Genomic DNA, 144,179 nt, shown 5'->3' on the forward strand with positions numbered 1-144,179 from the left:
ACACACTGTGTAACAGAGCCCCCGCCCCCACTACACACCGTGTAACAGAGCCCCCACCCCCACTACACACTGTGTAACAGAGCCCCCGCCCCCACTACACACTGTGTAACAGAGCCCCCACCCCCACTACACACTGTGTAACAGAGCCCCCGCCCCCACTACACACCGTGTAACAGAGACCCCACCCCCACTACACACCGTGTAACAGAGCCCCCACCCCCACTACACACCGTGTAACAGAGCCCCCGCCCCCACTACACACCGTGTAACAGAGCCCCCGCCCCCACTACACACTGTGTAACAGAGCCCCACGCCCCACTACACACCGTGTAACAGAGCCCCCACGCCCCCACTACACACCGTGTAACAGAGCCCCCGCCCCCACTACACACTGTGTAACAGAGCCCCCGCCCCCACTACACACCGTGTAACAGAGCCCCCACCCCCACTACACACTGTGTAACAGAGCCCCCACCCCCACTACACACTGTGTAACAGAGCCCCCACCCCCACTACACACTGTGTAACAGAGCCCCCACCCCCACTACACACTGTGTAACAGAGCCCCCACCCCCACTACACACTGTGTAACAGAGCCCCCGCCCCCACTACACACTGTGTAACAGAGCCCCCGCCCCCACTACACACTGTGTAACAGAGCCCCCGCCCCCACTACACACTGTGTAACAGAGCCCCCGCCCCCACTACACACTGTGTAACAGAGCCCCCACCCCCACTACACACTGTGTAACAGAGCCCCCACCCCCACTACACACTGTGTAACAGAGCCCCCACCCCCACTACACTGTGTAACAGAGCCCCCGCCCCCACTACACACTGTGTAACAGAGCCCCCACCCCCACTACACACTGTGTAACAGAGCCCCCACCCCCACTACACACTGTGTAACAGAGCCCCCACCCCCACTACACACTGTGTAACAGAGCCCCCACCCCCACTACGTAACAGAGCCCCCACCCCACTACACTGTGTAACAGAGCCCCCACCCCCACTACACACCGTGTAACAGAGCCCCCACCCCCACTACACACTGTGTAACAGAGCCCCCACCCCCACTACACACCGTGTAACAGAGCCCCCACCCCCACTACACACCGTGTAACAGAGCCCCCACCCCCACTACACACTGTGTAACAGAGCCCCCACCCCCACTACACACTGTGTAACAGAGCCCCCGCCCCCACTACACACTGTGTAACAGAGCCCCCACCCCCACTACACACTGTGTAACAGAGCCCCCACCCCCACTACACACTGTGTAACAGAGCCCCCACCCCCACTACACACTGTGTAACAGAGCCCCCACCCCCACTACGTAACAGAGCCCCCGCCCCCACTACACACTGTGTAACAGAGCCCCCACCCCCACTACACTGTGTAACAGAGCCCCCACCCCCACTACACACTGTGTAACAGAGCCCCCACCCCCACTACACACTGTGTAATAGTAGCCCCTGTACCGAAATGACTGAATGAAGTCTTCACCCACTAGGCCTGTAGGCGAGCACCTCTGAACTCCTTAGGGTCATCGGCAGTAGTGCAATTCCATTAACCTCAATGGGAAACTAACCCGGGCAGAGTGTAAACCGGGCGGCCGATTGACCTGTTTTGCACAACCGCTCGAGACCAATTCATACCCCAATGGCGTCTATGCATGGTTTTTAACTTCTTGCGTGCCACTGCCTCCTGTAGTGTTTAGTTTTATGAGCCCCAAGTGCCCTTGGATTGTTTCACTCTGTGCATACCAGTGGCCCATGGCTGTGTTTGACCCTCTTCCAGAAAGCGCCCAATTGCGGTCAAATAAAAAATCGATCCTCATGCAATTCCCTCATTAAATATCATTTTGAAAGCAAATTACTCCACACTGGATCTTGGGGTAAATGTTACAAAGATTCTGATCCTGGTGTTGACTCTTGTTTGAGGAGCATGTGCATCCCGAAATCCGACGTGGAGGACCGCCCGCACACCCGATTCATGGCGCTCACCATTTCTCAGGTCTCCTGAATTGGGAGTGCTGACGTCGGTGCCCAATTCTCCAGTGAGACTCTGCATCGGGGGCAGGTTCGGAACATTTACCACAGCTTTAGTGGAGGTGTGATGGTGGGTAAACGTTCTGAAGTTTTGCATAATTACATTTGCAGATCAGGGAGTATTTCTGCAGAATGTTCTCTCAGGAAATTAAATGTGATAGCGTTCAGGACATGCTAGAGTGTACATGGGCTGTGAGAGCAAACTAAATGGGTGGGATAGTGTTCACGATAGAGTGTACATGGCCTGTGGAAGGAGATTAAATGGATGGATAAATCCACAATAAGGTAGTGTGTACATAGGCTGTGGGAGGAGATACATTTAAGTAACAAAAGCAGTAATTATATTCTGATGGAAGTAGGCTCAGCACTGGTAAAGAGCAGCGGGATTTGTTGGTATAAGTTCACAGGACATTAAAGGCTGTAAAAAAAAAAGCCAATGGAATTCTAGGGTTTATCACAAGATATATAGAATATAAAAGCCAAGAGGTAATGATGAGCCTAAATAAAACCTTAATATGAACGCGGTCAGAGTACTTTATTCAGTGTTGGGCTCCACACTGTAGGAAGGATATTGAGGCTTTAGAGGGTACAGCACAGACTCACTAGGATCTTTAGAGAGGGTACAGCACAGACTCACTAGGATCTGTAGAGAGGGTTACAGCACAGACTCACTAGGATCTGTAGAGAGGGTACAGCACAGACTCACTAGGATCTTTAGAGAGGGTACAGCACAGACTCACTAGGATCTTTAGAGAGGGTACAGCACAGACTCACTAGGATCTGTAGAGAGGGTTACAGCACAGACTCACTAGGATCTGTAGAGAGGGTACAGCACAGACTCACTGGGATCTTTAGAGAGGGTACAGCACAGACTCACTAGGATCTGTAGAGATGGTTACAGCACAAATTCACTAGGATCTGTAGAGAGGGTACAGCACAGACTCACTAGGATCTGTAGCGAGGGTACAGCACAGACTCACTAGGATCTTTAGAGAGGGTACAGCACAGACTCACTAGGATCTGTAGAGAGGGTACAGCACAGACTCACTAGGATCTGTAGAGGGTACAGCACAGACTCACTAGGATCTGTAGAGAGCATACAGCACAGACTCACTAGGATCTGTAGAGAGGGTACAGCACAGACTCACTAGGATCTGTAGAGAGGGTACAGCACAGACTCACTAGGATCTGTAGAGAGGGTACAGCACAGACTCACGAGGATCTGTAGAGAGGGTACAGCACAGACTCACGAGGATCTGTAGAGAGGGTACAGCACAGACTCACTAGGATCTGTAGAGAGGGTACAGCACAGACTCACTAGGATCTGTAGAGAGGGTTACAGCACAAATTCACTAGGATCTGTAGAGAGGGTACAGCACAGACTCACTAGGATCTGTAGCGAGGGTACAGCACAGACTCACTAGGATCTTTAGAGAGGGTACAGCACAGACTCACTAGGATCTGTAGAGAGGGTACAGCACAGACTCACTAGGATCTGTAGAGGGTACAGCACAGACTCACTAGGATCTGTAGAGAGCATACAGCACAGACTCACTAGGATCTGTAGAGAGGGTACAGCACAGACTCACTAGGATCTGTAGAGAGGGTACAGCACAGACTCACTAGGATCTGTAGAGAGGGTACAGCACAGACTCACTAGGATCTGTAGAGAGGGTACAGCACAGACTCACGAGGATCTGTAGAGAGGGTACAGCACAGACTCACTAGGATCTGTAGAGAGGGTACAGCACAGACTCACTAGGATCTTTAGAGGTTACAGCACAGACTCACGAGGATCTGTAGAGAGGGTACAGCACAGACTCACTAGGATCTGTAGAGGGTACAGCACAGACTCACTAGGATCTGTAGAGAGGGTACAGCACAGACTCACTAGGATCTGTAGAGGGTACAGCACAGACTCACTAGGATCTTTAGAGGTTACAGCACAGACTCACTAGGATCTGTAGAGAGGGTACAGCACAGACTCACTAGGATCTTTAGAGGGTACAGCACAGACTCACTAGGATCTGTAGAGAGGGTACAGCACAGACTCACTAGGATCTGTAGAGAGGGTACAGCACAGACTCACTAGGATCTTTAGAGGATACAGCACAGACTCACTAGGACCTTTAGAGCGTACAGCACAGACTCACTAGGATCTGTAGAGAGGGTACAGCACAGACTCACTAGGATCTGTAGAGAGGGTACAGCACAGACTCACTAGGATCTGTAGAGAGGGTACAGCACAGACTCACTAGGATCTGTAGAGAGGGTACAGCACAGACTCACTAGGATCTTTAGAGCGTACAGCACAGACTCATTAGGATCTGTAGAGAGGGTACAGCACAGACTCACTAGGATCTGTAGAGAGGGTACAGCACAGACTCACTAGGATCTTTAGAGAGGGTTACAGCACAGACTCACTAGGATCTGTAGAGGGTACAGCACAGACTCACTAGGATCTGTAGAGAGGGTACAGCACAGACTCACTAGGATCTGTAGAGAGGGTACAGCACAGACTCACTAGGATCTGTAGAGGGTACAGCACAGACTCACTAGGATCTTTAGAGAGGGTTACAGCACAGACTCACTAGGATCTGTAGAGGGTACAGCACAGACTCACTAGGATCTTTAGAGAGGGTACAGCACAGACTCATTAGGATCTGTAGAAAGTACAGCACAGACTCACTAGGATCTTTAGAGGGTACAGCACAGACTCACTAGGATCTGTAGAGAGGGTACAGCACAGACTCACTAGGATCTTTAGAGGATACAGCACAGACTCACTAGGATCTTTAGAGGATACAGCACAGACTCACTACGATCTTTAGAGGGTACAGCACAGACTCACTAGGATCTGTAGAGAGGGTACAGCACAGACTCACTAGGATCTTTAGAGGATACAGCACAGACTCACTAGGATCTTTAGAGGGTACAGCACAGACTCACTAGGATCTGTAGAGAGGGTACAGCACAGACTCACTAGGATCTTTAGAGGATACAGCACAGACTCACTAGGATCTTTAGAGGATACAGCACAGACTCACTACGATCTTTAGAGGGTACAGCACAGACTCACTAGGATCTGTAGAGAGGGTACAGCACAGACTCACTAGGATCTTTAGAGGATACAGCACAGACTCACTAGGATCTTTAGAGGGTACAGCACAGACTCACTAGGACCTTTAGAGCGTACAGCACAGACTCACTAGGATCTGTAGAGAGGGTACAGCACAGACTCACTAGGATCTGTAGAGAGGGTACAGCACAGACTCACTAGGATCTGTAGAGAGGGTACAGCACAGACTCACTAGGATCTTTAGAGAGGGTTACAGCACAGACTCACTAGGATCTTTAGAGGGTACAGCACAGACTCACTAGGATCTGTAGAGAGGGTACAGCACACTCACTAGGATCTGTAGAGAGGGTACAGCACAGACTCACTAGGATCTGTAGAGAGGGTACAGCACAGACTCACTAGGATCTTTAGAGGATACAGCACAGACTCACTAGGATGCTGCCTATTATGAGGAAACTTAAATGCAAAGAAAGACTTGAAAAATTAGGGCTTGCTTTGTTGGAACAACGTAGATTACAGGGCGATATGATAGAAGTGTTTAAAGTTATGAAAGGATGGGACAGGGTGGATGGAAGCAGACTGTTTCCAGTAGTCGAGGGGCCTAGAACGAGGGACCACGGATACAAGGTTAAATGTCAGAGATTTAAAACAGAGGACAGGAGAAACTTCTTCACACAGAGAGTTGTGAGGCTGTAGAATTTACTGCCAGGGTTAGTGGGTGAGGTAGAAACTGTGTCAACGTTCAAGATTAGTTTGGAGAGGTGGATGAAGGAAAAGGGGTTGCAGGGATATCGGTAACTGTGACTATTAACACCGTTGAGCTGAATGGTTTGTTTCTATACTGTAACTTCTATGCATTTCTATAGGAGATTAAATGCATGAGGTAGAGTCCATGATACAGTGGATTGTACGTGATCTGTGGGAGATTAAACAGGTTGTGTATGGTATATTGTAGATGGGCTGTGGGAGATTAAACAGGTTGTGTGCGGTATATTGTAGATGGGCTGTGGGAGATTAAACAGGTTGTGTATGGTATATTGTAGATGGGCTGTGGGAGATTAAACAGGTTGTGTATGGTATATTGTAGATGGGCTGTGGGAGATTAAACAGGTTGTGTGCGGTATATTGTAGATGGGCTGTGGGAGATTAAACAGGTTGTGTGCGGTATATTGTAGATGTTGCTGTGGGAGATTAAACAGGTTGTGTGCGGTATATTTTAGATGGGCTGTGGGAGATTAAACAGGTTGTGTGCGGTATATTGTAGATGGGCTGTGGGAGATTAAACAGGTTGTGTGCGGTATATTGTAGATGGGCTGTGGGAGATTAAACAGGTTGTGTGCGGTATATTGTAGATGGGCTGTGGGAGATTAAACAGGTTGTGTGCGGTATATTTTAGATGGGCTGTGGGAGATTAAACAGGTTGTGTGCGGTATATTGTAGATGGGCTGTGGGAGATTAAACAGGTTGTGTGCGGTATATTGTAGATGGGCTGTGGGAGATTAAACAGGTTGTGTGCGGTATATTGTAGATGGGCTGTGGGAGATTAAACAGGTTGTGTGCGGTATATTGTAGATGGGCTGTGGGAGATTAAACAGGTTGTGTGCGGTATATTGTAGATGGGCTGTGGGAGATTAAACAGGTTGTGTGCGGTATATTGTAGATGGGCTGTGGGAGATTAAACAGGTTGTGTGCGGTATATTGTAGATGGGCTGTGGGAGATTAAACAGGTTGTGTGCGGTATATTGTAGATGGGCTGTGGGAGATTAAACAGGTTGTGTGCGGTATATTGTAGATGGGCTGTGGGAGATTAAACAGGTTGTGTGCGGTATATTGTAGATGGGCTGTGGGAGATTAAACAGGTTGTGTGCGGTATATTGTAGATGGGCTGTGGGAGGAATGAGACTGACAGGAATGGTGTTTCTTCTCTGCTGCCTGATGTCCCTGTTACTGCGTTATGTCCCTCTGAATCTCATTCACTGACTGTTGCCCTTCCATCACAGGGTGCTGGTGCAGATCTGTAAGATGAAGGCTTTTCAAAAACTTTGCCCTTCGGTTCCTGATCTCCATGACAGACTTGTTGATGCTATTAAGGTATAGTTCACCTCAAAAAGACAATCACTTGACTTTTGATAATGGCACTGTGACATTTCTTAGTGCATGAAGAGTACTCACTTCGGGGTAATGTTAAAATCTGTTCCAGTGGGTACAAAGCAACATCCTAAAAAAGACACTCTCAACACTTGGATTCTGCAGTAAATGGGGGTAAGGATTGTATAGTGAATGGGCTGAGGATTGGATTGTGAATATTCTTCTTTCTCCATTACAGTCTGGCACCATTGACTGGTATCAAACCCAGAAACAGCTATTGGAGCCCATGGTAAAGGTACAGTAGTTTCTGAATATTTTGTGCTCAGGGTGGAGGATGTTGGTACTGAGAGTAGAACACTTTGCACTTCACATACTCAATATCAGTCAAGCAGCGGCGCGAGGGAAAATATACCTCCCTCTACACTGTCCCATCAAACACTCCCAGGGCAGGTACAGCACGGGTTAGATACAGAGTAAAGCTCCCTCTACACTGTCCCATCAAACACTCCCAGGGCAGGTACAGCACGGGTTAGATACAGAGTAAAGCTCCCTCTACACTGTCCCATCAAACACTCCCAGGGCAGGTACAGCACGGGTTAGATACAGAGTAAAGCTCCCTCTACACTGTCCCATCAAACACTCCCGGGGCAGGTACAGCACGGGTTAGATACAGAGTAAAGCTCCCTCTACACTGTCCCATCAAACACTCCCAGGGCAGGTACAGCACGGGTTAGATACAGAGTAAAGCTCCCTCTACACTGTCCCATCAAACACTCCCAGGGCAGGTACAGCATGGGTTAGATACAGAGTAAAGCTCCCTCTACACTGTCCCATCAAACACTCCCAGGGCAGGTACAGCACGGGTTAGATACAGAGTAAAGCTCCCTCTACACTGTCCCATCAAACACTCCCAGGGCAGGTACAGCATGGTCAGATACAGAGTAAAGCTCCCTCTACACTGTCCCATCAAACACTCCCAGGGCAGGTACAGCACGGGTTACATACAGAGTAAAGCTCCCTCTACACTGTCCCATCAAATACTCCCAGGGCAGGTACAGCACGGGTTAGATACAGAGTAAAGCTCCCTCTACACTGTGGTGTATGTAACCTGTTCCACCTTAAGAGAACTACTTTAAGAGATGTACTACTTTCTCTTGGCTGCTGTATACTGTAATACCGGTGGTGACCACACCGGTATATAAGTGTTGTGTAAGGATTTGCTGGGCAGTTCAGCCCTGACCTCCGAATAGTAAAGACCTGTTAAAAGTTATTCTTGTTGTCTGTGTCAGTGATTGATCCTAAACATAACTGGGACACACAGACTCAACAGTGGCGACGAGTCCGATCTTACCCTGCGGCAGTTTTACATCCAAGGCAGCTTCGTCCTCAGAACGGGCGTCGAGAAGAGGCATCCGCCCTCATCATCCTGCTGAGCACCATCGCACGGGAGGCATCGAGAACCCGGGTTAAAAAGAAAAAGAATTCTGACCACGAAGCCCTCCATCAGCGACAGGCAGTGATCATCCCTTCTACCACGGTGGTGGGTAGGCCGATCAGCGACACGAGCAGAAAGTCGGCCGCGTTGGCTGTGGAGTAGGGGAGGGAAAACGGAGGAATAAGGGCGGAGAGCTCGACCACGGCCGGTAGAAAGGGCCGGGCTGCAATCGAGGCCGAGAGGCGCAGCGACTGGGGCAGCTTAAGGCTCGAGAGCTGCGGAGAACTCAAACGCAGCCGGTGTACAGGACCGGGCTGCAAGCGGGGCTGCGAGGCAAAGCAGCATCGGGGAGTTGAGAAGCTTAAGGCACGAGAGCCGCGGAGAATTCAAACGCAGCCGGTGTAAAGGACCGGGCTGCAAGCGGGGCTGCGAGGCAAAGCAGCGTCGGGGAGTGAGAACCGCTGGGGAGGCGAGAACGGCAGCAGCAAGGCAATCGCCATTGCAGCCAGCGGGGGAAGAAGGCAAACGCGGGAATCCGCCATTGTAGTCGGCGGGGGAAGAAGACGAGCGCGGGAAAGACCGACAAGCGCGGGAAGCCGCCATTTTGAGAAAAAGAAAAAATTAAAAAAAAAAAAAATTGCAAGGATGCCTAAACATGGGAGCATTAATACCTTTGATAGCGATATCGAAGATTGGACCACGTATGTAGAACGCATGGAAGTGTATTGTACAGCAAATAAGGTACCAAATGATGAGAAAGCACTAACCTTATTAAGCTCAATGGGTGCGAAAACATACGGGCTATTGAAGCACCTTCTATCACCAAATAAACCGGCGGATCAGACTTTCTCGAATATTGTTACTGTCCTGAAAAATCATTTAAACCCCACACCGCTGATGATAGCGGAACGATTTAAATTTTACAGAAGAACGCAGCTGAAAGACGAAAGCAACGCTGAATTTTTAATTGAACTGCGTAAGCTAGCAAAGTACTGTCAGTTTGGAACAGGACTAGCAGATGCGCTGAGAAATAAATTTGTGTGTGGATTGTTAAAAGAAGGAACACAAAAGCGACTGCTTGAGGAGAATGAGCTTATGCTTGATAAAGCTGTCACTATTGCAGCATCGCACGAAGCCGCAGTGAGAGGCACTGCGGAAATGCAGCTACGGTCACCGGAACTCAGCACCAATCAAATGGTCTTGAGTACAGTAAAATGTTATTGTTGTGGAAAGACAACGCACGATCAGAACCAGTGCTGGTTCAAAAAATCAGGAATGCAGAAAATGTGGCAGGCTTGGTCACATAGCTAAAGTATGCCGGTCAGGAAAGAAGACCAGCAACAAAAAGTCACCGCAGGAAAAGTACAGAAAGGTACACAAGGTGACAGAGAACAGTTCGAACGAACAGAAGTCAGATTCAGACTCCAGCAGTAATGAACTGGGTAGTCTAAGAGTACACAATGTTGGTAAGGAAGCAGACCTCCAAACAATTTGGGTCACACTTCAGATAGCAGGAGTCCAAGTGAAAATGGAATTGGACTCTGGATCGGCATTGACGGTCATGAATAAGAAAGATTACAAAAGGTTATTCCCACATATTCCCCTACGAGATACGGAGATTGTATTGAAAACATACACGGGGCAAAGAGTATACCCCATCGGGAAGATAGAGGTAAGGGTGGTCCACAAGGGCAAAGAAAGCCGAGGAATGGACTTATATGTGCTACCTGAGGGAGGTCCACCACTACTGGGACGGGAGTGGATTAGGAAAATAAATATGGACTGGCATTCCTTAAAAGCACTAACGGTAGATTCCGGTACAAAAGATGTCAAACCTAAACGATTGTCCAGAATATTGGACGATGCTAAAGAGGTGTTCCAACAGGGACTGGGAACACTGAGAGGAATTACGGCAAACATCAAGGTTGAAGAACATGCAAACCCGAAATTTTTCAAAGCCACCGGTACCTTATGCAATACGACCTGCTGTGGAAGCTGAGCTGGAAGGGCTAGAACGTTCAGGAGTACTGTCTAAGGTAGACTGGAGTGAGTGGGCCACGCCCATTGTCCCCGTCATGAAGCGTTCATCGAGTAACAAGCCGGGGGAACCGGGGAAGGTTTGCATCCGTGGAGATTTCAAGATCACTGTTAATCCGGTGCTTCACACGGTGCAGTATCCGCTCCCGCGGATTGAGGATATCTTCGCTTCGTTGTCCGGCGGGAAACACTTCACCAAGATAGACCTGGCGCAGGCGTACTTACAGATGGAAGTTGAGGAAGAGTCACGCCAGTATCTCACGATCAACACGCATAGAGGCTTGTACCGGTATAATAGACTGGTTTTTGGAGTGGCATCGGCTCCAGCAATTTGGCAGAGGGCCATGGAGCAGGTATTACAGGGAATTCCAGGTACACAATGTTATCTGGACGATATTCTGATTACAGGAGATGATGACGAGGAACACCTTGCAAACTTGGAACTGGTGCTCACCAGATTGAAAGAATATGGACTTCGAGTTAATCGCCAGAAATGTGAATTCTTTCAGAAGCGGATCTCGTACTGTGGTCATGTCATTGACCAGGAGGGGCTTCATAAGTCTCCTGACAAGATCGAAGCTGTTGTGAAGGCTCCCACTCCGGATAATGTATCCCAATTGAGGTCGTTTCTAGGGTTGATTAACTATTACCATAAGTTTCTGCCAAATTTATTCACGGTGCTGCACCCGCTGAACGCTCTTTTGCAGAAGGGAGTACCATGGAAGTGGAGCGAGGACTGTAAGAGGGCCTTTCGCGAAAGCAAGGCATTGATCACCTCAGAGGAAGTGTTGGCTCACTTCAACCCAACGCTGCCTATTCGTTTGGCTTGTGATGCTTCTCCATATGGTATTGGGGCAGTACTCTCGCACAAGTTGCCAAATGGCCAGGAGAGGCCAGTTGCGTTCGCATCCAGATCATTGACCTCCGCTGAGCGCAACTATGCTCAGATAGATAGGGAGGCTCTCAGCCTTGTGTGGGGAGTAAAGAAGTTTAATCATTACCTGCAGGGCCAAAAGTTTACGCTTCTGACAGACCACCAGCCGTTGGTATCCATTTTTAACCCTAAGAAGGGTGTTTCAGTGATGACAGCACAGAGACTCCAGAGATGGTCCCTTTTCCTAGGGGCACATCAATATCAGATAGAATTCAAAGGTACAAAGCAGCATGGTAATGCTGATGGGCTGTCGCGCCTGCCACTACCTACAGAGGAGGAGGCACCGACGGTTGACCCTGTTGAGTTGTTTCACTCGACCATCATCGAATGTTTACCAGTCACCAATGCAAGTATTGAAAGAGAAACCAGGAACGACCCGACACTGTCCAGGGTCTACAAAGTGACAGTGAAGGGATGGCCAGCACATGGTGATCCACTGTTACCGGCATTCTCAGCAAGACGAGAACAGCTGTCCGTCTGTCAAGGAACATTGATGTATGGAACAAGGGTGATTATTCCTCCTAAGTTAAGAGAGAGAGTTCTAAAGGAACTGCATGAAGGTCATCTGGGGGGAGTCAAGATGAAAAGCCTTGCTAGAGCTTATGTGTGGTGGCCGGGTATCGACCAACAGATAGAGGATCTGACGAAAAGCTGCTCAGGGTGCCAAAAAGTGCAAAATGCACCTCCGATTGCACCGCTGCATCCATGGGAATGGCCTTCAACCCCATGGCAACGTGTACATATTGACTTTGCTGGTCCTTTCATGGACTCCATGTTTTTAATTGCGGTGGACGCACATTCTAAATGGCCAGAAGTGATTAAGATGACTACCACTACCTCGGAAAAGACGATCGCGGTGTTAAGAACGATATTTGCAAGAAATGGATTGCCAGAACAAATATGTTCAGACAACGGACCGCAGTTCGTGTCAGAAGAATTCCAGAGATTCATGAAGAAGAATGGGGTGAAACATTATACCTCTGCCCCATATCATCCGGCTACAAACGGGTTGGCCGAGAGATTTGTACAAACGTTCAAAAAAGCGATAAAGGCCATGAGCAAAGATCAGATTCCACTACAACACAAGGTGGACAAATTCCTACTGGCATATTGAAATGCCACCCATGCAGTGACAAACCAAAGTCCTGCCATGATGTTCTGTAACAGGAGGTTGCGGTCCAGGTTGAACTTGTTAAAACCAAATGTGCGGAGGGAAGTTGAAAACAAACAGTTCTAGCATATAAATAACAAGACCACTCGGAGTTTCGAAATAGGACAACCAGCGTTAGCCCGGGATTATAAAAACGAGAAATGGCAATCTGGAACAATTCGGGCCAGACAAGGACCCCTGATGTACACGGTAGATGTTGGTGAAAATGTAATACGGCGTCATGCTGACCAACTGGTAGAATCGAGAACAAGGGTCGAACCCATGGTTACGGCAGAGACAACCGTGGAAGAAGTTAGTGAACCTGAAGCATCTACCTCAGAAGTGAATGTACCTGATGATGATGTCCAATCCATAAGAGACCAACTAGATGAATCACCCCAACAACGAGAATCAGAGACCCCTGAAAGGCGTTATCCAACTCGAATCAGGAGGCCTCCTCAGAGACTGAATCTTTGAACTGTTTTGCATGAAGTTGTATATATGTTATTATGTTATGTTAAATGGGGATATAACTGTTAAGCTAAAAAGGGAGGATTGTGATGTATGTAACCTGTTCCACCTTAAGAGAACTACCTTAAGAGATGTACTACTTTCTCTTGGCTGCTGTATACTGTAATACCGGTTGTGTAAGGATTTGCTGGGCAGTTCAGCCCTGACCTCCGAATAGTAAAGACCTGTTAAAAGTTATTCTTGTTGTCTGTGTCAGTGATTGATCCTAAATATAACTGGGACACACAGACTCAACATACACTATCCCCATCAAACACTCCCAGGGCAGGTACAGCATGGGTTAGATACAGAGTAAAGCTCCCTCTACACTGTCCCATCAAACATTCCCAGGGCAGGTACAGCACGGGTTAGATACAGAGTAAAGCTCCCTCTACACTGTCCCATCAAACACTCCCAGGGCAGGTACAGCACGGGTTAGATACAGAGTAAATCTCCCTCTACACTGTCCCATCAAACATTCCCAGGGCAGGTACAGCACGGGTTAGATACAGAGTAAAGCTCCCTCTACACCGTCCCATCAAACACTCCCAGGGCAGGTACAGCACGGGTTAGATACAGAGTAAAGCTCCCTCTACACTGTCCCATCAAACACTCCCAGGGCAGGTACAGCACGGGTTAGATACAGAGTAAAGCTCCCTCTACACTGACACATCAAACACTCCCAGGGCAGGTACAGCCCAGGTTAGATACAGAGTAAAGTTCCCTCTACGGTACACTCACATATTCCCACTCACTGTCACAGGTGAGTACACTCACATCTCCTGAGACTGTCACACCCCTCCCACTGTGATGGTGTGTAGACTCACACCTCCTCAGATCCCCACAGACTGTCACATTCCTTCCTACTTAGGGTCACTAACTATTGCCAAGTACAAAATGAATGGAAAATGGCCAGTTTTCAAAAGGTCTGTGCTTCAGATCACATAGACCAACATGAAATGGGTCAGATCGCACATGGACCCACATGAAATGGGTCAGATCGCACATGGAGCAACATGAAATGGGTCAGATCGCACATGGACCCACATGAAATGGGTCAGATCGCACATGGAGCAACATGAAATGGATCAGATCGCACACGTGCCAGCATGAAATAGGTCAGATCGCACATGTGCCAGCATGAAATCTACAGATCAGAGATATCGCCAATCCTCCTCATGGAGTTGAACCTCAGGTATGGGTCTTTGAGTGCCAATTACCCTTTGGCACCTCACTCAAATGGCCATTCTTCATGTATGAGGCTAGACAACGAGTGCCAGCAGGATGTTGAACTGTGCAGGACGCCTCACAAGCACACTTTCCAGCAGGATGTTGAACTGTGCAGGACGCCTCACAAGCACACTTTCCAGCAGGATGTTGAACTGTGCAGGACGCCTCACAAGCACACTTTCCAGCAGGGATCACTAGATCATGATCAAGAGCAGGCCCTTTGGCTGGTTTTTTGTAGCCCAGGGGCGCTGTACTCATACCATCATCCCAGTTGTGGTCAGCTGCCTCAGCACAGGCTTGGTCTGTAGCTCTGTCACATTCTGTCTTTACCAGTATGTCATTGCTGATGTACACCTCGTATCCTTTCTTTTGACCTAAGATTGGTTCTATCCAAGTGTGGCAAGAATGATCATTTTCTGTATATTGCACTCAAAATTTAAAGTTAATTGTTTTCTCTCTTCACAGATTGAGGAAGAGAATGTGAAATTCCTGGTGATATTCATAGGCCAGTTGAACACTGACCTGACGAACGACCGGAAAAAGCGGATGAAGATTTTCACAGGGTAAGGCCATGTACACACTGTGCGTTCACAATCACACAGGGTGAATCATAAAGTATTTCATTGTCTAACTCCAATTATGCTTTAGAGGGTAAATCCGTGAGGGTCCACTGCTGACATGGACGCTCGCTGGTGGCGAGTGCTGGTTACAGAATTGGGGCTATAGTGTTACAGCTAAATATCTTCAAATGCTCTCAGTGCCATCTCGTGTAATTAACTCGTTAGTGCTCCCGTGTAATTAACACATTAGTGCTCTCAGTGTACCCATGTCATTAACTCGATAGTGCTCTCGTGTAATTAACTCGTTAGTGCCGCCTCGTGTAATTAACTTGATAGTGCTCGTGTAATTAACTCGACAGTGCCGTCTCGTCTAATTAACTCGATAGTGCTCTCGTGTAATTAACACGACAGTGTTGTCTCGTGCAATTAACTCGATAGTGCCGTCTCGTGTAATTAACTCGTTAGTGCCGCCTCATGTAATTAACTTGATAGTGCTCGTGTAATTAACTCGACAGTGCCGTCTCGTCTAATTAACTCGATAGTGCTCTCGTGTAATTAACACGACAGTGTTGTCTCGTGTAATTAACTCGATAGTGACGTCTCGTGTAATTAACCCGATAGAGTCATCTCGTGTAATTAACTCGATAGTGACGTCTCGTGTAATTACCTCGATAGTGTCGTCTCGTGTAATTACCTCGATAGTGTCGTCTCGTGTAATTACCTCGATAGTGTCGTCTCGTGTAATTAACTCGATACTGCCAGATCGTGTAATTAACTCGATAGTGCCGTCTCATGTAATTAACTCGATAGTGCTCTCGTGTAATTAACTCGACAGTGCTCTCGTGCAATTAACTCGATAGTGCTCTCGTGTAATTAACTGGATAGTGCCACCTCGTGTAATTAACTCGATAGTGCCGTCTCGTGTAATTAATTCGATAGTGCCGCCTTGTGTAATTAACTCGACAGTGCTCTCGTGTAATTAACTCGATAGTGCCGTCTCGTGTAATTAACTCGACAGTGTCGTCTCATGTAATTAACTCGATAGTGCCGTCTCGTGTAATTAACTCGATAGTGCTCTCATGCAATAAACTCAATAGTGCCGTCTCGTGTAATTAACTCGATAGTGCCGTCTCGTGTAATTAACTCGATAGTGCCATCTCGTGTAATTAACTCGATAGTGCCGTCTCGTGTAATTAACTCGATAGTGCTCTCATGCAATAAACTCAATAGTGCCGTCTCGTGTAATTAACTCGATAGTGCTGTCGTGTAATTGACTCTATAGTGCTCTCGTTTAATTAACTCGATAGTGCCGTCTCGTGTAATTAACTCGATAGTGCCGCCTCGTGTAATTAACTCAATAGTGCTCTCGTGTAATTAACCCGATAGTGTAGTCTCGTGTAATTAACTCAATAGTGCTGTCTCGTGTAATTAACTCGATAGTGCCAGCTCGTGTAATTAACTCGACAGTGCCAGCTTGTGTAATTAACTAGATAGTGCCATCTCGTGTAATTAACTCGACAGTGTCGTCTCATGTAATGAACTCGATAGTGCCATTCCGTGTAATTAACTCGATAGTGCCACTTCGTGTAATTAACTCGATAGTGCCGTCTCGTGTAATGAACTCGATAGTGCCATTCCGTGTAATTAACTCGATAGTGCCACTTCGTGTAATTAACTCGATAGTGCCGTCTCGTGTAATTAATTCGATAGTGCCGCATCGTGTAATTAACTCAATACTGCTCTCGTGTAATTAACCCGATAGTGTCGTCTCGTGTAATTAACACAATAGTGCTGTTTCATGTAATTGACTCTATAGTGCTCTCGTGTAATTAACTCGATAGTGCTCTCGTGTAATTAACTCGATAGTGCTCTCATGTAATTAACTCGATAGTGCTGTCTCATGTAATTAACTCGATAGTGCTCTCGTGTAAGTAACTCGATAGTGCCGTCTTGTGTAATTAACTCGATAGTGCCGTCTCATGTAATTAACTCAATAGTGCTGTTTCATGTAATTGACTCTATAGTGCTCTCGTGTAATTAACTCGATAGTGCGCTCGTGTAATTAACTCGATAGTGCTCTCATGTAATTAACTCGATAGTGCCGTCTTGTGTAATTAACTCGATAGTGCCGTCTCATGTAATTAACTCGACAGTGTCGTCTCGTGCAATTAACTCGATAGTGCTCTTGTGTAATTAACTCGATAGTGCTGTCTCGTGTAATTACCTCAATAGTGCCGTCTCGTGCAATTAAATCGATAGTGTCGTCTCGTGCAATTAACTCGATAGTGCTCTCGTGTAATTAACTTGATAGTGCTGTATCGTGTAATGAACTCGATAGTGCCGTCTCGTGTAATTAACTCGTTAGTGCCGCCTCGTGTAATTACCTTGATAGTGCTCGTGTAATTAACTCGACAGTGTCGTCTCGTGTAATTAACTCGATAGTGCTCTCGTGTAATTAACTCGACAGTGTTGTCTCGTGTAATTAACTCGATAGTGACGTCTCGTGTAATTAACCCGATAGTGTCATCTCGTGTAATTAACTCGATAGTGACGTCTTGTGTAATTACCTCGATAGTGTCGTCTCGTGTAATTAACTCGATACTGCCAGATCGTGTAATTAACTCAATAGTGCTCTCGTGTAATTAACTCGATAGTGCCGTCTCATGTAATTAACTCGATAGTGCTCTCGTGTAATTAACTCGATAGTGCCGTCTCATGTAATTAACTCGATAGTGCCGTCTCATGTAATTAACTCGATAGTGCCATCTCGAGTAATTAAATTGATAGTGCCTACTCGTGTAATTAACTCGATAGTGCCGTCTCGTGTAATTAACTCGATAGTGCTCTCATGTAATTAACTCGATAGTGCTCTGGTGTAATTAACTCGATAGTGCTCTCGTGTAATTAACTCGATAGTGCTCTCGTGTAATTAACTCGATAGTGCCGTCTCGTGTAATTAACTCGACAGTGTCGTCTCATGTAATTAACTCGATAGTGCCACCTCGTGTAATTAACTCGACAGTGTCGTCTCATGTAATTAACTCGATAGTGCCACCTCGTGTAATTAACTCAATAGTGCCATCTCGTGTAATGAACTCGACAGTGCCATCCCGTGTAATTAATTCGATAGTGCCGCCTTGTGTAATTAACTCAATAGTGCCATCTCGTGTAATTAACTCAATAGTGCTCTCGTGTAATGAACTCGATAGTGCCATCCCGTGTAATTAACTCGATAGTGCCACCTCGTGTAATTAACTCGATAGTGCCGTCTCGTGTAATTAATTCGATAGTGCCGCCTTGTGTAATTAACTCAATAGTGCCGCCTCGTGTAATTAACTCGACAGTGCTCTCGTGTAATGAACTCGATAGTGCCATCCCGTGTAATTAACTCGATAGTGCCACCTCGTGTAATTAACCCGATAGTGTCGTCTCGTGTAATTAACTCAATAGTGCTGTCTCGTGTAATTAACTCGATAGTGCCAGCTCGTGTAATTAACTCGACAGTGCCAGCTTGTGTAATTAACTCGATAGTGCTCTCGTGTAATGAACTCGATAGTGCCATTCCGTGTAATTAACTCGATAGTGCCACTTCGTGTAATTAACTCGATAGTGCCGTCTCGTGTAATTAATTCGATAGTGCCGCCTCGTGTAATTAACTCAATACTGCTCTCGTGTAATTAACTCGATAGTGCCGTCTCGTGTAATTAACTCGACAGTGTCGTCTCATGTAATTAACTCGATAGTGCCACCTCGTGTAATTAACTCGACAGTGTCGTCTCATGTAATTAACTCGATAGTGCCACCTCATGTAATTAACTCGATAGTGCTCTCGTGTAATGAACTCGATAGTGCCATCCCGTGTAATTAACTCGATAGTGCCGTCTCGTGTAATTAATTCGATAGTGCCGCCTCGTGTAATTAACTCAATACTGCTCTCGTGTAATTAACTCGACAATGTCGGCTCGTGTAATTAACTCGACAGTGCACTCGTGTAATTAACCCGATAGTGTCGTCTCGTGTAATTAACTCAATAGTGCTGTCTCATGTAATTGACTCTATAGTGCTCTCGTGTAATTAACTCGATAGTGCTCTCGTGTTATTAACTCGATAGTGCCGTCTCATGTAATTAACTCGATAGTGCCGTCTCATGTAATTAACTCGATAGTGCTGTCTCGTGTAATTAACTCGACAGTGTCGTCTCGTGTAATTAACTCGATAGTGCTGTCTCGTGTAATTAACTCGATAGTGCTCTCGTGTAATTAACTCGATAGTGACATCTCGTGTAATTAACTCGATAGTGCTCTCATGCAATTAACTCAATAGTGCCGTGTCGTGTAATTAACTCGACAGTGCTCTCGTGTAATTAACTCGATAGTGCCGTCTCATGTAATAAACTCGATAGTGCCATCTCGAGTAATTAACTTGATAGTGCCTACTCGTGTAATTAACTCGATAGTGCCGTCTCGTGTAATTAACTCGATAGTGCCGCCTCATGTAATTAACTTGATAGTGCTCGTGTAATTAACTCGACAGTGCCGTCTCGTCTAATTAACTCGATAGTGCTCTCGTGTAATTAACACGACAGTGTTGTCTCGTGTAATTAACTCGATAGTGACGTCTCGTGTAATTAACCCGATAGAGTCATCTCGTGTAATTAACTCGATAGTGACGTCTCGTGTAATTACCTCGATAGTGTCGTCTCGTGTAATTACCTCGATAGTGTCGTCTCGTGTAATTACCTCGATAGTGTCGTCTCGTGTAATTAACTCGATACTGCCAGATCGTGTAATTAACTCGATAGTGCCGTCTCATGTAATTAACTCGATAGTGCTCTCGTGTAATTAACTCGACAGTGCTCTCGTGCAATTAACTCGATAGTGCTCTCGTGTAATTAACTGGATAGTGCCACCTCGTGTAATTAACTCGATAGTGCCGTCTCGTGTAATTAATTCGATAGTGCCGCCTTGTGTAATTAACTCGACAGTGCTCTCGTGTAATTAACTCGATAGTGCCGTCTCGTGTAATTAACTCGACAGTGTCGTCTCATGTAATTAACTCGATAGTGCCGTCTCGTGTAATTAACTCGATAGTGCTCTCATGCAATAAACTCAATAGTGCCGTCTCGTGTAATTAACTCGATAGTGCCGTCTCGTGTCATTAACTCGATAGTGCCGTCTCGTGTAATTAACTCGATAGTGCCGTCTCGTGTAATTAACTCGATAGTGCCATCTCGTGTAATTAACTCGATAGTGCCGTCTCGTGTAATTAACTCGATAGTGCTCTCATGCAATAAACTCAATAGTGCCGTCTCGTGTAATTAACTCGATAGTGCTGTCGTGTAATTGACTCTATAGTGCTCTCGTTTAATTAACTCGATAGTGCCGTCTCGTGTAATTAACTCGATAGTGCCGCCTCGTGTAATTAACTCAATAGTGCTCTCGTGTAATTAACCCGATAGTGTAGTCTCGTGTAATTAACTCAATAGTGCTGTCTCGTGTAATTAACTCGATAGTGCCAGCTCGTGTAATTAACTCGACAGTGCCAGCTTGTGTAATTAACTAGATAGTGCCATCTCGTGTAATTAACTCGACAGTGTCGTCTCATGTAATGAACTCGATAGTGCCATTCCGTGTAATTAACTCGATAGTGCCACTTCGTGTAATTAACTCGATAGTGCCGTCTCGTGTAATGAACTCGATAGTGCCATTCCGTGTAATTAACTCGATAGTGCCACTTCGTGTAATTAACTCGATAGTGCCGTCTCGTGTAATTAATTCGATAGTGCCGCATCGTGTAATTAACTCAATACTGCTCTCGTGTAATTAACCCGATAGTGTCGTCTCGTGTAATTAACACAATAGTGCTGTTTCATGTAATTGACTCTATAGTGCTCTCGTGTAATTAACTCGATAGTGCTCTCGTGTAATTAACTCGATAGTGCTCTCATGTAATTAACTCGATAGTGCTGTCTCATGTAATTAACTCGATAGTGCTCTCGTGTAAGTAACTCGATAGTGCCGTCTTGTGTAATTAACTCGATAGTGCCGTCTCATGTAATTAACTCAATAGTGCTGTTTCATGTAATTGACTCTATAGTGCTCTCGTGTAATTAACTCGATAGTGCGCTCGTGTAATTAACTCGATAGTGCTCTCATGTAATTAACTCGATAGTGCCGTCTTGTGTAATTAACTCGATAGTGCCGTCTCATGTAATTAACTCGACAGTGTCGTCTCGTGCAATTAACTCGATAGTGCTCTTGTGTAATTAACTCGATAGTGCTGTCTCGTGTAATTACCTCAATAGTGCCGTCTCGTGCAATTAAATCGATAGTGTCGTCTCGTGCAATTAACTCGATAGTGCTCTCGTGTAATTAACTTGATAGTGCTGTATCGTGTAATGAACTCGATAGTGCCGTCTCGTGTAATTAACTCGTTAGTGCCGCCTCGTGTAATTACCTTGATAGTGCTCGTGTAATTAACTCGACAGTGTCGTCTCGTGTAATTAACTCGATAGTGCTCTCGTGTAATTAACTCGACAGTGTTGTCTCGTGTAATTAACTCGATAGTGACGTCTCGTGTAATTAACCCGATAGTGTCATCTCGTGTAATTAACTCGATAGTGACGTCTCGTGTAATTAACTCGATACTGCCAGATCGTGTAATTAACTCAATAGTGCTCTCGTGTAATTAACTCGATAGTGCCGTCTCATGTAATTAACTCGATAGTGCTCTCGTGTAATTAACTCGATAGTGCCGTCTCATGTAATTAACTCGATAGTGCCGTCTCATGTAATTAACTCGATAGTGCCATCTCGAGTAATTAAATTGATAGTGCCTACTCGTGTAATTAACTCGATAGTGCCGTCTCGTGTAATTAACTCGATAGTGCTCTCGTGTAATTAACTCGATAGTGCTCTGGTGTAATTAACTCGATAGTGCTCTCGTGTAATTAACTCGATAGTGCTCTCGTGTAATTAACTCGATAGTGCCGTCTCGTGTAATTAACTCGACAGTGTCGTCTCATGTAATTAACTCGATAGTGCCACCTCGTGTAATTAACTCGACAGTGTCGTCTCATGTAATTAACTCGATAGTGCCACCTCGTGTAATTAACTCAATAGTGCCATCTCGTGTAATGAACTCGACAGTGCCATCCCGTGTAATTAATTCGATAGTGCCGCCTTGTGTAATTAACTCAATAGTGCCATCTCGTGTAATTAACTCAATAGTGCTCTCGTGTAATGAACTCGATAGTGCCATCCCGTGTAATTAACTCGATAGTGCCACCTCGTGTAATTAACTCGATAGTGCCGTCTCGTGTAATTAATTCGATAGTGCCGCCTTGTGTAATTAACTCAATAGTGCCGCCTCGTGTAATTAACTCGACAGTGCTCTCGTGTAATGAACTCGATAGTGCCATCCCGTGTAATTAACTCGATAGTGCCACCTCGTGTAATTAACCCGATAGTGTCGTCTCGTGTAATTAACTCAATAGTGCTGTCTCGTGTAATTAACTCGATAGTGCCAGCTCGTGTAATTAACTCGACAGTGCCAGCTTGTGTAATTAACTCGATAGTGCTCTCGTGTAATGAACTCGATAGTGCCATTCCGTGTAATTAACTCGATAGTGCCACTTCGTGTAATTAACTCGATAGTGCCGTCTCGTGTAATTAATTCGATAGTGCCGCCTCGTGTAATTAACTCAATACTGCTCTCGTGTAATTAACTCGATAGTGCCGTCTCGTGTAATTAACTCGACAGTGTCGTCTCATGTAATTAACTCGATAGTGCCACCTCGTGTAATTAACTCGACAGTGTCGTCTCATGTAATTAACTCGATAGTGCCACCTCATGTAATTAACTCGATAGTGCTCTCGTGTAATGAACTCGATAGTGCCATCCCGTGTAATTAACTCGATAGTGCCGTCTCGTGTAATTAATTCGATAGTGCCGCCTCGTGTAATTAACTCAATACTGCTCTCGTGTAATTAACTCGACAATGTCGGCTCGTGTAATTAACTCGACAGTGCACTCGTGTAATTAACCCGATAGTGTCGTCTCGTGTAATTAACTCAATAGTGCTGTCTCATGTAATTGACTCTATAGTGCTCTCGTGTAATTAACTCGATAGTGCTCTCGTGTTATTAACTCGATAGTGCCGTCTCATGTAATTAACTCGATAGTGCCGTCTCATGTAATTAACTCGATAGTGCTGTCTCGTGTAATTAACTCGACAGTGTCGTCTCGTGTAATTAACTCGATAGTGCTGTCTCGTGTAATTAACTCGATAGTGCTCTCGTGTAATTAACTCGATAGTGACATCTCGTGTAATTAACTCGATAGTGCTCTCATGCAATTAACTCAATAGTGCCGTGTCGTGTAATTAACTCGACAGTGCTCTCGTGTAATTAACTCGATAGTGCCGTCTCATGTAATAAACTCGATAGTGCCATCTCGAGTAATTAACTTGATAGTGCCTACTCGTGTAATTAACTCGATAGTGCCGTCTCGTGTAATTAACTCGATAGTGCTCTCGTGTAATTAACTCGATAGTGTCGTCTCATGTAATTAACTCGATAGTGCTCTCATGTAATTAACTCGATAGTGCTCTCGTGTAATTAACTCGATAGTGCCGTCTCATGTAATTAACTCGACCGTGCTCTCGTGTAATTAACTCGATAGTGCTGTCTCATGTAATTAACTCAATGGTGCCGTCTCGTGTAATTAACGCGATAGTGCTCTCGTGTAATTAACTCAATAGTGCTGTTTCGTGTAATTAACTCGATAGTGCCGTCTCATGTAATTAACTCGATAGTGCTCTCGTGTAATTAACTCGATAGTGCCGTCTCATGTAATTAACTCGATAGTGCCATCTCGAGTAATTAACTTGATAGTGCCTACTCGTGTAATTAACTCGATAGTGCCGTCTCGTGTAATTAACTCGATAGTGCTCTCGTGTAATTAACTCGATAGTGCTCTGGTGTAATTAACTCGAGAGTGCTCTCGTGTAATTAACTCGATAGTGCTCTGGTGTAATTAACTCGATAGTGCTCTCGTGTAATTAACTCGATAGTGCTCTCGTGTAATTAACTCGATAGTGCCGTCTCATGTAATTAACTCGATAGTGCCGTCTCATGTAATTAACTCGATAGTGCCATCTCGAGTAATTAACTTGATAGTGCCTACTCGTGTAATTAACTCGATAGTGCCGTCTCGTGTAATTAACTCGATAGTGCTCTCGTGTAATTAACTCGATAGTGCTCTGGTGTAATTAACTCGATAGTGCTCTCGTGTAATTAACTCGATAGTGCCGTCTCGTGTAATTAATTCGATAGTGCCGCCTCGTGTAATTAACTCAATACTGCTCTCGTGTAATTAACTCGATAGTGCCGTCTCGTGTAATTAACTCGACAGTGTCGTCTCATGTAATTAACTCGATAGTGCCACCTCGTGTAATTAACTCGACAGTGTCGTCTCATGTAATTAACTCAATAGTTCCACCTCGTGTAATTAACTCGATAGTGCTCTCGTGTAATGAACTCGATAGTGCCATCCCGTGTAATTAACTCGATAGTGCCGTCTCGTGTAATTAATTCGATAGTGCCGCCTCGTGTAATTAACTCAATACTGCTCTCGTGTAATTAACTCGACAATGTCGGCTCGTGTAATTAACTCGACAGTGCACTCGTGTAATTAACCCGATAGTGTCGTCTCGTGTAATTAACTCAATAGTGCTGTCTCATGTAATTGACTCTATAGTGCTCTCGTGTAATTAACTCGATAGTGCTCTCGTGTTATTAACTCGATAGTGCCGTCTCATGTAATTAACTCGATAGTGCCGTCTCATGTAATTATCTCGATAGTGCTGTCTCGTGTAATTAACTCGACAGTGTCATCTCGTGTAATTAACTCGATAGTGCTGTCTCGTGTAATTAACTCGATAGTGCTCTCGTGTAATTAACTCGAGAGTGACATCTCGTGTAATTAACTCGATAGTGCTCTCATGCAATTAACTCAATAGTGCCGTGTCGTGTAATTAACTCGACAGTGCTCTCGTGTAATTAACTCGATAGTGTCGTCTCATGTAATTAACTTGATAGTGCCGTCCCGTGTAATTAACTCGACAGTGCTCTCGTGTAATTAACTCGATAGTGCTGTCTCATGTAATTAACTCAATGGTGCCGTCTCGTGTAATTTACGCGATAGTGCTCTCGTGTAATTAACTCGATAGTGCCGTCTCATGTAATTAACTCGATAGTGCCATCTCGAGTAATTAACTTGATAGTGCCTACTCGTGTAATTAACTCGATAGTGCCGTCTCGTGTAATTAACTCGATAGTGCTCTCGTGTAATTAACTCGATAGTGTCGTCTCGTGTAATTAACTCGATAGTGCCGTCTCATGTAATTAACTTGAGAGTGCTGCCTCGTGTAATTAACTCGACAGTGCTCTCGTGTAATTAACTCGATAGTGTCGTCTCATGTAATTAACTCGATAGTGCCGTCCCGTGTAATTAACTCGACAGTGCTCTCATGTAATTAACTCGATAGTGCTGTCTCATGTAATTAACTCAATGGTGCCGTCTCGTGTAATTAACGCGATAGTGCTCTCGTGTAATTAACTCAATAGTGCTGTTTTGTGTAATTAACTCGATAGTGCCGTCTCATGTAATTAACTCGATAGTGCTCTCGTGTAATTAACTCGATAGTGCCTACTCGTGTAATTAACTCGATAGTGCCGTCTCGTGTAATTAACTCGATAGTGCTCTCGTGTAATTAACTCGATAGTGCTCTCGTGTAATTAACTCGATAGTGCTCTCGTGTAATTAACTCGATACTGCTCTCGTGTAATTAACTCGACAGTGTCGTGTCGTGTAATTAACTCGATAGTGTTGTCTCGTGTAATTAACTCGATAGTGCTCTCGTGTAATTAACTCGAAGGTGCTCTCGTGTAATTAACTTGATAGTGCTCTCATGTAATTAACTCGATAGTGCCGTCTCGTGTAATTAACTCGATAGTGCTGTCTCGTGTAATTATCTCGATAGTTCTCTCGTATAATTAACTCAACCGTGTCGTCTCGTGCAATTAACTCGATAATGCTGTCTCGTGTCATTAACTCTATAATGCTCTCATGTAATTAACTCGATAGTGCTTTCTCGTGTAATTAATTCGATACTGCACTCGTGTAATTAACTTGATAGTGCCGTCTCGTGTAATTAACTCGATAGTGCCGTCTCGTGTAATTAACTCGATATTGCCGTCTCGTGTAATTAACTCGATAGTGCCACCTCGTGTAATTAACTCGATAGTGCTCTCGTGTAATTAACTCGATAGTGCCGTCTCATGTAATTAACTCGACAGTGTCGTCTCATGTAATTAACTCAACAGTGTCGTCTCGTGTAATTAACTCGATAGTGCCGTCTCGTGTAATTAACTCAATAGTGCTCTCATGCAATTAACTCGATAGTGCTGTCTCGTGTAATTAACTCGAAGGTGCTCTCGTGTAATTAACTCGATAGTGCTCTCATGTAATTAACTCGATAGTGCCGTCTCGTGTAATTAACTCGATAGTGCCGTCTCGTGTAATTAACTCGACAGTGCTCTCGTGTAATTAACTAGATCGTGTCGTCTCGTGTAATTAACTCGATAGTGCCATCTCGTGTAATTAACTCGATAGTGCCGTCTCGTGTAATTAACGCCTTAGTGCTGGCTCGTGTAATTAACTCGATAGTGCCGTCTCGTGTAATTAACTCGATAGTGCCGTCTTGTGTAATTAACTTGATAGTGCGCTCATGTAATTAACTCGACAGTGTCGTCTCGTGCAATTAACTCGATAGTGCTGTCTCGTGTAATTAACTCGATAGTGCCGTCTCGTGTAATTAACTCGATAGTGCCGTCTCGTGTAATTAACTCGATAGTGCCGTCTCGTGTAATTAACTCGATAGTGCCACCTCGTGTAATTAACATGATAGTGCTCGTGTAATTAACTCGACAGTGTCGTCTCGTGTAATTAACTCGATAGTGCTCTCGTGTAATTAACTCGATAGCGCTCTGGTGTAATTAACTCGATAGTGCTCTCGTGTAATTAACTCGATAGTGCTCTCGTGTAATTAACTCGATAGTGCCGTCTCGTGTAATTAACTCGACAGTGTCGTCTCGTGTAATTAACTCGATAGTGTCGTCTCGTGTAATTAACTCGATAGTGCTCTCGTGTAATTAACTCGATAGTGCTCTCGTGTAATTAACTCGACAGTGTCGTCTCGTGTAATTAACTCGATAGTGTCGTCTCGTGTAATTAACTCGATAGTGTCGTCTCGTGTAATTAACTCGATAGTACTCTCGTGTAATTAACTCGACAGTGTCGTCTCGTGTAATTAACTCGATAGTGCTCTCGTGTAATTAACTTGATAGTGCTCTCATGTAATTAACTCGATAGTGCCGTCTCGTGTAATTAACTCGATAGTGCTTTCTCGTGTAATTAACTCGACAGTATCGTCTCGTGTAATTAACTCGATAGTGTCGTCTCGTGTAATTAACTCGATAGTACTCTCGTGTAATTAACTCGACAGTGTCGTCTCGTGTAATTAACTCGATAGTGCTCTCGTGTAATTAACTTGATAGTGCTCTCATGTAATTAACTCGATAGTGCCGTCTCGTGTAATTAACTCGATAGTGCTTTCTCGTGTAATTAACTCGACAGTATCGTCTAATGTAATTAATTCGATAGTGCTCTCGTCTATTTAAGCCGATAGTGTCGTCTCGTGTAATTAACTCGAGAGTGCCGTCTCGTGTAATTAACTCGATAGTGCCAGCTCATGTAATTAACTCGATAGTGCTGTCTCATGTAATTAACTCGATAGTGCTCTTGTGTAATTAACTCGATAGTGCCATCTCGTGTAATTAACTCGACAGTGTCGTCTCATGTAATTAACTCGATAGTGTCGTCTCGTGTAATTAACTCGATAGTGCTCTCGTGTAATTAACTCGATAGTGCACTCGTGTAATTAACTCGACAGTGTCGTCTCGTGTAATTAACTCGATAGTGCTCTCGTGTAATTACCTCGACAGTGTCGTCTCGTGCAATTAACTCGATACTGCTCTCGTGTAATTAACTCGATAGTGCTCTCGTGTAATTAACTCGATAGTGCTCTCGTGTAATTAACTCGACAGTGTCGTCTCGTGTAATTAACTCGATAGTGCTCTCGTGTAATTAACTTGATAGTGCTCTCATGTAATTAACTTGATAGTACCGTCTCGTGTAATTACCTCGATAGTGCTCTCGTGTAATTAACTTGATAGTGCTCTCGTGTAATTAACTCGATAGTGCTTTCTCGTGTAATTAACTCGATAGTGCACTCATGTAATTAACTCGACAGTATCGTCTAATGTAATTAATTCGATAGTGCTCTCGTCTATTTAAGCCGATAGTGCCGTCTCGTGTAATTAACTCGATAGTGCCGTCTCGTGTAATTAACTCGATAGTGCTAGCTCATGTAATTAACTCGATAGTGCTGTCTCATGTAATTAACTCGATAGTGCACTCGTGTAATTAACTCGATAGTGCCATCTCGTGTAATTAACTCGACAGTGTCGTCTCGTGTAATTAACTCGACAGTGTCGTCTCGTGTAATTAACTTGATACTGCCGTCTCGTGTAATTAACTCGACAGTGCTCTCATGTAATTAACTCGATAGTGCCATCTCGAGTAATTAACTCGATAGTGCCGTCTCGTGTAACTAACTTGATAGTGCCGTCTCGTGTAATTACCTCGATAGTTCTCTCGTATAATTAACTCAACCGTGTTGTCTCGTGCAATTAACTCGATAGTGCTGTCTCGTGTCATTAACTCTATAATGCTCTCATGTAATTAACTCGATAGTGTTGTCTCGTGTAATTAACTCGATAGTGCTTTCTCGTGTAATTAACTCGATACTGCACTCGTGTAATTAACTTGATAGTGCCGTCTCGTGTAATTAACTCGATAGTGCCGTCTCGTGTAATTAACTCCATAGTGTCGTCTCGTGTAATTAACTCGATAGTGCCATCTCGTGTAATTAACTCGATAGTGCCGTCTCGTGTAATTAACTCGATAGTGCCACCTCGTGTAATTAACTTGATAGTGCTCGTTTAATTAACTCGACAGTGTCGTCTCGTGTAATTAACTCGACAGTGTCGTCTCGTGTAATTAACTCGAAACTGTCGTCTCGTGTAATTAACTCGATAGTGCTCTCGTGTAATTAACTCGATAGTGCTCTCGTGTAATTAACTCGATAGTGCCGTCTCGTGTAATTAACTCAATAGTGCTCTCATGCAATTAACTCGATAGTGCCGTCTCGTGTAATTAACTCGAAGGTGCTCTCGTGTAATTAACTCGATAGTGCTCTCATGTAATTAACTCGATAGTGCCGTCTCGTGTAATTAACTCGATAGTGCCGTCTCGTGTAATTAACTCGACAGTGCTCTCGTGTAATTAACTCGATAGTGCTCTCGTTATTAACTCGACAGTGCTCTCATGTAATTAACTCGACAGTGCTCTCGTGTAATTAACTCGATAGTGTCGTCTCGTGTAATTAACTCGCTAGTGCCGTCTCGTGTAATTAACTCGACAGAGCTCTCGTGTAATTAACTCGATAGTGTCGTCTCGTGTAATTAACTCGATAGTGCCATCTCGTGTAATTAACTCCATAGTGTCGTCTCGTGTAATTAACTCGATAGTGCCATCTCGTGTAATTAACGCCTTAGTGCTGGCTCGTGTAATTAACTCGATAGTGCCGTCTCATGTAATTAACTCGATAGTGCCGTCTCGTGTAATTAACTCGATAGTGCCATCTTGTGTAATTAACTTGATAGTGCTCTCATGCAATTAACTCGATAGTGCTGTCTCGTGTAATTAACTCCATAGTGTCGTCTCGTGTAATTAACTCGATAGTGTCGTCTCGTGTAATTAACGCCTTAGTGCCGTCTCGTGTAATTAACTCGATCGTGCCGTCTCGTGTAATTAACTCGATAGTGCCGTCTTGTGTAATTAACTTGATAGTGCGCTCATGTAATTAACTCGACAATGTCGTCTCGTGCAATTAACTCGATAGTGCCGTCTCGTGTAATTAACTCGATAGTGACACCTCGTGTAATTAACATGATAGTGCTCGTGTAATTAACTCGACAGTGTCGTCTCGTGTAATTAACTCGATAGTGCCGTCTCGTGTAATTAACTCGATAGTGCTCTCGTGTAATTAACTCGATAGTGCCGTCTCGTGTAATTAACTCGATAGTGCCATCTTGTGTAATTAACTCGATAGTGCTGTCTCGTGTAATTAACTCCATAGTGTCGTCTCGTGTAATTAACTCGATAGTGTCGTCTCGTGTAATTAACGCCTTAGTGCCGTCTCGTGTAATTAACTCGATAGTGCCGTCTCGTGTAATTAACTCGATAGTGCCGTCTCGTGCAATTAACTCGATAGTGCCGTCTCGTGTAATTAACTCGATAGTGCCGTCTCGTGTAATTAACTCGATAGTGACACCTCGTGTAATTAACGAGTGCTCGTGTAATTAACTCGACAGTGTCGTCTCGTGTAATTAACTCGATAGTGCCGTCTCGTGTAATTAACTCGATAGTGCTCTCGTGTAATTAACTCGATAGTGCCAGCTCGTGTAATTAACTCGACAGTGTCGTCTCGTGTAATTAACTTGATAGTGCTCTCGTGTAATTAACTCGATAGTGCCGTCACGCGTAATTAACTCGATAGTGCTGTCTCGTGTAATTAATTCGATAGTGCTCTCGTTTATTTAAGCCGATAGCGCCGTCTCGTGTAATTAACTCGATAGTGCCGTCTCGTGTAATTAACTCGATAGTGCCAGCTCATGTAATTAACTCGATAGTGCTGTCTCATGTAATTAACTCGATAGTGCTCTCGTGTAATTAACTCGATAGTGCCATCTCGTGTAATTAACTCGACAGTGTCATCTCGTGTAATTAACTCGACAGTGTCATCTCGTGTAATTAACTTGATACTGCCGTCTCGTGTAATTAACTCGACAGTGCTCTCATGTAATTAACTCGATAGTGCCATCTCGAGTAATTAACTCGATAGTGCCGTCTCGTGTAATTAACTCGATAGTGCTCTCGTGTAATTAACTCGATAGTGCCGTCTCCTGTAATTAACTCGACAGTGTCGTCTCGTGTAATTAACTTGATACTGCTGTCTCGTGTAATTAACTCGACAGTGCTCTCGTGTAATGGACCCGATCGTGCCGTCTCGTGTAATTAACTCGATAATGCCGTCTCGTGTAATTAACTCGATCGTGCTGTCTCGTGTAATTGATTCTATAGTGCTCTTGTGTAAATAACTCGATAGTGCTCTCGTGTAATTACCTCGATAGTTCTCTCGTATAATTAACTCAACCGTGTCGTCTCGTGCAATTAACTCGATAGTGCTGTCTCGTGTCATTAACTCTATAATGCTCTCATGTAATTAACTCGATAGCGCTGTCTCGTGTAATTAACTCGACAGTGCTCTCGTGTAATTAACTCGATAGTGCCATCTCGTGTAATTAACTCGATAGTGCTGCCTAGTGTAATTAACTCGACAGTGCTCTCGTGAAATTAACTTGATAGTGCTCGTTTAATTAACTCGACAGTGTCGTCTCATGTAATTAACTCGACAGTGTCGTCTTGTGTAATTAACTCGAAACTGTCGGCTCGTGTAATTAACTCGATAGTGCTCTCGTGTAATTAACTCGATAGTGCTCTCGTGTAATTAACTCGATAGTGCCGTCTCGTGCATTAACTCGACAGTGTCGTCTCATGTAATTAACTCGATAGTGCTCTCGTGTAATTAACTCAATAGTGCTCTCATGGAATTAACTCGATTGTGCCGTCTCGTGTAATTAACTCGAAGGTGCTCTCGTGTAATTAACTCGATAGTGCTCTCATGTAATTAACTCGATAGTGCCGTCTCGTGTAATTAACTCGATAGTGCCGTCTCGTGTAATTAACTCGACAGTGCTCTCGTGTAATTAACTCGATAGTGTCGTCTCGTGTAATTAACTCGATAGTGCCATCTCGTGTAATTAACTCCATAGTGTCGTCTCGTGTAATTAACTCGATAGTGCCATCTCGTGTAATTAACGCCTTAGTGCTGGCTCGTGTAATTAACTCGATAGTGCCGTCTCGTGTAATTAACTCGATAGTGCCGTCTTGTGTAATTAACTTGATAGTGCGCTCATGTAATTAACTCGACAATGTCGTCTCGTGCAATTAACTCGATAGTGCTGTCTCGTGTAATTAACTTGATAGTGCTTTCTCGTGTAATTAATTCGATAGCGCACTCGTGTAATTAACTTGATAGTGCCGTCTCGTGTAATTAACTCGACAGTGCCACCTCGTGTAATTAACATGATAGTGCTCGTGTAATTAACTCGACAGTGTCGTCTCGTGTAATTAACTCGATAATGCCGTCTCGTGTAATTAACTCGACAGTGCCAGCTTGTGTAATTAACTCAACAGTGTCGTCTCGTGTAATTAACTCGATAGTGCCGTCTCGTGTAATTAACTCGAGTGCTATCGTGTAATTAACTTGATAGTGCTCTCGTGTAATTAACTCGATAGTGCTGTCTCGTGTAATTAACTCGATAGTGTCGTCTCGTGTAATTAACTCGATAGTGCCAGCTTGTGTAATTAACTCGATAGTGCCGTCTCGTGTAATGAACTCGATAGTGCCATCCCGTGTAATTAACTCGATAGTGCCACTTCGTGTAATTAACTCGATAGTGCCGTCTCGTGTAATTAACTCAATAGTGCTGTCTCATGTAATTAACTCTATAGTGCTCTCGTGTAATTAACTCGATAGTGCTCCCGTGTAATTAACTCGATGGTGCCGTCTCGTGTAATTAACTCGAAAGTGCCGTCTCGTGTAATTTACTCGATAGTGCTGTCTCGTGTAATTAACTCGATAGTGCCGTCTCGTGTAATTTACTCGATAGTGCTCTCGTGTTATTAACTCGATAGTGCCATCTCGTGTAATTAACTCGACAGTGTCGTCTCGTGTAATTAACTCGATAGTGCCGTCTCGTGTAGTTAACTCGAGTGCTCTCGTGTAATTAACTCGATAGTGTCGTCTTGTGTAATTAACTTGATAGTGCTCTCGTGTAATTAACTCGATAGTGCTGTCTCATGTAATTAACTCAATGGTGCCGTCTCGTGTAATTAACGTGATAGTGCTCTCGTGTAATTAACTCAATAGTGCTGTTTCGTGTAATTAACTCGATAGTGCCGTCTCATGTAATTAACTCGATAGTGCTCTCGTGTAATTAACTCGATAGTGCCATCTCATGTAATTAAATCGATAGTGCCGTCTCATGTAATTAACTCGATAGTGCCGTCTCGAGTAATTAACTCGATAGTGCCTACTCGTGTATTTAACTCGATAGTGCTCTCGTGTATTTAACTCGATAGTGCTCTTGTGTAATTAACTCGATAGTGCTCTCGTGTATTTAACTCGATAGTGCTCTCGTGTAATTAACTCGATAGTGCTCTCGTGTATTTCACTCGATAGTGTTCTCGTGTAATTAACTCGACGGTGCTCTCGTGTATTTAACTCGATGGTGCTCTCGTGTAATTAACTCGATAGTGCTCTCGTGTATTTAACTCGATAGTGCTCTCGTGTATTTAACTCGATAGTGCTCTCGTGTAATTAACTCGATAGTGCTCTCGTGTAATTAACTCGATAGTGCTCTCGTGTAATTAACTCGATAGTGCTCTCGTGTATTTAACTCGATAGTGCTCTCGTGTATTTAACTCGATAGTGCTCTCGTGTAATTAACTCGATAGTGCTCTCATGTAATTAACTCGATAGTGCTCTCGTGTATTTAACTCGATAGTGCTCTCGTGTATTTAACTCGATAGTGCTCTCGTGTAATTAACTCGATAGTGCTCTCGTGTAATTAACTCGATAGTGCTCTCGTGTAATTAACTCGATAGTGCTCTCGTGTAATTAACTCGAGTGCTCTCATGTAATTAACTCGACAGTGCTCTTGTGTAATTAACTCGATAGTGCTCTCATGTATTTAACTCGACAGTGCTCTCGTGTAATTAACTCGACAGTGCTCTCATGTATTTAACTCGACAGTGCTCTCGTGTAATTAACTCGACAGTGCTCTCGTGTAATTAACTCGATAGTGTCGTCTCATGTAATTAACTCGATAGTGCCGTCCCTTGTAATTAACTCGACAGTGCTCTCGTGTAATTAACTCGATAGTGCTGTCTCATGTAATTAACTCAATGGTGCCGTCTCGTGTAATTAACGTGATAGTGCTCTCGTGTAATTAACTCGATAGTGCTGTTTCGTGTAATTAACTCGATAGTGCCGTCTCATGTAATTAACTCGATAGTGCTCTCGTGTAATTAACTCGATAGTGCCGTCTCATGTAATTAAATCGATAGTGCCGTCTCATGTAATTAACTCGATAGTGCCATCTCGAGTAATTAACTCGATAGTGCCTACTCGTGTATTTAACTCGATAGTGCTCTCGTGTAATTAACTCGATAGTGCTCTCGTGTAATTAACTCGATAGTGCTCTCGTGTAATTAACTCGATAGTGCTCTCGTGTAATTAACTCGATAGTGCTCTCGTGTAATTAACTCGATAGTGCTCTCGTGTATTTAACTCGATAGTGCTCTCGTGTAATTAACTCGATAGTGCTCTCGTGTAATTAACTCGATAGTGCTCTCGTGTAATTAACTCGATAGTGCTCTCGTGTATTTAACTCGATAGTGCTCTCGTGTATTTAACTCGATAGTGCTCTCGTGTAATTAACTCGATAGTGCTCTCGTGTAATTAACTCGACAGTGCTCTCGTGTAATTAACTCGACAGTGCTCTCGTGTAATTAACTCGACAGTGCTCTCGTGTATTTAACTCGACAGTGCTCTCGTGTAATTAACTCGACAGTGCTCTCGTGTAATTAACTCGACAGTGCTCTCGTGTAATTAACTCGACAGTGCTCTCGTGTATTTAACTCGACAGTGCTCTCGTGTAATTAACTCGATAGTGCTCTCGTGTAATTAACTCGATAGTGCTCTCGTGTATTTAACTCGATAGTGCTCTCGTGTATTTAACTCGATAGTGCTCTCGTGTAATTAACTCGATAGTGCTCTCGTGTATTTAACTCGATAGTGCTCTCATGTAATTAACTCGACAGTGCTCTTGTGTAATTAACTCGACAGTGCTCATGTATTTAACTCGATAGTGCTCTCGTGTAATTAACTCGACAGTGCTCTCGTGTATTTAACTCGATAGTGCTCTCGTGTAATTAACTCGATAGTGCTCTCGTGTAATTAACTCGATAGTGCTCTCGTGTATTTAACTCGATAGTGCTCTCGTGTAATTAACTCGACAGTGCTCTCGTGTAATTAACTCGACAGTGCTCTCGTGTAATTAACTCGACAGTGCTCTCGTGTAATTAACTCGACAGTGCTCTCGTGTAATTAACTCGACAGTGCTCTCGTGTAATTAACTCGACAGTGCTCTCGTGTAATTAACTCGACAGTGCTCTCGTGTAATTAACTCGACAGTGCTCTCGTGTAATTAACTCGACAGTGCTCTCGTGTAATTAACTCGACAGTGCTCTCCATGAAACCTAAGAAATGCAATGCTGAAAAAGTTAGAATTGTGAACAGAAATGAAATGGATTTTCTTGTGACCTCATTCCGACCCGCAGCTGTGCTTAAATTCTACTGACTGTTCTTTCTGTCTATTCATAGCACTGTGAAAGTGAATCTCTTCAACATCACCTACATGCAGCTCCAGGAATTGGTAAGAATGAATTCAGTCAAGCCAACACCTGCCCACCCATCCCAGGTAGTAAATAAGGCCGTTTGCATCTGTGATAATGGTCTTTTTCAGGGGCCACGAGAGAATATAGGAACACTTGGATTGGTACCCTAACAAGAATATTTATCAAAGGCACTAGATGAATTCTTGACCCCTCACTTAACTTTTCATCAAGGAACCGTTTTGGGATTACCACCCAATCTATGTATGAGAAATAATAATGACTAAATTTGGTTAGGTGAACACTCTTACATCAACCAGTTCAGATTCATTTATACTTTACACTACTAACCTCCCATTAGGACCTGCACAAGCCACTGAGTGAATGATTTTTTGCCAAATCATTGATATAGTCATGGACTAACAATTGCTGATCATAATTAGTAGCGATTGAATTTAAAGAATGACTACGCAAATTGTTTTGTAGAAAGGGTTAAATTATGGAAAGACTAACGGAGGCTACAAAGGCATTGCGGTTCTGTCACGGTCATAATCACCATTAGCGGGCTTGCCAATTATAAATTTGATAATTAAGATTATTGTCTGAGATTGATATAAATTGGTGAGATTAATTTTAGGATTAGACTCCTTAGATAGCCAGCAGATTAACTGCATCAGATAGTCAGTCTACGGAATAGATTAAGGTCTATATGCTTGTAGTTTGTAATGTTTTGAGAACTTATGCAACTTCATCCTGGCAAGGTTGAGCTGGTTGCCTCGGCTTCCTCTAGGACAGTGGTGGACCTTCAAGGGATGTCAGTGTGATGACCCTCTGTCTGTGGAGGTGCTATCCATTCCTGATGAATCCTCTGCTCCTGGGTATATTCACAATCCGCACCGGTCGTTCAAAATTCTCATCCTTGTTTTCAAATTCCTCCATGGCCTCGCCCCTTCCTATCTCTGTAATCTCCTTCAGCCCCACAACCCCCCTCCGCTCCACCCCCGCCGAGATATCTGCGCTCCTCTAATTCTGCCCTCTTGAGCATCCCTGATTATAATCGCTCAACCTTTGGTGGCCGTGCCTTCTGTTGCCTAGGCCCTAAGCTCTGGAATTCCCTCCCTAAATCTGTCCGCCTCGCTACCTCTCTTTCCTCCTTTAAGACGCTCCTTAAAACCTACCTCTTTGAGTAAGCTTTTGGTCACCTGTCCTAATTTATCCTTATGTGGATTGGTGTCAAATTTTTTGTCTTAAAAAATACTCCTGTGCAGCGCCCTGGGACGTTTTACTACGTTAAAGGTGCTATATAAATACAAGTTGTTGTTGTTGTAACTGTATCTGGACCAGCTGGCTTAAATCTCACCTCCCTCGATAACAGGGAAGCTAGGCGGCACTCTCACATTGGCCTGAATCTGGCTAGTACAGCTGTACAATTTTATCTTCTGTAACCTTCTCTCTCTCTGCCCTGTCGAAGGATAAGGGCTGAGTTGCCTGGAGATGCCCTTTCCTCCATTTACAGAGACACCTTTCTACACACTAGACCAGTGTTGTCCAATAGAACACGGTGACATAGTGGTCCAACAGCACGGTGGCATAGTGGTTAGCACTGTTGCCTCACAGCGCCAGGGACCCGGGTTCGAATCCGGCCTCGGGTGACTGTCTGTGTGGAGTTTGCACATTCTCCCCGTGTTTGCGTGGGTTTCCTCCGGGTGCTCCGGTTTCCTCCCACAGTCCAAAGATGTGCGGGTTAGGATGATTGGCTATGATAAATTGACCCTTAGTGTTAGGGGGATTAAATACGTGGGGTTACGGGGATAGGGGGGGATCGGGTGGGATATGTGTCGGTGCAGGCTCGATGGGCCGAAATGGCCTCTATCTGCACTGTGGGGTTTCTGTGAAATTTCTGTGAAAAAATCACTGACCAGCCACAGATGTGGCTACGGCGACGCTGTTTAAGCCACTAATTTTAGTACTCATACAATACAGGTAAATGAACTTTACATGATGGGTATATTTACTTAACAAATATTTTCCACCATTCAGTAAACAAGGGAGTAAAGCACAACGACCAAAAACACTCGCACACTCTGGTCTCACCATTTTATCAACAAACGCACAAATAGTTTAAAGTTCACATCTGTACACGAAGGAGTATTGTGATCACAGACCCAACAATGTTGTCTATTACTCAATTCACCCCACAAATGAAGCGCACAAATCTTCAAATTCAATTTGGTCCTTCTCGCTATCCACCTGCCAAATCCCCCTGCACCTGATTTACATACTGTACATTAAAATGAAGGTAGGGCTAGGGTCATGGCCTGCAGCCCATCATTTCCGAGTTATATGGTTGCAATTCACTGGGGGTAAAGATGAACGAGAGATATAAAGCACACCTATTGCCAGGATCAGCTGAGACAGTAATTAGGGGTTTCTCAGCCTGAGAGTTTGAGTAGTGATTCTCGGAGCTGGGAATGACTTTTTGGAGCGATTTTTGCTTTAAGCCTTCTGCCTGCCTCTGGGGATGTGTGATCAGCAAGAGATTTTGACTTCCCACTCCCCCCACAGTGAGAGCATCTCCGGAACAACAACTTGCAGTTGTGCAACGCCGTTAACGTAGAAAAACATCCCAAGGCGCTTCACAGAGGTGTGATTAGACAGAAATGGATGCCGAGCCAAAAAAGGCGGTATTAAGAATGGGAACTTGGTTAAAGAGGTGTGACATGAATCAGTCATTCATGAAAGAAAGACTTATGAAATAATACTGAGCGGCCTGCGGGTGGCGCTGTCCAGGGAGAGTATAAATACTCGGGCACGGGCCCAGCTTGCACAGGACATTCTTTAACAGGAACTAGTGAAGGACACAACTAGACCTCCATGTTGTAAAACTTTGTTTAACGCTTAGACCAAGTGCCTAGTAGTTTTCTTACGTCAAGGTGTATTTTAAGGAGGGTCTTAAGGAGAAGATGGAGGTGTAGAAGTGGGTGGAATTTAGGGAGGGAATTCCAGAGTGTGAGATCTAGATGGTTGAAGGCACACTGTCAAGGGGTTGGGGGGGGGGGGGGGGCGGGGGGTGGACAAGAGGCCAGAGTCGGACGAATAAAGTGTTAGAACACTCACATCAATTTGCAAGGGTCAACCCCCACAACAGAAAGGGCTTCCACTACCTGAATGTACAGACTGTGTGTGATGACAGTCAATGCGAGGTTTGCTGGGTTGTCATGATACATTCATCCTTTGGCATTTGCCAGTGCCTGAGCTCCTCAAAGAAGGAAATCATGTCAACGGATTGCTTCCATGGATGATGAGTTGGGTAAACAGTAGCAGAGGAGTGCCACAACAAGGCATGTGCTTCTACCAGCGTGGTCACTGAGAGGACAATTGGGATGTTAAAGGGGTGCTTTCACTGCCTTGACAGGACAGGAGAGACTCTGCAGTATGCTCCAGCTCACGTGTACTGTATAGCTATAGCCTGCTGTACCCTTACTATCTAATTCTCCCCAGTTGCAAGTATCTGAGCTGGTGCATGAGAGGAAGACAGCGAGTGATACAGGGAGTGAGATGGTGGGGGTTGTGATAGAGGAAGAAGGGGCATGATGGAGGCCCAGGCCCAGGGACTCATGGACGGGCTTGGCCTTCACATCCTCCTTGGCAATGTCATCCTCCTGGTCCGCAAGGACAATTTTCCTTTTTTCATGCTCTTCTTCATTGTCATTTTCCCCCTCGTCTGCCCTCCGTTGCTGTGATGGATCTGCAGGAAAGCTAACAATTGGTGAGCATAACCTCCTTGGTAGTAAGGAGGCAGAGAAGAAGGTGGAAGCTTCTAGCTCGATGCTACTCCGCAGGGAGGCCATGGCGACTGTGGGCATCACTAACCTGGTGCCAGCACAGTGCCACTAACCTCACCATCCCCCACTGCTGTAACAGAATGCCTCCCCAGCAACCCCACACCTGCACCTTGTAGGAGGTGGACTCCCTAAAGTCAGGGATTCCCCCTCTGACCCCTTACCTCTCTCAGACATTATGCGCAAATTTCAGTGAATTCGGTGAAGACTAGCAACTGAGGGATGTTGCCCAGGTGGCATCGGACAGCTGATGTTAGAGAAAAAAGGAAAGAACTTACATTTATATAGCGCCTTTCATGACCTCAAACAGCTGTACAGCCAATGAAGTACTTTTGAAATGTAGTCATTGTTGTAATGTAGGAAATGTAGCAGCCAATTTGTGCACAGCAAGGTCCCACAAACATCAACATGATAATGACCAGATAATCTGTTTTAACGGTGTTGGTTGAGGGATAAATATTGGCCAGGACATCGGGGAGAACTCCTCTGCACTTCTTCCAATAGTGCCGTGGGATGTTTTACATCCACCTGAGAGGGCTAGGTTTAACGTTTCATCCAAAGAACAGCACCTCCAGCACCTTCTCAGCACTGCACTGAAGTGTCAGCCTGGATTTTGTACTTAAGTCCCTGGAGTGGGACTTGAACCCACAACCTTGTGACTCAGAGGCGAGGGTGCTGCCAACTGAGCCACAGCTGACACCTGGACCTGATGGTATCACCCTGTTAAAGTGGAGCAAGGGGGTATTAAGGTTCCAGGTCCGTGCTGTTGGAGGAGATGCGGACACATACTGTGAGATTCTAAGTCAGTGACTCTCATAGACAGACGGTGTTAGTTGCAGCCTTTCTAAGGTTTCACATCCTTCCTAAAGTGCGGTGCCCAGAATTGGACACAATACTCCAGTTGAGGCCGAACCAGTGTTTTGTAAAGGTTCACCATAACTTCCTTGCTTTTGTACTCAATGCCTCTATTTATAAAGCCCAGGATCCCGTATGCCTTTTTAACCACTTTCTCAGCCTGCCCTGCCACCTTCAACGATTTGTGCACATATACCCCCAGGTCTCTCTGTTTCTGCATCCCCTTTAGAATTGTACCCTTTAGTTTCTATTGCCTCTCCTCATTCTTCCTACCAAAATGTATCACTTCGCACTTCTCTGCGTTAAATTTCATCTGCCACATGTCCGCCCATTCCACCAGCCTGTCTATGTCCTCCTGAAGTCTATCACTCTCCTCCTCACTGTTCACTATACTTCCAAGTTTTGTGTCATCTGCAAATTTTGAAATTGTGCCCTGCACATCCAAGTCCAAGTCATTAATATATATCAGGAAAAGCAGTGGTCCTAGTACCAACCCCTGGGGAACACCACTGTATACCTTCCTCCAGTCTGAAAAACAACCGTTCACCACTACTCTCTGTTTCCTGTCACTTAGCCAATTTTGTATCCATGCTGCCACTGTCCCTTTCATTCCATGGGCTTCAACTTTGCTGGCCAGCCTATTATGTGGCACTTTATCAAACGCCTTTTGGAAGTTTATGTACACTACATCAACCGCATTGCCCTCATCAATCCTCTTTCTGTTACCTCATCAAAAAACTCAAATCAAGTTAGTTAAACACGATTTTCCTTTAACAAATCCGTGCTGGCTTTCCCTAATTAATCCACACTTGTCAAAGTGACTATTAATTTTATCCCTGATTATCGATTCTAAAAGCTTCCCTACTACCGACGTTAAACTGACTGGCCTGCAGTTGCTGGGTTTATCCTGACACCCTTTTTTGAACATTTGCAATTCTCCAGTCCTCTGGCACCTTCCCCGTATCTAAGGAGGATTGGAAGATTATGGCCAGTACCGTCGCAATTTCCACCCATACCTCCCTCAGCATCCGAGGATGCATCCCATCCGGTCCTGGTGACTTATCTACTTTAAGTCCAGACAGCCTTTCTAGTACCTCCTCTTTATCAATTTTTATCCCATCCAGTATCTCCACTACCTCCTCTTTCCCTATGTCTATGGCAGCATCTTCTTCCTTGGTGAAGACAGATGCAAAGTACTCATTTAGTACCTCAGCCATGCCCTCTGCCTCCATGCGTAGGTCTCCTTTTTGGTCCCTAATCAGCCCCACCCCTCCTCTTACGACCCGTTTACTATTTATATGCCGATAGAAGACTTTTGGATTCTCTTTTATGTTAGCTGCCAATCTATTCTCATACTCCCAATTTGCCCCTCTTATTTCCTTTTTCACTTCCCCGCTGAACTTTCTATATTCAGCCTGTTTCTCACTTGTATTCTCAACCTGACATCTGTCATACGCTCCCTTTTTCTGCTTCATCTTACTCTCTCTTTTGTCATCCAGGAAGCTCTGACTTTAGTTGCCCTACCTTTCTCCCTCGTGGGAATGTACCTCAACTGTACCCGAACCATCTCCTCTTTAAAGGCAGCCCATTGTTCTATTACAGTTTTGCCTGACAATCTTTGATTCCAATTTACCCGGGCCAGATCAGTTCTCAACCCGCTGAAATTGGCCTTCCTCCAATTAAGTTTTTTTACTCTAGATTGCTCCCTGTCCTTTTCCATAGCTAATCTAAACCTTATGATACTAAGATCACTGTTCCCTTAATGTTCCCCTACTGACACTTGCTCCACTTGACCCACCTCATTCCCCAGAACCAAATCCAGCAATGCCCCCTTCCTCGTTGGGCCGGAAATGTACTGATCAAGAAAGTTCTCCTGAACACACTTCAGAAATTTTCCCCCCTCCCTCTGCCCTTTACACTAATACTATCCCAGTCTATATTAAGATAGTTGAAGTCCCCCATTATCACTATATAGTTCTTGCATTTCTCTAAGTTCTCTGCAAATTTGCTCCTCTATATCCTTCTCACCAGTTGGCGGCCTACAGAATACACCTAGTAGTGTAATGGCACCTCTATTGTTTCTTAACTCTAACCAAATAGATTCTGTCCTTGACCCCTCCAGGTCATCCTCTCTCTCTCCAGCACTGTAATATCCTCCTTAATCAATACTGCCACCCCACCTCCTTTCCTTTCTTCTCTATCTTTACTGAACACCTTATATCCAGGAATATTTAGTACCCAATGCTGCCCTTTTTCGAGCCAGGTCTCCATTATCGCCACAACATCATATTCCCATGTGACCATTTGCACCTGCAGCTCACCAACCTTATTTGCCATGCTTTGTGCGTTTACACACATGCACTGTAGACTGTCTTGTATTCTCTCTTAGTCTGACCCCACCTAATAAAGTACTATTTCTTACTCTATCTGTCTCTCCCAATCCTTTATGCACCTTGTTTCTTATGCTACATCCTGGTGCCCATTCCCTTGAGCAGAGAAGTTTAAGGGATGATCTAATTGAGATGTTTAAGATGATTAAAGGAGTTAATATGGTAGATAGAGAGAAACTATTTTCTCTGGTAGGAGAATCCAGAACAAGGAGGCATAAACTTAAAATTAGAGCTAGGCCGTTCAGGGGTGATGTCAGGAAGCACTTCTTCACACAATGGGTAGTGGAAATCTGGAACTCTCTCCCTAAAAAGCTGTTGAGGCTAAGAGTCAATTGAAAATTTTAAAACTGAGATTGATAGATCTTTGTTAGGCAAGTGTATTAAGGGATACAGAATCAAGGTGGGTAAATGGAGTTGAGATATTGATCAGCCATGATCTAAGTGAATGGCACAACAGGCTTGAGGGGGCTGAATGGTCTACTTCTGTTCCTAGGACAAAAACCACTGCTTGGCGTTGCACTGAGCCATACAGACCAAAGGATTTAGGTTTTAGTTCAGGTCTGTGTTGAGTTGGCTGGTCTCTGATGAAGCAGCAGTTGAGTCCAACTGACCTCAAGACCCCGGGCTAGGGCAAAGTAACAAGATCCGGCAGGGTGCCCGCTCCTGATCACTATCACTATCTGCATCTGTGGATGTTGAGTGAAGATAGGAATGGGCCTGTCTGTTATGACTCACGGTTGAATACTGCTGACATTTCGTCTAGGCTCACTAGTGAGCAACGGCCACTTTAGAGGAGGTTTTGGAGGCTACTTGTGTCCATACAACTGTCCGTCAGCAAGAGTCAGCACTTCAGGAGAAGAGGGGACAAAAGGGAAGAGAATTGGCACAAAAAATGAAGCTGTGCCTCACCTTATTTGGGTCTTTAATATTATCTGCTTATCTCCAGGTTGCTGAGGATCTCCGGGAACAAGTGATAAGTATTGGAGGTGGCAAGTCCAAGGCAATTGTTGAGGGTCTATTCCAGCTCTACCAGAAGCTCAAACAGCTAATGCATCAACAAATTTATTTATCACCGGAGTAAGTACAGCAGTGCATCTGCAGCACATGTATATGCACAGAGGGTACTCATAGTGACTCACATATACTCATGAGGTGTACCAGCAATTCAGATCTATCTACTCATGTAGTCTGGTACACATGTACTCATGCAATCTACCAATTCACAGGTACTCATGCAGTGTACTTCTGACATACATGTAATCACGTAGCCCACCTCCAACAAATGTATGTATACTCAGTGTACTTCCAACACATATGCATCACTATACCTTTGATACGCTTATCCTATACTAAGATAGTGCATCATCAGCATACATTTGCTTACACTGTACATCTGACATGTATACTGTACTTAGTGTGCTGCCAATACACAGGTACTGTGCTCAAATACATTCTTATACAGTGTATCGCCGTTGTACATGTCCTTACAGTAGTGTAATGGTTATGTTACTGGACTAGTAATCCAGAGGTCTGGACTAATAATCCAGTAGAACGAGAGTTCAAGTCCCACCGTGGCATTTAAAAATCTGGAAATAATCTGCTGGTATCAGTAAAAGTGACCATGAGGTTGTCAGATTGTCTTAAAATCCATTTAGGGACATAAACCTGCCATTCTTACCTGTTCACACCAACGTGGTTGACTCTTAACTGTCCTCTGAAGGGACCTAGCAAGTCACCCCAGGGCAATTCGGGATGGGCAATAAATGCTGGCCTTGCCAGCAACATCCACATCCCAAGAATGAATAATTTAAAAAAGCTCAGCTACTCTGGGGCAGTGTTAGCAACATGGACAATTGTCCCTGGTCACCTCTACTACTGTGAAGTTGTCCGTTGACCATCCCGTCCAAAATCTATCAAACCTCCCAATTAGTGACCAAAACTGCTGTTTCTGGCATCACTGTGCTTCAGCCCACTGTGTATAAACATCACATTGAAGGTTGGTTCCCTGTGTTTTTCCAGAGACAGCCCTCTTCCATTGAATGACTTCCACACATGGTTCAGTGAACCTTTACCCAAGTGGTTACAGATGGTGTACAACAATACGGTGGAGATGGTCCAGCGGGCTGTGAAGAAAGACCAGGTATTACAATCCTGGAGTAAATAACTTGGTTATTGCTTTGTGTATGTGGGTGTGTGCGTGTGGGGATGATCCAGTTAACATCAGTCAGTGTTGTTTACTTCAGAAAAACAACGAAGAAATGGTGACAGGATAGTATACCATTGGGGACTGGGTGGGTTATTGGGCTTTCACCTTTGAGAACTGGGTTTGACTCCAACTCAAATGGGAAGGAAGTCTGCTGTGCTTGCTGGCTATAAGGGCTTTGTGTGAGATGGGTATGGGAAGTCTCCTTGTGGGCACTGGCCCACAGAAGTACATATATAGAATCTATACAGCACAGAAATAGGTCATTCGGCACAACTGGTCTGTGCTGGTGTTTATACTCCACATGTGCCTTCTCCCACTCTAATTTATCTATTCTAACCGTGCTCCCATATTCCTCTGTTCCCTCCTCCCTCATATATGCCATCCCTCTATTCTCTGGTCCCTCATGTATGCACAAAATAGCCGTTGAAATGTGGGTTGGTCCAGGTCACCTTTACAATGGTGAGAGAAACAGAGTTAATGGCCGCGATTTCGCCAGCCGTGGCAAGTCCGGTGCGGCCGGAGCAGACAGCGGCCTCAAACTCTGCACCAGTCTTCATCCTGCCTCCTCCAAGTGAATTGTCCTAATTGGGCTTGTTAAGCCCGCCCTGCAAGGTGCCCGGCCAATTAAAAGGAAACGGGTCTGATGACGCGACATCAGCTGGTTTCCTTAAAGGTGCCATGTTCACATTCATTTTGACAGTTGTGCTGTCAGTGTTTTGAGGTGCTGACAAGCACTGCACAAAGGTGCACGACTGCACCCAGGCTCTCCCATGACTTCCTCCATATGGAGGAAGTCACAGCACGCAGGGAGGTTCTCTTCCCTTCCAATGGGCAGAAGAGACCTCCCCAGGACACCAACGCAGCCTGGTTGCACATTGCACTGGAGGGCACAAGCAGGGATGTCTTCAGGAGGACCAGGCTGCAGTGGCGCAAACCTTTCAATTATCTCAATAGATCACAAAACGTTACTGCCAAGCCACACTCAACCTCATCCTGCTGTGCCACTCATCACATCCCCATCACTCTGCCTTCCCTACCACACTCCTGCACATCTTTACTCACACCAACTTACCTTGCACCTCCACCCATCCCTCTCTATCTACATGATCACTTCCCCATCTCACTAGCCACCCCTCACACTCACCCTCATCCTACTGCAAGCATACCAACTAAGAACACACAAGGGTAGGCACTTGGGTGGTTTAGCCAATGTTCATGTAAAGTTTCTGGTAATGTGCTGTCAAACATTGAAATCTTTATTGTGAACACTTTGCCTTCTTGGACAGATTTGTGTGCACCTTTGGAAGTGACTTAGTGAGTTGCAGTGAATGGTGAGGCATAATGTCCACCCTCCCCGCCGCCCTCCCAATGGTGATGAGTGTGAAAGGAATGGCTTGGGCATTGTAGGGATGCTTTATGGTGTTGGTGTGGGGTGGTGCCAACCTGGTGCATTATGTGGCAGCCAGGGTGTTCAGTGTTAAGTGAAGTAAATCTGGACATGGTGAGGCCATCGCCGGCACCTGGGCAGCAATGTGCATGGATGATGAAGCCATGTGTCCAGTGCAGCATCAGTTGATTGCGGAGAAGGTTGGTGTGGATGTTGGTGCTGCTGGTGTGCCCGGTGCTGCTGGTGTTGATCGTGTTGGGATTCTGAGGCCCAAAGTGAGATTTTTTCAAGGGCAAATCTCGGAGCGGCAGAGCGACTATAAAAGGCCCTAGAGGTTCAGGTAGGCCTCAGTGCATCAGCGGCGGTGGCGGGAGAAATCTCGGAGCGACGGAGCGACTATAAAAGGCCCTAGAGGCTCAGGTAGGAGTACTAATCTCCAATCTTAGGGAGGGAGAGAAGTAAAAAGTAATTGAGGTGTGACGTCACCAGAAAGCAGGTAAGTGATTGGTTAGTGAGTATTTCTCTCTTTATAAACTTTAACTCTATGGTTTATAGTTTCTAAAGTCTCTGTGGTGTAGCGGGGACTGTTGAAAAACCAGGGCCCTTAAATATACCATTTAACTGTAGTGTAATTGGTGGGATTGATTTGATTTAATTTAATTGCAATTAATTAAAGGGTAAGTCATGGCAGGACAGCCCAGTGCCATGGTATGCTCCTCCTGTGCTATGTGGGAACTCAGGGACACTTCCTGTGTCCCTGACAACTATGTGTGCAGGAAGTGTGTCCAGCTGCAGCTACTGGCAGACCGCATTGCGGCGCTGGAGCTGCGATTGGATTCATACTGGACCATTCGCGAGGCTGAGGACGTCGTGAATAGCACGTTTAATCAGTTGGTCACACCGCAGGCAAAGGTTGGACAGGCAGAAAGGGAATGGGTGACCAACAGGCAGGTAGTGCAGGGGTCCCCTGTGGACATCCCCCTCTCAAACAGATACACCACTTTGAGTACTGTTGGGGGGGGTGGCTTATCAGAGGAAGGCAGCAGCAGCCAACTTCCTGGCACCAGGGGTGGCTCTGCTGCACAGGACGGGAGGAAAGAGGGGTAGAGCTATAGTAATAGGGGATTCTATTGTAAGGGGAATAGATAGGCGTTTCTGCGGCCGCAAACAAGACTCCAGGATGGTGTGTTGCCTCCCTGGTGCAAGGGTCAAGGATGTCTCAGAGCGGCTGCAGAACATCTTGGAAGGGGAGGGTGAACAGCCAGTTGTCGTGGTGCATATAGGTACCAACAATATAGGTAAAAAGCGGGATGAGGTCCTAAAAGCGGAATATAGGGAGTTAGGAGGTAAATTAAAAAATAGGACCTCAAAGGTAGTAATCTCAGGATTGCTACCAGTGCCACGTGCTAGTCAGAGTAGAAATAGAAGGATATTTCAGATGAATACGTGGCTAGAGGAATGGTGCAAGGGGGAGGGATTCAAATTCCTGGGACATTGGAACCAGTTCTGGGGGAGGTGGGACCAGTTCAAACCGGATGGTTTGCACCTGGGCAGGGCCGGGACCGATGTCCTAGGGGGAGTGTTTGCTAGTGCACTGGGGGAGGGTTTAAACTAAAATGGCAGGGGATTGGGAACCTGAGCAGGGGACAGAGAAAAGGGAAACAAGGATAAAAGCAAAAGATAGGAAGGAGAAAAACAAAAGTGGCAGTCAGAGAAATCAACAGTTTAAATCAAACATGGCCACAGTAAATAGTAATTCTAATAGGTCTAAGAGCGTTAATAAAACAAGCCTGAAGGCTTTGGCCTAGAAATTCAGTTGGTTGCGCCAGCCGGTAGCGCCTTAGGAGGAGTAGATGTCGGGCGCTAGGCGGCTAGCAGCCGGGCGCAGCACGATCTGCGCCTCGCCCCAACTTCACTAGAGATTTAGCGGCGGCGCAAAGTCTTTGCGCGCGCTCAGCTGCGCGCACAGATCATGACGTCATTTCCTCGTGCAACGCCCTTTGTGCGCCCCCAACCGGAAATTCAGTCGCGACGCCCCATTGTGCGCCTGGCGCCCCTAGCGACTGTTAGAGTGGAACGGTGCTCAGTCGATGCGGGGCGCGGGGGGCGCAAATTAAAGGGCACTCCTCCTGCACTAGAAAAGGCTGCCATTTCGCAGCACTCCTTCTTGAGAAACGGATCTTTGGAGAGAGACCAAGGTAGAGAGCTTTCTGCTTTGGCCCAACACTCGGACAGGTACTTGTGGCTTCAGGCCACAGCTTTCCACTTGTCTTTGCCTTCATTGACATATCATTGTTTGCCAGCATATTATGGGGGCTGCAATGGGTGTAAACGCTGGCTTTCTCAATTACATCCAAAGGGCTCACAGACGCCGTGAGAGAGTGGCAGCCCTGGCTAGACGGAGAGGGGGCAACAGGCATCGGGAAAGGAGGCCTTACCCACCCAGGGTATACCGCCAGCAGTTCTCCTATCTCAACATGTCTGACGAGCAGTGTGTTCGGAGGCTGCGATTCAGAAGGGAGGTGGTCACAGAGATCTGCCACCTGCTTGGCGGTGATCTGATGCCACAGCTGAGGAGCAGGACATCTCTGTCGGTGGCAGTGAAGGTGACGGTGGCTCTCAACTTCTATGCCACCGGCTCCTTCCAATCCGCTACTGGGGACATTGCCAACATCTCCCAGTTTGCCGTGCATTGCTGCATCCGCCAGGTGGCCAATGCCCTTTTCAAAAGGAGACGTCAGTTCATCTCCTTCTCCATGGCCCTTGCCAAGCAGCAACAGCGTGCAATGGGCTTTGCAGCATTCGCGGGCTTCCCCATGGTGCAGGGCGCCATTGACTGCACGCATGTGGCTTTGCGGGCACCTCTGGAGAATGCCGAGGATTACCGCAACCGGAAGGGCTACCATTCGCTCAACGTCCAGCTGGTGTGTGACCACAGGCAGCTCATCCTAGCTGTCAATGCCCGCTTTCCAGGCAGCAGCCACGATGCCTTCATCCTGCGACAGACTTCTGTGGCAGACATGTTCCAGGCACAGCCTCACCCACGAGGATGGCTTATCGGGGACAAAGGCTATCCTTTGTGTACCTGGCTGATGACCCCGCTCCGTGCGCCCAGCACCCCTGCTGAAGAGGGATACAATGAGAGCCATCAAGCGACCAGGAACATCATCGAACAAACAATCGGCGTCCTGAAGCAACGGTTCCGCTGTCTGGATCGTTCCGGTGGAGCCCTACAGTATTCGCCGGAGCGAGTCTCCCATTTCGTGGTCGTTTGCTGCATGCTGCACAACCTGGCTATCCGCAGGACTCAGGCACTGCCACCAGAGATTGGAGGACCACCTCAGGAGGAGGAGGAGGAGGAGGACCAGCACAGGAGGGAGGCAGAAAGTGCAAGGGCCGCCCGTCGCCGGCTTATTGAACGTCGGTTCTAGGCCCCCTCTCAGGGAATGGCTTGTGCCAATGTCAGCAGATGAATGTAGCCGCTCCACAAGCCCTCAGCCGAGCAGGGCAACCAGGACTTAACAAAAAAACCATGCACACTGCAATTTAACAACAATAATTTATTGCAAACCTCTGCCCTTCCCACATTACATCCTCATGTGGAGAAGCCCCCTCCAAAAACACAAAACTACCAGTCTCGGCCTTACAAAAAGAAAGAAAGACACCAGTCTCGGCCTTACAAAAACACAACTGCACCAGTCTCGGCCTTACAAAAAGAAAGACACCAGTCTCGGCCTTACACAAACACAACTGCACCAGTCTCGGCCTTACAAAAAGAAAGAAAGACACCAGTCTCGGCCTTACACAAACACAACTGCACCAGTCTCGGCCTGACAAAAAGCACCAGGCATTTGTGCATACCTTCTACTTTTTGCCCTGCAAGGGCGATGCCTTTCGCATCCTTGCCTGGCCCCTGCCCGCCCTGCAGCTCCTCCTCAATGGGAGCCCAGTGGCTGCAGCAAGGCTGGGGGAAGGCTGCTGAGGGGCAGATGGCGAGACGGCAGATGCCCTTGGGGGTCGGCCTGCACCAGTTCTGGCCTTGGAGTGGCCGGCTGCTGACTGCTCCAACTCTGGCTGGGCGGCAGCAGTCTGTCCAGCGGCTCGTGGCAGCTGCAATGGCGGAGTGGCAGTGTCGGCTGCAGGAATGGTGCCAACCTGGCAGATCGCAGGTGCTCGCTGGTCGCCTGAGACACTGGCACTCACACGGGCCAGCACTGCAGCATGCGCAGCAAACAGCTGAAGAACAGACTGCTGGGCTGCTGCTGCACGGCGAGTGCCCTGGCGATGCCTGGCTGATCCAGCGAGGGTGGCAGCAGTTAGTGCCCATGTGGCCCTGGTCTGTGTCCGCATGACAACAGCCAGTGAATGGACGGCACGACTGAGCACTTGGCTCGACGCCACCTGTGCTGCCGCGAAGTCCTGTAGACTCCTGGCCTGTGCTGCTCCAAATTGCTGCACACTCCTTGACAAAGACTCAATGGAGTCAGGCATCCTTGCCACTGCAGCCATGAGCTCATTGTGCCTGCGCTCAGCCTGGACGGCCATTTCCTCCAGTAGCCGCACCTCCTCTGCGCTGACCGTCGCAGGACTGGAGGCCGCACTCACCCTCTGGGGAGAAGTCTGCCGAGCTTCCCCACCCCTCCCGCGTTGCTGCAGGCCACTGGGCCCCGGAGCTTCACTCTCCTCCGACCCTTCCCCCCGGCTCCCCTCCAGGGAAGACGTGTCCCCTACATCGCCATGGGCTGGCGCGGCTGAGGGTGGCACTGACGGGCCGGCTTCCTCTTCCTCCTCCTCGTATTCCGAAGCGCTGACAGTGGCAGCTTGAGGGCCCGCCTCCTCACCTGGCAATTCACCATCTGAAAGCAGGAAGGCACAAGAGTAGCTTTAGAGTGAGGACAGGGCGGCAGCGAGGGAGGCATGAGTGGTGCCATTCACTGCATTGGTCAGACAGTGGCAAAGGATGCTGATCTGAGGCGCAAGTGGAACGAGCGAAGTCAAAAAGGTGATGCCCTTACCATTGGTGCCCAGAACAGGGTCGGCATCTCCACTGGCGACGGGTCCAATCAGCCGGCCTGCCATAATGCGCTCCACACGCTGGTCGAGGTCGGAGAGCTCTTTTACGTCAGGACGGCCTCCCCCGGTGTCAATTCGTTTCCGCCGGTTGTGCGCCACCTTGGCCTGCAAGAGAAAGGACGGCCTCGAAGTACAGTGTGAAGCCCTGATCTTGTCTGCACTGCCTCCCATGGTCGAATAGCTTGTACGGTGTGAAGCCCTGATCTTGTCTGCAATGCCTCCCATGGTTGAATAGCTTGTACAGTGTGTAAAGTGCTGAATGTGCAAGTGATTTTCATGCCAGTCCCATAGCTGCTGGATGAGGGCTGGCCATTAGGGCTTTGAGGTCCCTTTGCCCATAAAGTGAGGTGCACATGCAGGGATGAGGAGGACACTGGAAAGGGTACTCACCCTGACAACCCGAGTGAGGTCGCTGAACTTCTTCCGGCATTGCACAGGAGTCCTGGCAACCACGCTGTTGGAAGACACCCTGTTTGAGACCTCCCTCCAGGCTTTCCGGTAGGCGCTGAGCAGCGGCCTCTTGCCACCTTCTGGGAACAGAACATGGTGCCTGCGCTCCACTCCGCCAACCAGCAGCCTCAGGTCACCGTCGCTGAAGCACTGCGCTCTCTCTCTGGCCTTCTCCATAGCCCTGGGCGTTGTGCAGGTGAAGCTGAAGTGGTCAGGCCTAGGTTGAGGGCTGCAGTGTGCAGGGCGTGGCAGGCAAACAAATCCACCCTCCCCCTTTAAGAGCTGACCGGCGCCAGAGTGTCTGCCGTCAATCAACAACTCGCCGCACCTGCGCTGCGCCCGGCTTCGGGGGTATTGCTCAGCACCGCCGGCTTAGCGCCTAAAGATAGTCGTGCATCGCCTGTTTTAGCGCAGCAGCAACCTCTTGGGGCGATGCGACTGAATATCGCTGAAGGGGGCGCGACTTTGCGCCGGGCGCAAACTTTAGCGGCCGCCCGACTTTACCGCCCCAAAAGCGGCTATACTGAATTTCTAGGCCTTTGTGTCTTAATGCGAGGAGCACTCGTAATAAGGTGGATGAATTAGCTGCGCAAATAGAGGTAAACGAATATGATTTGATTGGGATTACGGAAACATGGCTCCAGGGTGGCCAAGGCTGGGAACTCCACATCCAGGGGTATTCAATATTCAGGAAAGATAGGCAAAAAGGAAAGGGAGGTGGGGTAACATTGCTGGTTAAAGAAGGGATTAACACAATTGTAAGGAAGGATATTAGCTCTGATGATGTGGAATCTGTATGGGTAGAACTGAGAAATACCAAGGGGCAGAAAACGTTAGTGGGAGTGGTATATCGACCTCCAAACAGTAATGCGGAGGTTGGGGGTGGAATTAAAAGGGAAATTAGAGAAGCGTGCAATAAGGGCACAGCAGTCATCATGGGTGACTTTAATTTACATATAGATTGGGCTAACCAAATTAGTAACAATACAGTGGAGGAGGAATTCCTGGAGTGTATACGGGATGGTTTCCTGGACCAATATGTCGATGTTGAGATAGGTTGATCCAAGGAGGTGACAGTGGATAGAGAGAATACTCCAAACACTTCAGAAGTGCATAAAGCTCAAAAGTGGGTACCAAATCATTAATGCTCCAGCTTCTGAGATTGGAAAGTGACCAGCTGTAAAATGGTAGCTTTTATACCACTTTACATAAGAACATAAGAAATAGGAGCAGGAGTAGGCCAATCGGTCCCTCGAGCCTGCTCCGCCATTCAATAAGATCATGGCTGATCTGATCCTAACCGCCAATCAACTATCACAGAACCATCTCCTGAATCTAACAGAATTAGACACACGAAATAGGAGTAGGATCAGGCTACATGGCCCCTGGGCCCGCTCCGCTACCCACAGGGCCATGACCGATCCGAACCTAGACATGTCCAAATTCCTGCCCACTCCCCGTAACCCTTAATTCCCTTTACTTCTAGGAAACTGTCTATTTCTGTTTTAAATTTATGTAATGATGTAGCTTCTACAGCTTTTTGGGGCAGCATATTCCATGGACCTACCACCCTCTGAGTGAAGTAGTTCCTCCTCATCTCAGTTTTGAAAGAGCAGCCCCTTATTCTAAGACTATGCCCCCTAGTTCTAGTTTCACCCATCATCGGGAACATCTTCCCCGCATCCACCCGATCCAACCCCTTCACAATCTTATATGTTTCCATAAGATCGCCCCTCATTCTTCTGAACTCCAATGAGTAGAGTCCCAATCTACTCAACCTCTCCTCATATGTCCATCCCCTCATCCCCGGGATTAACCGAGTGAACCTTCTTTGTGCTGACTCGAGAGCAAGTATGTCTTTTAAGTATGGACACCAAAACTGTACGCAGTATTCCAGGTGTGGTCTCACCAATACCTTGTACAACTGAAGCAATACCTCCCTATTTTTATATTCTATCCCCCTAGCAATGAAAGCCAACATTCCATTGGCCTTCTTAATCACTTGCTGCACCTGCATACTAACCTTTTGAGTTTCGTGCACCAGGACCCCCAGATCCCTTTGTACTTCAGTACTTTCCAGTTTCTTGCCATTAAGATAATAACTTGCTCTACGATTTTTCCTGCCAAAGTGCATAACCTCACACTTTCCAGTATTGTATTCCATCTGCCAAATCTCTGCCCACTTACTTAGCCTGTCTATGTCCCCTTGCAGGTTTTTTATGTCCTCCTCACTCACTACTTTCCCTCCCATCTTAGTATCATCTGCAAACTTTGATATGTTACACTCGGTCCCCTCCTCCAAATCGTTAATATAGATTGTAAAGAGTTGGGGACCCAGCACTGACCCCTGCAGAACACCACTAGTTACTGATCGCCAGTCTGAGAATGAACCATTTATCCCAACTCTCTGCCTTCTGTTGGATAGCCAATCCTCTATCCATGCCAGAATATTACCCCCAATCCCGTGATTTTTTATCTTAAGCAATAATCTTTTGTGTGGCACCTTGTCAAATGCCTTTTGGAAGTCTAAATACACTACGTCCGCTGGTACCCCTTTATCCACCCTATATGTTACTTCCTCAAAGAACTCCAGCAAATTTGTCAAACATGACTTCCCCTTCATAAAACCATGCTGACTTTGTCCTATTAAATTATGATTATCCAAATGTCCTGTTACTGTCTCCTTAATAATGGACTCCAAAATTTTACCTACCACAGATGTTAGGCTAACCGGTCTATAGTTTCCAGCCTTCTGTCTACTGCCCTTTTTAAATAAGGGTGTTACATTAGCAGTTTTCCAGTCTGCCGGGACCTTTGCTGAGTCCAGGGAGTTTTGGAAAATTATTACCAATGCATCCACAATCCCTACCGCCACTTCCCTCAAGACCCTAGGATGTAAGCCATCAGGTCCAGGTGATTTATCCGCCTTGAGTCCCATTATTTTACCGAGTACCACTTCCTTAGTGATTTTGATCGTGTTTAGCTCCTCCCCCCCAATAGCCCCCTGTTTCACAGAATCACAGAAACCCCACAGTGCAGATAGAGGCCATTTCGGCCCATCGAGCCTGCACCGACATATCCCACCCGATCCCCGTAACCCGTACACCAACACATAACCCCACTTATTTAATCCCCCTAACACTAAGGGTCAATTTTTATCATAGCCAATCAACCTAACCCGCACATCTTTGGACTGTGGGAGGAAACCGGAGCACCCGGAGGAAACCCACGCAAACACAGGGAGAATGTGCAAACTCCACACAGACAGTCACCCGAGGCCGGATTCGAACCCGGGTCCCTGGCGCTGTGAGGCAACAGTGCTAACCACTATGTCCAGTGTTGGGATATTCTTAGTGTCTTCTACTGTAAAGACTGATACAAAATATTCATTCAGTGTTTTTGCCATCTCCATATTTCCCACCATTAATTTCCCGGTCTCATCCGCTAAGGGACCAACATTTACTTTAGCCACCCTTTTTCTTTTTCACAGAATCACAGAATCTACAGTGCAGATAGAGGCCATTTCGGCCCATCGAGCCTGCACCGACACATATCCCACCCTATCCCCGTAACCCCACGTATTTAATCCCCTAACACTAAGGGTCAATTTATCATAGCCAAATCAACCTAACCTGCACATCTTTGGACTGTGGGAGGAAACCGGAGCACCCGGAGGAAACCCACGCAGACACAGGGAGAATGTGCAAACTCCACACAGACAGTCGCCCGAGGCCAGATTTGAACCCGGGTCCCTGGCGCTGTGAGGCAACAGTGCTAACCACTATGTTTTTATATTTTTTGCTAATTTACTTTCATAATCTATCTTCCCTTTCTTAATCAATCTTTTTGTTATTTTTTGCTGTCTTTTAAAGTTTTCCCAATCCTCTATCCTCCCACTAGATTTGGCTACCTTATATGCCCTTGTTTTTAGTCGAATACTATCCTTAATTTCTTTACTTAGCCACAGATGGCTGTCTTTTCTTTTACACCCTTTTCTTCTCAGTGGAATATATATTTTTTGGAAGTTGTAAAATAACTCCTTAAATGTACACCACTGATCATGTATCGTCTTACCCTTTAATCTATTTTCCCAATCCACTCTACTCAATTCCGCTCTCATACCTTCATAGTCTCCTTTATTCAAGCTTAGCACGCTTGTTTGAGATCCAACCTTCTCACCCTCTAATTGAATATGGAATTCAACCATGTTATGGTCACTCATTCCAAGGGGATCCTTTACTAGGACATTTTTAATTAATCCTGTCTCGTTACACAGGACCAGATCTAAGGTTGCTTGCCCCCTGGTCGGTTCAGTTACATACTGCTCAAGAAACCCATCCCTAATACACTCAATGAACTCATCCTCAAGGCAGCCCTGCCCAATTTGATTTGTCCAATTAATATGATAGTTAAAATCCCCCATAATTATAGATGCTCCCTTATTACAAGCCTCAACTATTTCCTGATTGATACTCCGTCCAACAGAGTTGCTACTGTTCGGAGGCCTATAGACTACGCCCACTAGTGTTTTTTTCCCCTTATTATTCCTTACCTCCACCCAAACTGTTTCATTATCCTGATCTTTTGACCCAATATCATTTCTCTGTATTACAGTGATTCCTTCCTTTATTAACATAGCCACCCCACCTCCCCTTCCTTCCTGCCTGTCCTTCCTGATCGTTAAATAACCTGGTATGTTTAATTCCCAGGCATTGTCACCCTGCAGCCATGTTTCTGTAATGGCCACAAGATCATACCCATATGTAGTTATTTGTGCCATTAACTCGTCTATTTTGTTACGAATGCTACGTGCATTCAGATAGAGAACTTTCAAATATATTTTGTGACACTTAGTTCCTGCTTTTGCCCTTTTTATTACTTTACCTTTTACTCCATACCTTCTGCCCCTTCCTGACACGCTCTGGTTTTTAATTTCCCCACTGCTACCTAAGTCTATGACCTTCTCTGTTGTCATTTTTATTATTTGCTCTCTAGGAACCTCCCCCCCACTAGTTAGTTTAAAGCCCTCTCTACAGCCCTAGTTATATGATCCGCCAGGACTCTAGTCCCAGCACCGGCCAAGTGAAGCCCGTCCCAACGGAACAGCTCCCTCCTGCCCCAGTACTGGTGCCAGTGTCCCAGGAAGCAAAACCCATTTCTCCCACACCAGTCTTTGATCCACGCATTTAACTCTCTAATTTTATTTGTCCTAGCCAAATTCGCTCGTGGCTCAGGTAATAATCCAGAGATTATTACCCTTCTGTTTTTTAATTTGACCCCTAGCTGCTCATACTCCTTTAACAGAACCGGCTTCCTAGTCCTATCTACGTCATTTGTACCAACATGGACCACGACAACTGGATCCACCCCCTCCCACTGCAAGGTTCTTTCCAGCCCAGAGGAGATGTCCTTAACCCTGGCACCGGGTAGGCAACACAGCCTTCGGGACTCTCGCTCTCGGCTGCAGAGAACTCTATCTATCCCCCTAATAATACTATCCCCTACCACTACAACATTTCTATTTACTCCCCCCTTTTGAATGGCCCCCCGTTCCACGGTGCTGTGGCCAGGTTGCTCATCCTCCCTGCAGTCCCTGCTCCTGTCCCCACAGGGAGTAAGAACCTCGAACCTGCTGGTCAAGAGCAAGGGCTGCGGCTCTTCCAGCTCTACCTCCTGGATCCCCGTACCTCCCTCACTCGTAGTCACACCGTCCTGTCCCTGACCATGGGCTACATCTGAATTACTTAACTTCATAGGTGTGACCACCTCCTGATACACAGAGTCCAGGTACTTCTCCCCCTCCCTGATGTGTCGCAGTGTCTGAAGCTCAGACTCCAGCTCATCAACACGGAGCTGGAGTTCCTGTAGCAGCAGACACTTGTCACAGACGTAATCACCGTGAGCCTCAATGGGGTTCACCGGCTCCCACTTTTGCAGCTGTCACCTATTGGAAGAAATGGAGAGTTGTTCAGAACCCGACATACTTACCTGGCGTGATCCCCGAGCAATGGGAAACTCATGGAAAACTTGGGAAAATGCTTTGCACCTGGTAAAATGGTGATTAAATTGCTTTAAACACCCTCTTAACTAGCATAATTGCCTGACCCGCCGCTTAGTGCCGGATCTGCAAAGCGCAGGCAGAGCTGGCACTGGGGAACCTCACAAGGAGGCGGGTTTAGAGCGGGATTTTTGATTTTGACAGTGGACCCGCCTCCGAACCTGCCCTCTGAGCGCCGGCAAAATTCAGCCCAACGTCTCAGGTCGATGACCTTTCATCAGAACCTCTTCTATGCTGCCTGACAAACAAGGCTACAGATTCCCATCACTGGCAGGATGTAGGCTCAGTGGGACACTGATTACTTTCTGGAGCACACCCACTGTTCTATTTTGTTCTTCATGTTTACTTTAGCAACAGAGAGCTGTCACCAGAAACGGGAGTAACGTATTGGGAAATCATGGGTGCGCCACTCAATATTTCGATCAATTAATTTTAATAGGCAGAAACCTGCCAGTGGGGACCAGTATCTTTTCCAGGTCCAGGTTTTGATGTTTAACTTTCTTTAGCCTGTTCTTCATTTGGTAGCAGCACTAACAATAATAGGTTCTTCTTTTGTGTGTACAGATTCTCAGACACTCCCTGTGATGTGACGCAGTTCTTGGTGTCCAGTTGTTTATGTTTCAGCCATGTGGCAATCAGTTTTCTAAAATTGTGGCTTAAATTCAGAGACCTATCTCACACACCATGCTCTGAGGCCGCATTACAGTAATATTAAACATGCACTTTCGGAGTACACTCCTTACAGAAGTTTCTGTTTGAATGTTAACTCCCCACATACTGTTTCTACAGCTGGAATCTATGGGGGAGAAGACTAAGCACAGTACCTCTGCTGTGGATATTGCAACCTGCTTCACCAAGATCAAGCAGACTTGGACAGAGCTGAGTTGGCCAGACTCCGAGGAAGCTTTCGTCATCATGGTCAAGCTGACTGAAGTGAGTCCGAGTCTTCGGAAGTGGCCGATAAAGAACATTGTACACACGCTATTCTCATCGTTGGGCTTTCCATTATAAGACTTTTTTCGTTATTCCCTCTGCTCATTAGAAAGGTCATAATCTTGATATTGTCTTCGATGTGAGACTACTGGCTCCAATTATTCCCCATGTTAACTTTTATAGCAGTTTGTAGGTTCTGCGATTCCCTTCCAGTGGTCCAGGGCCTCGCTGGTCTTGGGCATGGTGCACTCCTGCATGTGATTTCCCACCAGGCAGGCATGCAGGATCCCAAATCCAACTGGCTCCCAGGAAACCTAGTGCCAGGGTTACTAGAGGTGGGCAACTAAGGTAGAGGATATTTAAAGAGTATAGAATAGTAAGCAGAGTGTTATTTTAGGCCATATCTTTAAATTCTTCTTTTGCTATTTCTGCTGGCGGAATTTGGCAGGACCAGACCGCTCCACCCCCACTACTGGTGTGACTGTGGTGGGGCGGGGGGCGGGTGGGAACAGCCAAGATATTCCCGACAACGCAAAATCAGGGCTCAGGGGTTAGAGTTTGGTTTAGGTAATCTACCGCTACTGTACACAGTGTGTACATTATACAGTATACACTGTACCACACCTGTGAGCGTGACAGCAGTCAGATATACGAGTGTACATTATATTATCATCACCAATAACTGGTGTGAAGGGGTTGACAATCCGTGGCAGTTCAAGTGTACTCCCCGCTGCAATCTGAGTGGTTGTCTGCCGGAATGGCTGGAAACTAGACTGGCGCCTGAAACTGCAAAAAGGGACCCGGATCATCCTTGACAGTACATTTTTTTATTAATTCGTTTATGGGATGTGAGCGCCGCTGGCAAGGCCAGCATTTATTGCCCATCCCTAATTGCCCTTGAGAAGGTGGTGGTGAGCCGCCTTCTTGAACCGCTGCAGTCCGTGTGGTGAAGGTGCTCCTACAGTGCTGTTAAGGAGGGAGTTCCAGGATTTTGGCCCAGCGACGATGAAGGATTGGCGATATACTTTTAAGTCAGGATGGTGTGTGACTTGGAGGGGAACTTGGAGTTGGTGGTGTTCCAATGCGCCTACTGCCCTTGTCCTTCTAGGTGGTAGAGGTCGCGGGTTTGGGAGGTGCTGTCAAAGAAGCCTTGGCAAGTTGGTGCAGTGCAACTTGTAGATGGTACACACTGCAGCCACGGTACGCCGGTGGTGGAGGGAGTGAATGTTTAAGGTGGTAGATGGGGTGCCAATCAAGTAGGCTGCTTTGTCCTGGATGGGCTGTTGAAAGCAGATATGCAGGACACCTCCATGGGGGAAGCAGGTCGCCTGAGGGTCCAGGCTTGGGCCCCTGAAGATTTAAAAGGTGCAATTTGTTTTTTGTATCACTGACTCCTTTACAAAGAGAGATGAGGGAGCTACAAATTTCTCTTTCCATGGGGTACTTGGTAGTCCATCCCCCCCCCAGATCCGGGCACTTCCACCAGAGTACGTGGCTTCCCGGCAGGGAGCTGTCCCAGATGCCCCAGTGGCATGGGTGCCCTCAGTGCCATTTAGAGTAAGGTAGCAGAGGTCAGGGTTGGGGGGGGGGGGGGGGGGGTTACATCTCGGTGCTTACACAAAGATGCACTCCCTCCACCACCCTCCGCCGGGTTTTGAAGATTTGAACAAACCCGAGGAGAAAGAATTCAATCAAAAGTTATCGTTATGGTAAAATAAAAACCTGCCTGTGGTTCATGCAGAACATTGGTGAGAATGAATCCAATACACCCTCTCCGCTGTCCCATCAATTCCTATAGAACATCTGCTCCAACTTATTGACTATCAAAGGCCACTCTTCATTCCCCACTGAGTATCAGCGAGAGAAGGTGAACATGCACCAGTTTGTAGAGGTAATCTGATCAGTAGAAACTCGACACCGTGTGGCCGTTGCTCTAAAAACTTTGAAGCCATGCCCATTCTGTTTGATCGTATGTGTGTGCCTGTAACACTGCCAACCTTTCTGTTACAGGACATGTGCAAGATTGCATTAATGTACTGCCGACTAATTGAAGAGAGGGCAGAGGAGCTGTCAGTCAAGGGCTATCAAGTAAACTCAAGTGATGTGAGTGCTGACTGTAACTCATCCTGATCCACACCTGATTAAACTAACTTGCATTTCATTAAAGATTCAAAAGATTTGCAACTCATCAAGGCCTCATGACAACAAAGGTAGACTTTGATCTGCACATTATTAAGAATTCACATGAACAGAAGGATATTGATACCCAGCCCAGGTAGTTGGTGATAGAGAGAAGTGGATGTACAAGTCATTAAAAAAAATATTTATCAGATGTGGGCGTCGCTGGCAAGGCCGGCATTTATTGCGCATCCCTAGTTGCCCCGAGAAGGTGGTGGTGGGTCTTCTCCTTGAACTGCTGCAGTCCATGTGGGGATTGCGCTCCCACAATGGTGTTAGATTGGGAATTCCAGGATATTGGCCCAATGACGAGAAAGAAACGGTGATTATGGTCTAGAAATTCGGTGGCGCCAAGCTCGCCTGGGCGCCGGAATTTCCGCTCCGGATGGAGCCGCTTGCGCCAACGCGATATTCAGTTTCAGCGCCCCAAACGGAAGCGGTGTACTGCTCGAGGCTTCCAGCATCCTTCTTGGGGTGCTGAAACTGAATATCGCAGCGCAACGTGCCGCAGCGCCACACGCTGTGGCACGGCGCGCTGTGGTACTGGAGGCCTTCCTCCCCTTCTTAAAGAGAAGGGGCCTGCACCAGCGCGATCTCTGGTCGCGAGTGCCGGCAAAAGAGCCCGGCACTGAGGAGACGTGCCGGACACTTGGGACACAGCTGGCACTGCCCGGGGATCAGGAGGCCAGGGACGGCGGCGCAAGGAGGTGCTGGCAGGCGGCCAGCGAAAAAAATGGCCGCCCCGCACCTCCCCTTTAATTAGCGCCACTACCGCCACAGGTAGGCCCCCCCTGAACCAGTCGCGAATTGCGACCGGCGCTACAGGGGGGGCGCGACCCAATATCGCGTTCGGGGTGGTAGCGGGGCGCTGCGCACACCAATGACGTCATCGGTGGCGGTGCAGCGCTACAGGCTAATGCCGCCATTAGCGCCCCGCTAAATTTCGCAGAAGGCGTGGCCAGTGGCGCTAAAACCACTAAGTGCCCTCTTTAGGCACTAACAGGTGGCGCAGCCCACCGAATTTCTAGGCCTATATGTCCAAGTAAGAATGGTGTGTGACAGAGGAAAATCAACCCCAGAGCTCCCACCCTCACGCAGCTCCTACTGGAAGTAGGGGGTGGGGGGTGATACCAAGTGACGGGTCTTATCCTTTACTCATATCAATCTTGGTGGGTCTTTGCCCTTTACTGTCGTTTCTCAATTTTAAAAAATGTTTATGGAGGCTGAAGAAATACCTAGAAACTATCCAGTGACTTGTATTCCCAATACTTTCATCCCTAGTCAGACGTGAACAGCGTGAGGTCACTACAACTATGTGTGGTTCTCAATAACATGAAGCAGCTGCTGGAGGTCATTTCCAACCTGCCAGAAGACCTAGACTGGCAAGGCCTAAAGGAAGACACGGCCAATATGATTTCAGTGGACCAGATCCAGAACACACTGCACACTCAACTTGAAACAGTCAACAGCTCAATCAACAAAAAGATCCAGGGTGTCGTCCAAACCCTTGCACAGAAGGTATGGAAGACACTTCAATGTAACCAGAATGTCCACATTCGAGGAAAGTTTGGGGGCTGAAAACCTGGGGTGCCTGCTCCGTCGCTGGACGAGCAACGGAGTGAGGCTCCCGGCCGCTTGCAGCCATGGAACGCTGACCCTGTCCCAAATCCTGGGGACGGGGGTCATCAGCATATTTGGGGCATGCGCACCAGCAGTGCTCGCTCCGATCCACTGGCAGGAAGGGGGAGCGGCACACAGCCGAATACCATAGGGCACCCAGAGGCCATTCCCAGGCCAAAGAAAGGGTGGCTCCGAGGAATCGTATGCTCCAATGGAAGCCAGAATTGCAGTACAGTAAGGTAACCGATCCCTCTGGGATCAATTACCTGGCAAGATCTGGGTCTTCAGCAGGATTGGTGCCAGCCCTCAGGAGACGAGAGTTCAACTGAGGCCTTTTACATGCATAAAGGGCATATCCTGTCGAGAGTATCCTGTCCGGCTGCATCACTACCTGGTATGGCAACTGCACCGCCACAGACCGCAAGGCTCTACAGATGGTGGTGAAAGCTGCACAACATACTATAGGAATTAAACTACCTGCTGTCCAGGATATCTGCCCTGAGAGGTGCCGGGGGAAGGCCCTGAGAATCATTAAAGACGCGAGCCACCCCAGCCACAACCTCTTCGCCCTGCTCCCGTCCGGTAAGAGATACCGAAGCATATGGTCTCATACCAGCAGGTTTCGGAACAGCTTCTACCCCCAGGCCAGAAGACTCATGAACGTATAATTTATTATTATTTATTATTGTTGTTTTATTTATTACTACTGTATTTCTATTAGTATTTTTATCATTGTTATGCCATATTTATTCCAATGTTGGGAGGACTCGTAAAAATCAACATTTCATTGTGCAGTACACACGTCTGCTGCATATATGACAAATAAAAACTGAATTGAATTCAATTAAATTGAATTAATTTCCCAAGAACGCCCTGACATGCCGCTTCAATGCAGGAGGCAGGTGGGTGGAACATCTGTCCATGCCCCCTCCCCACACACCCAACCAACTGGAAAATGACTGGAGCTAAAAAAACTAGTTGCACCCGTTTTCCGGCCCCTGGCACCTTGTCCAGACTGAAATTTCAGGCCCTTGATCTCTAAGAAGCTAATAAGTGGTATGTTGTTGAGTGATGATCCATTTGATGCCAGCAGTAGGTAACTACTGGATAATCAATGACCAGAGGCTGAATTTACTGGGAATAGTACATTGAATGAGAGGGTACTTGCCATAGTAACAAAAAGATCAGCTCCTTTGGGGTGCAAAATTCGGTTGCTTTGCAAAGCAACTAGTGCCCGGGTGCGGTGTCGCTAACGCCTCCCGCGAAATTCAGCAGGTTAACGGTGGCGGTAGCCAGTAGCGCCGCGCCTCCAGCGATGATGTCATCGCCATGCGTAGCTCCCCGCTCGCGCCCCGGCCGCAAACTTCAGTCACGCCCCTTGACGTACCACCGGACGCTATGTCCGACAGGGTCAGGGGGGCGTACGTGCAGCCGCGGCTGTGATATTTAAAGGGGAGTTGCCAGGTGGCCATTTCTTTTGCTGGCTGCCTGCCAGCACCTGCCCCCTCTGCCATCTCCCCCCCCCATGGGGTGCCGGCCGCGATCGGGCAGCCCGGTACTCTTCTTGAGTGCCGGGCTCTTTTGCCGGCACCCTGATCCCTGGTGGCCCAGCTGGGCCTCGGGTCGCGCTGCGCAAGGCCCCTTCCCTTTAATAAGGGGAGGAAGGCCTGCAGTACCGCGGCACGACATGGCACTGCGGCACGTAGCACCGCCATATTGGGCTGGAGCGCCCCAAGAGGGAGGGGGAGCGCTTCCAGTAGTGCCCCGCTTCCTGCTCGGGGTGCTACCATTGGATTTCAGGCGCGGGGGTGCTAACTTTTTAGCACCCCAGTGAGGTTAGCGCCCCGAAGGGGGCTCGACCCAATTTTTGCCACTTTCTCTTAATTTGTTCTTGAAGCAACACTGGTTGCCCCAAGAAGGTGGTGGTAGATCTTCTTGAATGACGATTGTTTGTATAACTGGGACTCTTGCTACGCCACATCATCAGGGCATTTAGAGTCAGCATGGAGTGGAGTCAAGTATAGGTTAGACTGGATAAGGATGGCAGGCACCCTTCTGTGAAGAACATTGGTGAACCAGTTGGGTTTTTATGACAATCTGGCAGGTGTCATGGCCATGTTCTCTGATTTAGCCTCTCATGGCCGAGTAGTAGATGTTTTCCCCGTTACTCGGACACAGCTCCTGGTTTTCCCCATTAGTCGGACACAGTTCCTGGTTCGCTCCGTTACTCGGACACAGTTCCTGGTTCGCCCCGTTACTCGGACACAATTCCTGGTTCGCCCCGTTACTCGGACACAATTCCTGGTTCGCCCCGTTACTCGGACACAGTTCCTGGTTCGCCCCGTTACTCGGACACAGTTCCTGGTTCGCCCCGTTACTCGAACACTGTTCCTGGTTCGCCCCGTTACTCGGACACAGTTCCTGGTTTGCCCCGTTACTCGGACACAGTTCCTGGTTCGCCCCGTTACTCGGACACAGTTTCTGGTTCGCCCCATTACTCGGACACGGTTCCTGGTCCAACCCGTTACTCGGGCACGGTTCATGGTGTGCCCCGTTACTCGGACACAGTTCCTGGTTTCCCCCGTTACTCCGACACAGTTCCTGGTTTCCCCCGTTACTCCGACACAGTTCCTGGTTCGCCCCGTTACTCGGACACAGTTCCTGGTTCGCCCCGTTACTCGGACACAGTTCCTGGTTCGCCCCGTTACTCGGACACAGTTTCTGGTTCGCTCCGTTACTCGGACACAGTTCCTGGTTCGCTCCGTTACTCGGACACAGTTCCTGGTTTCCCCCCGTTACTCGGACACAGTTCCTGGTTTCCCCCCGTTACTCGGACACAGTTCCTGGTTCGCCCCGTTACTCGGACACAGTTCCTGGTTCGCCCCGTTACTCAGGTACAATTCCTGGTTTGCCCCGTTACTCGGGTACAGTTCCTGGTTTCCCCCCGTTACTCGGACACAGTTCCTGGTTCGCCCCGTTACTCGGACACAGTTCCTGGTTTGCACCGTTACTCGGTTACAGTTCCTGGTTTGCACCGTTACTCGGACACAGTTCCCGGTTTGCACCGTTACTCGGGTACAATTCCCGGTTTGCCCCGTTACTCGGGTACAGTTCCTGGTTTGCCCCCTTACTCGGACACAGTTCCTGGTTCGCCCCATTACTCGGACACAGTTCCTGGTTCGCCCCGTTACTCGGACACAGTTCCTGGTTCGCCCCGTTACTCGGACACAGTTCCTGGTTCGCCCCGTTACTCGGGTACAATTCCTGGTTTGCCCCGTTACTCGGGTACAATTCCTGGTTTGCCCCGTTACTCGGGTACAATTCCTGGTTTGCACCGTTACTTGGACACAATTCCTGGTTCGCCCCCTTACTCGGACACAGTTCCTGGTTCGCCCCGTTACTCGGACAGTTCCTGGTTCGCCCCGTTACTCGGACACAGTTCCTGGTTTGCCCCCTTACTCGGACACAGTTCCTGGTTCGCCCCGTTACTCGGGTACAATTCCTGGTTTGCCCCGTTACTCGGACACAGTTCCTGGTTTGCCCCGTTACTCGGACACAGTTCCTGGTTCGCCCCGTTACTCGGACACAGTTCCTGGTTTACCCCCTTACTCGGACACAGTTCCTGGTTCGCCCCGTTACTCGGACACAGTTCCTGGTTCGCCCCGTTACTCGGACACAGTTCCTGGTTCGCCCCGTTACTCGGACACAGTTCCTGGTTTGCCCCGTTACTCGGGTACAATTCCTGGTTTGCCCCGTTACTCGGGTACAATTCCTGGTTTGCACCGTTACTTGGACACAATTCCTGGTTCGCCCCCTTACTCGGACACAGTTCCTGGTTCGCCCCGTTACTCGGACAGTTCCTGGTTCGCCCCGTTACTCGGACACAGTTCCTGGTTCGCCCCGTTACTCGGGTACAATTCCTGGTTTGCCCCGTTACTCGGACACAGTTCCTGGTTCGCCCCGTTACTCGGACACAGTTCCTGGTTTGCCCCCTTACTCGGACACAGTTCCTGGTTCGCCTCGTTACTCGGACACAGTTCCTGGTTCGCCCCGTTACTCGGACACAGTTCCTGGTTCGCCCCGTTACTCGGACACAGTTCCTGGTTCGCCCCGTTACTCGGACACAGTTCCTGGTTCGCCTCGTTACTCGGACACAGTTCCTGGTTCGCCTCGTTACTCGGACACAGTTCCTGGTTTGCCCCGTTACTCGGACACAGTTCCTGGTTCGCCCCGTTACTCGGGTACAATTCCTGGTTTGCCCCGTTACTCGGGTACAGTTCCTGGTTTGCACCGTTACTTGGACACAGTTCCTGGTTCGCCCCCTTACTCGGACACAGTTCCTGGTTCGCCCCGTTACTCGGACAGTTCCTGGTTCGCCCCGTTACTCGGACACAGTTCCTGGTTCGCCCCGTTACTCGGACACAATTCCTGGTTTGCCCTGTTACTCGGGTACAGTTCCTGGTTTGCCCCGTTACTCGGACACAGTTCCTGGTTCGCCCCGTTACTCGGACACAATTCCTGGTTTGCCCTGTTACTCGGGTACAGTTCCTGGTTTGCCCCGTTACTCGGACACAGTTCCTGGTTCGCCCCGTTACTCGGACACAGTTCCTGGTTCGCCCCGTTACTCGGACACAATTCCTGGTTCGCCCCGTTACTCGGGTACAATTCCTGGTTTGCCCCGTTACTCGGACACAGTTCCTGGTTCGCCCCGTTACTCGGACACAGTTCCTGGTTCGCCCCGTTACTCGGACACAGTTCCTGGTTCGCCCCGTTACTCGGACACAGTTCCTGGTTTGCCCCGTTACTCGGACACAGTTCCTGGTTCGCCCCGTTACTCGGACACAATTCCTGGTTTGCCCTGTTACTCGGGTACAGTTCCTGGTTTGCCCCCTTGGGTACAGTTCCTGGTTTGCATGTTTGATCCAGTTAGGATTTGTTCTCCAGCTGCCCTGCTATAGCGGTTTCTTTTATGTTGCCATGTTAGTCAGAGATTTGGAATTTGTGAAACCTGAGATCCTTAAAGGCTGAAGGTCGCTGACTGATAAAATTCAATGATTAACATACTTACAAAATATAAATCTATTCCTGTCTTGTGTTTATCAGCTGCAAGCCGACATAAAGAAACACATACACTTCCTGTCAACATCCAGCCACGCTATTCCATTGGATGATGTAAGTACTGTATCATTAACACCATCCAAAGAAGTCACAGTAACAGAATTCCAAAACTTGGGTTGTTTTACCAGGACAGTCTCTGAAAGGGAGGCAGAATTTCTTTAAAAGTAGCTCCCCAATGGCTCAGTTTTTCGACGGAGTGAGCAAACTGGATGATCCCAGTTTCGACTCCTGGTCTACAATGAGTTATAGTTCAGCTGTCAGCTGTGGCTCAGTGTGCAGCACTCTCAATTCTGAGTCAGAAAGTCGTGGTTTCAAGTTCCACACCAGAAACTTGAGACTTGAGACTCCAATGCAGTACAGAGGGAGTGCTGCACTGTCAGAGGTGCTGTCTTTCGGATGAGACCCCCTCAGGTAGACGTAAAAGATTCAATGGCACTACTTCGAAGAAGGGCAGGGGAGCCCAACATCACCAAAACAGATTATCTGGTCACTACCTCATTACTGTTTGTGGGAGCTTGCTGTGCGCAAATTGGCTGCCGTGTTTCCTATATATATTTTTTTAAATTCATTTTTATGGGATGTGGATGTCGCTGGCAAGGCCAGCATTTATTGCCCATCCCTAATTGCCCTTGAGAAGGTGGTGGTGAGCCGCCTTTTTGAACCGCTGCAGTCCGTGTGGTGTGATTACAACAGTGACTACACTTCAAAAGTACTTCATTGGCTGTAAAGCGTTTGGGACGTCCTGTGGTCATGAAAGGCGCTATATAAATGCAAGTCTTTCTTTATTTCTTTACTTGGACACTACAATGACCTTACATGCCCCTGTTATAAAGAAAGAAATCAGTCAAGGTTCCTGACTGATATGCAGTGAATCCTGCTGGAAAGTGTACGTGGATCAGACAAGGACGGGATGGTGCTTGGCGAGGATGGCCCCACAGCCGAATCGCCCGCTGCTATTCATTGTCTAGGCTCACACACTGAAGAATGGTCAGGTGCCAGAGGGAGCTGAGTGAGTACAGAACCCTCTCTCCGAGAGAGTCAGAGCCTTTGGGAAAAGGGGAGAAAAGTGTTAAAATATTAGAGAGAAATATGATTCAATTAAATGTAATAAAATACATTTAAAACAGTTTGCTGTTAAAAAGAAATCTGTGGCGAGAGCAGATATCATTTGAGTGTCGTAACTGTTGGAGAATTTGTGGAGCATTCAAATGTCTTTCCTGCATTCTCTGGATTATTAAGAAGGTCTGATCCACGACCAGAACCCCAATAGTTCCCAATAACAGGCCAAACCAGGAACTGTACCCAATCACTGTCGGGGCCCAAGGTGGGATCCCGCCTGATCCTGGTGTCGGGCTGATTGATTGATATCCTGCTCTCCAGTGTACACCAGAATATTGTGGTCATCTGGTGCGAGGCAGAGCTGCTATTGTGGGCTGCCTGGATCCAGGAACCCGTAAAATGGCCCAGTCCTAAAAAAATTATGTTAATCTCCCGACTTTGATGGGACTAAACTTTCTAAATCTGAACTCTGTCTTGAGATTACTGTCAGCAACATCTTGGCCTTGGCACAATAGAATAAACCAATTTCAGTTAACTGTGCATGGGTGGATATTGGGCGGTGTTGACTTCCTGTCTTCTGTACACGCCATGGTCATGCTGAATATAAAGACACTTTATTACAGAGAATCGTGACCCTTACTTTCATCATAACATTTGCCATGTCACTGCCTAACCCTTTCGTTCCCTTATATCAGCTGTCTCACTGCCGTGGAACAAGAAATCTCAGCCAACCACTACCTCCGAGTAACTCACCGGGTTGAATTTACGAACGTACAAAAATGACAGGCAGGAAAAGACCAGCTGGTCCATCACACCTGCCCCACACTCATGATGTTCCAAGTATCCTGACTCGACACTTCCCACCCCCAAGGACCCCCTTCTCCTCCCCCACCACAGCCATGTAATCTCTTGGCAGAGACAAAAAAAAGAGAAAAATCCAGGGCCAATAAGGGAAAAAATACTCTGGATAATTCCTCCCCAACCCCCTCAGGCAATCGAAACCAGTCCAGGAGATCACACAGTCCAAGCATTCGTTATCTGTTAATTCACTGACCTTCTGCGTTAGCAGCTTGCTCAGATGGGAGTGATTAGTTGTTTAATTATCATTAAATGGATGATTTAGTTAACTGGAATTGGATGTGCAAGTTTGTGTAATTAGGAAGAGAGGGAAGGAAGGAGGGGAGGAAAGGAGGGAGGGTGGATGGAAGGAAGAAAGGAGGGAGGATGGAGGGAAGGACGCAGGGAGGATAGATGGATGGAAGGAAGGAGGGAGGAAAGGAGTAAGGAAGGATTGATGGGCAAACGAAGGGAGCCAACAGAAAGTTTCATCCATTATTCGAGCCTACTATTTTGAGACTAGTTTTTAGTGAGATTAATGGAGTACATTAGGCGCCATTGCATAAGAAGGAAGAACTCTGAGAACCAGGCACATCTCAGGTAAGTTAGTTAAAAGCACTGCAGGCTATAGAGGACCACAAAGTAACATCTCTCTCTCTCTCTCTTAGGCAGTCCCTCGGAACCAAGGATGATTTGCTTCCACATTAAAAATGAGTTCTCAGGTGACTGATGAGTCCAATGCGGGACCTACAGTCTCTGTCACAGGTGGGGCAGATGGTGGTTGAAGGGGCGGGTGGGTGGGGTGCTTGGGTTGACGTGCGCTGCCTGCGCTTGGCTTCCGCTTGCTTCCAGCGAAGAGACTCGAGGCGCCTTCCCGGATGCTTCTCCTCCACTTTGTGCGGTCTTGGGCCAGGGATTCCCAGGTGACGGTGGGGATGTTACACTTTTTCAAGGAGGCTTTGAGGGTGTCCTTGAAGCGTTTCCTCTGCCCACCTGGGGCTCTCTTGCCGTGCCGGAGCTCTGAGTAGAGCGCTTGTTTTGGGAATCTCGTATCGGGCATGCGGACAATGTGACCCGTGCAATCTATGTGGCTGATCGTTTGTGTAGTCTGTACTATTTTACCTCCTGGACAGATGAGGGAAGTATGAGAAAATATAATCGGACATGTTGAAGGGTAAATTAGCTTTAAAATGTGAATCTTTTCCATCTCAGAACTGTTTCTGAGATACTATGCATACTAGCTTAAACATATTTGTTTCTATTACTTTAGATGATTGTCCCTTTAATGAGCTTTCTGGAGACCGAGTTTGCATACATGGATACCAACCTGGTACAAGAAAATTTTCAGAGGCAAGTCACACACTCAGTAAATCATACAGTAAAAAGAAAAGAAACCATTTGCAAATCTGAAATAAGCTGGAAATATACAGCAGGTCAGTCAGTATCTGGAAGGAGAAAATACTGGTTGTACCAGGTATGTGACTTCAACAGAGCTGCAGAGTGAAAGATCATCTCAGTCTTCAGTTCTAATGAAGGGTCACACCCAATGTTCGCTCTAAGTGGCCGCACAATAATGGGAAAAGTCCCGCACAGGCCGCTCACCGGCTTTTCCGTTACAAGTACCGCGCATGCGTGGAAATTTAATGGGACCGCGCAGTAAAAGAAACAGGCCACGCAGAACAAAGCGCAGCTTACAGGAAACATTGGTCACACCCCAAAACATCAGTAAGCTGCCTTTCAGGAGTAGGGGTCCATGCACCCAGTGTGATTTGCTGTCCATTAATGTTAGCGAACGGAAAACTTGTGCGGGGTGCTAAAAGCTAGTGTCAAAACAGTACGCAGTTGACTAACCCAACCCAACTCAAATATATGTATTTTGGGAAGCCACTGCACATTTTGCTTTCATGGTGATTATGGGGTGAAGGCGGCAGGCTGTTCACTGGGTTTTCACAGGGTAATCAATAGGTATTGGTTCGGTGGGATTGGTGCCAGTTCATTACCTGGCTCCAATCTCAACCAGAAGGACCACTGGTTAATGTCTGCACTCACCGCTGGTCCTGCTGGTTGAGTTTGGTGACAGCTAATCCTTGTTTTCAAATCCCTCCATGGCCTCACCCCTCCCCATCTCTGCAACCTCCTCCAGCCCTACAACCCTCCGAGATCTCTGCATTCCTCCAACTCTGAGCTCTTGCGCGTCCCCGATTTCCATCGCTCCACCATTGACGGCCGTGCCTTCAGCTGCCTGGGCCCTAAGCTCTGGAATTCCCCCCCTAAAACTCTCCGCCTCTCTCTCCTCCTTTAAGATGCTCCTTAAAACCTACCGCTTCGACCAAGCTTTTGGTCAGCTGCCCTATTATCTCTTTATGTGGCTCGGTGTTAAACTTTGTTTGATAGCACGCATTACCCTGGTGAAGTGCCGAGGGACGTTTACGATGTTAAAGATGTTATATAAATGCATGTTGTTGTGGTAGTGAGCTGCTTTTGGCTAATTTCACCCTCTAGTAGTCTGGGTGTTCCTCACTGGAGGTGGTTCGAGTGGTGGGAGGATTGGGGAGGGGAACGAGGGCCCCAGACTGTCTGGTGCTCCCCCCAATCTAGGTAGAGGCTTTGCTGCATGCTATAGGTAGGGGATGACATGCTCACAGGCAGAAATATTAATCAGAATATCGAACATTATGATATTCCCTAATTATTTGTTCTTTTCCTCGCAATCTCCATTTAGTTTATCTTCTCGCTTGATTATGTGGCCTCTTTCTCCTCTCTAGTCTGCTCAAACAACACTCCTCAGTCCCAATTCAGAAGAACACCTCCTACCCACACCAGTATACGTTCTATTTCCCACACCAACCACCCTTGTGGCGTCTATGAATGAAACTGCCCAGCGCATTTCACATAGGACCCTTACAGCCAGCAGATAGGAACATAGGAACAGGCGTACGCCATTCAATTAGATCATGGCTGATCTGTATATCAACTCCATCCATCTGCCTTGGTTCTGTAACCCTTCATACCGTAAAAAACTATCAATTTCAGTTTTGAAATTTTCAATTGACCTAGCCTCACCAGCTTTTTGGGGGCGAGAGATCCAGATTTCCACTACCTCCGACACTCTCATCTATTATTCTAGGTTGGATCCAAGCCCGAACCCTAGATTTGAAAGGCATATATGGCATTGTCCAGTCCCTGACTTTCTAACACTTTTCTCACAGCCTTCTAGGTTTCCTCTGGACACATATAATTGACGTCATCTACTTAACTTCACATCAGGGTGGTGTTTCTCAGGAGTTTTATACAAAACTAAACTACACTTTGAAGGTGAGTTTATGTAACTGATTTGGAGCAGGTGTAATGTGAGGAACGGTGTTCGGTGCTGCAAAGTTCTTCTCCATATAGATGAGACAGGCAGTGTGCGCTTTCGCCGCATTTTATTCCGTCGGTGAATTGGAGGCTCTGTTCCACCACGAGTTTAAAGGCTGCAGGAGTAATTTTATGAGACTGCGCTCACGGTGGGGAGGCTTGTCCACTGGGAGCACGCATGTCAGGAACTCCAGCACACATTACCCTTGTGAAAAATCAGAGGGAGCGCCGCTGGAATTCCCAAAACGTGCTCCCGGTCGGCAAGGCTCCCCTGCCGGGAATGAGATTTTGTCGAATTATCCCTTGTAGTTTGAAAAGGTTCCTCCCCCATTTCTTTTCCTGTTTCTGAAGGTGACTAACTCATCCCACAACTTTATTACCCTTTGGGTGTTAAACTTGCCCCAGACTTCCCCTCTTACTCCTAACTTTACTGTTTTTTAACTTGTGGTCTCTGGGATTTGAATCCTTCACCCCCTAGTGAATAATTTGCCTGGATCAGCTTTGTAAATTCTCCTCCATAATGTGATAAAGTTCAATGATGTTACCTCAAGCAGAGCTTTCCTTCCCCCTACACTGGGGAAAGCTGCTGGTTTCAGCTCGGTATCTTTTCTTAGTGCCTGATGATCCAGCTCAAATATTTCAATGAAAGAAAGATCTTAAACAATCCAATTCTGGAAAATAAACAACATTTTAGATTAATGCATTAACCATTGATTTATCAAATAATAAGCAATGTGAAGTAGCTTGCCCCATTTGTTAAATACTATGGGATTTACTCAATTCCCAGACCTTGCTGCTTAGCAACAGTCTAGATGAACAAGTTGTCTACATGAACAGGTATTAATTCCCTTGGTGCATCTGCGGCATTTTAATATGCTGGCTATCTGGGAGGGTGTAATCATTAACCAGTAACTTGTTTAATAAGCTTTCAATGGGACTTTATATCTTCCAAAGCTTGGAGACAGTTACTCAGGAGTTGATTTGACTTGGGATAGGGGGTGGGGCTGTTGGACTCCATTACTCTGCTATCACCTCCGCTCAGAGACCCTGACTCAGTTATTGACACTGTCGGAGTTGCTTTGTTTCAGCACCTGCTGCACTGTTTCCATGCCGAGGGAAATGGTTTGCCACTGGATGAGCTTCAGACCACCAGCTTCGAGGTGAGGTCATAGGATTGCAACCCTTGTTCGCCAGATTCACAAAACATGTACACATATTGATACAACTATACATGCACAAGCATATACATGTACACACAGACACATACATATGGACAGATTAATAAATATGTGAACACCTAAGATTCAAAAGTACAAATAAGTATTCTCACCGTATCCCCAGTCCCTTCTCACCGTATCCCCAATCCCTTCTCACCGTATCCCCAGTCCCTTCTCACCGTATCCCCAGTCCCTTCTCACCGTATCCCCAATCCCTTCTCACCGTATCCCCAGTCCCTTCTCACCGTATCCCCAGTCCCTTCTCACCGTATCCCCAGTCCCTTCTCACCGTATCCCCAGTCCCTTCTCACCGTATCCCCAGTCCCTTCTCACCGTATCCCCAGTCCCTTCTCACCGTATCCCCAGTCCCTTCTCACCGTATCCCCAGTCCCTTCTCACCGTATCCCCAGTCCCTTCTCACCGTATCCCAGTCCCTTCTCACCGTATCCCCAGTCCCTTCTCACCGTATCCCCAGTCCCTTCTCACCGTATCCCCAGTCCCTTCTCACCGTATCCCCAGTCCCTTCTCACCGTATCCCCAGTCCCTTCGCACCGTATCCCCAGTCCCTTCTCACCGTATCCCCAGTCCCTTCTCACCGTATCCCCAGTCCCTTCTCACCGTATCCCCAGTCCCTTCTCACCGTATCCCCAGTCCCTTCTCACCGTATCCCCAGTCCCTTCTCACCGTATCCCCAGTCCCTTCTCACCGTATCCCCAGTCCCTTCTCACCGTATCCCCAGTCCCTTCTCACCGTATCCCCAGTCCCTTCTCACCGTATCCCCAGTCCCTTCTCACCGTATCCCCAGTCCCTTCTCACCGTATCCCCAGTCCCTTCTCACCGTATCCCCAGTCCCTTCTCACCGTATCCCCAGTCCCTTCTCACCGTATCCCCAGTCCCTTCTCACCGTATCCCCAGTCCCTTCTCACCGTATCCCCAGTCCCTTCTCACCGTATCCCCAGTCCCTTCTCACCGTATCCCCAGTCCCTTCTCACCGTATCCCCAGTCCCTTCTCACCGTATCCCCAGTCCCTTCTCACCGTATCCCCAGTCCCTTCTCACCGTATCCCCAATCCCTTCTCACCGTATCCCCAATCCCTTCTCACCGTATCCCCAATCCCTTCTCACCGTATCCCCAGTCCCTTCTCACCGTATCCCCAGTCCCTTCTCACCGTATCCCCAATCCCTTCTCACCGTATCCCCAATCCCTTCTCACCGTATCCCCAGTCCCTTCTCACCGTATCCCCTCGATCCCTTCTCACCGTATCCCCTCGATCCCTTCTCACCGTATCCCCTCGATCACTCTCACCCCCCCTCGATCACTCTCACCCCCCCTCGATCACTCTCACCGTACCCCTCGATCACTCTCACCCCCCCTCGATCACTCTCACCCCCCCTCGATCACTCTCACCCCCCCCCGATCACTCTCACCCCCTCGATCACTCTCACCCCCCTCGATCACTCTCACCCCCCCTCGATCACTCTCACCCCCCCGATCACTCTCACCCCCCCCGATCACTCTCACCCCCCTCGATCACTCTCACCCCCCCTCGATCACTCTCACCCCCCTCGATCACTCTCACCCCCCTCGATCACTCTCACCCCCCCCGATCACTCTCACCCCCCTCGATCACTCTCACCCCCCCGATCACTCTCACCCCCCCTCGATCACTCTCACCACCCCCCCCGATCACTCTCACCCCCCCGATCACTCTCACCCCCCTCGATCACTCTCACCCCCCCTCGATCACTCTCACCGTACCCCTCGATCACTCTCACCCCCCCCTCGATCACTCTCACCCCCCTCGATCACTCTCACCCTCCCTCGATCACTCTCACCCCCCTCGATCACTCTCACCCCCCCGATCACTCTCACCCCCCCCTGATCACTCTCACCCCCCCCTCGATCACTCTCAGCCCCCCTCGATCACTCTCACCGTATCCCTCGATCACTCTCACCCCCCCTCGATCACTCTCACCCCCCCTCGATCACTCTCACCCCCCCGATCACTCTCACCCCCCCCGATCACTCTCACCGTATCCCCTCGATCACTCTCAGCCCCCCGATCACTCTCACCGTAACCCCTCGATCACTCTCACCCCCCCTCGATCACTCTCAGCCCCCCCTCGATCACTCTCACCGTATCCCTCGATCACTCTCACCCCCCTCGATCACTCTCACCCCCCCCGATCACTCTCACCCCCCCCGATCACTCTCACCGTATCCCTCGATCACTCTCACCCCCCTCGATCACTCTCAGCCCCCCCGATCACTCTCACCGTAACCCTCGATCACTCTCACCCCCCCTCGATCACTCTCACCCCCCCTCGATCACTCTCACCCCCCTCGATCACTCTCACCCCCCTCGATCACTCTCACCCCCCCCTCGATCACTCTCACCCCCCTCGATCACTCTCACCCCCCCTCGATCACTCTCACCCCCCCGATCACTCTCACCGTATCCCTCGATCACTCTCACCCCCCTCGATCACTCTCACCCCCCCTCGATCACTCTCACCCCCCCTCGATCACTCTCACCCCCCTCGATCACTCTCACACCCCCTCGATCACTCTCACCCCCCTCGATCACTCTCACCCCCCCTCGATCACTCTCACCCCCCTCGATCACTCTCATCCCCCGATCACTCTCACCCCCCCTCGATCACTCTCACCCCCCCTCGATCACTCTCACCCCCCCTCGATCACTCTCACCCCCCCTCGATCACTCTCACCCCAGCTCGATCACTCTCACCCCCCCTCGATCACTCTCACCCCCCCTCGATCACTCTCACCCCCCCTCGATCACTCTCACCCCTCGATCACTCTCACCCCCCCTCGATCACTCTCACCCCTCGATCACTCTCACCCCCCCTCGATCACTCTCACCCCTCGATCACTCTCACCCCCCCTCGATCACTCTCACCCCCCCTCGATCACTCTCACCCCCCCTCGATCACTCTCACCCCTCGATCACTCTCGCCCCCTCGATCACTCTCGCCCCCCTCGATCACTCTCACCGTATCCCTCGATCACTCTCACCCCTCGATCACTCTCACCCCCCCTCGATCACTCTCACCCCCCCTCGATCACTCTCACCCCCCCTCGATCACTCTCACCCCCCCTCGATCACTCTCACCCCCCCTCGATCACTCTCACCCCCCCTCGATCACTCTCACCCCCCTCGATCACTCTCACCCCTCGATCACTCTCACCCCCCCTCGATCACTCTCACCCCCCCTCGATCACTCTCACCCCCCCTCGATCACTCTCACCCCCCCTCGATCACTCTCACCGTATCCTCGATCACTCTCACCCCTCCCCTCGATCACTCTCACCCCTCGATCACTATCACCCCCCCTCGATCACTCTCACCCCTCGATCACTCTCACCCCCCCTCGATCACTCTCATCCCCCCGATCACTCTCACCCCCCCTCGATCACTCTCACCCCCCCTCGATCACTCTCACCCCCCCTCGATCACTCTCACCCCCCCTCGATCACTCTCACCCCCCCTCGATCACTCTCACCCCCCCTCGATCACTCTCACCCCCCCTCGATCACTCTCACCCCCCTCGATCACTCGCACCCCCCTCGATCACTCGCACCCCCCTCGATCACTCGCACCGTATCCCTCGATCACTCTCACCGTATCCCTCGATCACTCTCACCCCCCCTCGATCACTCTCACCCCCCTCGATCACTCTCACCCCCCCTCGATCACTCTCACCCCCCCTCGATCACTCTCACGCCCCCCTCGATCACTCTCACCCCCCCCTCGATCACTCTCACCCCCCCTCGATCACTCTCACCCCCCCTCGATCACTCTCGCCCCTCGATCACTCTCGCCCCTCGATCACTCTCACCCCCCCTCGATCACTCTCACCCCCCCCCTCGATCACTCTCACCGTATCCCTCGATCACTCTCGCCCCCCCCTCGATCACTCTCGCCCCCCCTCGATCACTCTCGCCCCCCGATCACTCTCACCCCTCCCCCGATCACTCTCACCCCCCCCCGATCACTCTCACCGTACCCCTCGATCACTCTCACCCCCCCTCGATCACTCTCACCGTATCCCTCGATCACTCTCACCCCCCCCTCGATCACTCTCACCCCCGATCACTCTCACCCCCCTCGATCACTCTCACCCCCCCCTCGATCACTCTCACCGTATCCCTCGATCACTCTCACCCCCCCTCGATCACTCTCACCGTATCCCTCGATCACTCTCACCGTATCCCTCGATCACTCTCGCCCCCCCGATCACTCTCACCGCCCCCCGATCACTCTCACCGTACCCCTCGATCACTCTCACCCCCCCTCGATCACTCTCACCGTATCCCTCGATCACTCTCACCCCCCGATCACTCTCACCCCCCCTCGATCACTCTCACCGTATCCCTCGATCACTCTCACCCCCCCTCGATCACTCTCACCGTATCCCTCGATCACTCTCGCCCCCCCTCGATCACTCTCGCCCCCCCTCGATCACTCTCGCCCCCCCCTCGATCACTCTCGCCCCCCCCTCGATCACTCTCGCCCCCCCCTCGATCACTCTCGCCCCCCCCTCGATCACTCTCGCCCCCCCTCGATCACTCTCGCCCCCCTCGATCACTCTCGCCCCCCCTCGATCACTCTCACCCCCCCTCGATCACTCTCACCCCCCCTCGATCACTCTCACCCCCCCGATCACTCTCACCATACCCTCGATCACTCTCACCATACCCCTCGATCACTCTCACCATACCCCTCGATCACTCTCACCCCCCTCGATCACTCTCACCGTACCCCTCAATCTCTTTTACCATGTGTCCCAGTCCTATCTCACCATATCATTCAGTTACTACCTACCAAATTCCCCAATCTCTTCTCACCATATCGTCCTATTCATTCTCACCATACCCGACTCCCTTCCTACTATATCCCTGACTCCCACTTGCCATAATCATTACATCACACCGTATCACTCAGTCCCTTCTCACTATATCCCTCCAATCCCTAATAGCCGGATCCCCCAATCTCCCCTCTCTCCAGAAACAGATTCAGTCGTTTATTGACACCATTTGTACTCTCCCTTGTCCTTCCCCCGTAACTTATTCCACATCTCTATAACGCTTTAGGTGAATAAGCTTTCCCGTACTCCCTTCCTTACTCCTAACCTCCTCATTTTTAACTTGTGATCTTTCGGATTTGGTTGCCTGCTCACTATGTAACTGCAGCTTTTTCACTTGTTGCTACACTTTGCTGTAAATTTACTTCTTTTATTTCAGGCTCTTGAAGCTCATTTGACTCTGAATGCAGCGAGCACTCACCAGCTGATCCAGAAGTTTTGTGCAAAGAAAATCCAACAACAGGTCTGCAGTGTAGACTGTCATCTAATCCAATACTAATTAAGGTGTGAAAGTCCAGCAGATATAGCAGAGGTATCATGAACTCTGAGTGAAAGCAAAGATAGTTTTAAATATGTCAAAGGATTAGTAATCAAAGACAATGCTATTGTTAACTTGTAGGGAATATGTAAGCTCACAGTGTAGGTTATAGCGATGTGCTTTGTGATTTATTTATATGTTTATAGCTCATGACATTGACTGCCATTAATCATCAATCACAACAACAATTTGTATTTACATAGCAACTTTAATGTCCCAGGGTGCTTCACAATCTAACCCGTGCTGTACCTGCCCCGGGAGTGTTTGATGGGACAGTGTAGGGGGAGCTTTACTCTGTATCTAACCTGTGCTGTACCTGTTCTGGGAGTGGTGTTTGATGGGACAGTGTAGAGGGAGCTTTACTCTGTATCTAACCCGTGCTGTACCTGCCCTGGAGTGTTTGATGGGACAGTGTAGAGGAGCTTTACTCTGTATCTAACCCGTGTTGTACCTGCCCTGGAGTGTTTGAATGGGACAGTGTAGAGAGGAGCTTTACTCTGTATCTAACCCGTGCTTGTACCTGCCCTGGGAGTGTTTGATGGGACAGTGTAGAGGGAGCTTTACTCTGTATCTAACCCATGCTGTACCTGCCCTGGGAGTGTTTGATGGGACAGTGTAGAGGGAGCTTTACTCTGTATCTAACCCGTGCTGTACCTGCCCTGGGAGTGTTTGATGGGACAGTGTAGAGGGTGCTTTACTCTGTATCTAACCCGTGCTGTACCTGCCCTGGGAGTGTTTGATGGGACAGTGTAGAGGGAGCTTTACTCTGTATCTAACCCGTGCTGTACCTGCCCTGGAGTGTTTGATGGGACAGTGTAGAGGGAGCTTTACTCTGTATCTAACCCGTGCTGTACCTGCCCTGAGAGTGTTTGATGGGACAGTGTAGGGGGAGCTTTACTCTGTATCTATTGCTGTTTGTGGGACCTTGCTGTGCGCAGATTTGCTGCCACTGTTGCCTATATAACAGTGACTGCATTCAAAAATAATTAATTCATTGTAAAGCACTTTGAACGTCCTGAGGATTTGAAAGACACTATGTAAATACAAATTCTTTCTTCCTTCTTCTTTAATATTCCTTTCCTTGAAGAACTAAAAGATTAAATTACCTCATTTCCCTCTAACGATTCTACCTTTTTTTTTTAAGACTGCTGAGGAATGTTCGAAGTACGGTGCAGTGACTTTCAAAGTGTTTTACGACAATCAAGTAAAAAAGCTCCATGTTGAAATCCTAAACGCAGTTAACCTCATCCCACTGGATTCCAATGGTAAGAAAGGAGATGGGGTTTCTGGCTGAGGGGATAAGTTGCCCGTGTCTTTACACTCTCTGAATCTCTTCCTCATTCCCATCCTAACTCTCCTGTGCAGGTACTAGTGATCCTTTTGTGCAGCTGACTCTGGAACCCAAACACATCTTCCCACTGGTAGAGAGCAAAACAACTCAACGCAAGGATAATGACCTCAACCCGCTCTTTGACGAGGTCTTTGAGTTCAGGTACAGAACAATTCAATTCAATTTGCCATATGTAGTACAGGAAACTCTTTTTTTATCCGGCACAGATGGGACCGGTGTGGTGCCGGTTTATCAAAAAGTCTGGATTACAGAGAGTTATATAGTTAAAAGGTACGAGAGCTCGTACACAGCAACAAATCCAAGCTTCCCTGTTGCTTAGCAACAGCTGCAAGAAGCCCGACCAAGTGCAGGAACCCCCGATTACACAGCCAAGAATCAAGAAACGGCCACTAATGTGAAGAAAAACTTACCTGAACCTACTCCTGAATTTTGCCGGTTAACCGAGATTTCCGGTTGTTTGGGTGCCGGTAAATCGAGAGTTTCCTGTACAATGCAAGTTATTGTTAACGAGCACTTGTTCCCTCACCCGTGCCTCTGTTACCTCTAGACTCGAATATTCAAATCCTCCCACCTTGCACCATTCAACCTCAATTCATCCAAAACTCTGCTGCCCGTGTGTCCTAACTCACACCAAGTCCCCTTCACCCATCACCCGTGCTCGCTGTCCGACATTGGCTCCCGGTCCAGCAACACCGCGATTTTAAACATTTTCATCCATTTTCAAATCCCTCCATGGCCTCGCCCCATCATAGAATTTAGAACAGTACAGCACAGAAGGAGGCCATTCACCACAACTCTGTTTTCTATCCCTGAGACAATTTTGTATCCATGCTGCTGCTGCCCCTTTTATCCCATGGGCTTCAATTTTGCTAACAAGCCTAGTATGTGGTATTTTATCAAACGCCTTTTGAAAGTCCATATACACAACATCAACTGCACTGCCCTCATCCACCCTCTCTGTTACCTCATCAAAATACTCAATCAAGTTATCTCTGTAACCTTCTCCATACCTACAACCCTCGGCGATCTCTCCTCCAATTCTGGCCTCTTGCACATCCCCCGATTTTCTTTTCTCCAACATTGGCGGCCGTGTCTTCAGCTGCCTGGGCCCTAAACTCTGGAATTCCCTCCCTAAACCTCTCCACCTCTCTCTCCTCCTTTAAGACACTCCTTAAAACCTACCTCTTTGACCGGGCTTTTGGTCATCTGTCCTAATATCTTCTTTTATCCTTAGTGTCAAATTTTGTTTGATAACACTCGGGTGAAGCGCCATGGGACGTTATACTACATTAAAGGCCCCGTATACGTTGTTGTTGTTGTTGTGCCCTCCTTTTGCCCTGCCAGGGTATGGTTCCACAGGCACCAGTTTCTTTCATGTTGCTTATCCATTTTTCATGGCAGGCTATTTGACCGCAGGGTATCGCAGCCAAGTCTGATTGTGTCCTCAAATTACGTCCACATATACACTTTCCAGAAAAGGTTGCTGACTGGTGATCAGCAGGAACCCTGGCTGATTTTCTGCTCTCTAACCCAAGGGTGCAGCGGGCAACTGTAATGCCCCTCGAGCACAGGACAAGGACTGAACCTGCGACCTTCCTGGCCTGTATGCTTCAGCCAATGAAAATAAAAATTGTGGGGGGGGGGGGGGGGGGGAAAGAGATGTAAAACAGGCTGCTGATTCGCTATCACCCATCTTACATTATCGCACAAAGTCAAAATGACCCCCACATAGTTTGATTCTGAGGGATAGGCCAAGCTCCCAATTGATTATGGAATGCACAAAAGGCGCAATTTACTGGCAGTGTGGTTGAGAGATTGGACTGCCAGTCCTGCAGCACAGAGCCTTTCAGAGATAGTTTGATGTGGTTGCAAGCTATTCTTTATGTTCTTGAGTTCATGTATTCGCGCCAATAGTGCTTCTCCACCATGTTTTAGCGCCTCGGCGGGGATTCCATCTGCTCCTGAGACCTTGTTGTTGTTCAGTTGTCGGATGGCCTTTTCAGCCGCACGCCGGGCTGGGATTGTACCGAGGTGGTGGCGGGTAGCATGCTGCGTGATAGAGTTGAGGACACTCGCGTCGACGACGGAGTCTCATTTCTCTTATTTGGAAGGAGGAGAGCATGCCAGGGGATCTCAGAGACGCTGTAATCGTGACCATCTTCAAGAAAGGTGACAAGTCCGATTGCGGTAATTACAGAGGAGTCTCCCCGCTGTCTGCCACAGGGAAAGTCATCGCAAGAATCCTCCTCAATCGCCTTCTCCCAGTGGCTGAAGAGCTCCTCCCAGAGTCGCAATGCGGATTCCGCCCACTAAGGGGCACAGTGGACATGATCTTCACCGCGCGTCAACTACAAGAATTAGCACCAACTACTGTACATGGCCTTCTTTGACCTCACAAAGGCCTTCGACACCGTCAACCATGAGGGATTATGGAGTGTCCTCCTCAAATTCGGCTGCCCTCAAAAGTTTGTCACCATCCTCTGCCTGCTTCACGACGACATGCAAGCCATGATCCTGACCAACGGATCCACCACAGACCCAATTCACGTACGGACCGAGGTCAAGCAAGGCTGTGTCATCGCATCAACGCTCTTCTCGATCTTCCTGGCTGCAATACTCCATCTCGCCCTCAGTAAGCTCCCCGCTGGAGTAAAGCTAATCTACAGAACAAATGGGAAACTGTTCAATCTCCGTCGCCTCCAGTCCAGATCCAAGGTTGTCCCATCCTCTGTCATTGAATTACAGTATACAGACGATGCTTGCGTCTGCGCACACTCTGAGGTCGAACTCCAACCCATTGTCAACACCTTCACTGAAGCATACGAGAGCATGGGCCTTAGACTAAACATCCGTAAAATAAAGGTCCTCTACCAACCTGCCCCCGCCACACAGTACTGCTCCCCGATTATCAAAATCCACGACAAGGCCTTGGACAACGTGGACCACTTTCCATATCTCGGGAGCCTACTGTCAACAAGGGCAGATGTCGATGACGAAGTCCAACACCGCCTTCAGTGTGCCAGTGCAGCCTTCGGTCGCCTGAGGAAGAGAGTGTTTGAAGACCAGGACCTCAAACCCAGTACCAAGCTCATGGTCTACAGGGCAGTAGTGATACCCCGCCCTCCTGTATGCTTCAGAGACATGGACCATGTACAGCAGGCACCTCAAAGCACTGGAGAGGTACCACCAACGCTGCCTCCGCAAGATCCTGCAAATCCATTGGCAGGATAGGCACACCAACGTCAGTGTTCTCGCTCAGGCCAACATCCCCAGCATCGAGGCTTTGACCATGCTCGATCAGCTCCGATGGACGGGCCACATCATCCACATGCCCGATACGAGACTCCCAAAACAAGCGCTCTACTCAGAGCTCCGACACGGCAAGAGAGCCCCAGATGGGCAGAGGAAACGCTTCAAGGACACCCTCAAAGCCTCCTTGAAAAAGTGCAACATCCCCTCCGACACCTGGGAATCCCTGGCCCAAGACCGCACAAAGCGGAGGAGAAGCATCCGGGAAGGCGCCAAACACCTCGAGTCTCTTCGCCAGGAGCAAGCGGAAGCCAAGCGCAAGGAGCGCACGTCAACCCAAGCACCCCACCCACCCGCCCCTTCAACCACCGTCTGCCCCACCTGTGACAGAGACTGCAGGTCCCGCATTGGACTCATCAGTCACCTGAGAACTCATTTTTAGTGTGGAAGCAAGTCATCCTCGGGCCCGAGGGACTGCCTAAGAAGGTGGTTCTTGGTCTAAATCAGAACATTTGCAGAATCCTAGACTTGCACAGCTAAAAATGTTACATGTAATGTGTGAAACGTTGCATTTTTCTCTCGGTGCGTGAGCAGGGGAGTAATAATTGTTTTTTGTGTGATTTGTCTTCAGTAATGTTACTGCGGAGCAGTGTCGGAGCGAGGGGGCCTGCCTACTCCTCACTGTATTTGATCACGATACACTGGTCAGTGATGACCTGGAAGGGGAGGCATACTTCTCCCTGCAAGACATCCCTGGACTGGACAGCACTGAGGAAGCACTCAACATAAATAGGGTTCCTCAGAGCCGATTGACTCTCGGCCATCCAAAACCAAAAGGTAAGAAACAAGCTACTTTATTCATCTTCCACATTTTCTGGGCATGCATTGAGTTCAGTGGCCAATATAGAGTAGTATCCCCTTGCTGCACCATTCCGTCATAGGACAGCCCCTCCTGTGCACTCCACTACTTTGTGTGTGAGTTCTGTGCTCATCAAGGGGAGGGATGTCAGTATTGTGCAATGAAACACTTTAACAGTTCAGGCACCCAGTGTTGGCCTCAAACACTCCCAGGGCAGGTACAGCACGGGTTAGATACAGAGTAAAGCTCCCTCAACACTGTCCCATCAAACACTCCCAGGGCAGGTACAGCACGGGTTAGATACAGAGGGAAGCTCCCTCTACACTGTCCCATCAAACACTCCCAGAGCAGGTACAGCACGGGTTAGATACAGAGTAAAGCTCCCTCTACACTGTCCCATCAAACACTCCCAGGGCAGGTACAGCACGGGTTAGATACAGAGTAAAGCTCCCTCTACACTGTCCCATCAAACACTCCCAGGGCAGGTACAGCGCGGGTTAGATACAGAGTAAAGCCCCCTCTACACTGTCCCATCAAACACTCCCAGGGCAGGTACAGCACGGGTTAGATACAGAGTAAAGCTCCCTCTACACTGTCCCATCAAACACTCCCAGGGCAGGTACAGCACGGGTTAGATACAGAGTAATGCACCCTCTACACTGTCCCATGAAACACTCCCAGGGCAGGTACAGCACGGGTTAGATACAGAGTAAAGCTCCCTCTACACTGTCCCATCAAATACTCCCAGAGCAGGTACAGCACAGGTTAGATACAGAGTAAAGCTCCCTCTACACTGTCCCATCAAACACTCCCAGAGCAGGTACAGCACAGGTTAGATACAGAGTAAAGCTCCCTCTACACTGTCCCATCAAACACTCCCAGAGCAGGTACAGCACAGGTTAGATACAGAGTAAAGCTCCCTCTACACTGTCCCATCAAACACTCCCAGAGCAGGTGCAGCACGGGTTAGATACAGAGTAAAGCTCCCTCTACACTGTCCCATCAAACACTCCCAGGGCAGGTACAGCACGGGTTAGATACAGAGTAAAGCTCCCTCTACACTGTCCCATCAAACACTCCCAGGGCAGGTACAGCACGGGTTAGATACAGAGTAAAGCTCCCTCTACACTGTCCCATCAAACACTCCCAGGGCAGGTACAGCACGGGTTAGATACAGAGTAAAGCTCCCTCTACACTGTCCCATCAAACACTCCCAGGGCAGGTACAGCACGGGTTAGATACAGAGTAAAGCTCCCTCTACACTGTCCCATCAGCACTCCCAGGACAGGTCACTATTGAAGATGACACATGAAAAAATGACCAGCTGGTGTAAGGCTGGAGGGAATTGTGCCCAGCAGCAGTCAGCACTTTCAGGGAAAGAGGGACGAAACTTGGGATGAAAACGGTTGCAAACTGCAATCGTGATCAAACTGAACTATCTCTTAACTGTGCAAGACTTGTCACTGGCTTTTATTTTCTTGACAGAAGACAATATACTGAAGTTATTAGAGGCGCGAAAAGGAGACAGAGATGCTCAGGCATTCATCAAAATACGACGGCAACGGGAAAGAAAGTCAATGGAAACATAAAGGTTGACGCAACTCAGGGAGAGGCACCAACACTGGATGGAATCAAAAACGGAGGACTTTCAGGCACCTCATCTCTTTCACTCGGTCACCCAGACGCACAAGTGCACGCTACTGACGTACACCCCGCCTGCCACCGTTGTATAATGGAAAATCGCGAACAGTATGTTAGTGCTTTCCCAATATGTGCGTTTGGCTAGCGGGCCTCCCCCCCTCGGGCGTAGAGTGTTCATGAAGTCAGCTTCTGCTGTGGGAGTCTCATTGGCTGTTTCCGGGGCCTCAGGCTATGCTTTCTCTTCGGAAGGCTCACTTTCATCTGTCTTGAACTGTTCCTTTGATTTTCAGACTTATCTTGTTTCACCTCAGGATTTTCAGTGGATTCCATAGCAGTGCTCTTTCCCTTTGGATAGATCACACGGTCGTTTTTAAAATGTTCTGGGTGTTTTAAAGTCTTTAACAGCAGCCAGTTACGGTTCTGTCGTACAGCGGTGGAGACACCACCCTCAGATCATGTTTAGTGTGTGTTGTTATCATTTTATTTAATGCAAGATTCGTGTTTGTGTCCAGCTTTTGTGTTTTGCAACAGCCACCTACATCAGACTTTGTACAGTGCCAGCTTGGCCCTGAGGGAGTTCTAAACCCTACTTCAGGACTTGAGCATATAGCTTAGCCTGCCATTCCAGTGTGGTGCTGAGGAAGTGCTGCATTGCCAGAGGTGCCACCCTTTTCATGAAATGTTAAAAATCCCAAAGCACGAGCTGATGAAGAGCAGGGGAGTTCTCCCCAGTGTCCTGTCCCATATTTATCCCTCAACCAACAGCTAAAAACAGATTATCTGGTCACGTTGCTGTTTGTGGGACCTTGCTGTGCGCAAATTGGCTGCCGCGTTTCCGACATTACAACAGTGACTACGCTTCAAACGTATTTCATTGGCTGTAGAGCGCTTTGGGACATCCTGGATCATGAAAGGAGTTATATAAATGCAAGTCTATCTATAGCTCATTGCTGTCTGTGGGATCTTGCTGTCCACAAAATTGTATATGAACAGTAGGGACAATTCTGAGAGATGTGAGAAGGCTGTGTAAATGCACCCTCCTTATTGTGTGGGAGTTCTATTTATGTAGAAGGGTCAATTTTATGAATGTGTGCTCTCCGAGGGACCCATACCCACCAGGAATGCACGTGAGGAAATTGTGGGGAATGCGTTCTGATTGCTGAGGCTTCCTAGTGGGACTCTACATTCTTAAAATTGGCCCTATACAGGCAGCTGATAAATGGACAGGCCTGAACAGCCTGTTTGTCCAGGAGATTAGGGATGGCTTTATATTAACATTTGCAAAATGATTTTACTTCTCAAATAAGACACATACCTGTTAAAATCCCTCTTGTGCCAACCACAGATATTCAGTGAAACTGATTTTTTAGCAATTAAATATTTGCACCTCATTACCTCTGTTTTCTGTTGTATTTATTCTCATTCCACCGAAAAGAGCAGCTTGCGATTATTTTCCAGCTGATGTCAATCTCGCCATCCGATATATTAGAAAAGTAACAGTGCAGGTGCAGTGGGGTAGACACTGACCTTTCGTTCCAGCCCAGACTACAATTACATAGCACAGCAACAGGCCATGCGGCCCAACATGTCTATGCCGGTGTTTGCTCCACACGAGCCTCCTCCCAGTCTACCCTATCAGACTGATGGGATAAATGTCCTCGGACTGTAATGATACACATGAAATGAGGTTGGGTAAAACAGATTTATACTCATGACCACCTTTTTGCTAAATTTAGCAAACAGGCCACAGGATGGTTGGAATATGTAATACTGCAGTAGAAGGGAATGCTCTTCTGAGTTTGGGCTATATTGGGTTGATGCTGGGCTGTGGGGAGGGCAGAGAGATTATATTGGGTTGATGCTGGGCTGTGGGGAGGGTAATGGTATTATATTGGGCTATGGGGCGGGCAGTGAGATTATATTGGGTTGACGTTGGGCTGTGGGGAGGGCAGTGGGATTATATTGGGTTGATGCTGGGCTATGGAGAGGGGGCAGTGGGATTATATTGGGTTGATGTTGGGCTATGGGGAGGGCAGTGAGATTATATTGGGTTGATGCTGGGCTATGGGGAGTGAGGGCTACTCAGTGTCAGTGAATTAGAGCCTGATTCAGATTTTGTCAAAATGCTGACTAAATGCATGTTCCTTCTTGTTATCTTTCTATGCCCTGCGAAGTGTTTTGAAACCTAAATAAGTTGCCGTCAGGCCCAATCAATTACATTGGACATACCTGCTGTGGAAGGGGGCTCGGCCACGCGCCTCTCCATTCGCGCGCTCTGCTCCGCTCTCACTCTGACTGCCCGACCTTGGTGCCAGCCGGAGGATCGAAATGTGTGTTAAAATAAGCCAATCAGAACGCGCCGTTTTCCCGATAGGTGATTGGTTTGTTTTGCGAGAAGAGACCTATAGCAATGCGATTTTAAAGACCAATCAAAAGCGGGATTTGTAACCAATCGGAGCAGGGTTTGTCCCCCGGGGAGGTGGTGTGGGCGAAGGTGACGTCAACGCGCCGACACGTTGCGGGTATAAATAGCCTAATCGGCCGCGGCTCGCGAAGTAGAGCGACTTCGGAGCGAGGAGAGCGGTTATTTGGTGGATGGTGAGTGCGGCCTTGGCAGTCGGGTCGGGGGAAAGGGGAAGCAGGCCGCCACTGACTGGGTCGGCGGCTCGTGTAGCGGCGATAATTTTTTTCGGCTCGGTTGCGTTAAGCCGTGGCTGCGATCGACCGGGTTTTCGTTTCGGCCGTCGATCGGTTCGGTTTTTGGTTTTCAAAATGGGGCCGCGATCTTTAGCCTTGTGCCGGGATCTGCTGCAGTGGGGTTGGCAGCTTGGCACAAAATGGCGGACGGGGGAGGGGAGCGGACTGAGCCTTTGTCCGGCAGGGCTCGGGACAAAGGTAACGGCAACCCCGAGAGGGGAGCGATTGTATCGGGCGAGAGAGAAGGGGGCTCCTTTCCCCACACACCAATCCCCTTAGCCTTTTACTCACCCCCACCCCCCCCCGCCACATTCTCTCACTTCTCCCCCCTCCCGTTCCTCCTCCCCCTCTCCCCACCGCCCTCCCCCTGCCTCCCGCCTCCAGTCTCCCTCCCCCTGCCTCCCGCCTCCAGTCTCCCTCCCCCTGTCCCAGCCTCGGGTCACCCTACCCCACCCCCCGCCGCCTCCTCCGGTCCCCCTGCCTCCGGTCTTCCCCCCCCCCCCCCCCCCCCCGCCTCCGGTCTCTCTCTCTCCCCCCCCCCCCCCCCTTGCCTCCGGTCCCCCTGCCCCGCCTCCGGTCGCCCCGCCTCCGGTCTCCCTCCCCCTGCCCCCGCCTCCAGTCTCCCTCCCCCTGCCCCCCCCCCGCCTCCAGTCTCCCTCCCCCTGCCCCCCCCGCCTCCAGTCTCCCTCCCCCTGCCCCCCCCGCCTCCAGTCTCCCTCCCCCTGCCCCCCCCCGCCTCCAGTCTCCCTCCCCCTGCCCCCCCCCGCCTCCAGTCTCCCTCCCCCTGCCCCCCCCCGCCTCCGGTCTCCCTCCCCCTGCCCTCCGCCTCCGGTCTCCCTCCCCCTGCCCCCCCGCCTCCAGTCTCCCTCCCCCTGCCCCCCCCCGCCTCCAGTCTCCCTCCCCCTGCCCCCCCCCGCCTCCAGTCTCCCTCCCCCTGCCCCCCCCCGCCTCCGGTCTCCCTCCCCCTGCCCTCCGCCTCCGGTCTCCCTCCCCCTGCCCCCCCGCCTCCGGTCTCCCTCCCCCTGCCCCCCCGCCTCCGGTCTCCCTCCCCCTGCCCCTCCGGTCTCCCTCCCCCTGCCCCTCCGGTCTCCCTCCCCCGCCCCGCCTCCGGTCTCCCTCCCCCGCCCCGCCTCCGGTCTCCCTCCCCCGCCCCGCCTCCGGTCTCCCTCCCCCGCCCCGCCTCCGGTCTCCCTCCCCCCCCCCCCCCGCCTCCTTACTCCCTCCCCCCCCCCCCGCCTCCGGTCTCCCTCCCCCCCCCCCCCCTGCCTCCGGTCTCCCTCCCCCCCCCCCCCCCGCCTCCGGTCTCCCTCCCCCCCCCCCCCCCGCCTCCGGTCTCCCTCCCCCCCCCCCCCCGCCTCCGGTCTCCCCCCCGCCGCCTCCGGTCTCCCCCCCCCGCCGCCTCCGGTCTCTCCCCCCCCCCCCCCCCCCCGCCGCCTCCGGTCTCCCCCCCCCCCCCCCCCGCCGCCTCCGGTCTCCCCCCCCCCCCCCGCCGCCTCCGGTCTCCCTCCCCCTGCCCCCGCCTCCGGTCTCCCTCCCCCTGCCCCCGCCTCCGGTCTCCCTCCCCCTGCCCCCGCCTCCGGTCTCCCTGCCCCTCCCCCTGCCCTCCGGTCTCCCTCCCCCCCCCCCCCCCCGCCTCCGGTCTCCCTCCCCCTGCCCCCCCCCCGCCTCCGGTCTCCCTCCCCCTGCCCCCCCCGCCTCCGGTCTCCCTCCCCCTGCCCCCCCCGCCTCCGGTCTCCCTCCCCCTGCCCCCCCCCGCCTCCGGTCTCCCTCCCCCTGCCCCCCCGCCTCCGGTCTCCCTCCCCCTGCCCCCCCCCGCCTCCGGTCTCCCTCCCCCTGCCCCCCCCCCCCGCCTCCGGTCTCCCTCCCCCTGCCCCCCCCCGCCTCCGGTCTCCCTCCCCCTGCCCCCCCCCGCCTCCGGTCTCCCTCCCCCTGCCCCCCCCGCCTCCGGTCTCCCTCCCCCTGCCCCCCCCCCGCCTCCGGTCTCCCTCCCCCTGCCCCCCCCCCGCCTCCGGTCTCCCTCCCCCTGCCCCCCCCACCTCCGGTCTCCCTCCCCCTGCCCCCCCCACCTCCGGTCTCCCTCCCCCTGCCCCCCCCGCCTCCGGTCTCCCTCCCCCTGCCCCCTCCGGTCTCCCTCCCCCTGCCCCCCTCCGGTCTCCCTCCCCCTGCCCCCCCCGCCTCCGGTCTCCCTCCCCTGCCCCCCCCGCCTCCGGTCTCCCTCCCCCTGCCCCCGCCTCCGGTCTCCCTCCCCCTGCCCCCGCCTCCGGTCTCCCTCCCCCTGCCCCCGCCTCCGGTCTCCCTGCCCCTCCCCCTGCCCTCCGGTCTCCCTCCCCCCCCCCCCCGCCTCCGGTCTCCCTCCCCCTGCCCCCCCCCGCCTCCGGTCTCCCTCCCCCTGCCCCCCCCGCCTCCGGTCTCCCTCCCCCTGCCCCCCCCGCCTCCGGTCTCCCTCCCCCTGCCCCCCCCGCCTCCGGTCTCCCTCCCCCTGCCCCCCCGCCTCCGGTCTCCCTCCCCCTGCCCCCCCTGCCTCCGGTCTCCCTCCCCCTGCCCCCCCCCCCGCCTCCGGTCTCCCTCCCCCTGCCCCCCCCCCGCCTCCGTCTCCCTCCCCCTGCCCCCCCCCGCCTCCGGTCTCCCTCCCCCTGCCCCCCCCGCCTCCGGTCTCCCTCCCCCTGCCCCCCCCGCCTCCGGTCTCCCTCCCCCTGCCCCCCCCCCGCCTCCGGTCTCCCTCCCCCTGCCCCCCCCCCGCCTCCGGTCTCCCTCCCCCTGCCCCCCCCGCCTCCGGTCTCCCTCCCCCTGCCCCCCCCGCCTCCGGTCTCCCTCCCCCTGCCCCCTCCGGTCTCCCTCCCCCTGCCCCCTCCGGTCTCCCTCCCCCTGCCCCCCCCGCCTCCGGTCTCCCTCCCCCTGCCCCCCCCGCCTCCGGTCTCCCTCCCCCTGCCCCCCCGCCTCCGGTCTCCCTCCCCCTGCCCCCCCGCCTCCGGTCTCCCTCCCCCTGCCCCCCCCGCCTCCGGTCTCCCTCCCCCTGCCCCCCCGCCTCCGGTCTCCCTCCCCCTGCCCCCCCCGCCTCCGGTCTCCCTCCCCCTGCCCCCCCCGCCTCCGGTCTCCCTCCCCCTGCCCCCCCCGCCTCCGGTCTCCCTCCCCCTGCCCCCCCGCCTCCGGTCTCCCTCCCCCTGCCCCCCCGCCTCCGGTCTCCCTCCCCCTGCCCCCCCGCCTCCGGTCTCCCTCCCCCTGCCCCCCCGCCTCCGGTCTCCCTCCCCCTGCCCCCCCCCGCCTCCGGTCTCCCTCCCCCTGTCCCCCCCGCCTCCGGTCTCCCTCCCCCTGTCCCCCCCGCCTCCGGTCTCCCTCCCCCTGTCCCCCCCGCCTCCGGTCTCCCTCCCCCTGTCCCCCCCGCCTCCGGTCTCCCTCCCCCTGTCCCCCCCGCCTCCGGTCTCCCTCCCCCTGCCCCGCCTCCGGTCTCCCTCCCCCTGCCCCGCCTCCGGTCTCCCTGCCCCCGTCTCCAGTCTCCCTCCCCTGCTCCCCCCCCCCCCTCCAGTCTCCCTGCCCCGCCCCCCCCCCCCCCCAACCACCCTCCCCTGCTACTTTCCCATCCTTTTCCCTTTCCACTGTGCCTGCTGCAGGTCGTCTTATTTCACCTCTTGGGCTGTTTGTTCTGCTGACAGAGGAAGAATGATAAAATGATCTATGCTAATCTTGCTATCTCACCCCCAGCTTGAGGCAAGATGGCTCGAACAAAGCAAACAGCCCGTAAGTCCACAGGAGGCAAAGCACCCAGGAAACAGCTGGCAACAAAAGCAGCAAGAAAGAGTGCACCATCTACTGGTGGAGTGAAAAAAACCCCATCGTTACAGGTATTGTTAAGCGTGCAATGTAACCCCTGCAATCATTATTCTTTCTTATTGAGGTGGTGTGTCGGAGATTGGGGCTTAGTTGCCGATCTGTTGTCACCAAGTGCTGTTCTGTTTTTCTATATGACGAGCGTGCTGCTTGTCTTTCCTCCTATTTGATCAGCAGGGTGTTTGTCAATGTTCTTGTTTTTAGGAACATGTCTGTTGGAGGCACACCATTTGCTTCCTTCATCTGTATGGTCTTGCTGATGGGAGTAATTCATGTTAACCTCTTGACAGGATCTAGTGAGATTTTGCTTTAATGCCTAGCCTTATTTTAATATTATTTTGGGTCCTATCTGCAGAGATAGTTTGCAAATCAAAATTGTGGTAGCCATTTGAATTGTGTGCTGCTTGAAGAGGTTTCAGTAGGTAAGCTGATCTGTTTGTCTGTTTCTTTTACAGCTGTCAATGTCGGAATCACTCAGCAGTCAGGACGGTAGGGTTACTGTACCATGTCTTATGACCATTCTTCTGAATGAAGATTCATAAGACTTGGAACGTTACCTTGACCGTGCTCTCTCCACAGATGCTGCCTGACCTGAATGTTTCCAGCATCTGCAATATTCATTTCTGACATTGAATTGGAGAATTTTATCAGGGCAAATAGGTGAACATTTGTAATCGCACCATTGTCTGAATGATTCGGTAATCTAATTGTTTGGCTCTTTTTTTCAGGCCTGGTACTGTTGCACTGAGAGAAATTCGTCGATATCAGAAATCCACAGAATTGCTGATTCGCAAGCTGCCCTTCCAGCGTTTGGTGCGTGAGATTGCACAAGATTTCAAGACTGATCTGAGATTCCAGAGTGCTGCGATTGGTGCACTACAGGTACAGTCAGTGGAATCGCTTCTCCTGCAGCACTGGGCACAGGGTAAAGGGGTGGTGATGTACAATGATGGGTTGCTTGCAGGTGACTTCAAAATAACTTGGCGTATGGGATGTAAAGTGATCCGTATATTTTAACTGATACCGTACCAAATGTTAAATATTTTATGGTCTTTATGCTAAATAATTTCTTGAGTTTAAAGTCACCGGTTACTCCTGTAAGTAGACCTTGCATCGTATCGGGAGTATGCCCTTTTCTTCCCAATATTCAAATAAACCAGAGTGAGACCCAGAGATTGTAACAGTGGACTTTACTCCACACGGGCTACTAGAAGTATCCGATACCATTACATGACAGTAAGCGAGATAAACGTTAGTGAATTGACATCAATTTTGAACCAATAATAGCTTTCTTTACATAGAATCTGAACAACAGCTACTTGCATTTAAATATCTAGAAATGACAGCACAGAAACAGCCCATCTGGCTTATGCCAGTGTTTATGCCTCTATCGAAAAACATCCCACTTTAGGGACCTTAGGGAAAACTGACAAGGTTCGATAGGTTAGGAGTGTAAACAAAAGCTTGGTCAAAGAGGTGGGTTTTACGGTGGAGCGATTTAGGGATGTGGTTCGAGTGTGGATCCCAAGGCTGCTGAAGGCACGGCCACAAATAGTTAAATGAACTAATTGTGGGGGGGATGCACCAGGTGAAAAGTTGAGAATTTGGGGAGGTTGTGGGGCTGAACAGTTGAATACATAATTAAGAATTTTAAAATGAGGCTCTGGGAGCCATTGCAGGTCATGTGGGATGGGCAAGCAGGACTCCCTACCCTCCACCAAGTATAATACACCAATCAACAGTTCAAACCACAATGCTGTGGTCAGAACAAACGTACACTGAGGATAATCTAGTTGACAGACAAATCGTTGAAGTTGATTTTTTCTGTTGAAAATAACAGTGTATAACCTTGGTGGTTAGTCTTTCCCGTGCTGAATCTTAACACTACAGGAATATGACAAAATTCAACACGGGCAGAATTTTATTTTACCACGCTAAGTTAAATTTGAAGCTCATTGCCCTCTTTTGAAAGGTGTGCCTTTGTTTAACAGGAGGCAAGTGAGGCATACCTGGTCGGTCTCTTTGAAGATACAAACCTGTGCGCTATCCACGCCAAGCGAGTAACCATCATGCCAAAGGATATTCAGCTTGCTCGCAGGATACGTGGCGAAAGAGCTTAATTGGAGCATGCTCGTTCTATCAGCAATGGACAGCGGGACCTTTTTTAATATTGCAGGATTTTACAGAGGGATTGTCAGGATACGAACTTTTAAGGAGTGAAAATGTGCAAATGGAATATGTGGTATTCACTGTTTTTATTCAATTTTCTAAAGTTTAATAGGGTGGGTGGTTAAATGGGGAGGGGAGCCCTTACTGTTATTGAAAAAAAAATCTAAACTGTAGTTAAATTGGAACAGAGCCGTGTCCACTTGTCATTCGCATGAGGTGCAAGTGGGAAATGCCCATTGCTCCTCGAGCACTTGAGTTAAGTTTTTGTTTTGTATTATACTTGGGTTTTCTATTAGACTATTTCCTAGAGCATTTTGTACTAGTCAACTGAAAGGAATGTACTGGGGAAAATGCTTCCTAATATTGTGTCATTCCGTTGGTAACTCAGGAGGAATTGATGCAGTCTTACACCAAGTAAATTGCATTGATATTTTGTACATCAAGCTGGAGTGTACAGCTTGGCAGCTATGTACCTATTTATGCATTGTTTTTCACGTTACTGATCTGTTTTTTGGGGAGGGGGGGAGTTATTAATTCGTCTATTAAATTGTTTATGGACTCGCGTGTTGCTTTTTGTTCTCGTGCAAACAAGTGGTTTTCCATTGGGATAATGCAGATGGGGGCTAGTTTGAATTCTGGGTTGAGTAGGTAGCCTGTGCAGTTCTCATAACTGAATATTTAGCTATTAGCTTGCTGAATGGCATTCATCGTTGGAGACAGCAAAGTGCTACTCCTTTGTGATGTGGGCTTTTCCTGCCCAAACTGGGGGCTGGCTGTACATATGGGGATTATATTGCATGAGTTCTTTATGGTCCCACAGGCCTTGGTTTGGTTGCAACAGTGAAACAACCTTCTGTTTTCCTGCCACAGAATCTCTTGCAGGTAGATTGCAGTAGTATGGATTTGATGCCATCATATTTAACTGCACTTGGTTGCTGACAATGCCCTTTGATGGGAGGGACCTTGGTAGCCAAGTAGCGATAATGAGTATTTGCTAATAGATTTGAGGCTGTTCCCAGAATAGTTCTATAAAGGACTAAGTCCAGCACTGCAAGGTTGGTGTTATTCAGCCCTCCTGACACTGCAACTGCAGCAGCGATGCTGTTTCTCTACCTCTTAAGGGACTTTTTTCACCTTGGTGTCGGGGAGGCTGTGTAGCTAAGTATTGGGGTTCTTGTTTAGTTTGCTAGAGGACAAGGATATATACTCCCATGTTGCAAGTTTTATCCCTGAGCGGTCTCTGCCAAGGAAGGATATACGAATGCTACATTGATCCCTATTTGGACGATTGGCTCACTAGGATCACTGACAAATAGATGGAGTTGTAGCGCACTGCTACTCCTAACTTGGCCTGGAGGATATTTGTGGCCTGCTTCATCTGTTGTCCTGGGCTGAACTGAGGGATGTTGACTGCTATGGCATTCAGTGCTTTTGCCTCTTTTCCTGCTCATAGTAAAAGAAGGCAAGTGAATGCTAGGCAGTTACCCCATCCTCCACAAAGCAAAGGAAAAGAGCTATTCCATTTGTTTTTGCCTTTCATTGGAGTGCAGTAGCTTGATTGGAATCTTAACTCCATTTTGTGCAGCATTCCTAATGATGGCTCTCAGCATGGTGTTACTGGGGCCATTGGTACTGCAGGCAGCTTCCTTGCAGGGCTTTGGGTATCTTGTTAATGACATTGGGATGCGTTCATCTGAACAAATCAGGAAAAGACCCACTCTGGCAAAAGGAGCACATGCTGTACTACACTCAGTACAGGAGCTGGTGTAAAATTGTAAAATATTGCATTAAAGTACATGAAAACCACAACCACTTGACTTGCTGTAGTACTGTACTGTCTGTTATTACAAATTACTGTATTTTCAAATGCAATAAATGCTGTAAAATGCAAACCCTGTATAAAGCATAGCTTGGGTGGCTACTCAGTGCTCATAATGTCCAGTATCCGGATGTACAGTTACTTATACTGATACATTGGGCATACGCAGGATATGGGTTCAGTACAGACTGTTCACTGGAGTTGAGCGGCCTTGTTGCTAACACCTACAGACAGTGTCGTACATTTGACTGTACTGGATGATATGTGGTCTGTGTTCATTATTGACGGTGAGAAACCTTGCCCTGTTCAGCAGCTGATATCCAGGATTGTCACTGAATATCACCCATGTATACATTTGGACACAGGTCCATCATTGTCCAATTTCACAATCCCTGCGGTTGTCATTTCCGAGGATCATTTGGTTCAACGACGTAAGTATTTCAACTGAATGTTTCTGTAAAACCTACTTCTGGTTGTTTTTTATTTCATGCACTTTTTAATGAGCAGAATGTGGAATTATTACAACTGAGTAGCAGCCTGAGGTGGTTGAGCTGATAACTCTGGTCAGGTTGTGCTTTGAATATCATATTTAGTTCTGGTAACTCAGATGCAAAAGAGGCAATGCTGGAAATTGTGCGCAGAATGGCAATCAGGTTGATTTGAGGAAAGAACATAAGAAATAGGAGCAGGAGTAAGCCATTTGGCCCTTCGAGCCTGCTCTGCCATTTAGTGTTCAAAAATCCATCGATCTCGGTCTGGGGGAGAGAATTCCAAAGATTCACCACTCTCTGAGTGAAGAAATTTTTCATCGCCTCAGTGCTAAATGGCCGACCCCTTATTCTGAGACTGTGACCCCTGGTTCGAGACTCCCCAGCCAGGGGAAACATCCTCCCTGCATCTACCCTGTCAAGCCCTTTAACGAATTTTCTGTTTCAAACTCGAGAGCCGGATATCCAAGTTTGCTGACGACACCAAGTTAGTTGGCACAGTAAATTGTGTAGATGCGAGCAGAACACTGCCGAGGGACATTGATAGATTAAGAAACAAATAGGGAGGCCACATATTACTTGGAAAAATAAGAATCTAAATGGAGTAGAGGGATCTCGGAGTACAAATACACAAACCACTAAAAGTAGCGACACAGGTTAACAAGGCCATAAAAAAAAAAACAAGCACTAGGGTTTATTGCTAGAGGGATAGAATTGAAAAAGTAGCGAAGTTATTCTAAACTTGTATCGAACCTTGGTTAGATCACACTTGGGAGCACTGCGTACAGTTCTGGTCACCATATTATAGAAAGGATATGGAGGCACTGGAGAGGGTGCAGAGAAGATTTACAAGGATGATACCAGAAGTGCGAAGGTACACCTATCAGGAAAGGATGAACAGGCTGGGTCTCCTTTCTCTTGAAAAGAGAAGGCTGAGGGGGTGACCTAATAGAGGTCTTCAAAATTAGGCAAGGTTTTGATGAGAGTGGACACAGAGAGTGTTTCCACTTGTGGGGAAGAGCAAAACTAGAGGCCATCAATATAAGATAGTCACCAAGAAAGCCAGTAGGGAATTCAGAAGAACCTTCTTTAGCCAGAGAGTGGTGAGAATGTGGAACTCGCTGCCACAGGGAGTGGTTGAGGCAAGTAGTGCAGATGCACTTAAAGGGAGGCTGGATAAGCACATGAGCGAGAAGGGAATAGAGGGTTAAGCTGATAGATTTAGATGAGGAAAGACGGTGAGAAAAACTTTGACTTGCATTCACAGCACTTTTCAATGGTATCTTGAAATCTACTCATGGACAATGAATCAAATGTGCCTCAGATTAGAGGGTGACTAAAGATTCTGAAGAATTTACAGCTACCTGAAGCAGAAGGGGCAGTAGTTCTTGTGTGTTGCACCCTTAGCAAACTGGGAGATTCCAGAACATTCTGGCAGGAATATTTGTAAAATGTCTTTAAGAACCTCAGGATGTCACAAAGTGCTTTTGAAGTGTTGCTTGTAGGGAAAGGCAGAAACCAATTTGTGCACAGCATGGTGTGTTGCCTCCCTGGTGCCAGGGTGAATAACCAGAGGTCATGGTCCATGTGGGGACCAATGGCATAGGAAGGAAGAAAAAGGGTTGAGGCCCTGCAGTCAAGAGTTCAGGAGGAAATTAAGAGCAGGATCTCAAAGGTAGTACACTCGATTACTCCCAGTGCCACATGCTAGTGAGTATGGGAATAGTAGGATAAGATAGGTTAATGTGTGACTGGAGAAATGGTGCAGGATTTTGGCTTCCTGGGGCTTTGGGACCAGTTCTGGGACGGGAAGGATCTCTTCCAGGTAGACGTGTTACACCTTGACAGCTGGGACGAATGTCCTCATGGGAAAGTTAACCAGTGCTTTGGGAGAGGGTTTAAACAAATTTGGCAGGGGGTGAGCTCCAAGATGAGGATAAACAAGGTGCAGAGGAGTGGGAGAGACAAATAGCACTAGGGTAAAGAATAAATCTCTAGTGGTAAATAGGGAACTTCAATTATCCCAATATAAACTGGGATAGTAACAGTATAAAGGGCAAAGAGCGGGAGGAATTCCTGAAATGTACGAGAACTTTCTTGACCAGTGTCTTCCCAATCCAACGAGGATGGAAGCAGAAATAACAAAATGCTGGAAAAACTCAGCAGGCCAGGCAATATCCGTGGAGAGAAAATAAGAGTCGACGTTTCGGGTCGAACCCTTTTTCAAAACTGGAAAGGAAATGAAATAGATCAAAAGGCAGGGCTGGGAGAGAACAAAAGAAGTGAAGAGATAGTAAGAGGTATTCAAAACAAGACGAGATGGTGATAGGAGAAGTGGAGACAAAAGACGACTCCAGATTAGGTGTGAAATGCTCCAGCAAAATGGGAGACAGCTGCCATGTGGGAGAGAGAAAAAAACTCTAGGAACAGCACCTCATCTTCCGATTAGGCACTTTACAGCCTTCTGGACTCGACATCGAGTTCAACAATTTCAGATCATAACCTCGGTCCCCATTACATTTTTGCTTATATTTTATCCACATCTTTGTTTTGGCCCTTCCACACGGCAGCTGTCTCCCATTCTGCCAGCGCATTTCACACCTCATCTGGAGCCGTCTTTTGTCTCCACCACTCCTATCACCATCTCGTCTTGTTTTGAATACCTTTTAATGTCTCTTCACTTTTGTTCTCTCCCAGCCCTGCCTTTTGATCCATTTCATTTCCATTCTACTTTTGAAAAAGGGTTCGACCCGAAACGTCTACTCTATTTTCTCTCCACGGATGTTGCCTGGCCTGCTGAGTTTTTCCAGCGTTTTCTGTTTGTTATTTCGGATTTGCAGTATTTTGCTATCGTACTAGAGGATGGAAGCAGTGCTGGCTCTAGTTCTGGGGAATGAAGTGGGGTGCATTTGGGGAACAGTGATCATATCGGCTCGAAAAATTATGAAAAGGACAAGGAACAATCAAGCATACAAACACTTAACTGGGGAAGGGCTAATTTCAGTGAGTTGAGAACGGATCTGGCCCAGATGGGTTGGAAAACTAATTGTAATCGCCTTCAAAGAAGAAATGGTTCTAGTACAAAATAGATACATTCTCACAAGGGGGAAAGGAAGGGCATCCAAAGTTAAAGCTCCTTGGATGACTAAAGATATAGAGATTAAAATGACAGAAAAAGGAGGCTTATGACAAATGTATTCATAACTAGCTGGAGTGGCTGGCGGTGGTGAGGGTTTTTTGAGGGCATGTTGGTGGGGAGAGAGCCAGCAGACCCTCTGCCAGTATTGAGAGTTGCGCTGCTGGCAGCGGTTGGAAAAGGCCGGGGCCTCAGGCACCCGCACTGACATAGCCCGAGCTCCGCAGCTGCCGTTCGGCCACAAAGCACCAGAGCCTGGTGATGGCTCCGCCCTGCCAGCCTTTACAAAGATGGCGGCGGTGGCTACGCTCGGCTCAGGCCCGCCCCGCCCGCTTTTACAAAGATGGCGGCGGCTGTGGGACGGGAGGTGGCTGGGGAGGAGAGGCCGAGGCTTTGAGGCCTGCAGGCGGGGTAACCCTGGAAGGTTGCGGAGGTAGCGAGTCAAGCGGAGAAAGAAAAGGGTGAAAGGTAGGAAAATTAATGAGGTTAGAGAAAATATTTACAAATTAATTAACTTTTTTTTAAAACAATTTGTGCTTTAAAAGCAATTTTTTTGCTGGAAATCTAGATTTGAAAATAAACACGCAGAAAGTGGGAAAAATAAATGAATAGTTAGGAATCAAGATGGCGGCCACTCACCTCAGCTCAGAAGGATTAGGCCCGCCCACACACGCAATGAAACACCGTTTGGTCAACCATCAGGTTAATGCCCCGTACGATTGGTCAACCATCATGTCACTCAACGCTAATGATGAGCGGAATGTTGCCATTTTTTGAACCTTTTTTGTATACTGTCGGAACAATTTTTGTCTGACCAAAAAGTAAATACGCCTATTAGAGTCCCCTAATGATAAGCTTTCTTTTGATATAACATGTGTAGGTACGCTCTAGAACTTTTGATTGTATAGCCGGACAGAAAGACAGACGGACCGGTTTATATATATCTACTATCTATCTTTTATCTACTATATTATTTTATTATATATATAAAAGGATCGATCTGTCTCTGTACACTCAAGTTATAGAGCATACCTACACGTGCGTGCGTGTCTGTCTATACACTCTAAAGTTATAGAGCGTACCTACACGTGCGTTACATCAAAAGAAAGCTTAGGATTCCAGAACGGTCATAAGCGTATTAACGTTTCGGCTGGACAAAAATTGCACCCGCGGTATCCAAAAAACGTTCAAAATTCCGCTCATTAGCATCGAGTGACATCGAGGTCGACCAATCATACGGTCGAGTGACCTGACGGTCGACCAATCGTCGCGGGGGCAGGTTTGTCACGCGTGCGGGTGGGCCCTCCTAGAGTCGAGTGACAGGATGATTGACCAATCCTACGCTGCAGTGACATGACGGTCAACCAATCGGTGCAAGTGTGGGCGGGCCTTATCGTTCTGAAATGAGGTGAGTGGCCGCCCTCTTGATTCCAAACTGTTCATTTCTTTTTCCCCACTTTCTGCGTGTTTCTTTTCAAATCTACATTTCCAGCAAAAAAAAAGTTGCTTTTAAAACACAAATTATTTTTAAAAAAAGTTAATTAATTTGTAAATCTTTTCTCTAACCTCTATAATTTTCCTACCTTTCACCGTTTTTCCAGGCCCGGGGCCTAGGCTTCTCCAACTGCCAGCAGCGCAACTCTAGTCCCAGGCTCCCGGCCTAGACAGAGACAAACACTGGCAGAGGGGAGAGGGTGTGCTGCCTCAGCTCCATTCCCGGGGTCAGTAGGTGGGGAGGCTTCCTAAGCAACTGGGGTAGGTCGCAAGCCCCGAATAATAATCTGAAGATCCTGTGTTTGCAGCTGAGGAAATTTCTTCTGCTGACAGCCCCAGGTTAAGGGCAGCCATCTTTGTCAAGGAGGGCGAAAAGTTTCAGTGCGACGCCATTTTGATTCAGTGTGTAACAGAGTGCATACGCAGCCATCTTAGTATAGGAACAGAGTGGGTGGGGCTTCAGTGCTCCCAATCGGGTCCTGGTGACCGAGACAGACAAATCGACTGTGTGGGTGGGGCCTAATCTTTCCAACTGAAAAGCAAGCGGCGGCCATTGTTTGTCATACAACACACTGACAGGTGAGGACCCCTTTTTTAATAAAAAGATTGGTGAGGTTGTAAAGTGTATGTTATAGAAAGATTTACCAAAAATGTTTTATAAGTACTTTAAGTTTCATGTTTCCCCACCCCTTGCCATGTCAGTGCAGGGGCCCGAGCCTAGGCTTCTCCAACGGCCAGCAGCGCAACTCCAGTCCCAGGCTTCCGGCCCAGACAGGGACAACACTGGGAGAGGGTCTGCTGGCTCCCCCCCCCCTCCATCTCCTCCTCCCCCCACCCACCCTTCTCCCTCCCACCCCACCCTTCTCCCTCCCCCACCCACCCCTTGTTCCCCCACCCCTCTCCCTCCCCCACCCACCGCTTGGTCCCCCACCCCTTTCTCTCCTTCCCTCTCTCGCTCTCCTTCCCTCTCTCGCTCTCTTTCCTTCCCTCTCTTCCCCCCCAGTCGCTCCCTCTCTTCCCCCCCAGTCGCTCCCTCTCTTTCCCCCGTCGCTCCCTCTCTTCCCCCCCCCCCAGCTCCCTCTCTTCCCCCCCCAGCTCCCTCTCTTCCCCCCCCATTTGCTCCCTCTTCCCCCCCCAGTCGCGCTCTCTTCCCCCCCCAGTCGCTCTCTCTCTTCCCCCCCAGTCGCTCTCTCTCTTCCCCCCCGTCGCTCTCTCTCTTCCCCCCCAGTCGCTCTCTCTCTTCCCCCCCAGTCGCTCTCTCTCTTCCCCCCCAGTCGCTCTCTCTCTTCCCCCCCAGTCGCTCTCTCTCTTCCCCCCCAGTCGCTCTCTCTCTTCCCCCCCAGTCGCTCTCTCTCTTCCCCCCCAGTCGCTCTCTCTCTTCCCCCCCAGTCGCTTTCTCTCTCTCTCTTCCCAAAACAACATTCCCTTGGCACCACCGGGCACTTCTGCTAGTATAGATATACAGTAGAGAACCAAGCTGACAAGATAGTACAGAGATGATCTAAAACTGAATAAGAGGGGCAGAGAGTTACCAATGGGATACATCCAACGTTATGGGGGGAAATTGGAGGCTCTGACCACAACCTTCCAATCCTCCTTAGGTGACACAATACCACATAATTTGTTAGCAAAATTAAAGCCCATGGGTTTAAAGTGGCACTGGCAACATAGATACAAAATTGGCTAGGGGACAGTAAGCCGAGTAGTGGTGAATGTTTTTTTCAGACTGGAGGGAGGTATATTGGTCAGAACACAGGGAAGAACTTAGCTGCTCTTCCAATAGTCCCATGGGATCTTTTATGTCCACCTGAGTGCAGACAAGTCCTCAGTTTACTGTTTCATCCAAAAGATGGGAGTGTTTGATGGAACAGTGTAGAGGGAGTTACTCTAACTGCTGTACCTAACACACAAGTACAATACTGTAGGAGAGAGATGGCTTCCAGTTATGACATACTCCCTATATTTGTTAGGGGAACAAAGAACTTCCTCAGCTAGCTCCCATCATGGGCCTCAAGGCTGGAGAGTGCCTGTTGCTGTGGTGTACAGCAGCACTCAACTGCTCCCAGGTTCTGATACGCTTATCAATTACTTCATAAAAGGTGATGAGTCGAAGAAGAGATGATGAGTCGAAAGAAGAGATGAATAAGGCTTTTATTAGCTAAGAAGAGACCATGCTTCTTCGTGAGTGACTGAACAAGTCTGAACGAAACCCACACAGTGGTGGGTGGAGTCAGCTGAGGCATGCCTCCATACACAGCGCCACCCAGAGGTGGCAATATACAATAGTGGTTTACCACATTCACCCCTTGTTTAATGTGAAGTCCGGCGGGGTGAAGGGTACTACAAGTTAAGTCTATCAGGAGGCCTTGTCTGACGTCCTGATCGTCGTGGTGGCGGCGGTGGTGTTGCAGCATCCGACGGCGGGTCTGGTGTCTGGGTGGTTGGCGAAGATTCCTGGGGCTTTGGCATGCCGTCTGCAGGGGTTGGGTTGGGAGGGGTGGTGGGGGATAACAGTGGTAAGGGGGATAACGGTGGTAAGGGGGATAACGGTGGTAATTCAGGGGTACCCGAGGGTGCGAGATCTCGTATGGAGACCGTGTCCTCCCGCCCGTCTGGGTATGTCACCCAGGCATACTGGGGGTTGGCGTGTAGGAGGTGCACCCGCTCGACCAGGGGGTCCGTTTTATGCGTCCTCACGTGCCTCCGCAGTAGGACGGGCCCAGGAGAAGTCAACCATGCCGGTAGCGAGGTTCCCGATGTAGACTTCCGGGGGAAAACGAACATTTTCTCATGAGGGGTCGCATTAGTGGCAGTACAAAGCAGTGACCGAATGGAGTGAAGCGCTGCAGGGAGGACCTCCTGCCAGCGGGAGGTCGGAAGGCCCTTAGATTTTAGTGCTAAGAGGACTGCCTTCCAAACCGTCGCGTTCTCCCTTTCCACCTGGCCGTTCCCCCGGGGGTTGTAACTGGTGGTCCTGCTCGTGGCGATACCTCTTGTTAGCAGGTACTGCCGAAGTTCGTCGCTCATGAACGATGAGCCCCTGTCGCTATGTATATAGCTGGGGAACCCGAACAGAGCGAAGATGTCATTCAGACACTTGATGACCGTGGTACTGGTCATGTCTGGGCAAGGGATGGCAAAGGGGAAACGGGAGTACTCATCAACTATGTTGAGGAAGTACACATTGCGGTCAGCGGAGGGGAGGGGCCCTTTAAAATCGACGCTCAGGCGTTCGAAGGGGCGGGTGGCCTTGATCAGGCTTGCTCTGTCCGGCCTATAGAAGTGCGGTTTGCACTCGGCGCAGATTTGGCAGCTCTTGGTCATGGTCCTGACCTCCTCGATGGAGTAGGGCAGGTTACGGGATTTGATAAAATGGAAAAACCTGGTGACCCCCGGGTGGCAGAGGTCATTGTGGAGGGACTGCAGCCTATCACTCTGCGCGTTGGCGCATGTACCACGTGATAGGGCATCTGGGGGCTCATTGAGTTTCCCTGGCCGATACAAGATATCATAATTGTAGGTGGAGAGTTCGATTCTCCACCTCAAGATCTTGTCGTTCTTGATTTTACCCCTCTGCTTATTATTAAACATAAAAGCTACTGAACGCTGGTCAGTGAGCAGGGTAAATCGTTTCCCGGCCAGGTAATGCCTCCAGTGACGCACCGCTTCTACAATAGCCTGGGCCTCCTTTTCGACGGAGGAGTGTCTCGTCTCGGGGCCCTGGAGGGTCCTTGAGAAAAAGGCCACGGGTCTGCCCGCCTGGTTAAGGGTCGCGGCTAGGGCGAAGTCGGAGGCATCGCTCTCCACTTGGAAGGGGATGGACTCATCCACCGCGTGCATTGCGGCCTTCGCGATATCGTTCTTGATAAGAGTGAAGGCTGCACACGCCTCTGGTGTCAGGGGGAAGGAGGTGGCTTTGATGAGGGGCCTGGCTTTGTCTGCATAGAGGGGCACCCACTGGGCGTAGTAGGAGAAAAACCCCAGGCATCTCTTCAGTGCTTTTTGGCAGTGGGGAAGGGGTAGCTCCATTAGGGGGCGCATTCTGTCGGGGTCGGGCCCGATGACTCCGTTCTCCACCACGCAGCCGAGGATGGCCAGGCGCTTGGTGTGAAACATACATTTTTCCTTATTGTACGTTAGGTTCAGCCGTTGGGCCGTACGGAGGAAATTTGCTAGATTAACGTCGTGGTCCTGCTGGTCGTGGCCGCAGATGGTGACGTTATCCAAATAGGGGAAGGTTGCCCGCAGCGCGTTCTGGTCAACCATTCGGTCCATCTCCCTTTGGAAGACCGAAACCCCGTTGGTGACGCCGAAGGGGACCCTAAGGAAGTGGTAGAGGCGGCCGTTTGCCTCGAAGGCAGTATACTGGCGGTCCTCATGGCGGATGGGCAGCTGGTGGTACGCTGACTTAAGGTCGATGGTGGAGAATACTTTGTATTGCGCAATCTGATTGACCATATCAGATATGCGAGGGAGGGGGTACGCGTCCAGCTGGGTGTACCGGTTTATGGTTTGGCTGTAGTCGATTACCATGCGGCGTTTTGCAGTGGTTTTAACGACTACAACCTGGGCTCGCCAGGGGCTAGTGCTACCTTCGATAATGCCCTCCTTCAAGAGCCGCTCCACCTCAGAGCTGATAAAAGCTCTGTCCCCGGCACTGTACCGCCTGCTTTTGGTAGCGATGGGTTTACAGTCGCGGGCGAGGTTAGCGAACAGGGGAGGGGGGGGGACTTTTAATGTGGAAAGGCTGCAGGTGGTTTGCAGCGGGCGATTTAAAAGTTGTTGGTTGCAGACTGTGAGTGGGGGGAGGGGTCCACCGTATGCTAGTGTGACACTCTTAAGGTGGCACTGAAAATCCAACCCTAGCAGGACGGCAGCGCAAAGACGGGGCAGGACTAGCAGTTTAAATTTTTGATATTCAGTGCCCCCTACTGACAGGGTCACCACACAGTAGCCGCTGATGTCCATTGACTGGGACTTGGACGCCATAGAAATGCGATGGTGCGTTGGCAGAATCGTGAGGGAGTGGCTACGTACCGTGTCGGGGTGGACGAAACTCTCTGTGCTCCCGCTGTCGATCAGGCAACTGGTGGCGCGGCCGTTTACCGCGATATCCATCATGGAGCTGGATAGATGGTGAGGGTGGCCTTGATCCAGCGTCACGGAGGCCAGTATGTGGCTTAGTGAGTCACTATAGTCATCCGCCGAGACGGTGGTCGGTTCCGGTGACGAAATGGCGGTTGAGTGCGTTGGATACGATGGCGGCGGATGCCATGCGGCCGGGGGTACACAAAATGGCGGATAAGATGGCTGCTCCCACGGCCCGCACGCTGCGCTGCTGGCTGGCTTCCCCTTGCAGGCGTTAGCGTAATGGCCTTTCTTCCCGCAGCCCGAGCAGGTAGCTGTCTTAGCTGGGCAGTGCGCTCTGGGATGTTTTAACTGGCCACAGAAATAGCATTTTTGGGCCTGGTTACTGGGCATCGAAGCAGTTCTTACCGGAGGCTGCTGTCTCGGTTGGGTCGCTGCAGCGGTTGGTGCCGGGGGCGGCGGTCCCGTGTCCCACGGTTTCGATTGCCATGTCTCGGCGCCGTTACGGGGGTATGCCTCGAGGTTTCGGTGGGCCTCCTCTAACGAGAGCGCAAGGGCAATGGCCGTCTTCAGGTCGGGTTCCTTGCTTTCTAGCAGTCTCTGCCGGGTGTGGTCTGACTGGAGGCCCCTGACGAAGGCATCACAGGCGAGTCCCTGCGCGTGCTCCACAGCCGTTACCGCTTTACAATCGCAGTCTCTGCAGTGCCAGTAGCGCCCGTGCAAATGCCCCTACCGATTCTCCCGGTTGCTGCCTGCGGGATCCCAAGAGGTGTCGGGCGTAAATTGTGTTCACTGGGCGCGTATATTGCCCTTTTAGTAGCTCGAGGGCCGCCACGTACGTATTAGAGTCCCGGATTAGCATATATACTTGATGGCTCACCTGGGCGGTCAAAATTTTCAGTTTGTGATCCTCCTCTGTAACCTGTGAGATTGCGAGGAAGGATTCAAAGCAGCTCAGCCAGTGTTCAAACTTGGCTGATGCACCCACATCTTGAGGGTCGAGGTCCAGGCGTGGTGGTCTGAGGGCTCTCAGCAATGTCTGCTGTATCCGTTGCTGTTGTTGCTCCTCAGGTGTCGCCATTTAACTTTTAGCTAATAAAATTGATACGCTTATCAATTACTTCATAAAAGGTGATGAGTCGAAGAAGAGATGATGAGTCGAAAGAAGAGATGAATAAGGCTTTTATTAGCTAAGAAGAGACCATGCTTCTTCGTGAGTGACTGAACAAGTCTGAACGAAACCCACACAGTGGTGGGTGGAGTCAGCTGAGGCATGCCTCCATACACAGCGCCACCCAGAGGTGGCAATATACAATACAGTGGTTTACCACAGGTTCCAATCAGTGATCTTAATGTTTCTTCATCGACCAGGTCTTGGCTGTCCCAACACACACCACATCACCACTGGGGTACTGCCTATATTTGACTGTTAGCTGTGGCTCAGCTGGTAGTACTCTGGCCTCTGAATCAGAAGGTCATGGGTTCAAGTCCCATGCCAGACACATGTAGGCTGAGTGCAGAGATGCCATCTTCAGATGAAACACTAAACCATGGCTCCCATCTGTAATGTATATACCTTTAAGGGGGGAACTACTTTTTACAGCTCATGTATACTGTAGTACCGGCAGTGACCACACCTGTATATAGCACTGAGTAGTAATCTGCACAGTTCAGTTCCAGAGTGAGCCACGTTGAGTAAACACCTGTTGTACCGTTCTCCTGCAGTCTTGTGTCTTACTACTGACAGACACAACATTAGCAACGAGGCAAATTCGATCCTACCTGCAACTCTGCATCACCTCCCAGGGATTCGTTCCTGGAGACCAGTAGATTGGAGGTCAAGGTCAGAGACATGGGCGTCGACCACAGGCCACCACCCAGTCATCCAGCAGAGACTCGAGAATTGCGGGGGAGGCTGTTGACAGCCAGGCTTGGCTTTCCAGTCACGGTGGTCCAGCGAAACGGGCTGGCAACAGGTAGTGCGCAGACCCTTCCCGGACTGCGGCGGGCTAGAGCCCGACCGAGCGGCACAGCAAAGGGCCGAGCAGCGTCAACGGGAGAGAGAGAGAGAGAGAGAGAGAGGGCAGAGCACACAGGGCACAGCCGGTGTTCAGGGGCCGAGCAGCGTTGAGGAGAGGGAGAGAGACGTGCAGAAACCCGCGAGGCGCCGCCATTGCCACGAGGACTGCCGAGAGCGGCATTGGCAGCAGCGCAGGAGAAGCGCACGAAACCTACAGGGCGCCGCCGTTGCCACGAGGACCGCCGAGAGCGGTGTTGGCAGCAGCGGGGGAGGAAGGAAAGCGTGGGAGACGCCATTTTAAACCACACCCAAAATGCCGAAGAGTGGCAGTATCACCGCATTTGACAATGAAGTCGAAGATTGGACTACATATGTCGAACAAATAGAGGTATACTGCAAGGCAAATGAGGTGTCAGATGACAAGAACGCAGGTATTGTTAAATTTAATGGGTGCAAAGACGTATGGCTTATTACGAAATCTAGTAACCCCAGCGAAGCCAGTGGAAGAGAGTTTTGGAGACATAGTGACGATACTACAGGAACATTTAAACCCCACACCGCTGCTGATAGCAGAAAGATTCAAGTTTCACAAACAGAACCAGCATAAGGATGAAAGCAATGCTGAATATTTAACAGAACTGCGCAAACTATCGAAACACTGCCAGTTTGGAACGGGACTGGCAGATACCTTAAGGGACAAGTTTGTGTGTGGGCTTCAAAGTGAAGGAACCCAGAAACGGCCCTTACGCTGGACAAGGCTTTCAGCATTGCGGTATATGAAGCAGCAGCACGGGGCGCTGCAGAGATACAACAGAGACCGCAAGAATATGGCACAAACGAAATGTCATACAGAACAGAGAAGTGCTATCGCTGTGGCAGAACAACACATGACCACAATGATTGCTGGTTCAAAGACAAAGTGTGCAGACAGTGTGGAAAAGTAGAACACGTAGCACGAGTCTGCAGGTCGGGAAAGAAAACCAGCAATAAGAAATCTCCAAAAGAAAAGTACAAGAAGGTACATAAGGTGACGGAGAATAGTTCAGACGAACAAAAGAGTGATACCGACTCCAAAAACAGGGAGCTGAGTTGTCTGAAACTACATAGTGTGATCAAAACGGAGGATCACCGAACCATTTGGGTCACTCTCAAGATAGCAGGAGTCTAGGTAAAAATGGAATTGGACACAGGATCAGCCCTAACAGTCATAAACCGACGGGACTACGAGCGGCTATTCTCACACATACCCTTGAGAAACACAAAAATTATTTTGAAGACGTACACGGGGCAAAAAGTCTACCCCAAAGGAAAAATAAGGGTGACCGTTATATATAACGGTAAGGAAACACCAAAACTAGAGCTGTATGTATTGCAAGATGGAGGACCACCATTACTGGGACGTGAATGGATCCGGAAAATACAGCTGGATTGGCATTCCATACAAGCACTGACTGTGGCTGCCAAAAAGCATGACGACGTCACACCTGGGCGACTGTCAAAGATCCTAACCGACGCGCAAGAAGTGTTCCAGCAAGGACTCGGAACACTAAAAGGCATGACGGCAACAATTAAAATCGAAGAAAACGCAAGCCCAAAATTTTTTAAGGCCAGACCGGTAGCTTATGTGATCCGCCCAGCTGTCGAAGCAGAGCTGGAGAGTTTGGAACGTTCAGGAGTACTGTCCAAGATAGACTGGAGCGAGTGGGCTACACCCATCGTCCCTGTGATGAAAAAGTCGTTGAGCAGCACGCCTGGGGAACCAAGGAAGGTTCACATCTGTGGGGACTTTAAGGTAACAGTGAGCCCAGTCCTTCACACCGTGCAATATCCACTTCCGCGGATTGAAGATATTTTCGCCTCGCTGTCTGGAGGGAAATGCTTCACTAAGATTGATCTGGCCCAGGCGTATCTGCAAATGGAGGTAGAAGAAGCATCAAAAAAATACCTCACAATCAACACCCATAAAGGTCTCTACCAATACAACCGGCTGGTATTCGGGGTAGCATCAGCTTCAGCTATTTGGCAAAGGGCAATGGAACAAGTCCTGCAAGGGATCCCAGGGACCCAGTGTTATTTGGACGACATCCTGGTCACGGGCGAAAATGACAGTGATTACCTCGCCAACCTGGAGCAGGTGCTCACTAGATTGAAGGAATATGGGCTCTGAGCTAACCGCCCCAAATGCGAGTTTTTTAAAAAACAGATCTCGTATTGTGGCCACGTTATCGATAAAGAGGGGTTACATAAGTCCCCAGAAAAGATTGAAGCAGTAGTCAAGGCTCCAGCACCGGAAAACGTGTCACAACTGAGGTCGTTCCTCGGGCTGGTAAACTACTACCATAAGTTCTTGCCAAATTTGTCTGCAATACTACACCCGCTGAACACCCTACTGCAAACTGGAGTGCCATGGAAGTGGAGTGACGAATGTAAACGAGCTTTCCAGAAGAGCGAAACACTAATCACATCGAAAGCGGTATTGGCCCATTTCAACCCAGCACTATCAATTCGGTTGGCATGTGATGCGTCACCCTACGGCATTGGAGCGGTGCTGTCGCACAAATTCTCGGACGGCTCAGAGAAGCCAATAGCCTTTGCGTCACGATCACTAACCTCAGCTGAGCGTAACTACGCCCAGATTGACAGGGAGGCCCTCAGCCTAGTGTGGGGAGTGAAAAAGTTCAATCACTATCTGCACGGGCAGAAATTCACCTTGCTGACTGACCACCAGCCTCGTCTCCATTTTTAATCCGAAGAAGGGCGTTCCGATGATGACTGCGCAACGACTACAAAGATGGTCACTCTTTCTAGGGGCGCACCACTATGAGATTGAATATAAGAGCACGAAACAGCATGGAAATGCTGATGGGCTATCACGCCTGCCACTGCCTACTGCGGAGGAAGCACCAGCAGTGGATCCTGTCGAAATATTTCATTCGACTATAGTTGAATACCTACTGGTAACTAATGCTCGTATAGAAAAGGAGACCCGAAATGACCCGACACTGTCTTGGGTATATGATTTGACGGTGAAGGGATGGCCAGCACATGGCGACTCACTGTTGCCAGCATTCTCGACAAGAAGAGAACAGCTGTCAGTGTGCCGGGGGACCTTGATGCGTGGATCCCAAGTGGTAATTCCACCCAAGTTAAGGGATAGAGTGCTCAATGAGCTTCATGAGGGTCATCTGGGAGGGGTAAAAATGAAAAGCCTTGCCAGGGCTTATGTGTGGTGGCCGGGAATCGATAAACAAATCGAGGACCTGGCCAAGAGCTGCTCAGGATGCCAGAAAGTCCAAAATGCACCCCCACCTGCCCCTCTACACCCATGGGAGTGGCCCTCATCTTCATGGCAACGGGTGCATATTGATTTTGCTGGTCCATTCATGGACTCAATGTTTTTAATAGCCGTGGATGCGCACTCGAAATGACCTGAGGTCATCAAAATGTCCTCCACCACCATGGAGAAAACTATTGCAGTCCTACGGACCATTTTTGCCAGGAACGGCTTGCCAGAACAGATTTGCTCCGATAACGGACCACAGTTTGTGTCCGAAGAGTTCCGAAGGTTTATGCAGAAGAATGGGGTAAGGCATTACATATCCGCCCCGTATCATCCAGCCACAAATGGATTGGCTGAGAGGTTCGTACAAACCTTTAAGGCGGCAATAAAGGCTATGTACAATGACAACATTCCGCTGCAGCATAAGGTGGACAATTTCCTGTTCGCCTACCAGAATGCGACACATGCAGTCACCAACCAGGCCCCGGCCATGATGTTCTTTAACCGAAGGTTAAGATCTCGCCTGGATTTGCTCAGACCAAACGTACGAAGAGATGTTGAGAGTAAGCAATTCCAGCACATCCATGAGAAGCCAACAAGGAGCTTCAATGTAGGGCAACCAGTCTTGGCCGCAACTACCGAACAGAAAAATGGCAGCCAGGAACGATATGCACACAGCAGGGCCCACTAATGTACACAGTGGATGTTGGGGAGAACATCGTGAGACGCTATGCTGACCAGATCCTAGAGTCACAGGAACAAGTCAACCCCATGCCTCGCCCATACGTACCTGGTGAGGAACCCGACGTACAGGTCGCATCTACCCCAGAAACAGTAGCATCGGAAGCTGATGACCCAACCGACGACAGGGTGCCAGAATCGCCTCCGCACCAAGAGCGAGACACTCGGGAAAGGCGCTATCCAGAAAGGATCAGAAAGCCTCCCCAAAGACTGAATATATAAAGGGACTATTTTCAGCTAACGTTGTATGTTAAAAGTGTTAATTGTAATTAGTTTGATATTTAATTGTTAAATGAGTGTTATGGTACTGTTAATCTAAAAGGGGAGGAATTGTAATGTATGTACCTTTAAGGGGGGAACTACTTTTTACAGCTCATGTATACTGTAGTACCGGCAGTGACCACACCTGTATATAGCACTGAGTAGTAATCTGTACAGTTCAGTTCCAGAGTAAGCCACGTTGAGTAAACACCTGTTGTACCGTTCTCCTGCAGTCTTGTCTCTTACTACTGACAGACACAACACCATCGGCCCTCTCAGGTAGATGTAAAAGATCCCAGGGCACGATTTTGAAAAGAAGCAGGGGAGCTGTCCCAGTGTCCTGGCCAATATTTATCCCTCAACCAACATCACTGAACCAGGTTCTGACGAAAAGTCATCAACCTGAAACGTTGACTCGGTTTCTCTTTCCACGGATGCTGCCCTGGCCTGCTGAGTTTTTCCAGTGTTTTCTGTTATTTCGGATTTCCAGCATCTGCAGTATTTTGCTATCAGATTATCTCATTGCTGTTTGTGGGAGCTTGCTGTGTGCAAATTGGCTGCCGTGTTTAATACATTACAACAGTGACCACACTCCAAAAGTACTTCATTGGCTGTAAAGTGCTCTGGGACATCATGAAAGGCGCTATATAAATGCAAGCTTTTTATTACACACAAACACATTTCTGCCGTTTTCCACCATTTATTGAAGATCATTTCAGCTGACAGCCTATAATCACTGTGTAAAACCGCGCGTTAACCAAACACCAACTTTCCAACGCATACAGTCGCTTAGGACACACATCCACACCCTTCATACTTTCCATTGGCCAGTTTTTTATAAACGGAAGCACACCAGTAAACTAACTATTTATTGCATAGAATAATCTTTAAACTAGCCCGCCCCCCTTTACAGAGTAGGAACAGAAATTTGTTCAGTTAGATTTGATACTCAAAAAAATTTGCATACCAGTTATCACATACACAAAAAGGTTTATTTTGCCAACTTTCTCCACCCATCCAAATGTGCCTGCTCGGGAACAGATCCACAGACAATGGCTGCTGTCTGCTATCTTGCCCTAGGGCCCAGTGCTTCCTGTCCATTCACTTTCATCAACAGAAACACAGACTGGCAAGCACTGAAGAGGAGAACCCTGACTATTTGACCACATAATGCATCACAGCCGAGCCTGATCATATTCCCATCTTACAGACCCACAAGCCCTATCGACCCTATCAAATCCTTTAATCTTCTTAAACACCTTGATCAGATCACCCCTTAATCTTCTATACTCAAGTCAATACAAGCCTAGTCTCTGCAACCTGTCCTCATAATTTACCCCTTTTAGCCCCAGTATCATTCTGGTGAATTTGTGCTGCACCCCCTCCAAGGCCAGTATATCCTTCCCGAGGTGCGGGGCCCAGAACTGAATGCAGTGCTCCAGATGGGGCCTGACCAGAGCTTCACATAATTTCCACCCCTTTATATGCCAGTGTTACAGTACTGGTGGGTACAGATCTGTCACTGTATAACACTGGGGTACAGTACTGGTGGGTACAGATCTGTCACTGTATAACACTGGGCTTTAGTACTGGTGGGTACAGAGCTGTCACTGTATAACACTGGGGTATAGTACTGGTGGGTACAGATCTGTCACTGTATAACACTGGTACAGTACTGGTGGGTACAGGTCTGTCACTGTATAACACTGGGGTACAGCACTGGTGGGTATAGGTCTGTCACTGTATAACACTGGGGTACAGCACTGGTGGGTACAGGTCTGTCACTGTATAACACTGGGGTACAGTACTGGTGGGTACAGGTAGGGGTGGCAGTAATTTGAGGATAGGTTAAGAGCATCACATGTCGTTGGTACAAATACACTAAATAATCCTGGTAATAACAGTGCAACTGGGAATAGTGCAAATCAGCTTCCTGGCCACCATTCTGAGGTAGAGAAAGAGAACAGAGTCTCAGCCCTGGGGAGTGACTTCATTTCTGACTCCAATAATGTGCTCCACTGGATGCAAGAAACAATTCCGATAACTTGGAACCACCTTTCTGCTTCTCCATTAGAATCTGGGGAACTCCCCTTTAAGGGGAGAATACTGTCAAGTGAACAGGGACGACTCCATTGTATTTAGAAATGTCTACAGATGCCCCTCAGTCCCGCCCTTCTATCTGACAGTATTTACACTCGCTGCAAGGCGATGGGTCCTCCAAGGCAGCCAACCCTTGGTTGTTGATGTCCGGTGGTGAATTCGAGGAGGCTCCATCTTCCCAACGGGAAATTTAGGCAATCTCCACAGCATAAATCGGATCAGGCGAGGTAACTGTGCGACAAGGTCACGTGACCAGCTGGCCACCCCCGTTATTCTGTCACACAAACCACTCAGTGTGTCGGAACCCTGCAGCTGAAAGATCAGAAGGACAAGGTTTCAATCAAGTGTGTGCAGGGTTCACAGAGATTTACATAGAGGCTTACGTGGTGAGTTAACCTCCAACTTTCACAAACTTACAGATAACCACTTCTGTGCAGTTCACAAGCCAGTGACATTTAGAGTTTAAAAGCTGAGGGAAGTTAAGAAGTACTTAAAAGTTTTATCAAAAGTCTCTTTGCTGGGAGACAGTTTCACAGAATCAACTCAATTGCTTTTCCATCCTTCACGTATGACCCTGGGCAGTATCAATGGGAGGAGGAGCACGTCATAGAATCAGAGAATGACACAGCACAGAAGAGGCCATTCGGCCAATCGTGCCTGTGGCGGCTCTTTGGTAGAGCTGTCCATTTAATCCCACTCCCCCGTTCTTTCCCCGTAGCCCTGTAAATTTTTCCCCTTCAAGTATTTATCCAGTTCCCTTTTGAAAGTTACTATTGAATCTGCTTTCACTGCCCTTTAAGGCAGTGCATTCCAGATCACAACAACTCACTGTTAAAAAAATGTGTCCTCATAGCACCTCTGCTTTTTTTGCCAATCACCTTAAATCCGTCTCCTCTGGTTACCGACCCTTCTGCCACTGGAAACAGTTGCTCCTTATTTACTCTATCAAAACCCTTCATGATTTTGAACACCTCTATCAAATCTCCCCTTAAGCTTTTCTGCTCTAAGGAGAACCACCCCAGTTTCTCGTCTCTCCACGTAACTGAAGTCTCTCATCTTTGGTACCATTCTAGTAAATCTCTTCTACACCCTCGCCAAGCCCTTGACATCCTTCCTGAACACAATACTCCAGCTGAGGCCTAACCAGTGTTTTATAAAGGTTTAGTATCACTTCCTTGCTTTTGTACTCTATTCCTCTATTGATAAAGCCCAGGATCCCGTATGCTTTTCTAACAGCCTTCTCAACTTGTCCTGTCACCTTTAAAGATTTGTGTACAGACACCCCCAGGTCTCTCTGTTCCTGCACCCTCTTTAAAATTGTATATTTTAATTCATATTGCCTCTCCTCATTCTTCCTACCAAAATGCATCACTTCACACTTCTCTGCATTAAATTTCATCTGCCCATTTTACCAGTCTATGTCCTCCTGAAGTCTGTTACTATCCTCCTAATTGTGTACTACATTTCAGAGTTTTGTATCATCTGCAAACTTTGAAATTATGACCTGTATACCCAAGTCCAGGTCATTAATGTATATCAAAAGGAGCAGTGGTCCTAATACCGACCCATGGGGAACACCACTGCACGCTTCCCTCCAGTCTGAAAAACAACCGTTCACCACTACTCTGCATTCTGTCCTTTAGCCAATTTTGTATCCAAGCTGCCACTGTCCCTTTAATCCCATGGGCTTTAATTTTGCTAATAAGTCTATTATGTGGTACTTTGTCAAACACCTTTTGAAAGTCCATATACACATCAACCCTCTCCGTTACTTCATTTAAAAACTCGATCAAGTTGGTCAAACACGATTTGCCTTTAACAAATCCATGCTGACTTTTATTTATTAGCCCCATACTTTTCCAAATGTCAATTAATTTTGTTCCAGACTATTGTCTCTAAAAATGTCCCCACCACTGCTGTTAGGCTGACTGGCCTGTAGTTGCCGGGTTTATCCCTCTCCTCTTTTGTAAACAGGTGTAACATTTGCAGTCCTCTGGCATCACCCCCATATCCAAGAAGGATTGGAAGGCTGTGGCCAGAGCCTCTGCAATTTCCACCCTAGCTTCCCTCAGTACCCAAGGCTGCATCCCATCTGGACCGGGTGACTTTTCTACTTTGAGGACTGCCAGCCTTTTAAGTACCTTCTTGATTTATTTTTATCCTATCCAATATCACTACTGCCTCCTCCTTTACTGCTACATTGGCAACATCCTCCTCTCTAATGAAGACAGATGCAAAGTCCTCATTTAGTACCTCAGCCACGCCCTCTGCCTCCACAAGAAGATAGTTTTGGTCGCTAATTGCCCCACCCTTTGACTATCTTTTTACTATTTATGTGTTCATAAAAGATTTTTGGATTCCCTTTTATGGTAGCCGTTAATCTATTCTCATACTCTCTCTTTGCCCCTCTTATTCTCTTTTCTAGATCTCCTCCGTATTTTCTATATTCAGCTTGGTTCTGTACTGTAATATTAAGCTTACATAGCACAGAAACAGCTCATTCGGCCCAACAGGTCCATGCTGGTGTTTATGCTCCACACCAGCCCCCTCCCACCCTTCTTCATCTAACCCCATCAACATATCCTTCTACAGGAAACTCTCGTTTAACCGGCACCTAAATAACCGGAAATCTCTGTTAACCGGCAAAATTCAGGAGTAGGTTCAGGTAAGTTTTACTTCATATTAGTGGCAGTTCCTGGATCTGTGGCTGTGTAACTGGGGTTTGTGCACTTGTTGCTAAGCAACAGGGACGCTTGGTCTGTGGCCGGAGTTCCTGCACATGTTGCTAAGCAACAGGGAAGCCTGGATTTGTTGCTGTGTACGGAACTCTCGTACCTTTTAACTATACCTCTCTGTAATCCGGACTTTTTGATAAACCGGCACCACGCCGGTCCCGTTGGTGCTGGATAATAGAGTTTCCTGTATTCCTTTCTCCCTCAAGTGTTTATCTAGCTTCACCTTAAATGTATCTATGCGAGTCGCCTCAACTACTCCTTACGGTAGCGAGCGCCACATTCTCACCACTCTCAGAGTAAAGAAACTTCTCCTGAATTCCCTATTGGATTTATTAGTAACTATCTTATATTATTGGCCCCTAGTTCTGGTGTCCCCCGCAAGTGGAAATATCTTCTCTACGTCTATCCTATTGAACCCTTTGATAATCTTAAAGATCTCGATCAGGTCACCCCTCAGTCTTCTCGTTTCTAGGGAAGAGACCCCAGCCTCCTCAATCTTTCCTGATATGTGTAACGTCTCAGTTCTGGTATCATTCTAGTAAATCTTTTTTCTACCTTCTCCAGTGCCTCTATATCCTTTTTATAATGTATTATAAGGTATTATGTAACGAGAAAGGATTAATTAGCAATCTTGTTGTACGAGGCCCCTTGGGTCGGAGCGATCATAATATGATTGAATTCTTCATTAAGATGGGGAATGAAGTAGTTGACTCAGAGACTAGGGTCCTCAATTTAAATAAAGGAAACTACGATGGCCCGAGGAGCGAGTTGGGTAGGATTGATTGGGGAATGGCACTCAAAGGGTTGACGGTGGATAGGCAATGGCAAGCATTCAAAGACCGAATGGATGAGCTACAGAATTTGTTCATCCCAGTTTGGCATAAAAATAAAACAAAAAAGGTGACTCAACCGTGGCTAACAAAGGAAATTAGGGGTAGCATAAGATCCAAGGAGACAACATATAAATTGGCCAGAAAAAGCAATAATCCTGAGGATTGGGAGCAGTTTAGGATTCAACAAAGGAGGACAAAGGGATTAATTAAGAAAGGGAAAATAGAATATGAGAGTAAGCTCGCAGGGAACATAAAAACTGACTGTAAAAGCTTTTACAGATATGTGAAGAGAAAAAGATTGGTGAAGTCAAGCGTAGGTCCCTTGCAGTCAGAATCAGGGGAATTTATAATGGGAAACAAAGAAATGGCAGACCAACTAAATTCATACTTTGGTTCTGTCTTCACAAAGGAGGACACAAATAACCTCCCAGAGATGCCGGGGAACATAGGGCCTGATGAAAGGGTGGAACTGAAAGAAATCAGTATTTGTAGGGAAATGGTGTTAGGAAAATTGATGGGACTGAAGGGCGATAAATCCCCAGGGCCTGATAATCTACATCCCAGGGTACTTAAGGAAGTGGCCCTAGAAATAGTAGATGCATTGCTGGTCATCTTCCAGAACTCGATAGACTCTGGAACAGTACCCATGGATTGGAGGGTAGCTAATGTTACCACACTATTCAAAAAAGGTGGTAGAGAAAAAGCGGGGAATTATAGACCGGTAAGCCTGACATCGGTAGTGGGGAAAATGCTAGAATCTATTATAAAAGATGTAATAGCAGAGCACTTGGTAAGCAGTGACAGGATCGGACAAAGTCAACATGGATTTATAAAAGGTAAATCGTGCTTGACTAATCTACTGGAATTTTTTGAGGATGTAACTGGTAAAATAGATAGGGGAGAACCAGTGGATGTGGTGTATTTGGACTTTCAGAAGGCTTTCGATAAGGTCCCGCATAAGAGATTAGTGTGCAAAATTAAGGCACATGGGATTGGGGGCAAGGTATTGACTTGGATAGAGAACTGGTTGGCGGACAGAAAGCAGAGAGTTGGAATAAACGGGTCGTTTTCCGAGTGGCAGGCAGTGACTAGTGGGGTACCGCAAGGATCGGTCCTTGGACCCCAGCTGTTCACAATATATATTAATGATCTAGACGAGGGAATTGGATGTAATATCTCCAAATTTGCAGACGACACAAAGCTGGGTGGGAGGGTAAGCTGTGAGGAGGATGTCGAGAAACTCCAGTACGATTTGGACAGATTGGGTGATTGGGCAGAAACATGGCAAATGCACTATAATGTGGATAAATGTGAGGTTATCCACTTTGGTGGCAAAAACAGGAAGGCAGATTATTATTTGAATGGCAATAGATTGGGAGAAGGGGAAGTGCAAAGAGACCTGGGTGTTATTGTGCACCAGTCGCTGAAGGTAAGCATGCAGGTGCAGCAGGCGGTTAAGAAGGCAAATGGTATGTTGGCCTTCGTAGCAAGAGGGTTCGAGTACAGGAACAAGGATGTCTTGCTACAGTTGTACAGGGCCTTGGTGAGACCGCACCTTGAGTATTGTGTGCAGTTTTGGTCGCCTTACCTGAGGAAGGACGTTCTTGCCATGGAAGGAGTGCAGCGAAGATTCACCAGGCTGATACCTGGGATGGCAGGAATGACGTATGAGGAGAGATTGTGTCGATTGGGCTTATACTCACTGGAGTTTAGAAGATTGAGAGGGGATCTCATCGAAACCTATAAAATTCTGTCAGGCCTGGACAGACCAGATGCAGGAAGGATGTTTATGATGGCCGTGGAGTCCAGAACCAGGGGTCATAGTCTAAGGATAAGGGGTATGCCGTTTAGGACTGAAATGAGGAGGAATTTCTTCACCCAGAGAGTGGTGAACCTGTGGAATTCTCTGCCACAGAGGGCGGTGGAGGCCAGTTCATTAAATATATTCAAAAAGGAGTTGGATATATTTCTTAAGTCTAAAGGGATCAAGGGATATGGGGAGAAGGCAGGGACAGGGTACTGAATTTGGATGATCAGCCATGATCTCATTGAATGGTGGAGCAGGCTCGAAGGGCCGAATGGCCTACTCCTGCTCCTATCTTCTATGTTTTCTATGTTCTATAATATGGAGACCAGAACTGTTCACAGTACTCCAAGTGTGGTCTAACCAAGGTTCTATACAAGTTTAACATAACTCCTCTGCTTTTAATTTCTATCCTTCTAGAAATGAACCCCAGTGCTTTGTTCGCTTTTTTAATGGCCGTATTAACCTCGCTACTTTTAGTGATTTGTGTATCTGTACCCCCAGATCCCTCTGCTCCTCTATCCCATTGAGACACTTATTTTCCAAGGAGTATGTGGCCTCCTTAGTCTTCCTACCAAAATGTACCACCTCACACTTAACTATATTGAAGTTCATTTGCCAATTACACACCCATTCTGCAAGTTTATTAATGTCATCCTGTATTTTATCACAGTCCTCCTCTGTATTTACTATGTCCCCCAATTTGGTGTCATTCGCAAGTTTTGAAACTGTACTTTCAATTCCCGAGTCCAAATCGTTTATGTAAATAGCAAACAACAGCACCAATCCCTGTGGAACACCACCGCCCACCTTTTGCCAGTCCGAGTAGCTATCTTTACCTCCGTTTTGTGTTTTGTAGCCAGCTTGCTATCCATTCTGCCACTTGTCCCCTGACTCCACATGTTCTGATCTGAGTCATTAGTCTACTTTGCAGAGCCTTATAGAAGGCCTTTTGCAAATCCAAATATATTACATCTATTGCATTACCCTCATCTTTCTCTTACTTCAAAGAATTCAATAAGGTTGGTCAAACACGACCTTCCCTTTTGAAATCCGTGCTGACTATTCTTTATTATATTTGCAGTTTTGAGATGTTTTTGTATTACATCTTTGAGTAAGGAGTCCACCATCTTTCCTTCCATGAACGTTAAGCTAATTGGTCTATAGTTCCCTGGACTTGTTCTATCACCCTTTTTAAAGATAGGAATCACATTAGCTGTCTGCCAGTCCTCTGGCACTATTCCCTTTCCAAATTATTTTTTATATACATGTAATAGTGCCTCTGCTATCTCTTCCCTAACTTCTTTTAATATGCGCGAATGCAATCCATCCGGACCAGGGGTTTTATCCTCTCTAAGTTTGATTAGTTTATCAATTATCAACCCCCCCCAACCCTTTCTATCTTAAATGTCTTTATATATTTTTTGATCTCTTCTTCTAATGTCATGTCAACCATGTTGGTCTACCTGGTAAATACGAAGACAAAGTAATTATTCAATATTTCTGCCATTTCGCTGTCATTATCTGAGTTTATCGTGTGTATCCCTTAGTGGCCCTATCCCGATCCTGGTTTTTCTTTTGTTGTTTATGTGTCTGTAGAATACTTTACTATTTCTTTTAATATTCCTTGATAAAAATACTTAACTGGAGGAGGGCTCAAATGATCATAAGCCTCCTTTTTCTGTCTCATTTTAGCCTCTATATCTTTAGTCATCCAGGGAGCGCTAGCTTTGGATGCCCTTCCTTTCCCCCTCATGGGAATGTGTCTGCTCTGTACCCGAACCATCTCCTCTTTGAAGGCCTCCCATTGCTCATTTACTGTTTTGCCCACCAATGTTTGATTCCAATCCACCTGGGCCCAGATCCCTTTACAACTCGCTGAAGTTAGCCCTCCTCCAGTTAAGTATTTTTATGCTCGATTGTACCTTGTCCTTTTCCCTAACTACTCTAAACCTGATGATGATATTATGATCACTGCTTCCCAAATGATCTCCCACTGAAACATGCTCCACTTGCCCCATTTCATTCCCCAGAACTAGATCCAGCACGGCTTCCTTCCTCGTTGGGCTGGAAACACACTGATCAAGAAAATTGTCTTGTACACATTTCAGGAATTCCTCCCCCTCTTTGCCCTTTACACTGTTACTATCCCAGTCTATATGAGGATAATTGAAGTCCCCCATTATCACTACTCTGTAGCTTTTGGATCTTTCTGTAATTTGCCTGCAAATTTGTTCCTCTATCTCCTTTTCACTATTTGGTGGCCTATAGTATAGATCCAATGGTGTAATAGCTCCTCTCTTGTTCCTTAATTCTAACCAAATAGATTCTGTCTTTAGCCCCTCTCCAGTGCTATAATGGTTTCTTTGATCGATACTGCCACCTCCCACCCCTACTTTTTTTCTTCTCTATCTTTCCTGAATACCATGTAGCCAGGCATATTAAGTTCCCAATCCTCCCCTTCTCTGAGCCAGGTCTCTGTTATTGCCCATATGGCAACTTGTGCCTTCAGCTAACCAACCTTGTTGACCACATTATGTGCATTCATGCACACGCACTCCAAACCCATCTTAGACTGCCTCGCATTTGCCCCGTCTGATCACTCCTATTTCTGAACTATTCTTTACTCTCGTGCTATTTGTCTCTCCCAGTCTGCTGAGCACCTCGTTTCTCCCCTCTAATGTTTCATCCTGGCACCCATTCCCCAGCCAAATTAGTTTAAACCCTCCCGCACAGTACTAGTTAACCTTCCTGTGAGGACATTGGTGCCAGCTCTGTTGAGGTGCAACCTGTTCAGCTTGTACAGGTCCCTCCTGCCCCAGAACTGGTCCCAAAGCCCCAGGAATCTGAAGTTCTCTTTACTGTACTATTTATTCAGACACACGTTACCCTATCTTATTCTACTATTCCTATACTCACTAACGCATGCCACTGGGAGTAATCCAGAGATTACTACCTTTGAGGTCCTGAATCTCTGACTGCAGGACCTCAACCCTTTTCCTTCCTATGTCATTGATGCCCACATGGACCACAACTTCTGACTGTTACCCTTCCTGCCGGAGAATGTTCTGCACCCTCTCAGTCGCTCATACATAAGAACATAAGAAATAGGAGCAGGAGTAGGCCAATCGGCCCCTCGAGCCTGCTCCGCCATTCAATAAGATCATGGCTGATCTGATCCTAACTGCCAATCCACTATCACAGAACCATCTCCTGCACACGAAATAGGAGCAGGATCAGGCTACACGGCCCCTGGGCCCGCTCCGCTACCCACAGGGCCATGACCGATCCGAACCTAAACTCATGTCCAAATTCCTGCCCGCTCCCCATAACCCTTAATTCCCTTTACTTCTAGGAAACTGTCTATTTCTGTTTTAAATTTATGTAATGATGTAGCTTCTACAGTTTTTTGGGGCAGCATATTCCATGGACCTACCACCCTCTGAGTGAAGTAGTTCCTCCTCATCTCAGTTTTGAAAGAGCAGCCCCTTATTCTAAGACTATGCCCCCTAGTTCTAGTTTCACCCATCATCGGGAACATCTTCCCTGCATCCACCCGATCCAACCCCTTCACAATCTTATATGTTTCAATAAGATCGCCTCTCATTCTTCTGAGCTCCAATGAGTAGAGTCCCAATCTACTCAACCTCTCCTCATATGTCCATCCCCTCATCCCCGGGATTAACCGAGTGAACCTTCTTTGTACTGACTCGAGAGCAAGTATGTCCTTTCTTAAGTATGGACACCAAAACTGTATGCAGTATTCCAGGTTCGGTCTCACCAATACCTTGTACAACTGAAGCAATACCTCCCTATTTTTATATTCTATCCCCCTAGCAATGAAAGCCAACATTCCATTGGCCTTCTTAATCACTTGCTGCACCTGCATACTTACCTTTTGAGTTTCGTGCACCAGGACCCCCAGATCCCTTTGTACTTCAGTACTTTCCAGTTTCTTGCCATTAAGATAATAACTTGCTCTACGATTTTTCCTGCCAAAGTGCATAACCTCACACTTTCCAGTATTGTATTCCATCTGCCAAATCTCTGCCCACTTACTTAGCCTGTCTATGTCCCCTTGAAGGTTTTTTATGTCCTCCTCACTCACTACTTTCCCCCCCATCTTAGTATCATCTGCGAACTTTGATATGTTACACTCGGTCCCCTCCTCCAAATCGTTAATATAGATTGTAAAGAGTTGGGGACCCAGCACTGACCCCTGCGGAACACCATTAGTTACTGATTGCCAGTCTGAGAATGAACCATTTATCCCAACTCTGCCTTCTGTTAGATACCTCTTTACAACCTTGGTGCTGGCCTTTACCCTTCACCTAATTTTCTCAAAAAAAAGATTAGGGGAGTGCACTAGGTAGTTATATTTGGCCAGGCTCGCAGAAGGACTCTGCATTTGCCAACTTGGCAATGAAAAGGCTCACTATGGTGCTGTTACCGACACTTCTCCATTAGTCCTCGAAGGAATACCCAGAACCCTTCCTGAATAAACCCCATCAGCAGGGATAGGATGAGAGACAACTTGACAGTAGGACCACTCATCTTGATTAGGGGAGAGTATGGAGATGCCAGCATAAACCCTCGATCCGATTGCAGACCTCACGATCTGAAAACAATTGAGTGCTTCTTTTAACAGATGATATTGTGGTGTTAGTGGATTCGCCTGGGGATCGAGTGCTGGAAGGCATTAGCTGGAGGATGGGTATAAAGATACATGCTCACAGAGCTCAATGCCCACCATCACAGGGTTGCAGGAAGGCAAACAGCTGCTGCCACCAAAGAGTGGAAGCAGCATTTGATTAAGTACGGTGTGTCCACACTGTGACCAGGATGGCGGCAATGTGTTCACATTTTCACATGTTGAGCTGTGTGGCTCACCGCAACGCTCGAGTTCAAGCTTCAGGCCTTTCTTTTCCTATATCGTTGGCTCCCATGTGGACCATGATGACCAGCTATATCTACCCTATTGAATCCTTTCAACATTTTAAACACCTTGATCAGATTTCCCCTCAATCTTCTAAACTCAAAAGAATACAAGTCTAGTCTGTGCAATCTGTCGTCATACTTTAACCCTTTTAACCCTGGTATCATTCTGGTGAATCTGTGCTGCACTCCCTCCAAGGCCAATATATCCTTCCTGAGGTACGGTGGCCAGAACTGAACACAGTTCACTGAATGATGATCAGGAGCAGGAACCCTGGTTGATTTTCCCCTGACCCCTCCATAGCCTAGGGACGCTGAGGCCAATTGTAGCATCTCAAGTGTCACATGAAACATAGAAGATAGGAGCAGGAGTAGGCCATTTGGCCCCTCGAGCCTGCTCCACCATTCAATGCGATCATGGCTGATCATCCAAGTTCAGTACCCTGTCCCTGCTTTCTCCCCATACCCCTTGATCCCTTTAGCCTTAAGAAATATATCTAACTCCTTCTTGAATATATTTAATGAATTGGCCTCTACTGCCTTCTGTGGTAGAGAATTCCACAGGTTCACCACTCTCTGGGTGAAGAAATTCCTCCTCATTTCTGTCCTAAAATGCCTACCCCTTATCCTTAGACTGTGACCCCTGGTTCTGGATTCCCCGACCATCGGGAACATCCTCCCTGCATCTAGTCTGTCCAATCCTGCCAGAATTTTATGTTTCAATGAGATCCCCTCTCATTCTTCTAAACTCCAGCGAGTACAAGCCCAATCGACCCAATCTCTCCTCATACGTCATTCCTGCCATCCCAGGTATCAGCCTGGTGAATCTTCGCTGAACTCCTTCCATGGCAAGAACATCCTTCCTCAGATAAGGTGACCAAAACTGCACACAATACTCAAGATGTGGTCTCACCAAGGCCCTGTACAACTGCAGCAAGACATCCTTGTTCCTGTACTCAAACCCTCTCGCTATGAAGGCCAACATACTATTTGCCTTCTTAACCGCCTGCTGCACCTGCATGCTGTCACCTTGACTGAGGTCAGCTAACTCAGCATGCAGCAGGATTGAGCCTGAAACTTTCTGCTCTGCGTGCTGAGGACTGCATTTACTGAATGAGCCATCAGTGAAAATTCACCTGTACTTTCTTTCTTAATGATTTTTAACATTCTTAAATGAGCAAGAGGAAAGAAAGAACTTGCATTTGTAGAGTATCTTATCCTATTTCTTAAAAACATCTCAAAGTGCTTTACGTAGAGTGAATTACATTGTGCATTTCAGTCAGTTTCCTCAGTTTGCTTTGGGTCTCCGCACCATAGGAAATGAACGTCGAGAATGACTGAACTGCGAGAGACTCAATAACTTAGGGCTCTGCAAGTAGCCACACAATGAAAGCAATGTTTCAGTTCTAACTTGTGTAGCAACAGATAAAATGATGGGGGCAACAATTTCTTGGCCTAAATGAGACCTTAGGTTAAAAACTCTGGATGAGTCACAAGAGCTGCCGGTACATTGTCTGGGGAAGGGGACCAGACTCTGCCGTTTCTTCAAATCCTCCTCCCTAAATGGAGTCTATGGATGCCTCACCAATGAAAATGGTTTGAACTGGGGGCCACGCCTGGCCAACTAGAGCAGGGTTGGGAGTACAAAGATGGTCTTGTGTCGAGATACTTTTTTGGGTTACAATTTGGAAGGTCTTCCAATGTCCCTGTGGGGGATATTCATACTTTATCTTTGTTCCATAAATATAAGGTCTTCACCAATAAATCTAATAAAGAATTCAGGAGAAACTTCTTTACCCAGAGAGTGGGGAGAATGTGGAACTCGCTACCACAGGGAGTGGTTGAGGCAAATAGCGTAGGTCATTAAAACAGATTATCCGGTCATTATTATATTGCTGTTTGTGGGATCTTACTGTGCGCAAATTGACAGCCATGTTTCCTACATTACAAGTGACTGCACTTCAAACATACTTCATTGGCAGTAAAGCACTTTGGGACTTCCTGTGGTCATGAAAGGCGCTATAGAAATGCAAGTTTTTCTTTATTGAAATGCTTGAGTGCTTGGCACCGTTTATTGCTCAAATCTGCTCAGTGCCAATCAATGCCGATGCCCATTTAACAATGTCTGACTGGGTGTGAGGTGCAAAGAACCTTTAGCTGGTGATAAAGGAACAGGAGCAACTGCGCAGGTCCCGGATCTTTAACCATGAGTGGGGGTCCCGTGGGCAACACCACCTGGCTGTAACTGTGGGGCAACATTTCCACATGCGTGGTCAATACACGGTTTCCCAGACCCTGTCCGACACAGCTAACCTCCAACAGCGTGTGAAGAAGGAAGAAGATTTCTTTCTCCTGCATGTGTACAGGTCCTGAAACACTTACCTATCCTTGTGATAATTTCATTAGTCTCCTTAACCGAGCTGGACTCGTACACCAAGCAGTCAAAAGACGTCGTCTGAGGCGTTTCCGGGGAGACCCTGAAATAAAGCAACCTCCTCTTAACATACAAGATTCGCACACAAGGACTTCAAAAACTGCATTGTAGCCAAGTTAAAGTACAATGTAACTACTGCAAGGGGAGAATTGTTAGTTTAATACCGTTCTGGATTAAGAAATATAACTTGGTTCTATGTATATTTGCTAATTCTTTTTGAAATCATTGAATTATATTTACATTATTCTAGAGTTGTTCCCATTTTTTTGGACAGTAGCTGTTGGTAATGATTCTGCTGTTGCCATTTACACCTCCTCTAGACCCATCTTTTATTTCTTTAGTTGTCCCATTGCCATCTTCTTTTGCCTTGCACCATCATCCCTTTTGTCATTTAATCTCTCCTGCCTTCCACCCTATCTCGGGCCTTCCCTTTTGTTCTTTCCTCCCCTCCCGCTTTCCCTGCCCCTGTACTTGCTTAAAACCTGTTGTATCTCTAACTTTTTCCAGTTCTGACGAAAGGTCACAGACCATAAACGCTAACTCTGTTTCTCTCTCTCGACAGATGCTGCCTGTCCTGCTGAGTGTTTCCAGCATTTTCTGTTTATGCTTCAAAAGTACTTCATTGACTATAAAGCGCGTTGGGCCATCCTGAGATGGTGAAAGGTGCTATATAAATGCAAGTCTTTCTTTTCCTTTTAATGTCACAGGAGACATGAAACTTGCATGTGCATCTACCATGGTTCACTGACGCAGAGAGGGATGGGTAAGTTCGGCCTCGGACAGCAGTAATTGGACAGACAGAGCGAAGCCCGGGATTGAACAACGGGCACAAGGGGATGTGACTGGTAGATTCAAACTCCAGTGTTTCTGCATTGATCTGGAGAGCAGGGATGAGGGTCAGAGACCAGGTGCCCCTCACCTTTAGGTTCAGCTTGTACTGACACAGACATACGCATCACACAGCCACGGGGCTGAGAGTCTCGGGGCTGAGAGTCTCGGGGCTGAGAGTCTCGGGGCTGAGAGTCTCGGGGCTGAGAGTCTCGGGGCTGAGAGTCTCGGGGCTGAGAGTCTCGGGGCTGAGAGTCTCGGGGCTGAGAGTCTCGGGGCTGAGAGTCTCGGGGCTGAGAGTCTCGGGGCTCAGAGTCTCGGGGCTCAGAGTCTCGGGGCTCAGAGTCTCGGGGCTCAGAGTCTCGGGGCTCAGAGTCTCGGGGCTCAGAGTCTCGGGGCTCAGAGTCTCGGGGCTCAGAGTCTCGGGGCTCAGAGTCTCGGGGCTGAGAGTCTCGGGGCTGAGAGTCTCGGGGCTCAGAGTCTCGGGGCTCAGAGTCTCGGGGCTCAGAGTCTCGGGGCTCAGAGTCTCGGGGCTCAGAGTCTCGGGGCTCAGAGTCTCGGGGCTCAGAGTCTCGGGGCTCAGAGTCTCGGGGCTCAGAGTCTCGGGGCTCAGAGTCTCGGGGCTCAGAGTCTCGGGGCTCAGAGTCTCGGGGCTCAGAGTCTCGGGGCTCAGAGTCTCGGGGCTCAGAGTCTCGGGGCTCAGAGTCTCGGGGCTCAGAGTCTCGGGGCTCAGAGTCTCGGGGCTCAGAGTCTCGGGGCTCAGAGTCTCGGGGCTCAGAGTCTCGGGGCTCAGAGTCTCGGGGCTCAGAGTCTCGGGGCTCAGAGTCTCGGGGCTCAGAGTCTCGGGGCTCAGAGTCTCGGGGCTCAGAGTCTCGGGGCTCAGAGTCTCGGGGCTCAGAGTCTCGGGGCTCAGAGTCTCGGGGCTCAGAGTCTCGGGGCTCAGAGTCTCGGGGCTCAGAGTCTCGGGGCTCAGAGTCTCGGGGCTCAGAGTCTCGGGGCTCAGAGTCTCGGGGCTCAGAGTCTCGGGGCTCAGAGTCTCGGGGCTGAGAGTCTCGGGGCTGAGAGTCTCGGGGCTCAAAGTCTCGGGGCTCAGAGTCTCGGGGCTCAGAGTCTCGGGGCTCAGAGTCTCGGGGCTGAGAGTCTCGGGGCTCAGAGTCTCGGGGCTCAGAGTCTCGGGGCTCAGAGTCTCGGGACTCAGAGTCTCGGGGCTCAGAGTCTCGGGGCTCAGAGTCTCGGGGCTCAGAGTCTCGGGGCTCAGAGTCTCGGGGCTCAGAGTCTCGGGGCTGAGAGTCTCGGGGCTCAAAGTCTCGGGGCTGAGAGTCTCGGGGCTCAGAGTCTCGGGGCTCAGAGTCTCGGGGCTCAGAGTCTCGGGGCTCAGAGTCTCGGGGCTCAGAGTCTCGGGGCTCAGAGTCTCGGGGCTCAGAGTCTCGGGGCTCAGAGTCTCGGGTAAGTGCATGGGGTCAGATTAACGTGCCACGTAAGTTATCATAGCTCATCGCATAATGTGTCATATTGTGACTTGCCTCTTGTGCTGCGACAGGAGAGCCAGGGCCGCAATGTCAGGTGACAGCAAAGAAAGACTTGCAATTATATAGCACCTCAGAACATCCCAAAACGCTTCACAGCCAATGAAGTACTTTTGAAGTGTAGTCACTATTGCAATGTAGGAAACGCAGCAGCCAATTTACACACAGAAAGATCCCACAAACAGCAGTGTGATAATGACCAGATAATCTGTTTTAGTGATGTTGGTTGAGGGATAAATATTGGCCAGGACACCGGGGAGAACTTCCCCTGCTCTTAGAAACATAGAAGATAGGAGCAGGAGTAGGCCATTCGGCCCCTCGAGCCTGCTCCGCCATTTAATGAGATCATGGCTGATCATCCAAATTCAGTACCCGGTCCCTGCCTTCTCCCCATATCCCTTTAGCCTCAAGAAATATATCCAACTCCTTCTTGAATATATTTAATGAACTGGCCTCAACCGCCCTCTGTGGCAGAGAATTCCACAGGTTCACCACTCTCTGGGTGAAGAAATTCCTCCTCATCTCAGTCCTAAATGGCTTGCCCCTTATCCTTAGAGTGTGACCCCTGGTTCTGGACTCCCCGACCATCGGGAACATCCTTCCTGCATCTAGTCTGTCTAGTCCTGTTAGAATTTTATAAGTTTCAATGAGATCCCCTCTCATTCTTCTAAACTCTAGCAAATATAAGCCTAATCGACCCAATCTCTCCTCATACATCATTCCTGCCATCCCAGGTATCAGTCTGGTGAATCTTCGCTGCACTCTCTCCATGGCAAGAACATCCTTCTTCAGATAAGGCGACCAAAACTGCACACAAGATTCAAGGTATGGTCTCACCAAGGCCCTGTACAACTGCAGCAAGACATCCTTGCTCCTGTACTCAAATCCTCTCACTATGAAGGACAACATACCATCTGCCTTCTTAACCGCCTGCTGCACCTGCATGCTTACCTTCAGCGACTGGTGCACAAGGACACCCAGGTCTCTTTGCACTTCCCCTTCTCCCAATCTATGGCCGTTCAGATAATAATCTGCCTTCCTGTTTTTGCCACCGAAGTGGATAACCTCACATTTATCCACATTATACTGCATTTGCCATGCATCTGCCCAATCACCCAGCCTGTCTAAATCATACTGGAGTTTCTTTGCATCCTCCTCACAGCACACACAACCACCTAGCTTTGTGTCGTCTGCAAACTTGGAGATATTACATCTAGTTCCCTCGTCCAGATCATTTATATATATTGTGAATAGCTGGGGTCCTAGCACCGATCCCTGCGGTACCCCACTAGTCACTGCCTGCCACTCGGAAAAAGACCCGTTTATTCCAACTCTTTGCTTCCTGTCTGCCAACCAGTTCTCTATCCAAGACAGTACCTTACCCCCAATCCCATGTGCTTTAACTTTACACGCTAATCTCTTATGCGGGACCTTATCGAAAGCCTTCTGAAAGTCCAAATACACCACATCCACTGGTTCTCCCTTATCTATTCTACCAGTTACATCCTCAAAAAATTCCAGTAGATTAGTGAAGCACGATTTACGTTTTGTAAATCCATGTTGACTTGTCCGATCCTGTCACTGTATTCTAAGTGCTCTGCTATTATATATTTTATAATGGACTCTTAGCATTTTCCCCACTACCGATGTCAGGCTTACCGGTCTATAATTCCCCATTTTCTCTCTACCACCCTTTTTAAATAGTGGGGTTACATTAGCTATCCTCCAATCCATGGGAACTGTTCCAGAGTCTATAGAATTTTGGAAGATAACCAGCAATGCATCTACTATTTCTAGGGCCACTTCCTTAAGTACCCTAGGATGTAGATTATCAGGCCCTGGGGATTTATCGGCCTTCAATCCCGTCAATTTCCCTAACACCATAACCCTACAAATACTGATTTCATTCAATTCCTCCCTCTCATTAGACCCTATGTTCCCCGACATCTCTGGGAGGTTATTTGTGTCCTCCTTTGTGAAGACAGAACCAAAGTATGTATTTAATTGGTCTGCCATTTCTTTGTTCCCCATTATAAATTCCCCTGATTCTGACTGCAAGGGACCTACGCTTGACTTCACCCATCTTTTTCTCTTCGCATATCTATAGAAGCTTTTACAGTCAGTTTTATGTATTGGAGGGAAGACTACCCTTAAAAAATAAGGGTATCCTTGCCCTTCAGCACTCCTGCTGTCCCTGCCCCCTTCCCGGGTACCCCTCCTCCCATGCTGGATAATTGCCCAGCACAGCAACAGCTCTTCACTGGCAACTGGCAGCCATGACTCAGTGGGCAGCACTCTTTCCTCTGAGTCAGAAGGTTGTGGGTTCAAGTCCCATTCCAGAGCCTTGAGCACATAATCTAGGCTGACACTCCAGTGCAGTAATGAGGGAGTGCTACACTGTCGGAGGTGCCGTCTTTTGGATGAGATGTTAAACCGAGGCCCGGTCCCACCACTAAGGTTCAAGGTCCAAGGTCCAAGTCTACCCTTAGCCGCATGTTTGTGCGATGTGCCCCACTTACGCCACGCAGTAAGCAAAGAGGGTCCATCTGTTCAACCGGTGTCCAACCGAAGAGATTTCAGGGTAGTGATGATGAAAGAGGACCTGAAACAGGAACAAGAGAAACATCAGGATTCCAGAGACTAGAGTGGTATAGCCATGTTGGAATAAAACAAAACAACGGCCAAATGTTACTTACGTTTGTACTGTTGATTTGGAGAGAAACCTGACATGAAATTCCTACAGCAGTTGGGACACAATTGGAACATGCGCAGCATGAGCTAGAATGGGGAAAATCAGCAAGGGTTCCCACTCCTGATCACTATCCACAGACAGTGTACGGTGTCAAGGAAGCTTTACTCTGTATCTAACCCGTGCTGTACCTCACCTGGGAGTATTTGATGGGACACTGCAGAGGGAACTTTACTCTGTATCTAACCCGTGCTGTACCTGCCCTGGGAGTGCTGATGGGACAGTGTAGAGGGAGCTTTACTCTGTATCTAACCCGTGCTGTACCTCACCTGGGAGTGTTTGATGGGACAGTGTAGAGGGAGCTTTACTCTGTATCTAACCCGTGCTGTACCTCACCTGGGAGTGTTTGATGGGATAGTGTAGAGGGAGCTTTACTCTGTATCTAACCCCGCGCTGTACCTGCCCCGCGAGTGTTTGATGGGACAGTGTAGAGGGAGCTTTACTCTGTATCTAACCCGTGCTGTACCTCACCTGGGAGTGTTTGATGGGATAGTGTAGAGGGAGCTTTACTCTGTATCTAACCCGCGCTGTACCTGCCCCGCGAGTGTTTGATGGGACAGTGTAGAGGGAGCTTTACTCTGTATCTAACCCGTGCTGTACCTGCCCTGGGAGTGTTTGATGGGACAGTGTAGAGGGAGCTTTACTCTGTATCTAACCCATGCTGTACCTGCCCTGGGAGTGCTGATGGGACAGTGTAGAGGGAGCTTTACTCTGTATCTAACCCGTGCTGTACCTCACCTGGGAGTGTTTGATGGGACAGTGTAGAGGGAGCTTTACTCTGTATCTAACCCGTGCTGTATCTGCCCTGGGAGTGTTTGATGGGACAGTGTAGAGGGAGCTTTACTCTGTATCTAACCCGTGCTGTACCTGCCCTGGGAGTGTTTGATGGGACAGTGTAGAGGGAGCTTTACTCTGTATCTAACTCATGGTGTACCTGCCCTGGGAGTGTTTGATGGGACAGTGTAGAGGGAGCTTCACTCTGTATCTAACTCATGGTGTACCTGCCCTGGGAGTGTTTGATGGGACAGTGTAGAGGGAGCTTCACTCTGTATCTAACCCGTGCTGTACCTGTCCTGGGAGTGTTTGATGGGACAGTGTAGAGGGAGCTTTACTCTATCTAATCCGTGCTGTACCTGCCCTGGGAGTGTCCCACAGGGGAATAGGACCGCTACCAGCCAGACAGAGGGAGAGATGCACAGGACGTACGCAATACCTCAGACAGAAACAATCCATTAAGAGACAATAAGCAGATGTGCAGCAGCATCTACTTCCGCCTTATGGATCAAGGACTAATTAATAGAAAGAACTGTAACCAAATTGTATTAACTTTTGTAGACAACTGGGGTGATCTTTTTTTTCCCCACACTTAGACACGACAAACACGTACCACTCTTTAACCTATCATAGAAAAAGATAAAACTTAACATGAAATCCTTATATATTTCGACCTGGAATATCCAAGGTCTACGCTCTTCACTGCGAGAAGTGAAGAGTAGGACCCCAGAGTTCATAGAGGAAACTAAAGATCTAGATATTATCATTTTACAGGAAACTTGGTATAAAGGAAAAGGACACACCGGCTGTCCCCAAGGGTACACTGAGCTAGTGGTCCCCTCCAATAAATTACCAAGTGTAACCCAAGGCAGAGACTCCGGAGGCATACTGATCTGGTTTAAAACAGAACTTAAGAATTACATCAAATTTATAAAAAAGGGCGAAAACCATATGTGGCTCAAACTTGAGAGGGAGATTATCTCAAACACCCAAGATGTTTACATTTGCGCACTTTATATCCCTCCAATCGATTCCCCGTACTACAAAGAGGACACCTTCTCCAACATGGAGGGGGAAATTATCCAATACCAGGCCCAGGGGAACGTGTTGATCTGTGGGGACCTCAATTCAAGAACGGGCGAAGAACCAGACTTCACCAATAATCAGGGAAACAATTACGTATTCGGGAATAACCACTTTGACATCCCTTCCCTTCCATACAGGCATAACTGCGACAAGCAGTCAAATACCAACGGTAAACAGCTACTACAGCTCTGTCGAAACCTGGGTCTGTACATTGTCAATGGTAGGTTCATAGGAGACCTCCTAGGAAGATCGACCTACTGCTCACCTCTTGGCTGCAGCACAGTAGACTATATGATTACCGACTTGGACCCATCCTCTCAGAGCATTCACAGTCAAACCACAAACAACACTGTCAGATCACAGCCAAATTACTATGTTTCTCAAAAAGACAGAAACAAACAACATAGAAACACAACCCAGTAAACTGTACAACACCAAAAAATCGTACAGATGGGCCAAAAATGACACGGAAAAATACCAGAAAACAATTAGCAATGCATCAACTCAAGCTCTCTTAGACACCTTTCTGGATAACATATACACTCACAATAAAGAAGGCGTAAACCGGGCAGTTAGTAAACTAAACAATATTTTTGATAATTTGGCAACAAATGCAAACTTGAAAGCTCGCAAGAACAAACCCAAAACAAAAAACTATGAAAAATGGTTTGACCATGATTGCCATAACATGAGGAAAAAACTTAGAAAACTATCAAACCAAAAACACAGACATCCAGAAAACGAGGAATTACGCCTTACTTATTGTCAGACGCTAACACAATACAGAAACACACTCAGGACCAAAAAAGAGCAATTTATTAAGAATACACTCAGCTCCATGGAGGAATCCATTGAGTCGAATTGTTTCTGGGACAACTTGAAAACACTACACAAAAAACAACACGACGATTTGTCCATTCAAAATGGGGACACATGGGTAAACCACTTTGAAAAATTATACCAGAAAAACACACTAGGACCAGAGCAACACCAAATACGCAAAAAACTTGAAAAGCTTGAAATGGCCATAAAAGATAACCAAAACCCGCTAGACGCCATAATAACAGAAAAAGAACTTCTTGAAAAACTCAAGGACCTGCGACCAGGAAAAGCTTGCGGGACAGACGGCATACTAAACGAGATGATTAAACACGCAGACGACAAACTGAAACTGGCTATCCTAAAACTCTTCAACTTGGTTCTGAGTGTCGGTTATTTCCCTGACATCTGGAACAAAGGACTCATAACACCCATATACAAAAGTGGGGACAAAATCGACCCAAACAACTATCGAGGCATCTGTGTAAACAGTAACCTGGGGAAGGTATTCTGTAGCATCATAAACAAAAGACTTATAAACTTCCTTGAAGAGCACAATGTCTTGAGTAAAAGCCAAATTGGATTCCTGCCAAACTATAGAACATCCGATCATATCTTCACCCTACAGACCCTAATTGACAAACACGTTCACCATAACAAAAGCAAAATCTACGCATGCTTTGTAGATTTCCAGAAGGCTTTCGACTCCATCTGGCATGACAGTTTATTCCTGAAACTTATCGAAAGCGGGGTAGGAGGGAAAACATATGATGTAATTAAATCAATGTATACAAACAATAAATGTGCAGTTAAAATTGGAGACAAACAAACAAAATACTTCCCACAGGGGCGGGGGGTGACGCAGGGCTCGCCAATCTCACCGACACTCTTTAATATTTACATTAATGGATTGGCAAAACTACTTGAACAATCTACAGCACCCGGCCTCACCCTATATGAATCCAAGGTTAAATTCCTCCTCTATGCCGACGACCTGGTTCTGCTGTCACCAACTAAGGAGGGTCTACAGCAGAACCTGGACCTGCTGGAGTCGTACTGCCAGACTTGGGCCCTGACAATAAATCCCCAAAAAACCAAAGTCCTTGTGTTCCAGCAAAGATCCAAACAACATGAACCCACAATAAATTTCACAGTAGGAACAACCAAAATTGAACAAACCACTCACTACACATACTTGGGCTTAAAAATCAGTTCTACGGGAAACTTCAAACTGGCTGTGAATGAACTGAAAGAGAAAGCAAGAAGGGCTTTCTATGCCATCAAAAAATCAATCCAAATAGAAATCCCAATTAGCATTTGGCTCAAAATTTTCAAATCAGTAATTGAACCAATTGCACTCTATGGCAGTGAGGTCTGGGGACCACTAACACAACAAGATTTTGCAAAATGGGACAAACACCCAATTGAGATCCTACATGCGGAATTCTGTAAAAGTATCCTCCGGACTCAAAGGAAAACAGTAAACAACGCATGCAGGGCGGAACTAGGCCAATACCCATTAATAATCACTATCCAAAAAAGAGCCACCAAATTTTGGAATCACCTACAAATGAGCAACCCCCAATGCTATCACTACGACGCCCTGAAATGCCAAGAGCTGACCATAAAGAAGAATACCCTCAGTCAACTAGTCCTGGGACTCAATAAAGTAACTAATAACAATACTAACAATAACCAGCCCCAGGACAGTGACAGGGTAACACAAAGAATTCGACCCAACACAATCGTCGCTAAGCAAAAGGAAAAATATCTGTCATATTGGGCAGAAACAACAAAAACCCAAAGCAAACTCAATTGCTACTTGGCCCTAAACAGACAATACAACATAGCTGATTACCTGACCATGGTAAAGGATAACAAACTGAGAAGAACCTTGACAAGGTACAGACTTAGCGAACATAGCCTAGCGATCGAAAAAGGCAGACACAGGCAGACCAGGCTGCCAAGAGAAGACAGGATATGCTCTCACTGCAGTCAGGGAGTAGTTGAGACAGAGATGCACTTCCTCACAGCCTGTGGAAAATATCAGGGCATCAGAGAGAATTTCTATCAAAAATTCTCACAAATATGCCCTGAATTCAGAAATCTGACTGACAACCAAAAACTCCCATTCCTACTGGGGGAGGAGAGAAGCTGTGTAACACTGGCGGCACACTATGTTACAGCTTGCCATGAACAGAGGGACAACCAGTAAACTAAGACAAGAGTATATATAAACAAGGCGAAAATATATTTATAAACTCAGGGATATACCTGTTTATACACTGTATGAATGGAACCGCGTTTATGTGTTCAACCATAAATGTATTTTGATGCTTTGGCAACATAAGATGTACCTTATCATGCCAATAAAGCGATTTGTATTGTATTGTATTGTTTGATGGGACAGTGTAGAGGGAGCTTTACTCTGTATCTAACCCGTGCTGTACCTAACCCGTGCTGTACCTCACCTGGGAGTGTTTGATGGGACAGTGTAGGTGTAGGATCGATTCCTCCCGCCCCCAACCCCCCCCAACGGTAAAAATATTGGACTATGAAATATAAAAACCCAAAACTGCAGAGGCTGCAAAAAGGGCTCGGCGATAAAGGGTTAATTGAAACATCGCAGCCGAAACTACGAATCTAAAATCTGAACAAGAACATCTGCATATTCATCTACCTTAAAGGGTTACATTGTCCACATTAGACCATGGCCCCCAAATATCAAGTTTCAGTGCAGGCCTAAACAATGGGCCGGGCCTCGAACCTTTTGAATACGAATGCTAACAGAAACCAACAACTTCGCATATGCAGTCACTTTGGGAAGGTTGCACTGTCAGAAAGATATCTCTAATCAATGGACAACACCTGGGACAATTCACACATTTTGAAACGAATCGTATGCTCAGGAGGGGGCCAGGAAATGCTGCAAGTTGGTTTTGGTTTAAATTAAGATCACTTCGACGGCAGAACAGCGAACAGAAAGATTCGGGCCTACAATCAACTCCAAGAGACAGCCGATCGGGAGTGGTGATTGTATGTTTCAGCCAAATCGTAGAGGGGGCTTTTGTGATTGAGTCTGAGTGAGTTTGAGAGTTTCAGTCAGATCACAATAAGGGTTTTGTGATCGAGTCTGGGTAACTTTATGTGTAACAGTCAAATCGCGACGCGTTTAACTGTGTCATAGTGTCGATGCAAATGACCCTTGCGTAGGGGTTTGTATTTTGGGGTTGTTAGCCTGATATAAATCATAAGGATTTATACGGAGGAAGTAATTGTGTGTGCGTGTGTTCAATAAACAAACGAATCAAAGGTTGAGCCAAAACCCTGTGCCATGTGTATTTTGTTTTTATAAATCCTGACGTCCAAGAACTGTGTGTAATGGGGGACTGGTATCGGAGAAACCCCCTTACAGAATCTGGCGACCGCGGCAGGACGTCAAGGTTTAGAACAAAATTATGGACAGGGTTAAGTGCAAGAAACCCGCGACGGAGGATAGGATATCCTCGAATGTGTTTGGGAAAGTAAACATTTCTGAGCACTGGGTGCGGAAAATGTTACACTCTGACAGTCCGTTTGAGAAAGCGGTAGCGTGGACGTGTAGTAGTTTACATAAGAAATTGAAGGAAAGGGCGATTTGGCCAATATGTATGCAGAAACAAATTCAGATGCTCACAGAAAAAGTTGAGCATTTAGGAATAGAGAAACAGGAATCAGAAAGTAGGGCAGGAGAGAGAGAGGCCGTAGTGAACCGGCTGACAAGATTTGAGCTCTGAAAGGCAGAAGAGAAAAGCGCAGGAAGAAACAGCTAGAAACACGTTCGAGTACCTGCAATGTCAGGTCACCGAAAGCAGAAGGCAGGGTCAGGCTCAGCGTGAGGAAGGTAATAGGAACTCAGAGAGAGTTGACAAGGCCGAGGAGCAGTTAAAAGATACACGGGTGACAGACAGGGTAGTCAAACACCGGGTACATGAAGATCACGGGCCGTGTAATGAAAAAATCCGTACGTTGACCCGAGCATTATCCAGGGCCAGGGGGATGGTTTGTCTCATGGTCCAGGGGAAGTTGGGGTAGACTGGGATGAGGAGGAAAAGGAGCCCGATGATGGGATCCAGTATAGAGAGGTTCGACCGGCTCCCGAAGCACAGGGACCACCGGGACCGATGGGTCCTGCGACAGCAAAAGTTCGGTCCACCCCCACAAGGCGGTGGTCAGAGGCCATTGCAGTGATTCTGGGCTTCCCTACACGTCCCTTCAGTTGCAGGAAATGCTGGCCAGTGTGCCGAAACTGAAGCACCGAGGGGATGCCTCTGTTCATTTTGCCAATGTAGAGCAGATAGCAGGGGGGGGGGGGGGGGGGGGGGATCAATAATTGGGACAACGACGAACGGAAAAAGCTGACACTGTTCTCTCTAGATGGGAAGCTGTACCAGGGTTTGTCGGCAGCCACTCAGTTAGGAGGGGGTACCCTGGACAGGGTAAAGGACAACATTTTAATGGCGCTGGGATATAGCCAGGGCAGCCCGTTCTTGCAGGTCGATCAGAGCAGACAGCTGGCTGACGAGGCACCGGATACATTCGCAGACAGGTTGTGGCCCGTGTATCTGAAAGCGGCGGGGGGAAATCTAGCCCAAGCACCGTTGTTAGGGGCTCCCAGGAATCATTGGTTCAGGACCCTAGTGACTAACAGCCTGCCACGGATCAGGGCGAGGGCGGAATCATGGTTCGACTCCGAGGATGTTAATAATAGTCAGGCATGTTAAGGAAACTGACTCTGGCTTTTAAATCCAACCGAGGGGAGGAGAATAAACAAAAAGGGAAAAGTACACGAGATGAAGGGAAGCGTGGATGGTAGAAAAGAATGGAAGCAGGAGGGGGGTAAGGTGGACAGATCCCAGGCGTGCGTTAACTGTGGCAGAATGGGACACTGGAAAAGGGAGTGCAAGTTCCCAAAAAGGGAAAAACCAGGATACGGGGGTCCCTCAGGGTCAAAACCACGGGTAGTAGAGGCGGAGAAGGAGAGGGTAGAAGACCCGCTGGAACCTCTAGTGACCGCGTTACGGCAGGTTATGGACAAAGACCAGGGAAAGCGGGACGCAGCCCTATGTGGTGAAAAGCCCAGCGCGTCCCCACTTCCCCCATGGCTAGGGCGCACCCAGCCCGAGTACCTGTGCCCGCTCACCTACGATGAGTGGGGCAGACCTTGTGTAGAGATCAGGGTAGAAACATAGAAGATCGGAGCAGGCCATTCGGCCCCTCGAGCCTGCTCCGCCATTCAATGGGATCATGGCTGATCATCCAAATTCAGTACCCTGTCCCTGCCTTCTCCCCATATCCCTTGATCCCTTTAGCCTTAAGAAATACATCTAACTCCTTCTTGAGAGGCCGTTTGGGGAAAGTATCTAGTGGACACCGGAGCTTCCAGTACAGTGGTTCACTCACCAAACCCAACCACTTCTCCATGGTCGAGCAGGGTCCTATTTAAGTTAGTGGGTTTCACAGGGAACGAGCAGGCTGGGGCGGTATCGAAACCTTTGTCTATACGGTTAGGGCCCCTTGTCACTAAGTGGGAATGCGTACTGATGCAATGGGATCAGCCCGGCGCGGGGGTCCTCGGAGCTGATTTTATGCTGGTCCACTATGTGGTCGTGGATATGAGAAACCACTGTCTATGGGGGGCGGTTGGTTCTGATAAACCTGAGGAAGATCTAGTTATTCCCAAGGCGGAGAAAGTGAAAGGTAGTGTCTGTACTATGAAACCGAAGGGTAGCTATGACTTGGAACAATTGGTCCGTAGCACCCTGGAAAGGTATCTGGGGTATGTGAAAAATAATCTCGCAGTGACTGCGGAAGGGTAACGGGGGTAAAGGTGGAGGTACACGGGGACCCAATGTTGCGACCTCAGAAACAGTATAGTTTTCCCCTCAGGTAGTGGAGGCGGGGAAGGAGAGGGTAGAAGACCCGCTGGAACTTCGAGTGATCGCGTTACAGCAGGTTATGGGCAATGTCCAGGGAAAGCTGGACGCTGCCGTATGCAGTGAAAAGCCCAGCGCGCCCCCACTTCCCCCATGACTAGGACCCACCCAGCCCGAGTACCTGTGCCCGCTCACCTACGATGAGTGGGGCAGGTCTCACCGGGGTGCTACGGACCAATTGTTCCAAGTCATAGCTACCCTTCGGTTTCATAGTACAGGCGCTACCTTTCACTTTCTCCATTAAAATTTCGTCCTTTACCCCGTCCAGGGTACCCCCTTCTAACTTAGTGGCTGCCGACAAACCCTGGTGAGTGAACCAGTGTACTGGCAGCGCCGGTGTCCACGAGATACTTTCCCCGAAACGGCCTCTACCCTGATCTCTACACAAGGTCTGCCTCACTCATCGTAGGTGAGCGGGCACAGGTACTCGGGCTGGGTGGGTCCTAGTCATGGGAGAAGTGGGGGCGCGCTGGGCTTTTCACCGCATACGGCAGCGTCCAGCTTTCCCTGGTCTTTGCCCATAACCTGCCGTAACGCGGTCACTAGAAGTTCCAGCGGGTCTTCTACCCTCTCCTCTACTACCCACGGTTTTGACCCTGAAGGACCCCCGTATCCTGGTTTTTCTCTTTTTGGGAACTTGCACTCCCTGTTTCAGTGTCCCATTCTCCCACAGTTAAAGCAGGCCTGGGATCTGTCCACCTTACCCCGCTCCTGCTTCCATTCTTTTCTACCATCCACGCTTCCCTTCATCTCGTGTACTTTTCCCTTTTGTTTATTCTCCTCCCCTCGGTTGGATTTAAAAGCCAGAGTCCGTTTCCTTAACACGCCTGAGGGAGGCAGAGAAAGACATGGAAACTGCACTGAGCTCTCTCGTGGAACAAGGGGTACTGAGGCCGATAGCGACCCATGTACATACAGCCCTATGGCCAGTTAAGAAGCCCGATCAGTCATGGAGAGCCACAGTAGACTACCGGGTTCTCAATAAAGATATTCCAGCATGTGAGCCCACGGTAGCAGCAGTAGCCGATCTAATAGGGAATATCCCTGCAGAGGCAACGACGTTCACTGTATTGGACATAGCTCATGGGTTCTGGTCTATCCCAGAACGACGGGAGGATCAGTATAAATTGGCCTTTACATTCAAAGGGCAACAGTATATGTGGACGTGCCTCCCGCAAGGGTTTCATAACAGTCCCTCAATTTTCCATCAGTGTATGGCTAATGCTTTAAAGAATTTCAGTCAGCCTAGCCAGTTGATCCAGTACGTGGATGACCTATTATTATTCTCAGAAAGTGTAGAGGGCCACGGGCCACTACTGGACGAGCTATTAAAGCTGTTGGGGGAGGCAGGGTTTAAGGCAAACCCCAAGAAAGCCCAAATAAGATAGGAGGAGGTGAAATTCTTAGTATTGACGATTATGGCAGGGGAAAGGGCTGTCAACGAGGCGAAGAGGAGGGCAGTACAGGAACTACCCGCCCCAAAGAGTGTAACTGGGGTGAGATCTTTTCTTGGTATGACAGGGTATTGCAGGGATTTTATTGAAGGCTATGCAGCCACGGCAGCCCCTTTACTTAGACTCCTTAGGAAAGGAGTAGGATGGGAATGGGATGAGAGT

General features: G+C 48.4%; 2 protein-coding genes and 1 pseudogene across 5 annotated transcripts in view; 2 read left to right on the plus strand and 1 right to left on the minus strand.

Moving 5' to 3' along the window:
* The first annotated feature begins 7,119 nt into the window (after nucleotides 1-7,119).
* Nucleotides 7,120-88,341, plus strand: LOC147102600 (protein unc-13 homolog D-like). Its single transcript, XM_085963255.1, has 18 exons — nucleotides 7,120-7,221; nucleotides 7,457-7,513; nucleotides 14,980-15,077; nucleotides 35,833-35,884; nucleotides 43,877-44,007; nucleotides 44,950-45,070; nucleotides 58,894-59,037; nucleotides 61,048-61,140; nucleotides 62,497-62,733; nucleotides 67,939-68,007; nucleotides 71,120-71,199; nucleotides 73,059-73,164; nucleotides 74,295-74,366; nucleotides 79,689-79,772; nucleotides 80,992-81,112; nucleotides 81,213-81,339; nucleotides 85,079-85,284; nucleotides 86,792-88,341. Exons 1-18 carry the CDS (start codon nucleotides 7,153-7,155, stop codon nucleotides 86,893-86,895), a joined length of 1,971 nt encoding a protein of 656 aa, XP_085819381.1. The 5' UTR covers nucleotides 7,120-7,152; the 3' UTR covers nucleotides 86,896-88,341.
* A 5,003-nt stretch (nucleotides 88,342-93,344) lies between these two features.
* LOC147102601 (histone H3.3A-like) lies at nucleotides 93,345-97,447 on the plus strand (annotated as a pseudogene). Its single transcript, XR_015073034.1, has 3 exons — nucleotides 93,345-93,483; nucleotides 94,198-94,351; nucleotides 95,461-97,447. The product of XR_015073034.1 is annotated as a histone H3.3A-like (transcript).
* Nucleotides 97,448-114,935: 17,488 nt separating this feature from the next.
* Nucleotides 114,936-144,179, minus strand: part of LOC147102602 (uncharacterized) — a 115,668-nt gene continuing 86,424 nt past the window's right edge. For 2 of the 3 annotated variants that reach the window (XM_085963256.1, XM_085963257.1), the window contains 3 exons: nucleotides 133,680-133,762; nucleotides 128,755-128,849; nucleotides 114,936-116,377 (listed from right to left, as the gene is read on the minus strand). In XM_085963256.1, coding sequence (XP_085819382.1) covers nucleotides 116,343-116,377; nucleotides 128,755-128,849; nucleotides 133,680-133,762 — 213 coding nt within the window. In that variant the 3' untranslated portion in view covers nucleotides 114,936-116,342. Of the gene's footprint in view, nucleotides 116,378-128,754; nucleotides 128,850-133,678; nucleotides 133,763-144,179 lie in introns of those variants that run through there. The other variant, XR_015073032.1, reaches the window with a different exon arrangement.

This window comes from Somniosus microcephalus, chromosome 21, assembly GCF_052327205.1.
Source record: "Somniosus microcephalus isolate GS21.2 chromosome 21, FLI_Smic_1.0, whole genome shotgun sequence".
Taxonomy (NCBI): domain Eukaryota; kingdom Metazoa; phylum Chordata; class Chondrichthyes; order Squaliformes; family Somniosidae; genus Somniosus; species Somniosus microcephalus.

Excerpts from the sequence above, each read along its gene's own strand:
- LOC147102600 (XM_085963255.1), top strand. The coding sequence starts at position 7,153 with ATGAAGGCTTTTCAAAAACTTTGCCCTTCGGTTCCTGATCTCCATGAC. Across the intron at positions 62,734-67,938 it reads TCCAAACCCTTGCACAGAAG|CTGCAAGCCGACATAAAGAA; the intron begins GTATGGAAGACA and ends TGTGTTTATCAG. Across the intron at positions 85,285-86,791 it reads CGGCCATCCAAAACCAAAAG|AAGACAATATACTGAAGTTA; the intron begins GTAAGAAACAAG and ends TTTTCTTGACAG.